This window comes from Aegilops tauschii, chromosome 7 (genome assembly GCF_002575655.3).
Source record: "Aegilops tauschii subsp. strangulata cultivar AL8/78 chromosome 7, Aet v6.0, whole genome shotgun sequence".
NCBI classification, from domain to species: Eukaryota; Viridiplantae; Streptophyta; class Magnoliopsida; order Poales; family Poaceae; genus Aegilops; species Aegilops tauschii.
In genome coordinates this window covers 370,717,888-370,862,066 of record NC_053041.3, presented here as the reverse complement: position 1 = coordinate 370,862,066, position 144,179 = coordinate 370,717,888, and positions in this window count along the sequence as shown.

The window sequence follows — 144,179 nt, the reverse complement described above, 5'->3', positions numbered from 1 at the left end:
AACAGGACGCCGTTGCTGCCGTCCATTGCCTCTCCATGTACACGAGCCCTGGCCGTACGTATGCGCGAGTACGTGTTCGAGACCCCGCCCGTATGTACGTACATGGCCGTATTTTTTGGCATGTGGCTGTACGTACATGTAAACGATATGGAAGGGACTGCCTGAACTGCTACGTCGAGGGCTCTACTACTACCCGTGTCGCTGCTTGCTCGGCCACGGTTCATCGTTGCAGAGAGACCGATCGACCAGTATGTACATACACGTTCACGAGAATGCTACATACGCTTCGACCATGTGGGTCCCGGCTGTCAGGGTGGATAAGGAGGCACTTCCTTGCGTGCGAAGTTATTGATGGTGGGTCCGAGCTGTCAGGGGGAGGATTCATTTTTTTCGCACCTAATATGGAGGCACTTTCCTTACGTCCGAAGATATAGCTGGCGGGTCCCATCTGTCAGAGGGGAAAATGTTTTTTTTGCAAAATATGGCTAAGCCAAAATACAGAGGCCCTTTCGGCAGGTCCCTGCTGTCAGGTGGAGGAATCATTATTGTGCGAGTAATAAGGAGGCACTTCCTTGTTGCGGCCATGGACCCACCTGTCAGCCTCTCCAGGTACAGTCCTCTTCCGATGTAAGTCATTCCTTGACCATGTTGACCACGCCACGCCGAGAGCACCAAGGCGGTGGACGATGGCAAGGCCGAGGAAGGGAATGACCCAGAGCAGGGGAAGACTCAGTAGTTGTTTCCCACACGAAGGGGTGTACGAGGATTTACTAGTTGGGCTGTAGTGTGAGGCTGCCGTCGCCGGAGAATAACAACAGGTCTGGGTGAGTACAGGGATGGCCAGGCCAGTGATGGGAGTAGTGTGGGGCGGTGAGGCCTGTGCGGCAGCAGAGCCGGCCACGGAAGGCAGGAGCAGGCGGCACGAGCGACGCTGGTTTGGGCGGCTCGAGCAAGAATACCAGAGGTTGAAGAAGCACTACGACCATTGGATGGACATCGTACGGTCACTGGAGCTAGAATCGTTCATATTGACTAAGTTGACAAAGCCCTCCGTCCGCGTTAGTAGGCCCACGAGTCAGCCTCCAACTATGGTGGGTTCCAGATAGTAGGGGGAGTATTCATTTTTTTTGTGCGTAATAAGGAGGCACTTCCTTCCATGCGAAGATATAGTTGGTGGGTCTGAGCTGTCAGCGAAAGGAACATTTTTTCACGAAATATAGAGGCCCTTCCGATGGGTTCCTTCTGTCAGGTGGAGGAATCATTATTTTGAGCGTAATAAGGAGGCACTTCCTTGCGTGCGGCTGTGGACCCAGCTGTCAGCCTCTCCACGTACAGTCCTCTTCTGATGGATGTCGTTGACCATGTTGACCATGCTGCATCGAGAGCACCAGGGCGGTGGACGACGGCGAGGCCTAGGAAGGGAACGACCCAGAGCAGGGGAAGACTCGGTAGTGGTTGCCCAAGTGGTGGGGAGTACGAGGCTTTACTGGTTCGGCTGCCGTCGCCGGAAAATAATAGGAGGTGTGGGTGAGTAGAGGAATGGCCTGGCCAGCGATGGAGTAGGGTGGGGCGATGCGGCCTGTGCGGCAGCATAGCTGGCCATGGGAGGCCGGAGCAGGCAGTCCCACCGGCACTAGTTTGGGCGGCTGGAGCAAGAAGATCAGATATGGAAGAAGCAGCACGGCGATTGGATTAACATCCCACCGTCACTGCTGCTAGAATTGTTTGTGGACTAAGTTGACAAAGCCTTTCGTACACGTCAACCTAGTAGACCCACAAGTCAGCCTCCAAATCTGTCCCAAACAGCATACAACCAGAAATTTCTAGCCACATTCAAATTAATTTAAAAACTAAACACACCTTAATTTAAATCCAATGAAATTTTACCCGCATAAAAACAATGAAATTTAAAATATCAAAATCCGAAAGAAAAGTATTTTGGAACTAATTGCGTGTTTGCTGTATTTTTTCATTTTACAACCCATTTATTATTAGTTATAGCCCATTTCTTATTACTTATAGCTCATTTTCTGGCCAAGCCGAATGCATCCTTCCCCATCTTGAAAGATTTCCGGCCCAGCAGGGCGTAGAAAAGCAATTAGGTCTACGTTGGTTATTCTGGAAAGAACAAAATAGTTGGGCCAGCAATTTTGAGAAAGGAAAAAAATAGGCTGGTCATGTGGTAAACATATGAAATAAAAGCTTGGGCTAGATGGGCCACAACTCCCGCACAACCCAGTTGATACCCTTCTCGGTCCAAAAAAAATTACTACGCGCGCTGCTGGGTCCCGGGTGTCTGCCGCTCCTTGTGCAGTTATCTCGCTTATTGACTACGTTGAGAGTGGCGTGCGACCTAGATGTCAGGAAACCATCAGGAGGAACCCTTTTTTCTTATAATAAAGGAGGCACTTGCTTGCCTACTGCCATGATCCTGGTGGGTCCCTACTATCATCCTCACCATGTACAGCCATCTCCTTATTCCTCTCGGCTGTTGACCATGTTGACAACACAGGATGGCGGCGCCACAGCGAGCGAACCAAGGCGGAGGACGATGGTGAGGCCTCGAACGGGAACGAACAGGAGCCAGGGAAGATGCGTAGAGTTTTAGGGTGCGATGTGGCCACGATACGTGCGTGGCAGCACAACCAGTCGTGGGAGGCGGGAGCAGGCAGTCCCGCAGGCTCTGGGTTGGCTTTTGCGGCTAGAGGAAGAAGAGACTGAAGAAACACGACAGACATTGAATGTCAATCCAACGGTCAAGGTTGGCACAATCGTTTGTTGACTTAGCCGACACCAAGTAGCATACTTTTTTATATATAGGAAGAAAAGAAAAACTGGGCTCGTTCGCCTCATAACACTACAAAAAAAGACACATCCATGACATTTTGGGTCGAACGAATTTTTTTCTGTCATGCTTATGACACCTCTATGACAATAATTGTGACAAAACCCGATATCATCATAGATGTGGTGGGCTCCTACTTCTATGACAAAAAATCATGACAGAAAATGGGTTTTTGTCCTGGGCGGGCCGGAGACGCAGCTGCATGACATTCTTTGGGCCGTCCATGACGGAAAAAACCGTGGTAGAAGTGAGGGCGAGGAAAATATAGGGGAGTTCCCGGTTACGGTGGGTGGTCGGGGCCGAGTGATGCATGGAGGGATTGCGCGTTTCTCTCATACACGTACGCGCGTGGTGCGAGGCATTGGGCTCTAACTGAACCCGAGCGAGGCGTTCGCCTAGTGAACCCGAGCGATTGCACTGGCTATGCGTTACTGAACCCGAGCGATTGATCGATCCCTGGCTGTTAACTGAACTCGATCGAGCGATTCCTTGGCTACTGCTGCTAACTGAAGCCGATCGAACCTGCTGTCTCTTGATGAACAGTGAGCGTTGTTGGGGGTTGGATGAACAGTTCTCGGTGGGGGTTGGATGAATAGGACCCCGAGGTAGTAGAGGCCGTTGCCGCTGGATGAACAGGACCCCGATCGAGCCGGTTGGGGGTGGATGAAGAGGACCCCGTGGAGGGTTGGTTGAACAGTAGTCGATGGAGGGCTAGATGAACAGTAGCCTGTGGAGGGATGGTTGAATAGTAGTCGGTGGAGGCTGGATGAATAGGAGCCCGTGGATGAACAGTAGCTGGTGGAGGTAGGAGGGAGACGCCGTGGATGAACAATCGCAGGTGGAGGCTGGAGGAGGTCGATGGTGGATGAACAGTAGCCCGTGGAGGCTGGAGCAAGGCAGTAGACGGTGGATGAACAGTAGCCCGTGGAGTCCCGTTTTGCGGTACGCCACACCCCTCCCGACGAACAGGACCCCCGTTTCAATCGTAGGAGGTCGACGAGAAGTCTGTTTCCTCCATTTTGCGGTACGCCACACCCCTCCCGATCAACAGGACCCTGTTTCGACCTTAGGAGATCGAAGAGAAGTCCGTTTCTTCCGTTTTGCGGTACGCCAGACCCCTCCCGGTGAACAGGATCCCGTTTCGACCGTAGGTAGTCGAACAAAAGGCCTTTTCCTCCGTTCTGCGGTACGCCGGGCCTCGTTTCGGCTGTTTCGTCCAAGCCGGTTGGCTCCCGATGAACAGGACGCATTCCGTTGCCTCCCGATGAACACGACGCAGTTTCTCCATTCCAACCCAGCCGGTTGGCTGCCGATGAACAGGACGCCGTCGCTGCTCTCCGCTGCCTCTACATGTACATGAGCTCTGGTCGTACGTATGCGCGAGTAGGCATTCGAGACCCCGCCCGTATGTACGTACGTGGCCGTATTTAGTTTCTTGCACCCTGGCTGAAAGTACGTGTACACGATATAGACGGGACTGCTCGACATGCTACCTCCGCGCCTCTACTATGACACGTGCCCTTCCTTACTCGGCCATGGTTCGTCACTACAGCCTACAGACAGACCGATCGACCAGTATGTAAGTACACGTTCGCGACCAGATAGACAATCCTACGTACGGTTTGACCGGGTGGGTCCCAGCTGTCAGGGAGGTAAGGATGCACTTTCTTGTGTGCGAAGATATGCTGGTGGGTCCCAGCTATCAGGGGGAGAATCATATTTTTTGCCTGTAATATGGACACACTTCCTTGCGTGCGAAGATGTAGCTGGTGGGTCCCAATAGTCAGGGGGGAAATGTTTTTTTCGTGAAATACGGTGGCCTGTCCGCTGGATCGGTACTGTCAGGTGGAGGTATCATTATTTTGCGCGTAATAAGGAGGCACTTCCTTGGTGCGGTCGTTGACCCAGCTGTCGGCCTCTCCGCGTACAGTACTCTTCCGATGGAAGTCGTTCCTTGACCACATTGACCATGCTGCGCTGAGAGCACCAAGGCGGTGGACGACGGTGAGGCCTAGGAAGGGGACGACGCGGAGCAAGGGAAGACACGGTAGTGGATGCCCACGTGGAGAGGAGTACGAGGGTTGACTGGTTCAGCTGTGGTGTGAGGTTGTCGTCGTCGCAGAATAACATGGGTTGTGGGTGAGTAGAGGGATGGCCTGGCCAGAGGTTGGAGTAGCATGGGGTGGTCAGGCCTGCGCGGCAGCAGAGCCAACCACGGGAGGCAGGAGCAGGCGGCACGACTGGCGTTGGTTTGGGCGGCTGGAGCAAGAAGACCAGAGGTTGAAGAAGCACTACGACCATTGGATGGACATCGTACGGTCACTGGAGCTAGAATCGTTCATATTGACTAAGTTGACAAAGCCCTCCGTCCGCGTCAACTTAGTAGGCCCAGAAGTCATCCTCCCACTATGCTGGGTCCCAGCTAGCAGGGGGAGTATTCATTTTTTATGCTTAATAAGGAGGCACTTCCTTGCGTGCGAAGATATAGCTGGTGGGTCCGAGCTATCAGTGGGGGAACTTTTTTTCGTGAAATACGGAGGCCCTTCCGGTGGGTCCGAGCTGTCAGGTGGAGGAATAATTATTTTGCACGTAATAAGGAGGCATTTCCTTGCGTGCGACCGTGGACCCAACTGTCAGCCTCTCCACGTACAGTCCAGTTCCGATGGATGTCGTTCGTTGACCACGTTGACCATGCCGCGCCGAGAGCACCAGGGCGATGGACGACGGCGAGGCCTAGGAAGGGAACGACACGGAGCCAGGGAAGACTCGGCAGTTGTTTCCGATGCGAAGGGGAGTACGAGGGTTTACTTGTTCGTCTACCGTCGCCGGAGAATAACAGAAGGTGTGGGTGAATAGAGGGATGGCTAGGCTAGCGATGGGAGTACGGTGGGGCGATGAGGCCTGCACGGCAGCACAGCCGGCCGCGGGAGGAGGGAGCAGGCAGTCTTGGTGGCGCTTGTTTGAGCGGCTGGAGCAGGAAGAGCAGAGATTGAAGAAGCACAACGGCCGTTGGATGGACATCCAACAATCAGTGCTCTCGTGTGTTGACTAAGTTGACACGGCATTGCGTGTGTGTCAACCTTTTTTAGGAAATCGTACGCGTCAACCTATAGTAGGCGCACAAGTTAGCCTCAAATGTGTGGAAAACAACATACAACCCATCTGCCATTATTTCTAATAATTTACATCCCATTTCCTAATTATTAAGGAATTTTTTGGAGCCCATCCTTTTTTGTTAGCATTACAACCCATATTGTGGCCATGTTTAAAAATTATACGAAATTTTGCATATTTCGGTGTGGTCAACTGTTTTTAATCCCGAAATTTTGAGTCAGATTCAAACTAATTTGAAAAATAAATTTATATAAATATAAAATCCAAATAATTGTCCACGCATAAAAATTGATGGAATTAAAATCTTGAAATGAAAAGAAATTGAAACTAATTCCCGCTTTGATGTGTTTTAAAAATGTACAACCCATTTCTCATTACTGATAGCCCATTTTCTGGGCAAGCCGAATGAAACTCTCCTCGTCTTCAAAGATTTGCGGCCCAGCAGGGCTGACAAAGCAAGTAGGCCTCGGTTGGGTATTTCTTTTAAAGAAAGTAGAACTGGGCAAGCCATTTTCAGCAAGAAAAAACACAACTGGGCTCATGATGTGGTAAACATAAGTAAAACCCTGGCTAGACGGGCCACAGCCCCCGCACAGCCCCATTGCTACCCTGATCCGTCTCTAAAACTAGTATAAATAACAACTGCTTGTTCCTAAAAAAGCAAATAACAACTGCGCGACCTGCCGGGTCCGTGGTGTCAGCCGCTCGTTGTGTAATTCTCTCGTTTATTGACTATGTTGACAATGGCATGGGCCCCAGATGTCCAATCATTAGGAGGAACCATTTTTTGGGCTTGTAATAACGAAGCACTTGCTTGCGTACTGCCATGACCCTGGTGGGTCCCTACTGTCATCCTCTCCACGTACAGTCATCTCCTTGTCCCTCTCGGTTGTTGACGATGTTGACAATGCAAGAGGGCAGCGCGCACGGCGAGCCAACCAAGGCGGAGGACGACGGCGAGGCCTCAGACGGAACGAACAGGAGTCGTGGAAGATGCGTCGGTCCAGTCGCTGGCGAAGGGGAGTAGAGGGTTGACTGGTTCGGGTGCGGGTGCGTGTTGGGGCTGACCTTGCCGGAGAATAACATGACGTGTGGGGGAATAGAGGGACGGACTGGCCAACGTTGGAGGGTACGGTAGGGCGGCGGAGGCGCAGCCAGCCGTGGGAGGCGGGAGCAGGCAGAACCGACGGGGTGGTTTGGTTTGGGCGGTTGGAGGAAGAAGACAAGAGATTGAAGATACACGACAGATGTTGGATGTCAATCCAATGGCTGGTAGGCAGAATCGTTTGTTGACTAGCTAGTAAGTCGACACCACCTCTGATAGGCTTTTTCCTCGTGCGTCCCAAATGTCAGAATCCAAATCTGTCACGGTCATGCAGCCTTTCTTATGAAAATTTATAGCCTATTTGGTGTGCTAGTTCAAACTAAGTTTGTGGGTGCTGGTGGGCGCTAATCACTTGGGTTCTGTAATGCACAGTGAGCTCAAGCAGCCGGCGAGACTGATGTTATTTCCCTTGGTTGGGATTTGTTACAATATTTCACTCTTAATTAAATGAATGGCAAGCCATTTGCCTTGTTTCAAAGAAAATATGGTAGTCACAGCCGAGTTGAAAAGGGCAACAACATCTAACTACGGGTTTAGACAAAACCCAGATTGAAAAGGGCAACAACATCTAACTGCAGCACTGTTTTCGACAGTCACAGTCAAATGGATCGGTCAGGTCCATAGAATGAACATCCTGGGTCGTAAAATTTTCTGGATTATGACCACAAGATGTTGTATATAGAAGCCCGACACGTTCAGAAGCTCTTTTGTCCACCCGAAACTCCATTTTTTGCTCTTCGACATACCCATCCATCAAAACCATGCTGCTGATAAACTTAAGCCTGATGGACAATAGTAACCTCGCATTCAGAAGGAAGAATGTGACAAATCTAGTGTTTGCATGGTTGGCTACATATCGTTCCAGCGTTATTGTCTTCAATCGAATGTCATGAGAAGTGAGAAAATACCTGTGCTTACGAATCCACCGATTGGTTATAACTCTCTTACCCCATCCTGTTGCCTAAATAGACATGAAGATTGAAAACAGTTAAGGTCTAGAAAAAGAGTGTCGAAAGAGCAACAGCTGAACGGTTAATTCTAGTACACTATATGCGGGCTTCCAATGTGCGTGAAATTATCACCTTTATATACAACTTCTCGAGACATGGAAAGCATTGCAGTAAGCCAATAATCTTGTTCAGATCAAAACTATTCATTTGGATATATAAGATCTTGACAGAATCTAGCACCATTGATAGGATATCCATGGAGAAACTCTTCATTGAGCATAGAACATAATATTAGTACAAAGCGTGTACTCCAAGATGATATATAACTTATGCATAGAAATTTAAAATGTAACTTATGGTTAGAAGTGTAGATGATAATATACAGTACCTGAAGAACTGTGGAGCCAAATACCACATTGAAATGAGCATAGAGATCATGTATTACACCCAACGTCTCCAGTTTAGGCGCAGAGAGGGCGGTTATTTGCGACGGTGAATAACTAGAATCAAGGATCAACCTTTGAAGTGAAGGGGCATCTTGGATGATGAGCTACCTTCCGTCAAAAGAAATTCCAATTCTTACAAGGTTAGGTGACTTTATTTGGAGACAACCGATTCTAACTGTGAAACAAGCACCAAGCACTCCAGGGCATGGCAACTGGAGTGGATGATGCTGTGCAATGATGCCTTTGATATACGAACCCGCAAAAGTGAAAGTTTATTGAGATATGGGAGTTGAAGGTTTAGTACCAGATTGTCTGATAAGTAGCACAACGCAAAGGTGGCGGTGTGGAGAGAGGAGGAAAACCGCGAGATGGACATCGGTGCTGAGGGCACAAGTACATGGCGTTCGGTATTTGGTAGGTGATTTCCTGGGGAATAGTAGAACCCCAGTAGCCGTAGTTCTATGAATTCAGGGGATTTCAGCCAGGCGTCCACCGTGCAGGGCATGGTATGCTTGCTCAGGTAGCATGACGGGATGCAGAGGCTTTGAACAGAGTCCTAGTGTGAGGAGATGATGGCTCTGGGGAGTTGAAAATCAGTAAAGAGAGATAGCCGACGACATTCGAGATTAAGGGGCGCGGGCGCCATAGAGGGCGCCACCGAATTGAGAAGACTTGGGTGCGGCAGCAATCCTTGGTGGGGAGAAGCGAGATGATCTCCCCAAGGATGGCGTCAGGGAGATCGCTGATGCGGTCCACCCAAGATTCTACGGGTTCCTGGGATCCAGTGGGGGCGGGATTGCCGCTTCTCCCCGCGCTGCCGGGTGCGGGATCTACAACAGGCGTCGCTGTCGGTGTCTAAACAGGCGGATCTCGGGTAGGGGGCCCCGAACTGTGCGTGTGAGGATCAATGGTAACAAGGGACGATGGGGACACAATGTTTACCCGGGTTTGGGCCCTCTTAAAGGAGGTAAAACAATACGTCCTGCTTGATTGTATTCAATGAGTATAGGGGTTATAAGAGTTGATCTACCTCGAGATCGTAATGGCTAAACCCTAGCTATCTAGCCTATGAGAATTCTGATAGCCTCTACGGACTAACCCCTCCAGTTTATATACAGACCGGAGGGGCCTAGGGTTGTACAGAGTCGGTTTGTGGGGAAGGAAATAACATATCCAGACACCAAACTTGCCATTCACGCATATAGGAGTCCTACCCGGACACGGGGGAAAGTCGTCTTGCGTTTATCTTCATGGCCCATCAGTCCGGCCCATATCAAATAGTATGGACACCCGAGGACCCCCTAATCCAGGACTCCCTCAGTAGCCCCTGAACCAGTCTTCAATGACGATGTGTTCGGCACGCGGATTGTCTTCGGCATTGCAAGGCGGGTTCCCTCTACTGAATATTTTAGGATAACTCCCTGCATAAAGGAACTGTATCCGGCTCTGCATAATTAATACAACACTTAGCCACAAAGGCAAGATGTCAAAATAAAATAGTGTCTTTTACTGACAACTTTTTCGACGAAGCATCACTTGGCTCTTTAACATTTCGAACCGTTTTCACACCTCCCAGTTCGTGTTTCGAGGCTTAGCCTCCATTGGCACATCTTGTCAAAACAGAGATCGTGCCCGCCCATTGCGGGATTCTCATCAATATGGTTTTCGGTAATCCAACCGTGCCTTTTGCACGATCTCTTTGGGAACAGGCGAGTTTTAAGGCTTGAGAGGGGGGCATTTGGTATTTCACTGCCTATAAGAGGATAAAGATCCCTTATTTTTCCCCATGCCTTCTTCTTGCTCCTGCCTTCCCATCTTTGAGCTCCAGCACCCGAAACTTCAATCTTTCCCACCGCCACCACCCTCCCCAGCCATGGCCGGATCCAGTTCCAAGGGCAAGTGGGAGGCCTCCTCCGTCACCGAGAAGCACATCAAGGAGCTCCGGAGCGCGGGATATCTGTCCGCGGATATCGCGCACAGGCTCCCTGACAAAGATCAGGTCATACCCACTTCGGAGCCCGGCGAGAGGGTCGTAATCATTCCCCATTTCCTCCGAGGGCTAGGGTTTCCCCTCCACCCTTTTGTCTGAGGCCTCATGTTCTATTACGGGCTAGATTTCCATGATCTAGCCCCGAATTCCTTCCTCCACATATCAGCGTTCATCGTCGTGTGTGAGGCTCTACTCCGCACCCCCCACATTTCGGCCTGTGGCTCAAGGTCTTCAATTTGAAGCCGAAGGTGGTCGATGGTCAGCACGCGGACTGCGGCAGGGCTATGGTAAGCAAGCTCCCCAACGCCGTCTGGCCCAAAGGGGCATTTGTCGAGACTGTCAAGGTGTGGCAACAAGAGTGGTTCTACATCACCGAACCCCGCGACCCCAAGTGGGCGGCCACGCCTGACTTCAGATCCGGACCCCCCACAAGACTCACCTCATGTACCGCCAAGGGCCTTGATTGGGGGTCCCAACCAGAGGTGATGATGCTGCAGAAGCGCATCTCCAACATGTTGGGTAAAAACACTGGTCTCACAAACGTGATTCAAGTTGTGCTCTTCCGCCGTGTCCTTCCCTTCCAACTCCAGGACTCCCCCATGTGGGAGTTCAATCCGGAAGAACCACGAACCTTGAAGCGCTTCTCTGGCACCATGCACGAAGATATATGGAAGTAGCTTTTCAAGGCCCAGAAGAGTTGGCCGATGAAGACCGAGTACATCGGACTCGACATCGAGAACTCAGCCTCAACGGGTAAGCATAGTCTTTCCAAAAACCTATCCGGTCAATACTTCAAGTATAGTGAAGATTATATCACCTGTCTTCTGTACAGACGGCCAAGGCGGAGCGGATCAACTGTCCGGTGCCGCTGCCGGAGAACCCGACCATGCCCCAGGTAAAGGAGATGCTGGTCCCGGCACCGTATCAGGCGCCGGAGAAGAAGGCCAAGAAGAAGAAGGGCAAGGAGGCCAAGGGCGGCCCCCTCCACAAGGGTCCTTCGGACATAGTGTCCAGATAGATTGAAGCCCTCTCCTCCCATGAGGGAGACGAGGAAGAAGAAGAGGAGGAGGAGGTGGAAAGCGACTCCCCTCATAAGGGAAGGAAGAAGAAGAGGGCGACCTCCGAAGACCAGAAGGGGGAGGCGCCCAAGAGAGGGAAAGTGATCCTCCAGGACAGTTCGGACTCAGATGCTGAACTGGTCCCCAAAAAGTCTCCCAGGGTGAAGCCCCTGGAAGAATCGTAAGTATTCAGATACTCAGTATTTATCTTCGGCCTTCCTATTCCCATTATATAAGTTATTTTGCTATGTGCCTTTCAGCCCTCCACACGAGCTCCCAAACACTCCGTTATCAGAGGGGAACTCTCTGCCGCCCGAGATGGAAGAGAGCAAGACGCCACCACGAGCCCCCTCACCTATCACCCAGGATGACACTGAGGTGTTATCCCGAAGGATCTCTCCTGGCCGAGGGGGGCAGACGAGGCTGTCGAGAAAGTGCCCGTGGTTAATACCTCAGTCGCCGAAGACCTAGGGGAGGAGACCCCTATGACAACTGATGGTGGGGACCCCCAACAATCCGGGCCCCAGCCAGACACCATTCCGGAGACCAACGCGGCTCCGGGATCAGGTGAGCATCCCCCTTTGAAAGAGGAGGGAGGAGCATCAGCTACATCGGCGACCTCCACTAATCCGGAGGCGCCGAACGCTCTAGAGGAAGTACTACAACGTGCTTTCATCATGGAGGAGCACCGCACCTTGATGGGTGCGGTGGTGGAGAAGGTTCAGTCTACGAAAAGCGGACTAAACGAAGCCTTCACTAGCCTACTGACGGGATTTGAGGTATGCGACGTAATGTCGTAAACATTTTTGTTTCATATAGAGGAATATACCTGTGTATAGACAGTAGCCCCTGAGGCTCTGTCCGGTTTGAAAGAAACCAGACAGAGGATCCAGTAGTATTCGGGGGAGTTAACATATTGCTCTGTTGTTCCAACATGCTTCCCTATTGGCGGTGACCTCCTAGGCTGCAGAAGTTTTCGAACTTAATCGGCTTCAGGTGGCCGATGAAGAAATTGACCGCATTAACAAGCAGTTCAACGAGATGCAAGGTATGCGTATAATGTTTAAAAGCTTTAGTTGTATAACAAAAGTGATATATATGTTTAGAGCTTAACTCATTTAATGCTTTGATTATGAGCATAGTTGGTACAGCCGAGGTTGAGACCCTCAAAGGCGCCCTTGCCCAAGCCAAGAAAAAGGCGAAGGCAAACAAGGCAGCCACTGACAAAGCGGCTGCAGAACTGAAGATCGAGCAGGCTGCCCGCCGCCAACACGAAGCTCGGGTGATCGAAGTCAAACAGGAGCTAAAGGATGCCATCAACAAATGCGAGGCTTTGGAGGAGAATACTTCGGCCCAATCGTCCGAACTCGCCAAAGCTCTCCAAGAGGCTAAAGAGGCAGGGGTTGAGTCCTGGAGTGCCCGCGAAGAGATCCGTTAGGCGAGGCAGATAGCGGCTGGTAAGGCCTTTCTTTTGCAGAGTATTTTTGGAGGTCAAAGATATGCTTTGCTCACTCGAGTGTGGAGTCCTCCAGACGCGTTTGCGAATCTTCCGAGGAGTGCCATCGATGCCACACAGTTCTTCCGAGCCCAGGAGGGGAACTCGACCGAGAAGCTGTTCTGGTCGCAATTTCTTGCACCGGAGCACCCGACGCCTGTGAATGACTAGCTGAAGCAGCTGATGGAGCTGCATAGGGTGGCCGGTTTGGCCATGAAGGATCTAATAGTCCAGCTTTGGCCGGCCGAACCAATTCCCAATAGCTACTTCGGTTTGGTGAAGCGGCCCGTCGACGCGCTGCCTCGGATTGATGCTGTGAAGTGCTCGGCCTGCATAGAAGGTTCCTAGATGGCCTTCGCCCGCGTCAAGATGCAATGGGAAAAAATGAAGGCCACCGACGTGGCGACCGCAGGCCCGCTCGAAGGCAAAGATCATCGGAAGCCGGAGAGATACTTCGACGACGTCCTAGAAGGGGCCCGAATAGTAGAGGGCCAATGGTCTAAGGATGTCATATTTGAGTAGATGTATTCGGGTTGTAAAAACTATGTTATGAACCCATGCTTGTAATATATCTATGTGTTGCGCCTTTTATTTCAAGCGATTTTTCCTCCTATGCGGTCGTTTCACTTATAAAAGTTGCCAGTCGTCGGCTTCAGCCCCCACGCAGATGCTACGGGGGTGTTCATCGTGACGCGTGAGCACACTTTATCCAACGTCTTGGTCCGTAAAGGAGGTGTCCGCGAGGTGAACCAGGCAATCAGACTATGCAGCTTTATTACTTTCACTTAGCCATAGGAGTTTAACTGTGGGGCGAAGTACTAGCCCCTTGTGCGTGTGCGGCAATCCGGACTATGGTGCCTTTTCCACGCGGCTGGACAAAGACTAGCCCCTCGTATAACACGGAGTGAGTCGCTAACGATTTGTAGTAAGTCGCCGAATCGCCGACCAGCTCTCTCTTATCATGACGGTCAGTTTTTGGCTTTCTCTACTGAGGTACTTGACCGAACGAACCAGAAACACAATTGCAGTAGTTCTCCCTTTACTACCTTAGCCGAACTAGCAGAACGTAAGGTGGTAAGCACAGGAGCCGAGCAACCCAACTATAGACCAAAGACATGACTCGGAGCCGATGCATATAATGCAATATCCGGGACGCCGAAGAGTACCCTATAGGTGTTCGGACTTGAAAATGTGCGGAGCCGAATACAGCCCCCGGTGTTAAGGCCGGACTAAAGCACATGTGGCAATCTGAAGTAAGGAGGGAATACATATGGCAATATGAAATAAATCAGTACCAAACGAAAGTGGTGATCAACTGTTTCCTTTATACCCTGATTAATACGTCGAGACGTGTTATTACAGATAATGCCATAAATATTGAGGCTATTTTACATGCGAGAGTTTACACAAGGGAAAGTTTTACACAGGGCCTAAAAGTAGTGGTTTGAAGATCCCAATGATGCCCTGCCGCACGTCTGCGTCGTTTCTCCTTGGTGAGAAATCCTTTGAGAGGAGAGATATATGGTCGTCTACGAGAAAGAAGGACCTAGAAAAGAGCCCTTGTACAACCGTAGATTAGGCAGGTTTTTAATGAACCTGCAGTGGGAAAAATATTAAGGTCCGAATAGGGTCAAGCCGTACTATACACCTTTTCCGCGGTGTGCCTTCGGCAATGCCCAAGGTTTTTGAAGTGCGTAATTATGTACGCGCGGTACGTATGCCACAACCTTATAGGGCGATCGGCGGAGCCTAAACTGCTATTCCAGCTCTGGATCCGCCAAGCTATCACTCTGTAATGCGGATTGGACTCGCTTAGCAGTGTCATGGGTCTTGATGACCGATGAGCTATTCGGCTTAATGAGGCCGCTCTGTACCTTGGCTGCTAGGGCTGCGGTGTGCTCCTCAGTACGGAGGGAGCGCTCCATATTTCCATTTACTGTGATGATGCCGTGCGGTCCGGGCATTTTGAGAGTCAAATAAGCATAGTGCGGGACTGCATTAAAGCGGGCGAAAGTAGTTCGTCCAAGCAGTGCATGATAACCACTTCGGAAAGGGACGATATCGAAGATCAATTCTTCACTTCGAAAGTTATCTGGAGAGCCAAATACTACTTCCAGTGTTAAGGAGACCGTGCAGCAGGCCTCCACGCCGGGTATCACTCCTTTAAAGGTAGTGTTACTAGGCTTGATTCTTGACGGGTCGATACCCATCTTACGGACAGTGTCCTGATAGATCAAATTGAGACTGCTGCCGCCGTCCATAAGGACTCTAGTGAGATGGTATCTGTCGATGATGGGATCGAGGACCAGGGCCGCCGAACCTCCGTGACGGATACTGGTTGGTGGTTCCTGCGATCAAAGGTGATCGGACAAGCCGACCATGGGTTGAATTTTGGGGCGACAGGATCTACGGCGTAGACGTCCCTTAATGCGCGCTTGCGCTCCCTCTTCGGGATGTGGGTGACATATATCATGTTCACAGTTTTCACCTCGGGGGGGGGGGGGGGACTTCTTCTGTCCCCTGTGTTCGGAGGGCGGGGTTCATCATCGTCCTCGCTTTGAGGTCCTTTCCCCTTATGTTCGGTATTTAATTTACTGGCCTGTTTAAAACCCCAACAGTTTCTGTTGGTGTGGTTGGCAGGCTTGTCAGGGTTGCTGTGAATCTGGCAGGGCCTATCTAGTACTTTATCCAAGTTGGACGGGCCGTCTCTATTTCCTTTGAACGGCTTCTTCCGCTGACCGGGTTTAGTGCCGCTGAATCTGGCGTTGACCGCCGTATCCTCTGTTTCTTTGTTGTTGTTCCGACGCTTGTTTTTGCTGTGTCGTGGCCTTTCATTGCCATCCCTGTCCTCAGAGGTGCCGGGGTCGCTGGTACTGTTGCTTCTACGAGCCAACCGGCTATCTTCGCCCGCACAAAAGCGGGTCATAAGTGCAGTAAGAGCTGCCATAGTGTTCGACTTTTCCTGACCGAGGTGTCGGGCGAGCCATTCGTCATGGGTGCTGTGTTTAAATGCCGCTAAGGCTTCAGCGTCCGGACAGTCAACGATTTGGTTCTTTTTAATTAAGAACCGAGTCCAAAGTTTGCGGGCTAACTCTCCGGGTTGCTGGACTATGTGACTCAGGTCATCAGTGTCGGGTGGCCGGACATAAGTGCCTTGAAAGTTGTCCCGAATAGCGTCCTCTAAGTCCTCCCAGCTGCCAATGGAGTTCTCTCGGAGGATATTCAATGAGTGTCGTGCTGGTCCTTTTAGCTTTAGGGGGAGGTATTTGATGGCGTGGAGATCATCTCCGCGAGCCATATGAATGTGGAGAAGAAAATCTTCAATCCAAACAACGGGATCTGTCGTGCCATCGTAAGGCTCGATGTTTACGGGTTTGAACCCTTCCGGAAATTGGTGTTGCATTACTCATCGGTAAAGCACATAGGGTGTGCAACGCCTCTATATCGGGCGACATCACGACGGAGTTCGGATGACATCTGAGTTTGGGGCTAACCTCGGACTAGGTTATGTTTGTCGTGCCAGGCCTGATGGCCATCATCTTGTGCTGGGGCACGTCCTCTTGATCCGTACATTGATCGGGTCTGGTCGGCCCTATTGGTTAGGTCCTGACATAGGTCATATGTGTAGCCCGGGGCCGCTGCCTCCTCGCCTCTACGGCGAGGGGGTGCGAGCTGGTATTCGGCGTAATTGGCCATTTTGTCCCATCTACGTGGTGGTCGTCCGGTTGATCAGCGTGATTGTATTTTGACAGTATTGGCTCAAGGGCCTCGTCGAATTGTGGCAGCAGCCTGTGTTTGGGGTAACTTTTTGTTTGGCGCTCAAAGCCATATCCTTCTTTGGCAGCCAGGACCTCGGTCCATCTGTTGTTGAGTGTATCCTGTTCGGCTTGGAGCTGCTGATGTTTCCATTTCAGGCTCCTCGCAGTGGCGATGAGCTGTCACTTGAAGCGTTCTTGTTCGAGGGGTTCCTCTGGCATGATGAAATCTTCGTTACCGAGGCTAACATCCTCTTCGGAGGCCGGTAAATAGTTACTATCTTCCGAATCCTCGTGATCGACAAGTTCGTCGGGGTTGACTTGTCCCTCTTCCCTCTCATCCTGCTCGAACGCAGGCTCGACGGGGTGGTCGGAGTCTTCGACATTGTCTGGAGTTTCATTATCTCCGGTGCCGGTGTTGCTTTCCCTCACCCAACGCGATCGAGAGCGGCGCTGCTGGCGCCGATGCTTTGGTGGTTTATCGACGGGCTTCTCCACCATCGTCGTCCTTCTTCTCAGGTGTATCCACCATGTATACATCATAAGTAGAGGTGGCCTTCCAGCGCCCAGTAATAGGCGGGTTTTGACCTGGCTCGGCTCCGGCATCATCATCCATGTCATCGATGTCTTGGGAGGCGTAGTCTAGCATGTCGGTTAGGCCTCGACAGTGGCTATTCAGTGGGTGGTGGGTGGGACGTAAAATTCCCTGGCCTCAACCCCCAGTTCAGGCTGGGTGTAAATCGGAGGTGATACTTTTGTGATGGCAAGAGATCGCATCAGGTTCAATGTTTCGTTTAAGAGCGAAAGCTGAATAGGCATCCGAGGATCCGCGAAGCTAGGTTTGGTAATAACCACTTGACCAAGCCCGATAGACACAGACCTCAAGAGTTCGGAGTTGATGTCCAGAGGTAAATCCGGCTTCCCGATGACGGGGAGAGCCCCGTTTGAGTCCGGGTCCGCCGATGGCGCGATCGCATCTGGGTCTCCGGCTGGAAGCTCCCTAATGGGAGAGAGTCCGACGGGGTTCACCCTCCCGTCTTCAGACAAAGCGGTCCGCCTCAGATCTAAGGCCGGGGCGGGCGTGGGCGACGACCCTTGAGCAGAATCTGATGGTGGATCCGAAGGGCCTGGGGAGTGGTGGCCAAGGCCGAGAACCCCTCGAAGATCAAGTCTCCTCGGATATCAGCGATGTAGTTTAAGCTTCCAAACCTGATCTGGTGACCAGGGGCATAGTTGTCGATCTGCTCAAGGTGACCGGTCGAGTTGGCACATAGCACGAAGCCGCCATACACAAAAAGTTGGCCGGGGAGAAAGGCCTCCCCGAAAACATCATCGTTGTTGAGGCGAGCCATCGATCGTTCTATCAACAACACAATGGAACTCTCAATGAAAGCACCAATGCCGGTGTCAAAACCAGCGGATCTCGGGTAGGGGGTCCCGAACTATGTGTCTGAGGATCAATGGTAACAAGGGACGATGGGGACACAATGTTTACCCAGGTTCGGGCCCTCTTAAAGGAGGTAAAACCCTACGTCCTGCTTGATTGTATTCAATGAGTATAGGGGTTACAAGAGTTGATCTACCTCGAGATCATAATGGCTAAACCCTAGCTGTCTAGCCTATGAGAATTCTGATAGCCTCTACGGACTAACCCCTCCAGTTTATATACACACCGGAGGGGCCTAGGGTTGTACAGAGTCGGTTTGTAGGGGAAGGAAATAACATATCCGGACACCAAACTTGCCATTCATGCATATAGGAGTCCTACTCGGACATGGGGGAAAGTCTTCTTGCTTTTATCTTCACGGCCCATCAGTTCGGCCCATATCAAATAGTCCGGACACCCGAGGACCCCCTAATCCAGGACTCCCTCAGTCGCCGCTGGTGGGAGCCTCATCTTCTTAGCGCCGGGGCCAGCTGACTCCATTTTCCTCGAGGGCGTCGCGTCGAGCTCGCGGATTTGAGCAGAGTAACGAATGACGAGCCTAGTTGTAGTGCGAGTGAAGAAGAAGGGGAGCTGGGGTTTTTCTTTAGTAGTGAGGAAGAAGGGGAGCTGGGATTTTCTGTAGGAGTGAGGTGAGGAATTTGGGGGTACGAGTGGAGCGAGCTGACATGAGGTTGGCGGGAGTGAGGAGGAAGAAGAGCACCCGGGTTTTTTTTGGGGGGGGGGGCGGTGTGCTAGGTAGCACCTCTCATTAAGTAAATATATGGGCTTTTGAATTGATTTTATTATTTACTAGGGTGGATGGGCTGTTTTGTCTTGGGCCCAGAGAAACAATTACTACTAGTACAGTGGAGACACTCTACAGCTACCCACAAAAGTAATTACTACTAGTACAGTGGATACACTACCGCTTCTGGCTCCTCCGAGGTCATTGAAACATCTCCCTCTACTGAATGTCGTTTTACTTTTGTTCACCGACATGCGGGCCATGCAGCGCGCGGGCCCAAATGCCATCCACCAAATTAGAAGGCAGTATGCAGGCGGAGAGTCACCCCGGTCGTAGCGCGGCAGTAACGAGCCGTCGTGTCACAAAACCCCACCTCCCCGCAGTCCAAGTTTGACGGACGAAGCAACCATCATTTCACTCTTCGCTGAATCCCCTTCCCCCTCACCGTCTTCAAGAAAGCCAACACTCGCATCTGCCACTGTTCTTCTCTCCCAACGAAGGGAAGGTAAGAGGATCCGTGATGTTGGTATATTTTCGTTCAGAAAAAAAGAACTTTTGCAAAGCAATAACCGATCATCACTCTCTTCTTTGTTTCATTGTCATTGTGATTGTGTTTTCCTTTCAGTGGTCTCCTAGTATTTGTCAGTTTCATGATGGACCAAGGAGAACGAGGCAAAAATCTACCGATGTTGGACAGACACGGGAGGCTGATCCCCACGAGACAAAGAGCTCCAAGAAGATGGAGGCAGCCACCGAGCCGACCCCAGATACGCTCACGGCCACTATTGAGATGGTCAACGCCCCGTTTGAGGTTACAACCCCCGTGGCCCTGCGGGAGCCGTTTTCCCCCTTCAAGGATGTCTCCCCCCCCCCCCGCTGATTTGTCCAAGGTGATTTTCTTCTTTGCCGATCTCGATTGTGGTTTTTCATCTAAGTATGTGGTGATAAATAATGCAAAATTTTATTAGCTTCGATGCCATGCTACCTTCCCTGTCATGCATACTTTTGACTCTACATAGTGGTTTAAATAACTTGTGTTTCTTATATTGGAAAGTAACTGAGAATTTGTTTCTGTTTCAATTAGAGCCCTGATGCAGACAAGGATTGTGTGGTTGTACATGTCACTCGCTATGAGGCGGATAACCTAAATATACGCACTGGGAAAACAAAGTTCTTAGGTTGTTGGATCCTGGAAGCCATTTGCACTTATACCAATGTCGAGATGTATTCCAGCTTCACTGTTGTCAGGCGTGTTGTCCAGGGTGTACTGAACCCCAAGAAGTTCAAAGCTACTCCTTCGTTTGTGAGGCATACTATTCTTGTCAAGCTTACGTAGGAAGATGACATGGCATGCCTCCACAAACAAGTTTATGAGTGGCAAGGCCACACGGTTATCTTTAGGAAGGTTCACAGGATTGAGCTGTTGCCGGACATCCTCGATGATGTTCATGGCAAGGTCCATCTTGTGTCCATCCCAAATTAGATCGAGGCATGAAATAGTTGCCTCATCTAGTGTTTAATAGTAGTTTGGATTGTGTCTAAGTATCCGAACCTTGCCTATTATCGAGCCCTCTGGGACTAGTACTCTGTTTGAATCCGTCTATGGGAACTGCTACTAGTTTTGTGTGCCCGTGAATCATGTGAGAACCATCCTAATTGTTGCCGAAAGAGATGCGTCCTCGCTAGTTTTTTCATGAATATGGCATGGTAAGACATAAGTTGTCACGATTTATCATACAAGTAGTGTGTGTTTGATGAAATAGAGTAATCGATCGAGAACTGTGCGCGACATATACATAGGGTACGTAAGGCTGGTTCAGTACTTGTATAAACATTGTTGGTGCTACCCCACTTGTAAGCAGTTGTGCAAAACACGACACATTGGCTCAGCTCGCTTCAACACTAGAAAAGTCGGCTATCGACTAGCTAACAATCAATAATCTGTTGTCTGACATATAAGCAACTATGTATCTTGTTACAGTGCTTCATGGATTTAACTGAGGCCACAATGTAAATTTCAAACATTCACACGCTAGTCCAGTGTTCATGTGGAACATTCACATTAAACTCGGCTTCATAAAATACTTGAAAAGCATAAGTTAAGCAATTTTATACATCTCAATGATTCATAGAACATAACAAACATATACTAGTTCACAACAAAAGACAAAGTTGTGAGAAGGTTTACAAATCAGGAAAAATCAAGCAAGGCTTCTCTGAGCAAAGGGCCTCCCTAGGCAGGCTTTAATTTCCTAGAGTTCACTATGGTTTTTCTCGTTGTCACCATCCAGGGTTAGGTTCTCTCATTCCAGAGTAACCAATTATAATTGTGTTCTGAGTTGGAATGCTGAACTGAACCATGTAGTGTACTGACCATCTGAACTTCTTATGCAGTTCCACTAAATTTAAGCACCGCTATTTGCATAAATAAGCAGACCACAATGTCTCTTGTCCGTGCACCTGTCCCAAAAACCTCTATGTAGCCGTGCTAGCTAGTCCTCCATCCATGGATGAATTGCGAGAAAGTGCATGCCCTACTAGGATGTAGTTGTTTTCACTCGTCCCTAAAGTGTAATCAGGAAGTAAAATGTACGAATCAGCTTCTTTTAGATTGCGTTGGTCATTCTACCTAGTTACTACCAATGTAGGAATACCTAGAAGACGGGTGGTTAGACGACGGCAGCTAGGAATAGCCATCTCATTTTGTATAGTTCTACTAAAACTGAGGTGTGTACTTTTGATTGCGCAGATAGAAACAATACAGAGACAGACATCCCTATTCGCGCAAATATGAAATACGGTTATTTAAACAGTGACATATATTTGCAATGGCATATGATTAACAACAACATCTATTGTGTTATAATTTGCACTACATTGACAGTATGAAAGTGCGCTTAAGTAGCATCACATCACATCAACACTGCCACTAGATTAACATGCAGAACAATAGCATTAGTATTACTATCATGAGAGTAGCACATGGTAAGTAAATGTGCAATCAAATTTGTGCAGTTCCACTGGGATGAAGCAATGTTAGCGGTGTGAGATTTAAGTGTAACTGCAAAAACACAATTCATGGGACATAAAGCAAGATGGAAGCACTTCATAAAATGGTGGTGGCATTGCTTTAGTATATCGACGACACTAGACCATTACTCAATAGTGACATTAGGTGGCATTGCTTCAATTTATCGACGGCACAAGACCATTACTTAATAGTGACATTAGGTGGCATTGCTTAATGCTTCATGTGATTTTACATTAACGGTAGCGATATGGGTGTAGGGACAGAAGGGGCATAAAGTGGTGAGGCAGATGTGGTTGCCGAGAGCGGCAAACACTCAGGAAGCATGTCTGCATTTGTCCCATTTTTTATCTCCTCGGCGACATTTTCCTATGTGAGCACAGGAAATCTAGACATGCTCGTTCTCATTTGTGTTGTCCCCCAACACCCCTTACTTTCTTTCCTTTTTCGACCAAGAGACAGGTCCGCTTCCCCCCACCCTTTGCCATCCACCACGCTTTCTTCGCCTTTTTAGCCAAGAGACCGGTTGGTAGCCAGTATCTACTACTTTCCCCCGTTTCCTCTTAGAACCAAGTCCTAGATTCATGCTACAACTTTCCCACTTTCTTTCCTATTTGAACCAACTCTTAGATTCAACTGTATGAAATAGCTTTACCTCTAATAATAGTAAAAGTCTAGGTGGCTTCGAGATAGCTGACGAAAGTAGAAAAAGATCCACACGCAGCCACGTGGGGAGCTGGGGCGGTAGAGCAAGGCAGGTTTCGAAGGAATATATACCTGAGGGTCATCGGCATGTGGCAAAGACGGCATCGGGAAGCCGCATCTTGGCCACAATACCGTAGGGAGGAAGAAGGGGTCGGAGGCCCTCCCGAGCCGGCGCTGTCTCGGAGAGAACGACACGGCTGCTGATCAGGACGTGCGGGCAGCTGTTGGTCTCCTTCCTCGCCGCTGTCGACCGCGTGAACGATGCACCTACACCCCTGCCCCCGTTGAGGTGGTCCGACCGAATTTTTGACCAGCCATGAGCAGAGAGAGAGTGTGGCCACCTATGTCTTGCTTAGATCTGGAGAGCATGAGAGAGTGAAAGAGAGGAACCCTAGTAAAGCAAGCGTCGAGGCTCCTGCTTATATATATAGTGGAGTGATTTTGTTGTACCAGCCGTTATTGAATTGAATACGCGCGAACCACTATTTTCATTTAAAGTTCAAGTAAAAATAAAACTCGATCAATAACGTGCCACCGCGTCCAGGACGCACAATACTGTATCATTCACATGCGGTCCTGACCCTCCATCAAGTTGAAAACTAGACTAGTCAAAATGTCAATTGGGATGCCTCCTTGTAAACAAATGCGCTCCTAGCTTCAAAACAATGCGCTCCTAGCTTCAAAAAAATGCGCTCCTATGTGTACCCACGAGTGGGTGTGAGAGAACTAGTGCGTGCGTGCACCACTTCTCTTTGTGAGAGTACAATATACTACGCCCAAAGAATGTTCGCCACAAGAGTAATAGTATAAGTGTGTGACATGTGAGTTAAAATAAAAGGTGCGCGACGTCTTTTATTTTTTAGAAGTTCTAAGGGTAGGTGTGAATAACACATATGTGTGTGACGTCTACCTACAGATAGACGGTGGGTGTGAGAGAACTCGGGAGAGTCGTAACTCATGAGGGTGCGTGTGTGTGTGAGAGAGAGGGGGCATGTATCAATGCAATGCATGTGTCCGTAAATCATATCTGACAAACGTTCGCCAAAAGCCGTTTCCTGACGAACGCCATAAGAACCATTAGATCGGCATCTGACAGTGTCAGTTTTGCCATGTCATTTAACAGAACAGCCACTCCTCCGACACACGAATCTTCCACGTGAGTGTTAGCAACTGTCGTATGCTCCTCCCTCCGTTCCAAAATGTAGTGCATATAGCTTTATTGAAAATTCCAACCTCGCAAACTTTTACCGAGTTTTCGTATACCAAAATGCACATATAGAATACCCAGTATATATCATTTCATTCATCTTCGAGAGGTAACTATAAAGATGGGGGAGGAGTGTGCAAAGAAAGACCGTCGTATGACATGCAGCAATTTCAACCATCCTTTGGTGTGGAGGAATATCGTAGGAACTCTATATGATATTATTTTTATAGGATTTTTCCTTTAGAGCCAATTGGTTCATAGGAATAGATTCATATACTCCACATTTCAAAGGAAAATAAACATGATATAAATTTTATAGCTTTAGAGCCACTTGGTTCATATGAATGGATTCCTATACTCCCACAATTTCAAAGGAAAATAAACATTAGCGTATATTCAATAGAAAAGTTCCTATGATGTGAACCAAATGACATCTCTTTTCTAATCCTCCTCATAGGAATTGATATACATGTCATCTCTAGATTAAATAGAAAATTTCCTATGATACGAACCAAATGACATCTCTTTTCCAATCCCTACTCATAGGAATTGAGAGACATGTCATCTCTTCCCCTACAACTTCCATGTATACATCTTCTCTATTCCTAAATAGCTAGTACAACCCACTAGTAGCTTGTTTCTTGGACATGCAACTATGGCACAAGAACACGTCATGCATGCAAATAAATCACACTGTTTTTGTACTCTATGCATGCAAGCACCACATCATTAATTCGTGCATGTTACTCATAAGTTATTTCTTGCATTAGATTTTGTATTGACAATGTATGTGTTGGTCACGTGCACACATATGTAGTTCAATATTCACATTTTTCTTAGAAATGTCATTCTTTTAACTGCAATTCATTTTTTCTCTTTGTATTACGTTTTCATTTTAAGCATACGTTCACTTCCCATTAGTTATAGATGTTTTTGGAGGAACCTTTATGCATTATTTTGAGTAGAAAATTTCACGCGGTCGCGGGAATATGAAAATGCGGGGTCCATGCATCATTGCCTTTCGGTCGAACCTACGTCCATTATTTTTTGTACTACGTATATCTCCACTTGTCCCCGAGGCCAAAATGCTGCCTCGTTCCCGTAAAACCAAGCGGCCCACCCGTGTTAAGGCGTCGACTCGAACTCAATCCCTCTCCCATTTACTACGCTGTGTCCCCGCACGCCGTAGTACTCCTACAAACCCTACCCGTCGCACGCATCATCGGTTTTCTTCAAGAGGACGAGGGAGAAGCGGATTTGTAGTGGAGGCTCCTACCCTAGGGTGCCCTAGGTGCTGCCGCATGCATCATTGGTTTCTCTTTTCTTTATGCTCTTGCGCCCTAGAGTGAAATGATGGTTGCTTCGTTCGTCCATCTTAATGCGGGAAAGGTGGGGCTTTGTGATTTGACCCCTCATCGCTCATTTACTACTACTGCGGCGCTACGACCGGGGTGCCTCCAAGTCCAACCGCTGCTTTGAACTGTAATTTGGTGCATCGCACGTGGAACAAGACGATGGATGAGCCACATGTTGTCGGTGTGGAATGACACCTATGGGATCACAAGAATCCCTACTACGGTTGCCGGGGCGCAGGGTTGCGAGAAGAGTAGGATTAGTAATCAGCACAAGGATCGTTTACCCAGGTTCGGGCCGCGAGGATGCGTAAAACCCTAGTCCTGCTTTGGTGGGTGTATTTCAGAGAGTTCTTGAGCTCTCGAACTAGCTATGGTGGGGTGCGTGGTCCCAAAGAGCTGAATCCTTTTCCAGTATGCCATGGGCCTCCTTTTATAGTCGAAAGGGGCTGCCACAGTGGCATACAGGAGGTGGAAAGGCGTATAGTATTGTGAGCTTATCGCTCGTATTATAGGACAAGACGCATTTATTGCGCTGCTGAAGTGTCCCCTAGCTTTATTGGGGACGGGGGCAAGGCCCGTCCCGTCCGTCACCGCTCCTCCTCGCTTTGACACGCGCCCCGGCCAGTGATGCGTGCGGCCCCATGTAGGCAGGCAGGCAGCTGAGGTGGCGCGATGGTGGAGCCTCCACGAAGATCTACATGCCGCCACGCAGGCGCTTGATGAGTTGGCCCGGGAGCTGCATGTTGCCACGCAGGTGCCTGCTCAGCTGGTTGAGCTGGCAGCTGCATGCGAACGGCGGCGGAGACTTGGTTGGTGCGGGCCTGGCAGTGGCCCTGCTGGCGTCCTTGGCGAGGGCCTTGTCGGGTGGCCCGGCAAGGGTCTTGCCGCAGTGCGCTGTCGTCCCCGGCAAGGATCTTGCCGGAGGTCTGGTGGCCTTCCTCGGCAAGGATCTTGCCGAGGATCGTCTTCTTCTAATCCTCACCTGATCTTGAGTGTTCCTTGTCTTCACAAAGATCTGCATGCCACCACCGAGGTGCCTCCCGAGCCCTGACCCAACGTGGTTGATGGTGTCAGAGACGTGGGCTCAAGGGTGGCTTGCTCTGTTGGTGTTTGGGCGTGCTGCCCCAGCAAGGGTCTTGCCGGGGCTGCTGAGGCCGTCCCCGGCAAGGGTCTTGCCGGGGAAACTGCTCCGCCCCTCTGCTTCTTTGCGTCCTTGGTCTTGGCGTTGATCTGGCTGCCTCGGGCTTCGGTTTTACCTTGGTTCACCTCCCCTGCTCTGCTTGGTGTGGCCGTGGGCGCGGCTCCGACTGCCCATGCACAGGTAAAGGGGTACAAAGGTGCACCCCTTCTTTTGTACACCGACAGGATCCCCTGGGCCTGGGCCACACATAAGCGCGACATGTTGTTGGGCCAGGCCCAAAACGGTGTGCGGGCAGGCGGGGCGGTTTTTACCGCAGTAAAAATTTTCGCGCGCTGCGCTTCCTAGGACCCGCGCCCGGCATGGCACGACGTGGAGGGGTGCGCGTGACGTCGGTGGCATGCGTGGGGCAGTTCCCGCACGCATGCGTCACATCGCAGTAAAGAGGCGGCTCGCGTCTTCCCCATAAAAAGAGGGAGGTGTGGAGGCGCGGCTCATTTACTGCGCGGGGCCGGGTCACGGTCTTCAAGGCATCCACACCCCACGATCACGGGGCGGGGAGAGGTCGCTTTACCCGTCCCCTTGATTCTGCACGTTCGCCACGCGTCCTTCATGTGCTTGGGGTGTTAAGCGGTGAAGGCAGGAAACCGGGCCGTCGCTGATTGGGGCAGCGGGTCGGTCTCGATTCCCTGCGCCCCTGGTGGCTGGATTGGCTGAGCGGGGTGGCCGAGCCCTGACCCCGCCCCTCTATTAGGAGGGGGAAGGGGGATGGCATCCCGCACTCTTCTTTCATCTATCTCCTCCTGCTTCTGCTTCTTCCTTTCACTCGCCATGGAGAAAGGGAATCCCGGTCCCTCGACGGTGGCGGCGAGGGTCGCCGCTCGACAGTGCGTCCCTCCTCCTGAGCCCGCGGTGGTGGAGCCGCCCGCGAGGGGAAGGGGGAGGGGGTGAGACCGTGGGCGAGGCCGGGGCAGAGGTCGTGGTGCTCGGGGAAGAGGGGGACGGGGCGGCGCGCCGGCTTCGCCCCCGCCAATGATGCCTTTTCCGATGGAAGGCCATGTCGGAGACCAGCCCCGCGAGTTCTTCATCAGGCTGCGCCGGCCTCCGTGTCGCCGTCTTCGTCTTCCTGCCCCGTTTGCTCGGGAGATGGAGCGTGACCCGCCCCAATCCCTCAGATTGCACATGAGGGGCTGCGGGAATGGGGGCACGCGGGTCGACGTCGACTTCCCGGCTCCTCGGGTCATGTACCTCCGTCGTGGATGGAAGACGTTCGCTCGCATCCACAGCCTGAAGGCGGGGCTCGTCCTCTACTTCAATTTAATGGAGGACAGCCTGCTCTCCGTCAAGGTCTTCGGAGACTTCGGGACTCGCCTGAAGTGCTGCGTGGAGAGCTCCTCCGACGGTTTCCGACGACGGAAGCTCTTCCTCGAGCGAAAGCGATGAGGAGGACAGCGGGGCAGATGACGGGTACGAGTCCGACTAGGCGTCGGATGCCCCGCGCCTGGGCGGGTGCAGCAGCAGCAGCATCCGCACCTCGCCGCTCCTCCGACAGAGTTTTGCTGGGGGAGGGCCAGCTCCTTGAACTTCTCGGGGCCGTCTCCTTGGGCGGCTGGCGTCGGGAGGCTACGGAAGAGGAAGAGGGCAAGCGGCAAGGCCGTCAACTCGGAGTACGCGGGCACTGACGCCTTCACCGCGTATTGCCGGTCCTGCCGCCTCGTCTTCCAGCTCCTTTCCCGACACCGTCATCACCGGCCCATCCGTGGACGGCCACCGAGGTGTTCTCTTGGTGCTTTCTGCTGCTCGTAGCTCGCCTAGGCGCCCCTTTTGCCTTTTCGCCTCCTTGACCTGCCTCCTGAGGAGAGGGACAAGAAAGGGATTACGGGCATCTCATCTCTTTTTTAATCTGTAAGCCTTCGGGCATTGTTAAATTTAAAGCTTGTAATCCCCCTTGTTCATATTTTTCATTTCGCATGAACTGTACCTGTATGGGATGTTTTTAATGAAAAAGGGGTGTTTGCCGGGGATTTTTGTTCATGGATGGAACCCACGATAAGGAGTGAATCCTTGTTACTATTTAAGATAAACGTTTTCCGCCCGACAACAGGCCTTGCCGTCCCCCCACGTCGCTCGACCATTCTCGCGCCCTTGGCTGAGGCAGGGATGAAGCGGGCTTAGGCTCCTCGTTCTATTTCCTTGTCGTCGCGACTACAACCAAATCCGGGCCCAGGAGATAATCCTTGGGTATAGAGAAGGGGAGCACAGTGGCCTAGAAATAAAACGAGGTTTCACATATCCCAGTTCATAACGAAATGCATGACAGGGGATAAAAGACTTATCTGGATCTGCAGCCCCCGGCAACCTCATCTCACCGCGGTTGGATCCTTGTACTTGCAGCCCCCGGCAACTTTGGTTTGCCGGTGTTGGGACACCGGTCCGTGCCCTTTCTTCCAAGTAGCTCAGCAGAAGTGCTCATGTGCCCTGCGAACCAAAAGAGGACACAAAAGAAACAGAGAGACGCGCACTCGACCTCTAGGCTAGGGGTTAGTCGCCGCTAAGCACTATCAACCCTAACCAAGGAAGAAACTCTACTTAGCATGCATGCTATAACTTAGGGCGCCAACGCTTCATTTATTTATGCTCAGGGTCTGCGCCTGGCTTTGTACAAAGGGTTACATGCCTTGCCGGCAAAGCTCGTACAAAAGGTGGCTTGCCGGAGGCCCGCCAAGCCGCGCCTTATGGGTAAAACTTGCGAAGATGCTCGATGTTCCAGGAGTTTCTCACTGCGACAACATCTTCAGTCTCCAGGCGGACTGCGTCGGGCCTGGTGACTCGTATTACCTGATAAGGGCCTTCCCACTTTGGCGTCAACTTGTTGGAATTCTTGGCCGACTGAACGCGCCGAAGAACAAGGTCGCCTTCCTCAAAGCTTCGGGCATGAACCTTGCGGCTATGGTAGCGGCGCAAGGCTTGCTGGTAGCGTGCTGCTCTCACACCTGCCCGAAGACGATCTTCCTCAAGGAGCATTGCGTCATCTTGCCGCAACTGCTCTTGCTCAAGCTCATCATAAGCGAGCACTCGAGGTGACCCGTATATGAGTTCTGTGGGGAGAACTGCCTCCGCCCCATATACTAGGGCAAAGGGTGTCTGGCCGGTGGCTCGATTTGGCATCGTTCTGATCGACCAAAGAACCGCCGGCAGTTCATCAATCCAGCGCCTTCCGCTCTTATGCAGCCTGTCAAAGGTCTTCGTTCTTAGGCCTCGCAACACTTCAGCATTCGCCCTCTCTGCTTGGCCGTTGCTCCGAGGGTCTTCCACGGAAGCAAAACAGACCTTGCTGCCGAGGTCTTGAATGTACTGCATGAAGGTGTGGCTTGTGAACTGTGTGCCATTGTCGGTGATGACTCTGTTTGGCACACCAAAATGGCAGACTAGTCCCTTGAAGAACTTGACGACTGACTGTGCTGTCACCTTCCTCACTGGTTCCACCTCTGGCCACTTTGTGAACTTGTCGATGGCAACGTACAAGTACTCAAAGCCCCCGATAGCGCGGGGGAAAGGGCCCAGTATATCGAGCCCCCAGACCGAGAATGGCCAGGAGAGAGGGATCGTTTGAAGGGCTTGAGCTAGTTGATGAAGCTTCTTTGAATGGAACTGACACGCTTCACACTTGGTTACTAGTGTCGTCGCATCCCGGAGGGCGGTGGGCCAGAAGAAACCTTGCCGGAACGCCTTTCCGACAAGGGCCCTCGACCCTATGTGGGAGCCACATATGCCTCCATGTATCTCTGCCAACAGCTCCAGTCCTTCCTCCCAGGGGATGCACTTTAATTTCACGCCATTCGGCCTTCTCCTGTACAGTACATCGTTGATGAACTGGTACAGGGCAGACCGGCGGGCTACTTTTTCCGCTTCTTCCTGCTCCTCAGGAAGTTCCCCTGTTTGGAGGAATCGGACAGTATGCTGCGCCCACGCCGGAGCCTGGGGCTCGACGGCAAGTACCAAAGGCATTTCCTCAGCCATGGGCATGGCTGTCTCCATGGCCAGGGCTTGACGCCCTGCCAGAGCCAGTTGCCCTTTGGCAGGCTCAGTGTCTGCGGCAGCACCCTTGCCGGCGGCCCAGGGGGCTCGGTAGGAAAGTACTCACCGGGACCTGACTTCCTCCGCTTGTTCTGCCCCGTTTATGGTTCGATGGATGGTTGAGTTAACCGGAGCAGGAAGGTACCTGGTTCCACAGGTAGCTTGAATGCAGCACGCGTTGATAGGTAATCAGCGATGTCGTTCTCCACTCGGGGGACGTGCTCCGCTTGGATACTGTCAAAGCGCTCCTCCAGCTTCCTCACCTCATCTATGTAAGCCTCCATCAATGGGCTCTGGTAATCCTTGTTGACCTGTCTGATAACAAGCTGCGAGTCACCCCTAACGATGAGCTTCTTAACGCCGAGGTCCGCCGCGATCCTGAGACCGGCAAGCAGCCCCTCGTACTCCACAGTGTTGTTGGTGGACATCTCCCTGGGGAAGTGCATCTGGACCACGTACTTGAGGTGCTCTCCGGTGGGTGCGATGAGCAGGACGCCGGCACCGGCGCCTTGCAGCGAGAAAGCCCCATCAAAGTACATGATCCAGTCGCGGTCTGCTTCCTCGCCGGGGAGAGCGGTCTCCTAGATTTCTTCGTCGGGCGTTGAGGTCCATTCTGCAATGAACTCCGCCAGGACCCTACTCTGAATTGTCGAGGTACTTTCAAACTTCAAACCAATACTTGACAACTCCAAGGCCCATTCCACAATCCTTCTGGTTGCATCTGGGTTATGCAGTATCCGTTGCAATGGGAGGCGGGTGACGACAGTTATCTCGTGGGCTTGGAAGTAATGGCGCAGCTTCCTCGAGGCCATAAGGAGGCCGAAGAGCAATTTTTGCACACCGGAGTACCTCGACCTAGCTCCCTGCAAGAGGGAGCTGACAAAGTAAACCGGGTGCTGCATCATCTTCTGCTTCTGCACCACCTCAACCGGCTACGCAGGCACTGCCTTGGTGGCATCAGACTCTGCCGGGGGCCTTGCCTTGCCGGCATCAGGTACTGCCGGGGGAATCTTTGGCTTGCCATCTGCTGGTTCTGCCGTCGCCACTGCCTCTTTGTTGACCTCCCTCTACGCCACCAGTGCGGCGCTGACCACTTGATTCGTCTTCGCTAGATACAGCAACAACGGCTCTTGTGGTTTAGGCGCAACCAGTATTGGCGTGGAGGAAAGGTATTTCTTCAGATCCTGCAATGCCGCCTCGGCTTCTGGGGTCCACTCCATTGGGCCTACCTTCTTCAAGATTTTGAAGAAGGGAAGGGCACGCTCGGCGGACTTGGAGATGAATCGGCTCATGGCGGCGACGCAGCCAGTGAGCCGACGTACATCTTTAATCCGCTTGGGCGCCTCAATCTGCTCAATAGCTTCGATTTTGTCTGGGTTTGCCTCGATCCTGCGCTGTGACACAAAGAATCCGAGAAGCTTGCCGGACGGAACGCCAAAGACACACTTCTCAGGGTTCAGCTTAAGGTTGATCTTGCGCAGGTTGGCAAATGTCTCTTCCAGATCTTGCACAAGAGTTGGCCCGTCCTTGGTTTTGAACACTATGTCATCCATGTATGCCTCCATATTTCTATGGAGCTGAGGTTCAAAACCAATTTGGACTGCTCTTGCAAACGTCGAGCCAACACTCTTCAACCCGAAAGGCATCCGTAAAAAGTAATACGTACCACATGGGGTGATGAATGCTGTCTTCTCTTCATCCTCTCTTGTCATGAAGATTTGGTGGTAGCCTGAGTAGGCGTCGAGGAATGACAACAGATCACACCCGGTCGTGGAGTCAACAATCTGGTCAATGCGCGGCAACGGGAAGGGGTCTTTAGAACAAGCCTTGTTGATATCTTTGTAATCAATACACAGCCTCCACTTCCCATTTGCCTTGCGCACCACTACCGGATTGTCCAACCACGTCGGGTGGAGCACTCCTCTCACCAAACCCGCCGCTTCCAACTTCCTGATCTCCTTTGTGATGAACTCCTGCCTCTCCAGAGCCTGCTTTCTGACCTTCAGCTTGACGGGCCGCGCATGAGGGCAGACAACTAGGTGGTGCTCAATCACCTCCCTGGGAACACCGGGGATGTCGGATGCTTGCCACGCAAACACGTCGACATTCGCTCGCAGGAAGGTGACGAGCGTGCCTTCCTATTTGCTATTGAGGGTGGAGCCTATGGTGAAGGCCCCTCCCGTGCCATCCTCCCTGGCGGACACCTTCCTTGTCTGCGGTGGCTCGGCTCTGGATTTCTTGCTCTTGCCGGTAGAGCTCTCTGGCACGTCCTCGACGGTAGCACAACACTCCAAAGAGGTGTGTTTGCCGGAGTGGGTGCGAGAGGTCTTGCCGGGCTTCTTCTTCCCTCCCGGGCCTTCAGCGGCAGGAGCAGGTGCCTTGACGGCAGCTGCTGCAACTGCTTCCCGGTGGAGTTGGTCGGCGCAAATCAGCGCGTCCTTCTTGTCGGAGGGGACGGAGATGATGGTCAACGGCCCGGGCATCTTTAGCATGTTGTAGGCGTAGTGTGATGCCGCCATGAACTTGGCTAGTGCCGGGCGGCCGAGGATCCCATTGTAGGGCAAGGGGATCTCAGCCACGTTGAAGATGATCCTCTCTGTCCTGTAGTTCAACTCTCCTCCAAACGTCATGGGCAGTGTGACCTTCCCCTTCGGCTGGCTCCTCCCCGGATTGACCCCTTGAAACGTGCCCGTTTCCTCGAGGTCTCCATTGGGAATTTGCAGCCTTTTGATCACGACGGGCGAGATCAAGTTCAGGCCGGCCCCGCCGTCAACCAACATCTTGTTCACCTTGAGGTTGTGTATCGTTGGTGAGACCAACAATGGCAAACACCCGACCGTAGTTGTGCGGTCAGGGTGGTCCTCGGCGTCAAAGATGAGGGGCTCCGCTGCTGTAATCTCACGCGCCCACTGTTTGAGCTGGCGGTGAGAAGTATGCAACGAGGCGCCACCATCTACGCACATGGCCTCCGTAGCCTTCTAGAACTCTTGCTCACTGGACTCGTCGTCCTCGTCGTGATCATCATCTTCTTGTTTCTTGTCATGGCCCCGGGCGGGCCTCTCTTGTTGGTTGTCCTTGCCGGGGCGGCTTCCTTGGCCGCCACGCTTCTTGTCGGATCCCTCGGCACCGTCCTGACCTTTCTCCTTGTCCCGCCTTTCATACTCGGCCTTTTGCTTTTCAGCATGTAGCTCGACTTGTCGGCAGTTCTGGAGGTCGTGGCCCTTGGTGCGGTGGATCTTGCAGTATTGCTTGCCGGAGCCCCCTGGCTTGTCGGCAGATGCTAAGGCCCGGCAAGCGGCGCACCCGGAAATCTCCTTGCCGGGGCTGTCTGCCTTGACCTTCTTGGTAGCGCCGGTGTCGTCAGACCCCTCGATGGCAAGTATGGCCTTGCCCTTGCGTTTCTTGTTGCGACGCCGGCCCTTCTTCGTCGGGGTGGTGGCGTCTTCGTCGGTAGAGTCGGTTTCCGCACTGGCGTCTTCGCCGGGGTACTTCCTTCCCTCTTCAGCCCGGCCGCATCTATCAGCCAGAACGTAGAGCTCGGCCACATCCTTAACCTTGGTCATCGCCAGCTCTTCGCGCATCTTGCGGTTGCGCACGTTCTGATGGAACACGCTGATCACAGCGGCGGGATGAACGTCGGGGATGTTGTACTACACCCGGCTGAATCTCTGGATGTACTTGCGCAGGGTTTCCCCTTCCTTCTGGGGAATGATATGCAGATCACTGGCCTGGCCATGAGCTTGGTGGCCTCCTGTGAAGGCGCCATCGAACTCATGGCACAGATCCGACCAAGAAGAAATGGAATCCGCCGGCAAGTGCATCAACCAAGACATAACATTGGGCTTCAGTGCCAGCGGCAAATAATTGGCAAGCACATTGTCGTCGCGAGCTCCGGCCGCCTGCATCGTGATGGTGTAGATGCTGAGGAACTTGGATGGATGGGTCTTGCCAGTGTACTTCTCGCCGACGTCAGGCTTGAACGTGCGGTGGGACGGCCACTGGAACTGCCGCAGCTCACGGGTAAAGGCCAGGCAGCCCACCTCGTAAGGTAGGCCGCCGAGCCCCCCGGTGCTGGGTGGTCCATAGCGGGTCCCGCCCGCTTGTCCGACTGGTGGCGTGTATCACGCCGGCGCTCAATAGTGGTCCGAGCATCTTCGTGAGCTCATTCTCAAAGAACTTGGCGCTGGTCACGGCGGATCCGCGGGTCGGACGACGCTATAGAGATGTTATCACTAGCGTCGTCTCGACGGGCAGATGCCCCCGGCGGCCGGCGAGGAGGAGGAGAGTGCACTGTGGCCGCAGTTCCCCCGGTCCTCCCAGCGCCAGCATGTGGTGGCTTGGTGGAGCGCCGACCCGAGGGCCCCACCGGTCGCGGATCGTCTTTGTTGGCGACGCGATGAGGCTCCGGATGGTGGCCCTCCACTCGTCGAGCTTCTCTGCAGCGGGAGGGAAGTCGAGGAGCAGCTGCGCATGCGCCAAGGCTTCTGCTGGCGTGGGCGGCGGCGACAGCTGCGTGGATCGTGGCGCGCTTCGACTTCTAACCATGTTAGAAGGAGCCCCATCACGACTCAGCGGCTGCGCGCCATTTTCGCCAGCACTTCGGCGGGCATGCTGAACTCCTTCATCCCGCGGACGACGCACAGGGCTCTTCCCATGGCGGTGCCCAGGGTCACCGGCATGGTGACGCTGCTCGTTGCGCACACCATGGGAAGAGCACACAGTGGTCGCCGGCGTGGGCGTCTTGGAGGTCGCTGCGCCGCCCGGGGGTGGCACAACGACCCTCCTGGAGGGCCCCGCGCCGCCTGCGGGGGGCCAAGCTCCGTCTTTGGATCTGGCGATGTGTGGCCGGTCGTCTGGCGCGCAAACAGCGCCGCTCGCCAGGCTCTGACTGCCAGGGTGATGCTGGTGCTCACGGACCGCGGCCCGGGTCCTGACCGCAACCGGCCCGCTGGCGCCCGCACTGGCATGGGCCGTTCGGCTCCCAACGAGCCGATCGCTGTGGCCGTCTTCTTCTTGGGAGCCATAGCGACGAAGAACCGCTAGGCTAACTACTAGACCAGATTCTCGCAATTGCGCCCCCTACCTGGCGCGCCAAAGATGTCGGTGTGGAACGACACCTATGGGATCACAAGATTCCCTACTACGGTTGCCGGGGCGCAGGGTTGCGAGAAGAGCAGAATTAGTAATCAGCACAAGGATCGTTTACCCAGGTTCGGGCCGCGAGGATGCGTAAAACCCTAGTCCTGCTTTGGTGGGTGTATTTCAGAGAGTTCTTGAGCTCTCGAACTAGCTATGGTGGGGTGCGTGGTCCCAAAGAGCCGAATCCTTTTCCACTATGCCATGGGCCTCCTTTTATAGTCGAAAGGGGCTGCCACAGTGGCATCCAGGAGGTGGAAAGGCGTACAGTATTGCGAGCTTATCGCTCGTATTACAGGACAAGACGCATTTAATGCGCCGCTGAGGTGTCCCCTAGCTTTATTGGGGACGGGGGCGAGGCCTGTCCCGCCCGTCGCCGCTCCTCCTCGCTTCGACACGCGCCCCGGCCAGTGATGCATGCGGCGCCATGTAGGCAGGCAGGCAACTGAGGTGGCGCGGTGGTGGAGCCTCCACGAAGATCTGCATGCCGCCACGCAGACGCTTGATGAGTTGGCCCGGGAGCTGCATGTTGCCACGCAGGTGCCTGCTCAGCTGGTTGAGCTGGCAGCTGCATGCGAACGGCGGCGGAGACTTGGTTGGTGCGGGCCTGGTAGTGGCCCTGCTGGCGTCCTTGGCGAGGGCCTTGCCGGGTGGCCCGGCAAGGGTCTTACCGCGGTGCGCTGTCGTCCCCGGCAAGGATCTTGCTGGGGGTCTGGTGGCCTTCCTCGGCAAGGATCTTGCCGAGGATCGTCGTCTTCTAATCCTCACCTGATCTTGAGTGTTCCTTGTCTTCACAAAGATCTGCATGCCACCACTGAGGTGCCTCCCGAGCCCTGGCCCAACGTGGTTGATGGTGTCGGAGACATGGGCTCAAGGGTGGCTCGCTCTGTTGGTGTTTGGGCGTGCTGCCCTGGCAAGGGTCTTGCCGGGGCTGCTGAGGCCGCCCCGACAAGGGTCTTGCTGGGGGAAACTGCTCCGCCCCTCTGCTTCTTTGCGTCCTTGGTCTTGGCGTTGCTCTGGCTGCCTCGGGCTTCGGTTTTACCTTGTTCACCTCCCCTGCTCTGCTTGGTGTGGCCGTGGGCGCGGCTCCGATTGCCCGTGCACAGGTAAAGGGGTACAAAGGTGCGCCCCTTCTTTTGTACACCGACACATGTCGGCCAAAGGGGTCCTGTTAATTAGTGTGTCGCCATTTTGTGTGAGGACTGATCCTGCTTGAGTGGTACGCCAACACGACAGGATCAGCCTACCACTTGGTTTTGCTCCTTGGTGAATCCCGACTATATTGATCTAAAAAGATACTACTCCCTCCGTCTCGGTTTATAGAGAGAATTCCTCATTTGGCCCTTCCTTCAAATTTGATTCCCTTTTTGGCCTTAGTAAAAAATTTCTTCCTGTTTTGTCACTCAAACTTCATTTTGTTCCCTCTGTGACATTTCCGTCAGTTTTGACAACTAACACCGTTAAATGCAACATCAAAAGTTCATTTTACCCCTGATGTATTTTGTGACCAACTGGAAGTCAGAAGCAATGGCGACGTGGCAATGCGTCAGTGCCTTGAATGTGCGTGCATGTGTGTATTTATACATGAGCCATGCATGACTAGTAACGCTACAAGTTAAAACAAGATTAGTACTAGGGATGGCAATGGGTACCCATTACCCATGTACCCTGCGGGTAGAAACCATATTAGGGTAAGGGTATGGGACAAAAAGTTACCCATGGGTATGTAAAAAGGGAAATCTCGAACCCATCAGGTAGAGTGGGTACGGGTACGAGATCATATAACCCATACCCGCATACCCATGTACCCTTATAAATTCTAACAAGTATGGAAAAATTACCTCTACCCTTTGTCGTGAGTTTGTGAATTTAAAGTGTACGACTATGTGCTACTATTTATGACTATGTTTTGATGCTTTGATGTGTTGTTGTTTACAAGAAAGTGTTGATGTTTATAAAATGTGTTGTGTTTATGATGTGTTGTTGTTTATAAGTATGTATCAATATTATTATGTGTTGTTGTTTATAGATTATGATTGTATGTTTTTGTTTCTGATTACATTTCATTCAAATTGATGTTATTGAAACATGGATATTTTTATCCACGAGTACCCATTTACCCTGTCGGGTGACGGGTATGGGAAAATTTTGTACCCATAGCGGGTATGGGTACGGGTGGTGGGTAAGCTTAAATGGGGCGGGTAAAGGTATGGGGTGGCTCCACCCGTACCCAAACCCTGCGGGTGCCATCCCTAATTAGTACATGGATTATGGGAAGATGTACACGGGTGGAGGAAATTCTCCCAAGCTAAGTACTTGTGAGAAGAGAAGAATAGATGTGGAGTTTTTCCTCTGGCTCATGTCGGTCTAACTCAGCAGTAGTACAAAGTAAGTAGAAGTACAAATTAATCATGAAGTAGCTAGCTATGTGGCCTGATATTTATGGGATGTACATGGATGTGCTGGCAACACTCTAGAAATACTTGGGACATTCAAATGGCTACGTGGAGACTATGCATGCTGGCCAGGTTTGTTTGGCCTTTGCACTAGCGAGAGGGGCGGCAACTAGAGGGTCTCGGGGCATGACATCCGACACCGCGACTTGGGCCTGCACAGCGCCACCTCGACCGTCCATCATTATTTGTCGCGCCTCCCTCCATGCCTCGCGCAGCAACTAGATTTTTCTGTTTTTTCCGACATGGTAAAGCAGGGGTAGATAAGACATTTCAAGTCACATTTGACGGTGTTAACAGCAAAAAGTGACAGAAGTATCATAGAAGGAATAAAATGAATTTACGATGTCAAAAAGGGAAAAATGAAATTTCTAGGGCCAAATAGGGAACCAGATTTTAACAAAGGGCCAAATAAAGAATTATCTCTTAATTCATTGCATGCAAGAATTATGAGAAACTTGACCAATGCATGTACTTCATGCATGCATGCATTGCAATTAATGCATTGGTAAACACAATTCTTTGAGGAAAACGAGCGCATTAATTGAGTGCTTTTACTAACCACGAAAATTATTCCACCACTCATCATCTACCTTGGTTGGTGAGATTTTTTAATTGAGCCCTATAAACTGGAAAGGAGGTAGTACTATATAGCTAGTTAAATTCTCAACCTAGAACGACGTGCATGCCCTGTAAACCGAGACAGAGGAAGTAGTAAAAATGAGGTGATTTTACCAAGCAGTGGGCGGGGAGCATGGCTGTCATGCGGTCCCACGTGTCATGATGTACCAAGGCGATGCGCGTCCCTCTTGAGGAAGAACAATGGCCGAAGCAATACGTGGTTTTCTTGAAGGAGATGATGGCGAAGCGGATTCAGCGAAGTGTGAAATAATGGTTGCTTCGTCCATCTGGGAAGGTGCAGCATTGTGATTTGACATCTCATTACTCATTACTACTACTAGGGTGCATCCCCTGCTGTTCTGCACTGTTATTTGGTGCATGACACGTCGACCCGGTTGCTATATGTCCCACATGTCGGCGAGAGGAAGTACAGAATTCATGAAAGCGAGCGTCTCCACTCTTTTAGTATGACGGAGGAGTACAAGACACGGCTCGGTTTTTGCTGCTTCGCGTGATCCATTGATACAAACCCGGACTAAAAAAGGCGAGGGCGGGTCTTTTCCCGCGCGCTAGGCAGGGGAGTTTCGCATAGTCTGTTCGAGGCAACGAGGCAGGAAGGGAAACTAGCAAATAAAGGTTGAGCAACTTAGTTTTGGGAAAATCTGATTTACGGAGTACGTACCCACTATGGAGGTAGTACTGATTACTACTCCCTCCTTTCCGGTTTATAGGGCTCATCTAAAAAAATTCGTTTTCCCGTTTTATAAGTCTCAATTCTACTATAGTACTTACCATCACATGTTTGGATTTTGAGGTGCATTAAATCACCCAATGCAAGCAGTATCAAGAGAAAACTGACCAATGCATGTAGAAGTTCATGGAAATTTAGTGGTCATGCATGCATTCATTGTAATTAGTGCATCGGTAAACATAACTTTTTGAGAAAAACGAGCGTACTAATTAAGTACTTGTGCAAACTATGAAATTAATTCCACCACTGACCATCTATCTTGGTTGGAGAGATTATGAAATTGAGCCATAAACCGGAAAGGAGGGAGTAGTAACATAGCCTAGGGTAGCTTGCTGCACCATGGACTCCAAGGAAATTGCTATAGTACTAATCCTATGTACTACCACTGTACTACTCCTACTACTAAAAGACATATATTTCAAACAATATGATAATCTCTCCAACCAAGGTAAGGGAGTATATGTCTAACGGAGGGAGTAGTAAAATTTTCTCCTCGTCCTGCGAGTCACCGTGCGCGTGGGCGAGGGAGCAGGCGTAGGCGTAGTAAGCAAGCTTCTCCTCGTCCTGCGACTCTGCGAGCCACCGCACCCGTTGGCGGGGGAGAGGGCGTAGCAAGCTTCTCCTCGTTCTGTGAGTTGGCGGGACACAGCAAAAGTAGTACTACTACAGAGCATCTCTGGTGTATAGAGGCTTGACTCTAAGGTAGGCCCCACATGGTATGCCTCTTACCAAATGAAAAAACCACAATGTATAGACACTCTAACCAGCCTCTAAGGTGGGTCCTAGCAGAAATTTAAGAAGTATTGATTAGCACCACATTTGTCCAATCAATACTATTTCTCTTGTACTCCTACTTTCTTATGCTTCCTAAGGCTGACAAGTGGGACCAGATGGATTGTTACATTGTTAGAGGCAGCCTCTAAGGTTAGACGCGATGCTAGCCAATTTTTTGTTAGAGGCAGCTCATCCAATGTATAGAGGCCTACCTCTAAGGCCTTGTACAATGCAAGGTGCTAAGGAGAGGTCCTTCGAGAAATAACCAGGCTTTCCTCAAACCGGTGCTTATTTGTACAGGGTAGATGCTTAATTAAGCGTCTCTCCTGTAGAAATAGGCACTGGTGCTTCAGAAAGTCACGGTTTACTTTTCTACGCATCTTCCTAAGCACCTAGCATTGTACAAGGCCTAAGAGGAGAGAGAGGGCTTAGTGGAAACAAAAATCATATTTGTGGATGCCCTAAGTGCCTAGTTTCTAGTCTATATGACTCAATTTGAAATCCACAATGTATCATAATAGATGTTGAGTGGTGGAATAAGTTTGTTACTTCCATAGTTCGCAAAAGTACTGAGCATGTGAGATGGTGAATGGAGGAAGTACGATATTATTAGTACTACAGTTCTTTTGGAAGGGTTGTAGTAGTCCCTCCCATTCACATGTTCACATTTCAAGCTTCAATAAAAACGTTGCATGCAAGGATTAAGAGAAACCTCAGCAATGCATGTACTCCCTCAATCCATATAGGGTATAAAATGCGTTTTGGAGGCTAACTTTGACCACATGTTAGAGCAATAATATGACATCCAACTTACACAAAAAATCTTACCATCAAATCCGTACGTGGTCATTATACTGCTAACACATGCATGCGTTGCAATTAGTATGTAGATACAGTAGTAAACACTCACTATCTAGTAGGAGTAGTACTAGTAGTACTCTACACTACTACTATGAGGCCATCCAACCGTGTCCCGGCAGAAGACCGCGGACACCGATTATTCGTTAATATTTAAATTTGTTTTCACACAGCAAAATATCCATGAAAACAACACATGGCAAAATTTCATGGCGAACGAGGGATTTGAATGTGCTGGGAGGGGTGGGGCTGGGAGGGGTTGTTTGGATCTTGCCCGGGGTAGCCAAAATATTGGCGACCCTTTTGTCCACCCGTGCCTTTGCCACTGATGAACGAGGAAGAGCTCGGGTGCTCATGCATCCTCCAGCTCACACATTGGAGACGAGCTCGCACGAGCTGTGCTTTTTTTGTCCCACCATACCGCCCGAGCCGGCCGCAGACCGACCGACGACCTGCAAATTACTCCATCCAACCGTAGCCGCACACATTCTGACAACAACTCAACCAACCAGACGAAATTCATGCAAACACGGTGATATTTCATATAAACAATGGCGGAATTCATATAAAATACCGGATTTTCATACAAACATGATGGATTTCATTACATTCAAATCAACTAAGCGGTGCTAGTCCTGAACAGCACAGGTATAATAATACCTAGCCTAAATGGTCGCCGCCGACCATTTCTCTTCCTCATGTCCGGCAGCATGATCACCGGACTGTCGGGAGCCCCGGAGGTATATGATTCAGTGCAAAGGACGACTCGCTTCCCCACCGCTCAACTGACATCGTTGGTTAATGCCCAAGATGGAGTCTGAAGGGGGCTTCTCCACTTCCGTGGAGCCCATGCGGGGTGGACGAAGGTCCTTGCATCAAAAGGATCCGACAAGACACCTGTTGTGTACGCCGGCGTCGCCTCCGCGGTGGCCTTCATGGGACCCAAGCAGCGGCAGCCTCCTGTGTTCTACTTCTCCTTAATGATGGCGGCGGACGCGGAGGCGCTGGCCACCGACTCGTCGCTCTCCGTGCACCAGGCTTCTGTCTCCGCTTGCATGGTGCGGCCGCAGGCATGGAGTCTCGGCCATAGAAATGGGAGATGTGGTCGCAGACACGGGAGGTGCGGTACAAGGCGGCGGCTTGGACGGCAGCAACGGCGCCTGTGCTCCCCACTGTGCCGGCGTGGAGTAGCTTGCCGCTCCTCGTCGAGCTGGCTTGGAGCGGCGAGTTGCTGAACCGCGCGCCGACTTGGGACAGCAACTGGCTCCGTCGGGCGAGGGGAGGGAGGTGGATCAGCGAGCTGCATAGCTCGTATCCGGCGGGCTCGGCGGGCTACCCAGCCAGCTTGGATGTTGGATAACTACTCTTCGTAGGCCATTGTAAGAGTGGACAAAATGGTGAATGAGGAGATAGGGGAGCGGCGGAGGTGTGCGATTCTTGGCCGACGTATGGCCTCGTTTAAATAGGAGATTAAATAGACGGCGGACGGGAGGAGCTCGGCCGGCGTTGCATTTAATGTCGGCCCGGTCAAGAATGGACGTGTGTCCAGAGTGGGTTTCTTGGCTTCCACACAGGTTTCATGGAGGTGTTTGAATGCGGCAAGGAGGCGTGTCCAGCCGTGCGTGCAGCGAGCGGCGCCCTCGACTCTGGCGTACGACACGGCGCCGTTCTTCCACTGACGTGTGAGCTCATTGGGTACCTGGCCTGCATGTCAGTGACCCAATGCAGGAAGCACACGACAGAGGAGCTTTTGGTGGGCCAGGGTGGTCAGAAGCGGGCATTTCATAAACTGATGATTGTTCATTGAGTGTGACGTCATCTATTTCATGTAGATAAGCCTACTATATAATGTATGAGAATTTTAAAATTTTCATATATACGTTGATAGCCCGTCCGATACATTGTGATTCATAAGGACCGCTGCAAACATCAATGTTCTTCTTATCACATATAAGATTGATTAATACCCGTAACAATCCATGTCCTTAACAAAGGGTGCATGCACGTATAGGTTGAGTGTGTGTCTTGCGTCGTGTGATGTGTGCATGCAGGCGTGCGAGTGTTGCGTGCGTGCATGTGTACGTTTCAGTGTTGCATGCATGTGTGCGTGCATGTGTGTGTTTGTGAGTGCATGTGTACGTGTCAATGTTGCATGCCTGCATGCGTGCGTGTGTTCGTGCGAGTGTTGCGTACATGCATGTGTATGTGTGGGGTGAGGCAACACGTCAGTCGACTGACTTTTTCATCTCTGGTCAGTTGATTTTCCAGCCGTTGGATACGAAATCAAGGGCCTGCAGTTCATCTTCAACCTCCACCCCCTGAGCGGCCAGCCACCACCGGCCAAACCGTCGGCCCCCGCTGCATGCGGCCACTGATGTCTACTACGTAACATTCTTCGTGTAGACGTTGTTGGGCCTCCAAGTGCAGAGGTTTGTAGGACAGTAGCAAATTTCCCTCAAGTCGATGACCTAAGGTTTATCAATCCGTGGGAGGCGTAGGATGAAGATGGTCTCTCTCAAGCAACCCTGCAACCAAATAACAAAGAGTCTCTTGTGTCCCCAACACACCCAATACAATGGTAAATTGTATAGGTGCACTAGTTCGGCGAAGAGATGGTGATACAAGTGCAATATGGATGGTAGATATGAGTATTTGTAATCTGAAAATATAAAAACAGCAAGGTAACTAATGATAAAAGTGAGCACGAACGATATTGCAATGCTAGGAAACAAGGCCTAGGGTTCATACTTTCACTAGTGCAAGTTCTCTCAACAATAATAACATAATTGGATCATATAACTATCCCTCAACATGCAACAAAGAGTCACTCCAAAGTCACTAATAGCGGAGAACAAACGAAGAGATTATGGTAGGGTACGAAACCACCTCAAAGTTATCCTTTCTGATCGATCTATTCAAGAGTCCGTAGTAAAATAACACGAGGCTATTCTTTCCGTTCAATCTATCCTAGAGTTCGTACTAGAATAACACCTTAAGACACATATCAACCAAAACCCTAATGTCCTCCAATGTCACCTCAAGTATCCGTGGGTATGAATATACGATATGCATCACACAATCTCAGATTCATCTATTCAAACCAACACAAAGTACTTCAAAGAGTGCCCCAAAGTTTCTACCGGAGAGTCAAGACGAAAACGTGTGCCAACCCCTATGCATAAGTTCACGAGGTCACGGAAACCGCAAGTTGATCACCAAAACATAAATCAAGTAGATCATGTGAATATCCTATTGTCACCACAGATAAGCACATGCAAGACATACATCAAGTGTTCTCAAATCCTTAAAGACTCAATCCGATAAGATAACTTCAAAGGGAAAACTCAATTCATCACAAGAGATAGAGGGGGAGAAACATCATAAGATCCAACTATAATAGCAAAGCTCGGGATACATCAAGATTGTACCACCTCAAGAACACGAGAGAGAGAGAGAGAGATCAAACACATAGCTACTGGTACATACCCTCAGCCCCGAGGGTGAACTACTCCCTCCTCATCATGGAGAGCGCCGGGATGATGAAGATGGACACCGGTGAGGGATTCCTCCTCCGGCAGGGTGCCGGAACAGGTCTAGATTGGTTTTCGGTGGCTGCAGAGGCTTGCGGCGGCGGAACTCCCGATCTAGGTTTCTTTCTGGCAGTTTGGGGTTATATAAGAGGTGTTGGAGTCGGGAACAAGTCAGGGGGGTCCCCGAGGCAGGGGGCGCGCCCCCACCCTCGTGGTGGCCTCGGGACTCTTCTGGCCCACCTCCGGTACTACGTGGGCTTCTTCTGGTCCAAAAATGATCTCTGTTGAATTTCAGGTCAATTGGACTCCGTTTGGTTTTCCTTTTCTGCGATACTCAAAAACAAGGAAAAAACAGAAACTGGCACTGGGCTCTAGGTTAATAGGTTAGTCCCAAAAATCATATAAAATAGCATATAAAACATCCTAGATGGATAATATAATAGCATGGAACAATAAAAAATTATAGATACGTTGGAGATGTATCAGCATCCCCAAGCTTAATTCCTGCTCGTCCTCGAGTAGGTAAATGATAAAAACAGAATTTTTGATGTGGAATGTTACCTAACATATTTATCAATGTAATTTTATTTATTGTGGCATGAATGTTCAGATCCGAGAGATTCAAGACAAATGCTTAATATTGACATAAAAATAATAATACTTCAAGCATACTAACTAAGCAATCATGTCTTCTCAAAATAACATGGACAAAGAAAGTTCATCCCTACAAAATCATATAGTTTGGTCATGCTCCATTTTCGTCACACAAGAATGCCCTCATCATGCACAACCCCGATGACAAGCCAAGCAATTGTTTCATACTTTAGTAATCTCAAACTTTTTTCAACTTTCACGCAATACATGAGTGTGAGCCATGGATATAGCACTATGGGTGGAATAGAATATAATGATGGGGGCTGTGTGGAGAAGACAAAAAAGGAGAAAGTCTCACATTGACGTGGCTAATCAATGGGCTAGGGAGATTCCCATCAATTGATGTCAATGCGAGGAGTAGGGATTGCCATGCAACGGATGCACTAGAGCTATAAATGTATGAAAGCTCAACAAAAGAAACTAAGTGGGTGTGCATCCAACTTGCTTTCTCACAAAGACCTAGGGCATTTGAGGAAGCCCATCGTTGGAATATACAAGCCAAGTTCTATAATGAAAATTCCCACTAGTATATGAAAGTGACAAAATAAGAGACTCTTTATCATAAAGATCATGGTGCTACTTTGAAGCACAAGTGTGCAAAAAGGATAGTAGCATTGTCCCTTCTTTTCTTTTCTTTTTGGGCCTTCCTTTTTTTGGCCTTTCCCTTTTTTACTTCTTTTTTTCATGGGACAATGCTCTATTAATGATGATCATCACACTTCTATTTATTTACAACTCAATGATTACAACTCGATACTAGAACAAAATATGACTCTATATGAATGCCTCTGGCGGTGTACCGGGATGGGCAATGACTCATGAGTGACATGTATGAAAGAATTATGAATGGCGGCTTTGCCACAAATACGATGTCAACTACATGATCATGCAAGGCAATATGACAATGATGATGCGTGTCATAATAAACGGAACTGTGGAAAGTTGCATGGCAATATATCTCGGAATGGCTATAGAAATGCCATAATAGGTAGGTATGGTGGCTGTTTTGAGGAAGATATAAGGAGGCTTATGTGTGATAGAGCATATCATATCATGGGGTTTGGATGCACCGGCGAAGTTTGCACCAACTCTCGAGGCGAGAAAGGGCAATGCACGGTACCGAAGAGGCTAGCAATGATGGAAAGGTGAGAGTGCATATAATCCATGGACTCAACATTAGTCATAAAGAACTCACATACTTATTGCAAAAATCTACAAGTCATCAAAAACCAAGCATTACGCTCATGCTCCTAGGGGGATAGATTGGTAGGAAAAGACCATCGCTCGTCCCCGACCGCCACGCATAAGGAAGACAATCAAAGAACACCTCATGTTTCAAATTTGTTACACAACGTTTACCATACGTGCATGCTACGGGACTTGCAAACTTCAACACAAGTATTTCTCAAATTCAAGACTACTCAACTAGCACAACTTTAATATCACTATCTTCGTATCTCAAAATAATCATCAAGTATCAAACTTCTCTTAGTATTCAATGCACTTATATGAAAGTTTTTATTATATCCCTCTTGGATGCCCATCATATTAGGACTAGTTTCATAACCAAAGCAAATTACCATGATGTTCTAAAGTCTCTCAAAATAATATAAGTGAAGCATGAGAGTTCATCTATTTCTACAAAATAAAACCACCGTCGTGCTCTAAAAGGATATAAGTGAAGCACTAGAGCAAACAACAAACTACTCCGAAAGATATAAGTGAAGATCAATGAGTAGTCGAATAATTATGCAACTATGTGAAGACTCTCTAACAATTAAGAATTTCAGATCTTGGTATTTTATTCAAACAGCAAGCAAAACAAAACAAAATAAAATGACGCTCCAAGCAAAACACATATCATGTGGTGAATAAAAATATAGCTCCAAGTAAAGTTACCGATGAACGAAGACGAAAGAGGGGATGCCTTCCGGGGCATCCCCAAGCTTAGGCTCTTGGTTGTCCATGAATATTACCTTGGGGTGCCTTGGGCATCCCCAAGCTTAGGCTCTTGTCACTCCTTATTCCATAGTCCATCGAATCTTTACCCAAAACTTGAAAACTTCACAACACAAAACTCAACAGAAAGCTCGTAAGCTCCGTTAGTATAAGAAAATAAATCACCACTTAGGTACTGTTGTGAACTCATTATTTATTCATATTGGTATAATATCTACTGTATTGCAACTTCTCTATGGTTCATACCCTCCGATACTACTCATAGATTCATCAAAATAAGCAAACAACACAATGAAAACAGAATCTGTCAAAAATAGAACAGTCTGTAGTAATCTGTATCAAACGTATACTTCTGGAACTCCAAAAATTCTGAAATAAATTGGTCGACCTGAGCAGTTTGTCTATTAATCATCTGCAAAAATAATCAACCTAAAAGCACTCTCCAGTAAAAAAATGGCAGCTAATCTTGTGAGCGCTAAAGTTTCTGTTTTTTTACAGCAAGATCATAAAGACTTCACCCAAGTCTTCCCAAAGGTTCTACTTGGCACAAACACTAATTAAAACATAAAACCACATCTAACCGGAGGCTATATAGATTATTTATTACTAAACAGGAACAAAAATAAAATTGGGTTGCCTCCCAACAAGCGCTAACGTTTAACGCCCCTAGCTAGGCATGATGATTTCAATGATGCTCACATAAAAGATAAGAATTGAAACATAAAGAGAGCATCATGAAGAATATGACTAGCACATTTAATTCTAACCCACTTCCTATGAATAGGGATTTTGTGAGCAAATAACTTATGGGAACAATAATCAACAAGCATAGGAAGGCAAAACAAGCATAACTTCGAAACTTTAAGCACATAGAGAGGAAACTTGATATTATTGCAATTCCTACAAGCATATATTCCTCCCTCATAATAATTTTCAGTAGCATCATGAATGAATTAAACAATATAACCATCACATAAAGCATTCTTTTCATGATCCATGCTACCTCTTGAGCACTGCGTTGGTTTCCCTTGAAGAGGAAAGGGTGATGCAGTAAAGTAGCATTAGAATTTCCCTCAGTTTTTGAGAACCAAGGTATCAATCCAGTAGGAGATCACGCACGAGTCCCTCACACCTACACAAACAAATAAGAACCTCGCAACCAACGCGATAAAGGGGTTGTCAATCCCTCAACGGTCACTTACGAGAGTGAGATCTGATAGATATGATAAGATAATATTTTTGGTATTTTTATGATAAAGAGAAATAAAGATGCAAAGTAAAATAAAAGGCAATAGAAATAACTAAGTGTTGGAAGATTAATATGATGGAAAATGGACCCGGGCCATAGGTTTCACTAGTGGCTTCTCTCAAGATAGCATAAATATTACGGTGGGTAAACGAATTACTGTCGAGCAATTGATAGAATTGAGCATAGTTATGAGAATATCTAGGTATGATCATGTATATAGGCATCACGGCCGCGACAAGTAGACCGAAATGATTCTGCATCTACTACTATTACTCCACACATCGACCGCTATCCCGCATGCATCTAGAGTATTAAGGTCATAAGAACAGAGTGATGCTTTAAGTAAGATGACATGATGTAGAGGGATAAACTCATGCAATATGATATAAACCCCATCTTTTTATCCTTGATGGCAACAATACAATACGTGTCGTTTCCCTTTCTGTCACTGGGATCGAGCACCGCAAGATTGAACCCAAAGCTAAGCACTTCTCCCATTGCAAGAAAGATCAATCTAGTAGGCCAAACCAAACTGATAATTCGAAGAGACTTGCAAAGATAACCAATCATACATAAAAGAATTCAGAGGAGATTCAAATATTGTTCATAGATAATCTTGATCATAAACCCACAATTCATCGGATCTCGACAAACACACCGCAAAAGAAGATTACATCGAATAGATCTCCAAGAAGATCGAGGAGAACTTTGTATTGAGATCCAAAGAGAGAGAAGAAGCCATCTACCTAATAACTATGGACCCGAAGGTCTGAGGTAAACTACTCACACATCATCGGAGAGGCTATGGTGTTGATGTAGAAGCCCTCCGTGATCAATGCCCCCTCCGGCGGAGCGCCGGAAAAGGCCCCAAGATGGGATCTCACGGGTACAGAAGGTTGCGGCGGTGGAAATAGGTTTTTGGCTCCGTATCTGATAGTTTGGGGGTACGTAGGTATATATAGGAGGAAGAAGTACGTCGGTGGAGCAACGTGGGCCCCATGAGGGTGGAGGGCGCGCCTGGGGGCGTAGGCGCGCCCCCTGCCTTGTGCTCTCCTCGTTGATTACTTTGCGTAGACTCCAAGTCCTCTGGATCACGTTCGTTCCGAAAATCACGTTCCCGAAGGTTTCATTCCGTTTGGACTCCGTTTGATATTCTTTTTCTGCGAAACACTGAAATAGGCAAAAAAAACAGCAATTCGGGCTGGGCCTCCGGTTAATAGGTTAGTCCCAAAAATAATATAAAAGTATATAATAAAGCCCGTTAAACATCCAAAACAGAATATAATATAGCATGGAACAATCAAAAATTATAGATACGTTGGAGACGTATCAAGCATCCCCAAGCTTAATTCCTGCTCGTCCTCGAGTAGGTAAATGATAAAAACAGAATTTTTGATGTGGAATGCTACTTAGCATAATTTTCAATGTAATTCTCTTATTTGTGGTATGAATGTTCAGATCCGAAAGATTCAAGATAAAAGTTTAATATTGACATAAAAATAATAATACTTCAAGCATACTAACTAAGCAATTATGTCTTCTCAAAATAACATGGTCAAAGAGAGTTATCCCTACAAAATCATATAGTCTGGCTATGCTCTATCTTCACCACACAAAGTATTTAAATCATGCACAACCCCGATGACAAGCCAAGCAATTGTTTCATACTTTTGGTGTTCTCAAACTTTTTCAATCTTCACGCAATACATGAGCGTGAGCCATGGATATAGCACTATATGTGGAATAGAATGGTGGTTGTGGAGAAACTAAGTGGGTGTGCATCCAACTCGCTTGCTCACGAAGACCTAGGGCATTTTGAGGAAGCCCATCATTGGAATATACAAGCCAAGTTCTATAATAAAAAATTCCCACTAGCATATGAAAGTGATATCATAGGAGACTCTCTATCATGAAGATCATGGTGCTACTTTGAAGCACAAGTGTGGTAAAAGGATAGTAACCTTGTCCCTTCTCTCTTTTTCTCTCATTTTTTTATTTTTTTATTTGGGCCTTTTCTCTTTTTTAAGCCTATTTTTTTCGTCTGGAGTCTCATCCCGGCTTGTGGGGGAATCATAGTCTCCATCATCCTTTCCTCACTTGGGACAATGCTCTAATAATGATGATCATCACACTTTTATTTACTTACAACTCAAGAATTACAACTCAATACTTAGAACAAAATATGACTCTATGTGAATGCTTCCGGCGGTATACCAGGATATGCAATGAATCAAGAGTGACATGTATGAAAGAATTATGAACGGTGGCTTCGCCACAAATTCGATGTCAACTACATGATCATGCAAAGCAATATGACAATGATGGAGTGTGTCATAATAAACGGAACGGTGGTAAGTTGCATGGCAATATATCTCGGAATGGCTATGGAATGCCATGATAGGTAGGTATGGTTGCTGTTTTGAGGAAGGTATATGGTGGGTGTATGATACCGGTGAAAAGTGCGTGGTATTAGAGAGGCTAGCAATGGTGGAAGGAAGAGAGTGCGTATAGTCCATGGACTCAACATTAGTCATAAAGAACTCATATGTAAGTGCATCTAGCGCCCCTTAGTGATTTTGGTGTATTGAAGACTTATAGGTTAAGGGACTAATGCGTTTGTGAGTGTACACAGATCTATAAGTCTATGAGGAGTTTGATAATTATAGTGAAAGTCGACCCCTAAAAATGAAGTTCTTCGACTGAAGACTTTGGATTTCTGAAGACTTTCTGAAGACTTTGAAAGTGAAGAAATTGGTGTGACCTTGAAGACTTGGTATTCACTTGAGGAATATGAAGCGTGAAGACTTTTGTTTTTGTAGTTTCATTTTCTCTTTCTTGAGTCATAGGAAACACCGTACTGTTAAAGGGGGTCGAGGAAATACTAAGGAAAAATTTCCATGTGATGCTCAACTCAAAATCCTACACCTACCAATCCCTTCGAGTTAAGCCATTGGAAATCTCATACAGTTCAGTCATATTCTTCAGTGACAGAGACGAAGTTCTTCTGGTCTTTGAGGAATTTGTTCTGACTGAGGAGTTAGGAATTCGCCAGTGCGGATTGCCTACACAGTGAGGAACATGATAGCCCTGAGGAATTTGAACCTCAAATTTCTGACCGTTGCTGTGCTATGCGCCAGCTGTCCCAAAATATCTACCCACCTAACGGTCATATCATTGAAGGGCATTTATGTCTTATCATGCGGGCTGCTCCCTAGGCTATAAATAGCCTCCCCCTACAACCACTAGCTGGTTGGCTGCTCCGAGAGAAACTGACACTTGTCATTTGAGAGCATCCCATCCTCCGAGGACTTTGAGCAAAAATCATCAAGTGAGGAAAAACCCCAAACCCAAACACCTACAAACCCAAAGTGATTGAGCATCACTGAAGAGATTGATCCTGCGTGGATCCGACGCTTGTTACCTTTGAAGACTGTGCTTCTTCCAGACGGTTAGGCGTCATGGTCTAGAGCATCCAAGAGGAAATTGTGGATCGCCGAGTGACCGAGTTTGTGAAGGTTCGAAAGTCACCTGAAGACTTACCACGAGTGATTGGGCGAGGTCTGTGTGACCTTAGCTCAAGGAGAATACGGTGAGGACTAGGTGTCCTGGACTGTGTGTTCAGGACTGGGTGTCCGGGACTATGTGTCCTCGGGTTTAAATACCTAGCCGCTCCAACCAGATGTACAACTGAGACAACAGTTGGAACTGGTCTACCAAATCATCATCTTCACCAAGCCTACTGGTTCTAATTCCTCAACTCTTTCATTTCCTCATTACTGTGTTGTGTGCTTGTTATATCTGTATTTGAAGACTTTGACTGAAGACTTTTTCAATTTCCTCAGTTCAGTTTCTTCAGTCTGTTTGTCTTCATCCTGTGTTATCCTGTGTTTACGCTTTCCGTACTCTGTGCTTGTTTTCATTTCATCATGATGACTATGCTTGTGTTCTGCTATGCATACTTTTGAGTACTTATTCCGCTGCAAGTAGTTCTTCGCTAAGGAATTTCCTCACTGGCAAATTCCTAAGTGAAGATTTCATAAAAATCGCCTATTCACCCCCCTCTAGTCGATATAACGCACTTTCAATTGGTATCAGAGCAAGGTACTCCCTTGTTCTGTGTGATTTTGGTTTAACCGCCTGGAGTTTTAGTTATGTCGACCGCAGGTATGAAGAAAGTGACATGTCCCATCTTTGACGGTCATGATTATCCCAAGTGGAAGGCCATGATGAGGAAGCTCCTCATGGCACTGAACAGCGAGCTGTGGACCGTCACTGAGATTGGTCTTACCGATCTATGTAAGATGGTGGACACTGATGATATTCGCCAGTACACTCGACTTGACATCATGGCGAAGGATATCATCTGTTCCTGCCTATCCAGAGATGAATTCAGGCGCATTATGCATCTTTGCAATGCGAAGCTTATTTGGGACCGAATCTCTGACGTCTATGAAGGTTATCGAACTTGTCATGATCCCTGGTTTGAGGATTTCAAGGAATCACACAAAACGATGACTTTCGAACCTGAACCATCATCTTCTGCACCATGCCTCATGGAAAAAGGTGCCAAGGTAACCGAATGTTCCTCATCCGAGTCTAGTGTTGATGAATCTGATGATGATTTTGGACCTAGCTATACCAAGCTTTTTTGTATTGCCACTAAATAACAAAAGGCCTTGGAAAAGGTTCAAAACATGCTAGATAAAAGTGATGATATGTTGGGTGAAGAAATGGATCGCACTAAAACCTTGACTGAAAATCTTCAGAGTCTTAAGTCTAGATTTGACAACCTTCAAGGTCATCATAACACTCTCTTATCTGATCATGAGAAGCTTTCTTATGAATTTCTTCAAAGAAAGCAAGATCTTGAGAAGCTAAGAGTGAGTTATGAAGATCTTCAGAAGGAGCGCGATTCATTACTTGCTCGACAAATCAGCGCTGCTGAGGGAGAATTTGTTCCTCCATGTTTGAAATGCATTGAAAGTGAATCTGCTAATTCTTCACCTGAATGTTCAAATGCTTCTAATGCTACAAATTCTTCAACTGTCTCTGCTATCAGTAATTCCTCATCTGAGGACATTGCTAGTATCACTGACGATGCAGGGCTGAAGGAATTGTATGTGACAGGCATGTACAAAAGCCTCAAAGGGCATCAGACTCTTTGTGATGTGCTTAAAAAGCAGATCCTCAACAGGAACCCTAGGAAAGAGGGTATTGCCTTTGAGAGGAAACTCAATGCTGATGGTACATATTGGAAGCCTGAGCAGTACCCCAAAACCTCATGGGTTGCTGCAAAGGGACCTCCAGTTGATCCATCCAATTTATCTGGCTTTACATGTGAAACGAAACGGATTGGCTTCTATGCCACCTTTCTCATATGGAGCTCGCAGAGTGATGAACTCTTTGCCACCCCTTCAGATGTGGGTGGTGAAGAAAAAGAACTAATCTCTTCTGAGGGTCAGGTCTCCAGACGTACTTGAACGTCTGAAGAATTTGCTGGAGACCTGAAGTTTGCCTGAAAGGACGCAGGCTAATCATGAAGAAATGAACTTTCATTTTTCACGTCCTCATACTGATTTATCTGTTCTATTGCTTGATGAAATTGATCTGATGAATTGATGTCATATTCTTCACTGATGAAGTATATGAAGTTCGTAAGCCGCACTGATTCATCTGCAAGATGATCAACCCAAAGCCACTGAGTGGGTCCTCGATAGTGGATGTACAAATCACATGACTGGTGACAAGAATCTATTGATTGATGCTCCCTTATCACCATCGCATCTGAAGCATATCATCTTCGCTGACAAAGGCAAAAGTCAGGTATTGGGTCTAGGTAAGGTTGCGATCACAAAGGATCGACACATGGACAAAGTCATGCTTGTCGAGTCCTTAGGATACAACCTCATGTCTGTCTCAATGTTTTGTGATCTTGATATGGTAGTTATCTTTGGCAAGTATCGTTGTGTTGTGGTTATGGAAGCTGACAATTCCAAAGTCTTCGAAGGCTTTAGGAGAGGAGACTTGTATATTGTTGATTTCTCTACAGGACCGCAACCAGCCGTGTGCCTACCTGCAAAAGCTTCAGAAGGATGGCTATGGCATCGACGACTTGGTCATGCAGGCATGAGGAATTTGCACACGCTTGCGAAGAAGAAGCATGTCATTGGCATTGAGAATGTCAAATTCCTCAAGGATCACCTATGTGGAGCTTGTGAAGCTGGAAAGATGACCAAGGCTAAGCATCCAGCGAAGACTATCATGACCACTACTCGACCATTCGAATTGCTTCACATGGACCTCTTTGGTCCTAACCATTACTCAGCTGTCACAAATGACACATCTCTCTATGGGCTTGTTATTGTTGATGATTACTCTCGTTACACATGGGTACACATTTTTACTTACAAACATGAAGTGCAGGAAGTCTTCAAACGATTTTCCTCGAGGGCTTCAACCAACTTTGGTGTGAAGATCAAGCACATCAGAAGTGACAATGGAACTGAGTTCAAGAATTCTGGTCTTGATGACTATCTAGATGAACTTGGTATTACTCATGAGTTATCTGCTCCTTACACTCCTCAGCAAAATGGCGTCGTGGAGCGCAAGAACAGAACTCTTGTTGAGATGGCTCGCACTATGCTTGATGAGTACAAGACGCCTCGTCACTTCTGGATTGAGGCAATTTATACTGCGTGCCACATCATCAACAGGGTATATCTTCACAAATTCTTCAAGAAGACTGCCTATGAACTCCTCACTGACAAGAAACCCAATGTGAGTTATTTCAAAGTCTTCGGTGCTAAATGTTGGATTAGAGATCCTCATCACAATGCTAAATTTGCACCGAAAGCACATGAAGGTTTTATGCTTGGTTACGGAAAGGACTCGCACACCTACAGAGTCTTCAACACCGTTCTTCACAAGGTTGTTGAAACTGTAGATGTGCGGTTCGATGAAACTAATGGCTCGCAAAGAGAACACCTACCCTCTGTGATAGATGAACCAACACCTGAGGAAACTATCAAGTTCAAGGCTACTGAGGATGTCATTCCTACCGAAGAATCTGCTGAAGAATTCATTCCAGAACGTGAAGAACGTCGAGCTAATGCACCTGAAAAAATTGCTGAAGAAAATGGTGTTGAAGAAAATGCTGATCAAATTCCTCGACAACAACCTACTCATCCTCGCGTTGCAAAAGAAGTGCAAGTTGAGAAGATCATCGATGACATTGAAGCACCAGGTCCTCTCACACGCTCAAAAGCTTCACATTTATCTAACTTTTGTGGGCACTATGCTTTTGTCTCTATCTCAGAGCCCACTAAGGTAGATGAAGCATTTCTGGAGCCTGAGTGGATTCAGGCCATGCAAGAAGAATTACATCAGTTCGAGCTCAACGTTTGGGAACTGGTCAATCGTCCAGATCCTCGCATACACAATATCATTGGCACAAAGTGGATCTACCGCAACAAGCAAGATGAAAATGGACTTGTGGTGAGGAATAAGGCACAACTAGTAGCTCAAGGCTACACACAGGTTGAAGGAATTGATTTCGATGAAACTTTTGCACCTGTTGCTAGACTTGAAGCTATTCGCATATTAGTTGCTTATGCTAACCATCATGATATCACCTTATATCAAATGGATGTGAAAAGTGTATTCCTCAATGGTAAGCTTGAGGAAGAAGTATATGTTACTCAACCCCCAGGTTTTGAAGATCCTAAGCATCCTGACAAAGTCTTCAGACTAAATAAGGCCCTCTATGGCCTCAAGCAGGCCCCTCGGGCGTGGTATGATACTTTGAAGGAATTGCTCATGAAGAAAGGCTTCAAACCCGGTTCACTCGACCCTACTCTTTTCACTAAATCATATGATGATGAATTGTTTGTATGCCAAATATATGTTGATGACATCATCTATGGCTGTACTGACCAATGTTATAGTGATGAATTTGCCTATATGATGAGTGAAGAATATCAAATGTCTATGATAGGAGAGTTGAAATTCTTCTTAGGTCTTCAAATTCGTCAACAGCGCAATGGCATATTCATATCTCAGGAGAAATACCTCAAGGATGTACTGAGGAAATTCGGCATGCAAGATTGCAAAGGCGTCAAAATTCCTATGCCCACAAATGGCCATCTGTGCACTGATGAAAATGGTATTGACTTTGATCAAAAGGTATACCACTCCATGATTGGTTCTTTATTGTACTTATGTGCATCTAGGCCAGATATTATGCTTAGTGTTTGCATGTGTGCCCGATTTCAAGCTACACCGAAGGAATCACACCGTAAGGCTGTGAAGCATATTCTTCGATATCTAGCTCACACACCAACACTAGGATTATGGTACCCCAAGGGCTCGGCTTTTGATCTCATTGGATATTCTGACTCTGACTATGCTGGTGATCGTGTGGATCACAAGTCAACATCTGGTACATGTCATTTCCTCAGACGATCTTTGGTCTGTTGGTCCTCGAAGAAACAGAACTGCGTATCACTGTCTACTGCTGAAGCTGAGTACATTGCTGCTGGTTCTTGCTTAGCTCAATTGCTGTGGATGAAGCAAACTCTCAAGGACTACGGCATCAACGTGAAGAATGTGCCTCTCTTCTGTGACAATGAGAGTGCCATCAAGATTGCTCACAACCCAGTTCAGCACTCAAAGCAAAGCACATTCAGATTCGTCATCATTTTCTTCGCGATCATGTGTTGAAGGGCGACATTTCTATTGAGCATGTGAAGACTAAAGAACAGCTAGCCGATATCTTCACAAAGCCCTTGGATGAGAAGAGATTAGCAAGTTGCGGTGTGAGCTAAATATCCTAGAATCTTCGAATGTTCTTTGAAAAGGACACTCATCCTAACACTTATAAAAAAATTGATGACTTAGATGTGCAACACATGAAGAAATGTTTTTCTTCAATCAATGAAGAACAACACTCTAAGTGTGAAGAAATTAATGAAGAATTTGATTCTCAGAACCCTACGACAATTGTACGCGGTGTCTGAAATCATCATTCTTATACGGTGGGTCACGCCACCACAAAAGTTGAAAATCTTCAATTTGAGTTTTTCCTCAGTTTTGAAATTCCTCAGTTGTTCATATTCTTCAACTTTGCAAAATCTTCATTGTTTCTGACGTTTCTCTTCATTGGCTATATATATATGAGTTTATGTCCTCTACAGCATTCACTTATGGCTAATTTTTCAAGTTGGTTTTTCTGCTAAGTGAATGTGATCGGACCCTTCCCCCTCTATGCTATACTCAACCCAATCTATTCACAAATTCTTCATGTGTGTTCTATTTGAAACTCATTCAAAATCTTCACTGCGTCCTTGTCAGCTGAAGAATTTGCGAACGGAACTTTTAACTTATCTTATCCAAATTTTCGGCTTTGCCGCTCAAACCGTTCTGCTTCCCACGATATACTTATCTATTCACCCACGATCTAACACAATCTCCACTTCTCAGTACGTGGGTGACACATGTCATGCGAATGAGAAGGGTCAGGGGCACGTTCGTCCAATTTCTTCGGGCGAACCGTTTTCACCGTGGCTATAAATACCCCCTCTCCCCTTCCTCACTTCTTTTACTCTGCTCGACCTCTCTCCAAGCTCGAGCTTCTCAAACCCTAGTGCCGCCGCTACATCATCGTCGCTGGTGAGGAAGAGCTTCACTGCCTCGACCTCGTCGCCGCCGTACTCACGCCGGCCGCGGAAATCTTCACTCTGCCGCCGCCGTAGCCGTCTTCCTCCGCCAAGTTAGGGCGTGGAAGATCTGCAGAGACGAGCTTCACTTCTCCACATCCCAGTTCATCGTGTTCTTTGTTCAGGGTAATTAAAAGTTACTTTTACTGCCCACTTTGATTCAAATGTTTACTACAAAATCTTCAAAGGTGTTTTTCTTCAAATCCTCACACACTAAACACCTCACATGTCATCTACTCTTGATTCATTTCTCTAAGCATCACTTTTCTTCAAGATTCCTCAATTGTGTGGATCTTCGATCTATACAACTCTAGAACCTAAGACAAAGAACGCTTAGTGAAATTCTTCAAGACTCATCTGGTCAAATTCCTCAAACTTGTTCTTATTGAAAAACCTTCTGAGAACGCATATGACCTCTCCAAATTCCTTGCAACTATACTCTGTTCACAGGTACTCATGTCCGCTGCTGAATCACTAGGTTCTCATCAACTTAACTCATTTGCAGCGTTCCTTGAAGAAAAGTTGCATACTTCTTTGGAGAGTTCAATTGTTCAAATTCCTCAACTAAAGAAAATGGCTAATGAAAAGAGGCCACAGAAAGGAGGAAAGAGGCCTGAGGTCAATACTGCCTTTGAAATCCCTGAGGACATTTATGCTAGGTACTGCACACCCCCTGAGGAAGATAAAAATCAGCGCTGGGTGCGCATTCAGAGGATAGAAAGGAGATGGGAAAAAGAGTGGAGGGAGTACAGGTATGTGACTCCAAAATACATGAAGAAATTCGCTGTTACTCCTCCATGCTCAAGACCTCCATTGGCACCTGGCCAAGAGGCAGATCCCACTAGCATCAAGCGCGGTGAGGATTTTCCTGAAGAATGGGCCAAGCGCCAGGCCAAGTTGGCCAAACAGGCAAAAGATGCAGTGAGGAAATTCAACGAAGATTCCACTGCTGTTGCTGTTGAGGCCTATGTAAGGCCGAAGAAATCCATGGCAAAGAAGCCTGCGCACAAGCCAAGTGCCTCTTCTTCAATGCCCTCACAGCCAATTTCCTCAGCTAAGCCCTCACGGCCAATTCCTCAAGCCGCTCCTGCTCCTCCAAAGTCCTCAGCTGCTCCGACAAAATCCTCAGCACATGTGCATCTTGCCACGTGCCAAAGGACTACAGGCATCTCCATTGCCTCAGGAGCTTCAGCTAGTTCCTCAGCTGCACCATATTCTTCAACATGACCCTCTCTGCTGAAGACTAAGACCACTGCAGGACGAGGCTCTCGCCCAAGTCCTCAGAAGAAGCAGGTCGCCTTCCAAGTACCGTCTGAAGATGATGAAGCTGATGATGAAGAACTTTCTAAGATCATCAGAGACAGGCAAGTCAGGGCCGCTAGAGCCAAGGGCACAGAAGTGCCACTGCTTTTGGATCCGAAGCTGATCCTCGACTATATTGATCTCTGGCACAAGGACCCAAACACTCCTATGCCTGATTTCAAGTTGACACCTGGCCAAAGTCACATGCTGACCCATTTCATCAGTGAAGGAAAATGGAAATATGAGAAGGCCAGGCAACTCAAGAAAGCACAGTACAGGAAGGAGAAGTTTCTGAAGAACAACGTTATCTCTATGACAACTGATGAACTCGTAAAGCTCCAGTCTAAAATCAAAGTCCTCGGCGATGATTTCAACGCTTACTATGCTGATTGGAAAGGAGCCAAGGTCAGGTTCGTCAATCTGACGAAGACACTCACTTCAAGTGCCGCTGCCCCTGTGCATATTGAAGTCACTCCGGCTGAAGCATCTTCTCAGCAAACTGAAGAACATGCCAGCACCGCTGATGACAATCAGGCTGCTGAAGATAATGTGAGTTCCAGGGCTGATGACTGCATTCCAGCCGCTGATGAAATTCCCAGGGCACCCACTTGTGGTGCGCCTGAAGAAAATGAAGAGGTCAGGGCAACTGCATCAGTTGTGCCTGAAGAAACTGCACCAAATTCCTCTGCTCCACCTGCGCCTACTCCAACTCCAATCCTTCCATCTGCATCGGATGTGAAGAAGACCAAGGCTGCAGAGCGTGCAACAGTGAAGAAAAGGAAAGCATCAGCTTCTTCAGATTCTTCTGCTCCGAAGAAAATGAAGCCTATGACCAGCTCTTTTGCAAACCCGATTGATGCTGTTCCAATCTCAACCATGCCATCAAAGGACCTTGTTCCTTTTGATGAAGAATATGTGATCCCTAGCGGATCTGATGAAGAAACTCCTTCTGCTGCTACATCAGAGCAGATGGATGAAGAAATTGAAGTGGATGAAATCCCTTCAACCCCAGTTGTTTCCTCGCATGTGCCTCAGTTTACTGCTGAAGAGGCCGGCGTTGAAGAAATTGAAGACGAAGATGTGGACATTGGCTGTACCACACCTGTGATGAATGATGACTTTTGGGAAAGTCAGCACCCCAATTCTCCACTCTTCACTCCACCGCAGCAAATTCCTTAGTCCCCAGTCACTACAGTTCAAATGGGATCTGATGAAGCTCATGAAGACATTCCAGCCGCTAGTGCTGAAGAAACTGAAACTGAAGAATTCAAGAACCAGGCTGCCACTGAAGAGGAACCAGAAATTCCTCAGCCTGAAGAACCTGAGATTGCGATTCCTGAGGTTGTGATGCAACTCACTGACACCCCTCTGCCCAAACCAAAGGATCCATTCTCCAGGAAGCAAAAATTCAAGACTGATGCCTTCTTTGGCGAGCATGTATTCTTCACTGATTACAACCCTTATGACTCTGCTCGCATAAGGAAGAGGCGTTTCTGGACTGCCAGCCAGGCAAATTTCTATTCCTCAGTGCTGTTCGACAAAGACAAAGTCTTCGATCATGAGCACATTCCTCACGTGGACATGGAATCTCTGCCGTGCTTCGAGCCAGTCCTCGGTGTTCTTCACGATGCTGGACTGTTAAATTTCTGCACTGACATCTGTGATTGGAATGAAGAACTTATTTTCAATTCTATGCAATGCTGCACATCACCAGAAATTCTGAAGATGTGAATTCATGGCTGCTGGACTGGATGTGTGAAAACACTCACTACAAGGCACCAGCTACTAAATTGCTTCGTGCCTTACCTCTCTGTCCGCCCCTTGAAGGTGCTTGTTGCGTCTACAATGAACCTGAGCTAACCGATCACTACATGCAAGTGCTGATGAGGCCTTTGAAGCCAGGTCAGACCTCAAGAACAAAATTCCTTGTGAAGGAATTGTTGTATGTGCCTCGGATTGTCTATCGCATTTTGACAAAGACATTGAGTCCAATCAAGGGCCACGACTCAAATGAAGAAGAAGTCGTTGGCATCATGAAGAATCTGCTTTTCAATATCATTCATGGCATTCCCATCAACTTCCATGATTTCTTCATGAGGACTCTGGCTAATGTCGCCATGTCACCATTTGAGTTGAAGCCTTATGCACCTTGGATTATGAGATTCATCAGGACAAGGTCTTCGCTCAACTATAAAGCTGATACACTGAACCATTGCAGCTACTTTCCCCCAATTGAAGTCCTCAAACGGACATTTTCCTCAGCTGATGAAAAGGGCAAGGCTACTGCTGTAATTGATGAAGGCATTCGTCCATTGGATGGACAATTTCGCAAGGCTGCATCCTACTCCCCCAACGATGACTCTGCCACCCATGAGTCTGCTGCCAACGCACCCAAGCAAAATCCTCAAGGCACAGCACCCAGGGTGATGACTGACCGTGAGCTTCTCCTCAGTCTTCACCAGAAGGTTGATTGCAATCATAAATGGGTCAAGCGTCAGTTTGGTTCAATTCTTCACAACATGACTGCTACCCACAATGCAGTGAAGAAAAACCACTACTACCTTCATGAAATCCTCAACTGCACCTGGCCTGTTCTGTCTCAAGTCTATAGTGAAGAAGATCTGAAGACAATGGGTCTCAAGGACGATCTTGACTGGGTTGCACCTCCTCCGAAGAAGTACAAGAAGGTCAAGGTTCCTTCCTTGGTGGCCAGCTCCTATTCTTCATCATGTGACACTGATGAACATGAAGATTTGGACGACACTGTGGTAGGCCCTACTCCAACAATCGACCCCAAAACGCTGATGCTCCTTCATACCTTGATATTCTTCAGGGGCGTTAGTCCTCATTTTCGACCCTTTTGGTCATTTGATGACAAAGGGGGAGAAATTTGAGTTAGTCTTCAAGCGGGTCTATCTTAAATGGGCGTTTTTTAAGTTGCAACTCTCGTTCTTTTGAAGACTTTGCTGGATCGAGTTGTAAACTTAAACTCTATGGTGACCTGATACTTTTGCTGTTTCTTCTGCATTCCTCGTTAATGTTATTGCACGCATGCTAAATTACATCAGTCACCATATTTCATCATGCATTTCAAATTCTTCATATATTATGTCAAATGCGTGTATGAATTACAAGATATAGGGGGAGATCTCCATTATTCAACTCTTCAAGTGTGCATTGCTTCAAAAGCAAATTCCTCACTATGCACATCTTCAGGGGGAGTTCTTCTATATCTTGCAATCAAATTCCTCAATATCAGTATTTACACTTCATATGTTTATCCCCGTTGAAAACTTAACCTATATTGTCATCAATCACCAAAAAGGGGGAGACTGTAAGTGCATCTAGTGCCCCTTAGTGATTTCGGTGTATTGAAGACTTATAGGTTAAGGGACTAATGCGTTTGTGAGTGTACACAGATCTATAAGTCTATGAGGAGTTTGATAATTACAGTGAAAGTCGACCCCTAAAAATGAAGTTCTTCGACTGAGGACTTTGGATTTCTGAAGACTTTCTGAAGACTTTGAAAGTGAAGAAATTGGTGTGACCTTGAAGACTTGGTATTCATTTGAGGAATATGAAGCGTGAAGACTTTTGTTTTCGTAGTTTCATTTTCTCTTTCTTGAGTCATTGGAAACACCGTACTGTTAAAGGGGGTCGAGGAAATACTAAGGAAAAATTTCCATGTGATGCTCAACTCAAAATCCTACACCTACCAATCCCTTCGAGTGAAGCCGTTGGAAATCTCATACAGTTTAGTCATATTCTTCAGTGACAGAGATGAACTTCTTCTGGTCTCTGAGGAATTTGTTCTGACTGAGGAGTTAGGAATTCGCCAATGCGGATTGCCTACACAGTGAGGAACATGATAGCCCTAAGGAATTTGAACCTCAAATTTCCGACCGTTGCTGTGCTATGCGCCAGCTGTCCCAAAATATCTACCCACCTAACGGTCATATCATTGAAGGGCATTTATGTCTTATCATGCGGGCTGCTCCCTAGGCTATAAATAGCCGCCCCCTACAACCACTAGCTGGTTGGCTGCTCCGAGAGAAACTGACACTTGTCATTTGAGAGCATCCCATCCTCCGAGGACTTTGAGCGAAAATCATCAAGTGAGGAAAAACCCCAAACCCAAACACCTACAAACCCAAAGTGATTGAGCATCACTGAAGAGATTGATCCTGCGTGGATCCGACACTTGTTAGCTTTGAAGACTGTGCTTCTTCCAGACGGTTAGGCGTCATGGGCTAGAGCATCCAAGAGGAAATTGTGGATCGCCGAGTGACCGAGTTTGTGAAGGTTCGGAAGTCACCTGAAGACTTACCACGAGTGATTGGGCGAGGTCTGTGTGACCTTAGCTTAAGGAGAATACGGTGAGGACTAGGTGTCCTGGACTGTGTGTTCAGGACTGGGTGTCCGGGACTGTGTGTCCTCAGGTTTAAATACCTAGCCGCTCCAACCAGATGTACAACTGAGACAGCAGTTGGAACTGGTCTACCAAATCATTGTCTTCACCAAGACTACTAGTTCTAATTCCTCAACTCTTTCATTTCCTCATTACTGTGTTCTGTGCTTGTTATATCTGTGTTCGAAGACTTTGACTGAAGACTTTTTCAATTTCCTCAGTTCAATTTCTTCAGTCTGTTTGTCTTCATCCTGTGTTATCCTGTGTTTACGCTTTCTGTACTCTGTGCTTGTTTTCATTTCATCATGATGACTATGCTTGTGTTCTGCTATGCATACTTTTGAGTAATTATTCCGCTGCAAGTAGTTCTTCGCTAAGGAATTTCCTCACTGGCAAATTCCTCAGTGAAGAATTCATAAAAATCGCCTATTCACCCCCCCTCTAGTCGATATAACGCACTTTCATCATATACTTATTGCAAAAATCTACAAGTTATCAAAGCAAAGTATTATGCGCATGCTCCTAGGGGGATAGATTGGTAGGAAAAGACCAACGCTCGTCCCCGACCGCCACTCATAAGGAAGACAATCAATAAATAAATCATGCTCCGACTTCATCACATAACGGTTCACCATACGTGCATGCTACGGGAATCACAAACTTTAACACAAGTATTCCTCAAATCCACAACTACTCAACTAGCATGACTCTAACATCACCATCTTCATATCTCAAAACAATTATCAAGCATCAAACTTCTCATAGTATTCTACACACTCATAAGATTTTTTTTACTAATCTTGGATGCCTATTACTTTATGACTAATTTCTCAATTTAAGCAAATTACCATGCTGTTTTGTAGGACTCTCAAAATAATATTAGTGAAGCATGAGAGAACAATAGTTTCTATAAAACAAATCCACCACCGTGCTCTAAAAGATATAAGTGAAGCACTAGAGCAAAAACTATATAGCTCAAAAGATATAAGTGAAGCACATAGAGTATTCTAATAAATTCCGAATCATGTGTGTCTCTCTCAAAAGGTGTGTACAGCAAGGATGATTGTGGTAAACTAGAAAGCAAAGACTCAAATCATACAAGACGCTCCAAGCAAAACACATATCATGTGGTGAATAAAAATAGAACTCCAAGTAAAGTTACCGATGGACGAAGACGAAAGAGGGGATGCCTTCCGGGGCATCCCCAAGCTTTGGCTTTTTGGTGTCCTTAGATTATCTTGGGGTGCCATGGGCATACCCAAGCTTAGGCTCTTTCCACTCCTTGTTCCATAATCCATCAAATCTTTTACCCAAAACTTGAAAACTTCACAACACAAAACTTAGCAGAAAATCTCGTGAGCTCCGTTAGCGAAAGAAAAACAACACCACTTCAAGGTACTGTAATGAACTCATTCTTTATTTATATGGGTGTTAAAACTACTATATTCCAACTTGTCTATGGTTTATAAACTATTTTATTAGCCATAGATCCATCAAAATAAGCAAACAACACACGAAAAACAGAATCTGTCAAAAACAGAACAGTCTGTAGTAATCTGTAACTAACGCAAACTTCTGGAACTCAGAAACATTTACCAAAATGGTAAGACCTAGACAATTTTTTTAGTGATCTTCTGCAATTGGAATCAGTATTTTATCACGTTCTGGTGATTTTTAACAATTGTTTTTGTGAACAGAAAGTTTCTGGAATTTTCAGCAAGATCAAATAACTATCATCCAAAAAGATCCTATAGGTTTAACTTGGCACAAACAGTAATTAAAACATAAAAACAAATCTAACCAGAGGCTAGATCAAATATTTATTCCTAAACAGAAGCAAAAAACAAAAAACTAAAATAAAATTGGGTTGCCTCCCAACAAGCGCTATCGTTTAACGCCCCTAGCTAGGCATAAAAGCAAGGATAGATCTAGGTATTGCCATCTTTGGTTGGTAATTCTTCAATGAGGCACTTGTAACCTTTAGGAGTTCCTTTCTTTCTATTAATTATCAAATTTTTAGGCACGAAATCAAAAAAATCATTTGTAGAAAATGGTTCCTTAATGATAGCAAAAAGATTGGGATGAACACTTATTGATTTGAGATCCGCAGTTTCCTTACTAGAGGAATCACCCTTATTTTTAGGAACATACATAAGCTTGGAAATTTTGGTGGGAGGATTGGAAGTGTTCTTTACGGAAGAAAAGGCGGTCCCCAAGTTGGTAATGATACCCTCAAGTTTATCGATTCTAGTAGAATCTTGAACTATTCTTTCATTAACTATGGGTTCCTTCTCTTAAAAAAATTTCAAAGTGACTCCTACCTTAGATCCATATTGAGTAATTTGATTATGGATCTTTTTATCCAAATTCTCAATCAATTCCATAGTGGCAACTTTATTTTCAATAATTTCAAGCCTTTGCATCACATGTTCCAAAGTTAACATAGTTCCATTAACCAAAAGAGGTGGCGAGCCAAAAAAATCTATCATAGCATTATAAGAATCAAAAGTATGGCTACCCAAGAAATCCCCTCCGGTAATGGTATCAAGAATATATCTATACCAAGGAGTAACGCCTACATAAAAATTGCAAAGAATAATGGTAGTAGATTGCTTTCGGGTAGATCTATTTTGAGCATTGCAGATTCTATACCAAGGATCTTTTAGATTTTCTCCCTCCCTTTGTTTAAAATTAAGAACTTCATTCTCGGGAGATAAAGGAGTAGATAAAGGACTAGCCATAATGACGAAACAAGCAGAAAAGAGGCGAACAGAAAAGAGAGGGCGAATAAAACGGCAAGGGTGAAGTGGGGGAGAGGAAAACGAGAGGCAAATGGCAAATAATGTAATGCGAGGGATAAGAGTTTGTGATGGGTACTTGGTATGTCTTAACTTGACTTGACTTGGCGCGAATCTCCCCGGCAACGGCACCAGAAATCCTTGTTGCTACCTCTTGAGCACTGCTTTGGTTTTCCCTTGAAGAGGAAAGGGTGATGCAGTAAAGTAGCGTAAGTATTTCCCTCAGTTTTTGAGAACCAAGGTATCAATCCAGTAGGAGATCACGACGAGTCCCTCACACCTACACAAACAAATAAGAACCTCGCAACCAATGCGGTAAAGGGGTTGTCAATCCCTCAACGGTCACTTACGAGAGTGAGATCTGATAGATATGATAAGATAATATTTTTGGTATTTTTATGATAAAGAGAAATAAAGATGCAAAGTAAAATAAAAGGCAATAGAAATAACTAAGTGTTGGAAAATTAATATGATGGAAAATAGACCCCGGGGCCATAGGTTTCACTAGTGGCTTCTCAAGATAGTATAAATATTACGGTGGGTAAACGAATTACTGTCGAGCAATTGATAGAATTGAGCATAGTTATGAGAATATCTAGGTATGATCATGTATATAGGCATCACGTCCGCGACAAGTAGACCGAAATGATTCTGCATCTACTACTATTACTCCACACATCGACCGCTATCCAGCATGCATCTAGAGTATTAAGTTCATAAGAACAGAGTAATGCTTTAAGTAAGATGACATGATGTAGAGGGATAAACTCATGCAATATGATATAAACCCCATCATTTTATCCTCGATGGCAACAATACAATACGTGTCGTTTCCCTTTCTGTCACTGGGATCGAGCACCGCAAGATTGAACCCAAAGCTAAGCACTTCTCCCATTGCAAGAAAGATCAACCTAGTAGGCCAAACCAAACTGATAATTTGAAGAGACTTGCAAAGATAACCAATCATACATAAAAGAATTCGGAGGAGATTCAAATATTGTTCATAGATAATCTTGATCATAAACCCACAATTCATCGGATCTCGACAAACACACCGCAAAAGAAGATTACATCGAATAGATCTCCAAGATGATTGAGGAGAACTTTGTATTGAGATCCAAAAAGAGAGAAGAAGCCATCTAGCTAATAACTATGGACCCGAAGGTCTGAGGTAAACTACTCACACATCATCGGAGAGGCTATGGTGTTGATTGAGAAGCCCTCTATGATCAATGCCCCCTCCGGCGGAGCGCCGGAAAAGGCCCCAAGATGGGATCTCACGGGTACAGAAGGTTGCGGCGGTGGAAATAGGTTTTTGGCTCCATATCTGATAGTTTGGGGGTACGTAGGTATATATAGGAGGAAGAAGTACATCGGTGGAGCAACGTGGGCCCCATGAGGGTGGAGGGCGCGCCTAGGGGGGTAGGCGTGCCCCCCTGCCTTGTGCTCTCCTTGTTGATTACTTTGCGTAGACTCCAAGTCCTCTGGATCATGTTCGTTCCGAAAATCACGTTCTCGAAGGTTTCAATCCGTTTGGACTCCGTTTGATATTCCTTTTCTGCGAAACACTGAAATAGGCAAAAAACAGCAATTCGGGCTGGGCCTCCGGTTAATAGGTTAGTCCCAAAAATAATATAAAAGTGTATAATAAAGCCCGTTAAACATCCAAAACAGAATATAATATAGCATGGAACAATCAAAAATTATAGATACGTTGGAGACGTATCAATCCACAAGCATAGAAATTTTATTACTCTCCACATAAGCAAAATTCTTCTCATTCGGAATAGTGGGAGTATCATAAGAAACTCGAATACTATAAATTGTTTCCATATGAAAAGAGTAATGTTCAGAAAAAGGGTAATCATAATCATGACAAGTTTTATAAATATAATCATCACTACTTTTATAGCATTAGTTTCATCGTAATAATCATCATAAGTAGCAACTTTGTTCTCATCATAATCAATTGAAACCTCTTCCAAAATAGTGGATTCATCACTAAATAAAGTCATGACCTCTCCAAATCCACTTTCATAAATATTATAAGATTCAACACCCTCAAAAATAGTGGGATCATTACTTCCTAAAGTTGACACTCTTCCAAACCCACTTTCATCAATATAACCATCATAAATAGGAGGCATGCTATCATCATAATAAATTTGCTCATCAAAACTTGGGAGGCTAAAAATATCATCTTCATTAAACATAGCATCCCCAAGCTTGGGACAAACATTAATTGCAGCAAATATATTCTCAAACGTGTCATTCTCATCAAACATAGCATCCCCAAGCTTGGGCCTTTTCATATCATAAGCATAATCACTCTCATTAATCGTATGGATAGCACCAATAGTATAGCAATTATCATCATCACAATGAGTAATAGGAGCAATATCATTTGGGAGGGATACCTTTTTACCTTTGCTTCTCCGTCTTTTCTATTTCTTCTTCACATCATGTGTGGGTTTAATCCTCTTTGTGGAGCTCCTTATTAATGAGATTTGTTGAATAGAAAGCTCCTCCTCATCACCTGATTCATCATAAGAAAGAATAGGGGGATATTAGGAAATCTCTTCCCTTCCATTAGTATTCTCTTCATCTTCTATTTGTTTTCTTTCCTTTATGTAATTGGCAATATAAGGATTTTCAATGCAATTCACCGCACAATACATAAAAATTTCTTCTAGATCAAAATCAAGAACTTTATCAAGGACAAATTCTGGCATATCCTTAGTTATACGTTTCATTTCTTCATAACCCAAAAGCAAACTAAGTTCATTATGATGTGCAAGGGAAATCAAGTCATCACAATTTTTGGACACGATACGATCATGAAACAACTTGCATTAGGGATTTAAATGATCACGTTCATTGCAAAGTTCACAAGGATGGCAAAGAAATTTTAAATTTTCAGCACAAGCATCTAGCCTCTCTTGCAACCATTTAGTTTCTAAATACTTATGCCTCTTGCAAAATCTATCTTCCCTATTTGGTGTGTACTTGCAAACTCTATGCACTCCACAAAAATTGACATGCTTATAAGAGACATTTTCATCATGACTAGTGCAATCATCATTAGTACTATGGATATTCAAAGAGTTCATACTACCAACATTGCAATCATGCTCATCATTCAAAGATTTAGTGCCAAACATTCTAATGCATTCTTCCTCTAGCAATTTAGCACAATTATCGGAATCCTTATTTCATGAAAGATATTAAAAAGATGAAGCATATGAGGCACCCTCAATTCCATTTTTTGGTAGTTTTCTTTTATAAACTAAACTACTGATAAAACAAGAAACTAAAAGACTCGATTGCAAGATCTAAAGATATACCTTCAAGCACTCACCTCCACAACAACGGCGCCAGAAACTGCTTGATGTCTACTACGCAACCTTCTTCTTGTAGACGTTGTTGGGCCTCCAAGTGCAGAGGTTTGTAGGACAGTAGCAAATATCCCTCAAGTGGATGACCTAAGATTTATCAATCCGTGGGAGGCGTAGGATGAAGATGGTCTCTCTCAAGCAACCCTGCAACCAAATAACAAAGAGTCTCTTGTGTCCCCAACACACCCAATACAATGGTAAATTGTATAGGTGCACTAGTTCGGCGAAGAGATGGTGATACAAGTGCAATATGGATGATAGAGATGAGTATTTGTAATCTGAAAATATAAAAACAGCAAGGTAACTAATGATAAAAGTGAGCACAAACGATATTGCAATGCTAGGAAACAAGGCCTAGGGTTCATACTTTCACTAGTGCAAGTTCTCTCAACAATAATAACATAATTGGATCATATAACTATCCCTCAACATGCAACAAAGAGTCACTCCAAAGTCACTAATAGCGGAGAACAAACGAAGAGATTATGGTAGGGTACGAAACCACCTCAAAGTTATTCTTTTTGATCGATCTATTCAAGAGTCCATAGTAAAATAACACGAGGCTATTCTTTCCGTTCAATCTATCCTAGAGTTCATACTAGAATAACACCTTAAGACACATATCAACCGAAACCCTAATGTCACCTAGATACTCCAATGTCACCTCAAGTATCTGTGGGTATGATTATACGATATGCATCACACAATCTCAGATTCATCTACTCAAACCAACACAAAGTACTTCAAAGAGTGCCCCAAAGTTTCTATCGGAGAGTCAAGACGAAAACGTGTGCCAACCCCTATGCATAAGTTCACGAGGTCACGGAACCCGCAAGTTGATCACCAAAACATACATCAAGTAGATCACGTGAATATCCCATTGTCACCACAGATAAGCACATGTAAGACATACATAAAGTGTTCTCAAATCCTTAAAGACTCAATCCGATAAGATAACTTCAAAGGGAAAACTCAATTCATCACAAGAGATAGAGGGGGAGAAACATCATAAGATCCAACTATAATAGCAAAGCTCGCGATACATCAAGATCGTACCACCTCAAGAACACGAGAGAGAGAGAGAGAGAGAGAGATCAAACACATAGCTAGTGGTACATACCCTCAGCCCCGAGGGTGAACTACTCCCTCCTCGTCATGGAGAGCGCCGAGATGATGAAGATGGCCACCGGTGAGGGATTCCCCTACAGAGGCTTGCAGCGGCGGAACTCCCGATCTAGGTTTCTTTTTGGAAGTATGGGGTCATATAAGAGGTGTTGGACTCGGGAACAAGTTAGGGGGTCCCCGAGGCGGCCACGAGGCAGGGGGGCGCGCCCAGGGGGGTAGGGCGCGCCCCCCACCCTCGTGGTGGCCTCGGGACTCTTCTGGCCCACCTCCGGTACTCCGTGGGCTTCTTTTGGTCCAAAAATGATCTTCGTTGAATTTCAGGTCAATTGGACTCCATTTGGTTTTCCTTTTTTGCGATACTCAAAAACAAGGAAAAAATAGAAACTGGCACTGGGCTCTAGGTTAATAGGTTAGTCCCAAAAATCATATAAAATAGCATATAAATGCATATAAAACATCCTAGATGGATAATAGAATAGCATGGAACAATCAAAAATTATAGATACGTTGGAGACGTATCAGCCAGCGGCGCTCCCGCGCCGCCTCGCCGCCCTGCCGCCCCGAAACCACTCCCTACCACTGCTACGCCGCCGCCCCAGCCATCCCTCTAGCCCCCCCCCCCCGCACACCGAGCTTTTTCTCCGGCGATCCCCACGCCACCGCCCCACCACCACGCCCCCACCGTGATACGACCCATTGTAATATAAAAACTGAGGTCGTTGATGTTTCGCCTGAAACCGGTGTTCACCAAAAATACGCTGCATATACATCACAGTATCTACGGCCAAGTTTGAAAACTGATGACACATATGTATCAAAGTATATACATATAGATCAAGAAATTGCTAGTAAATGTACAGTGGAACTTGGGTGCATATGCGTACAGCCATGCATGCATGAGAAGCATGAAGCCTGGGTCAGTCACGTTGGTGGATATAGTCTTGAACAGGTCCTGTTTGAGAACTATGGGAAGTCACGTTCGTTCAAAAAGAACAAGAGAAGGAGGCGTTACTTATTTTTATTTCTGCCACACTGAGAGTTTGCAGGACGGAGGACTTATAAATTATTACGTGATATGCTCTCTTTGTCCAACTTGGGCTGGGGTCCACCTCCGTCAAATCAGATTAACATGGTGCACCAGATTATAGTTTATATAATTAAATTCAGCCGAGATGTAAAAGGCAGAGTTGTCCAGTTTATTTACGTACGTGTGTTTTTCTTGCTTTCTAAGTCTAGGTCTAGTTGGCTATTATATAAAGCCAGGTGCGGCCATGTAATAGATAGGTTATATTTTTATGAATAGGCACGATGTCTTTTTAGGGTAAATACCCGTATCGAGTTTTGGGGGAAGTTTTCTAAAAATCCCTAAGTTTTGGAGGAAGCTTTAGAAAACCTCTGTGTTGCGATTTCTGTGTGAGGAAATTGTTTTGCGCGTCAGTACCATCGTCGAGATTGGTTTTCTTGTGCTGAGCCGCAAGGTTCAAACCCTCTATTTCGTGTACATCGCGTGCGTGGGCGAGAGGTTGCTACTGCTGAAGGAGAAGTGTCGTGAAAGATCGGGCCACAACAACAGATCGGATCTCACCTTGAGCTTCGGTCTACATCACACCGCCGGCGACCACCGCCCCCACCCTGAACCCTAAGATAGATAGTGGGGCACCTCTCCGGCGAGCCCCCTCCCAGCTGTGACTGGTTCTACCTTAACTCCGGCGAGCCCCCTCCCCGCTGCGGCTGGTTCTACCTTAACTCCGGTGAGCCCCCTCCCCGCTGCGGCTGGTTCTACCTTAACTCCGGCGAGCCCCCCCCACCCCAAACCCTGAAAATCGACTGTCCCAAAAGTCGATTCAGTCAACTGAAGTGTAGCTAAATCGGTATGTGTGAGTATTGCATGCATGCGGGCGTTGCGGGCGTGTTTGTGCGCATGTGTGATGAGTTTGTATTCACCATAGTGGATCATGCGTGCGTGCAATTAAAACTGCCAGCTCAGCATATCATCACAAGGCGATCCTTGTCCGCTGTGGTTCGGGGGCTCAGGCTGCCAACCAGAGGTCTCACGACTTTGAATCCCCACCGACCACTAATTTATTACCATTTCTGTCTTTCATATACGCGCTGACGGGTGGGCCCTATGGTAATGTGCGCTGCTGAATGTGGACCATTTGACTGGTCAATTCATCGTGTCATCAACAAATTACGGAGTTGTATGGTGAGCCAGTGACCGTATGATCACCATAAAATGTATTTTATTAACACAGTACAGACTCAAACTACCATTTGTTTCTTTCATATCGCGCTGACAGGTGGGCCCCACGGTTACACGCACTGATGGTGCAACACTAGTTGCGTCACGTGGAACATTTGACTGGTCAATTGATCGTGTCATCAACAAAATACAGAGTTGTACGGGTGAGCTAGTGAATGTATAATCACAACATGTATTTCTTAACACAATATAGACGCAAACGCTCATATATATACGCGCAAATACTCACCGCTATAAGTGCACACACGCAGACCCTACCCCTATGAGCACCTCCGAGAGAGTGAGCCGGCATATGATCTTGAGATTTTATGAAGTCACCATAGGTGCCTCGTAGTCGAGGGGAACGTCTCGTCCCACTGAACGCACATCGCCGGAAAATACTGAAATTAATCTAGGATAAATGCGAGCACCAGGACATTAACCCTGGTGGGCAGGGGAAACCACTGTCCTCCTAACCATCCAACCACAGGTTGGTTAGCACCACAAAATGTATATGGTGACCGTGATTAGCTTATTCTGAAGTCCAGTGACCATATCATGCATTCGCTTCAAAAACAATGACCGTAAGTGTCGTCAACAAAATACGGAGCACGCATCAAATATAATGTCCGTCAGTGTCATCAACAAAATACGGAGACGTATCGTGAGTTAGATACCGTATGATCACCACAAGAATGTATACGGTGACCGTAATGAGCATATTCTGAAGTCCAGTGACCGTATAGTGCTTTCGCTTGAAATACAGTGACTGTTACATGTGAATGTGTCAGGGGCATGCATACTTTTAGAGGGCCGGGAGATAGTTTGTGTGCGTACGTAAAAGTGGTGTAGAAAGAGGCGGTGTCCGGTGGAGAAAAGGAGATTTGTGCCCTTCGTTTCTCTTTCCCGTGACTAATATTTTAGGAGAAAATATAAACATTCACAATGCAGAACAAATATTATTGGATGCACCATGCAATTAACTTTCATGTATAACATTGTACTATTGTATATGCTTATTTTCTTGGCCGATTGTGTGTGGGGTGTGGTGGGTACATCATTTCTAGTTGTGGTGGGTCAATGTGAGGACTCATGGGTCGGTTCCATCCTGCGCCACATAGGTTGGACCGAGATGCATTATACGAAGACCCATGTGGAGGACTCAGCGTACAAGACAAAGCTACCAGAGTCGTGGAGGACTCTATCCCCACTGATGATAAGCCGACTATATATGATTTGTAACCCTAGGCCCCGAGTATGTTATAGAAGCCCGGGGGCTAGTTCATTGATAGTATACACACACAATGTCTGGTATTCACGTGTACTTTGTACACACCCCTATCACAAATATACAGTACCAGGAGTAGGCTTTTTCCTCAGCTGCACGGGCCCGGACTTGGTAAAACTTTGCCTCGTATTACCATCCAACCTAACAGTCAGGGATATCCTACCGAATGATCTGATGGAATCATATCTGACAACTACTAAGAGAGTGGTGTGGGTGGCAGTGTGTGCGAGAGAGGCCTAGAGATAATGTGCGTGCGGGAGACACGTAGGCACATATATGTGCCTTTAGAGAGCTAGACCGTGCGTGTGTATATATGCATGTGAGAGAAATAGTGTTTTCCAACTGAGATTAGTGAAAAGGGTGGTACATAGTAGTAAGAAAGAGAGAGGGAGATATATAGAGAGTGTGTGCGTGAGACACCCCGACACCCCGGGAGAGATTGTGAGCATGTGTGAGAGAGAAATGCTGATGTATATAAAGTGTGTGCAATTATGCGTTAGATAGGGATATATATAGCGCGTGTGTGAGAACGGGCGGACGCATAGTGCATCTACGTGTAAAAGGCGGTTCCACGCATTAAATTAAAATACAAATGGCATTATTATTTTTGGATGAGATCATGAATTTTGCAATTTGCGTATGAAAGAACATCGGTCTATCAGACACCCATACTCTATTGAATTCTAGCATGTGCATGTGTTTATTTCATATTATCGATCCATATAGTGAGAGTGGTTTGAAATCCAGACAATGCATTGCTTTTGCAATTCATATATAAACATTAATTAGTGCACTCCATGTTGTTAGTGTGAATCACTTTATACATTAGTCACTTACATGGATACATTCCAAATTGCTAGCTACGAAATAGAATACATGTTGAATTCAACATAAAGGGGGTTTCGAAGATTCGAATTCATAGGAAGTGCATTCATCTATTTGAATACAAGATAATCGCATTTGTAAATCAGATCTAAAAGGGGGCATCAATATTTGTTGTGCGTTTGAACATGCTATATATTCATACGCATGTCTAACTATTTTTTTGCAACCAAGGAGATTATATCTAGAACCATGCATGAACTGAGGTAAGTTGCATATTTTTTAATATATACTCGTGTACAATGTATATTCAAATGTACCCCCTCCATTCCAAAATAATCGTAGTTTTAGGATTTTCAAGAGTCAAGATTTGTGAAGTTTCACAAATCCTGAAAGTTCAATTCAAGAGAACCAAAAATGTTAATGCTTCTGCTCCCAAATATTGAACGAAGCGCCAAATAAGCCTCTGGTCACCCGAAACCGCGCGAGACCAATGTTTAGTGGTAGGAAATTGTTGTCCTGACTCTGGCCCGTGTAGCCTATCGGCCCAATGTCCAAAGGTCTAAACCGGGGTAGGTTGTAACTTCACCAAGACGCCAGTCTCAACCGCCTACGAGAAGCATTCATATGCCATGGGCACCTAAGCACCCATGCGCTCGGCAGAACTCTATCCCGCCCACCATTTGGGACACCTGAGATTACTGTCCTACCCCCGACCCGCAATATGTCTGAAATTTTAGATGGGGGCAAAGTTTGTAACTTTCCCCAAATTTCAAACAAACGCGTCCCAAACCGAAACATTGTTCCCCCTTAGTCCCCCCTCCCCGCGTTTCCCTACTCATACTCTGTGGGCGCCAAAACGCCCTCTCCACCAGCCGTGAAACCCCAGCCTCCTCCGTCCTCCACACCATCGCGCCCAATCCAGCGCCGCCCTCCTCCATCATGCCAGAGCCGGTACCCCGACATCGTCGTCCAACGCAACCGCAACGCCCTCAAGGACTTAGTAGCCGAAGCCGAGGCAGAGCTGCCTCCACGGTGCTGACGTGCGCCGTACTAGAACCACTTCGACCACGCCGTCCTATGCATCACCATTGCCGCTCCACTATCGCAACCATCCACCGCACCGGAGTTGTTCCCGCTACGCCGTCGTTCGCCGCCTCGGATCTGGTTCCCCGCTGCCGATAGGCGGCCACCGCACCAACTTCAACAACTTGGCCATGGGTTCCTCCAAGGCTCCACCGTCCTCCACAACTTCTCGTTTCCAGCGAACCACAAGAAGATCGTTGGAAAAACTGAAGGAGGACAAAACACTGCCAGCAGAAAGAGGTTCTCCTCTTCCCTTATTCGTGCAAATCTTACGTCTCTGCTCGCACCGTATTCATCCCATGAAAGAAACTAGTTGAGCGCTTCTTACTCCATGTTCTTCGTGATACTAAATGCACAAGGTTTCCTCCCATTTACTATTTCACCTTGGCTAGAGGTCAGTAGCCCACCTGGATTTCAATTCAGGGTCAGTTGATTCACAATTAAAAGAAGCAGCACCCGCTTAGGCGCGTGGAGCACCTAGTCCGCCTGTTTGCTGGGGAAGCGGTGCATCGGTGTCTATCATAGATGTGTGGGCCCAGGAGCTGCTTGCGCCCGATCTGGAGGTCGGCGGGGCTTCAAGGGATGGCTGGGGGCGGTGCCAAGCACGGCGGTGCGATGAGGTCGAGGGGACGGAGGCAGAGGACTGGGCCGGTGGTCGCTGGCGTTTCGAGGAAGATCGTCAACACTGACTGGCTGGAGGTAGATGAAGGCGATCTGCCCGTTCTTTGTACATCGGACGGTGCAGAAAAAATGGACTGACCTATTTGTTTTCAGTCGACTGTTATTTTCATAGGACCACACCTTGTGGTGTGCTGGAGGAGAATCTGCATTTCCTAGCCATCCCTATGCTCATATTTCAAAATCCTAGAATCTAGTAATTTCGTGTGCCATGCATGTTGTCGAGCTATCATATGTCTCCCGTCATTTATTTCTAACCGACCTGCTATCTGCTACTTTTACACTGTACTTCTTGTGGACACACTTCACCCATACTCACACTATTGTTTTTTTATGCATGGGTATTTCACACTCTGACGCAGTGTTGATGAATACACAAAAGAAAAGACAAAAGTCGCTCCACTGTAATTCGAAGATTAGCACTAAGCGTTTCAGCGCTCTAAAGGGTGTAGTGTTAGCAGATGGAGACAGTAAACGTAGCTCTGCAGTTGATGATCTCAATTTCCACACACAACCATCCCAGGTGCTTGCTTTAACTTCGCGCTGTCAAATGTGGTCGCATGTTGCATATGGTGTCTAGCTTGTATTGCTTCCAATTTGGTTAAATTGCATCTGCTTACTTTACACATTATACCTTTGATAATGACATGCCTCCCTGTTTTTGATACATACTACATATGTCTATTAACCATGTTCGTACATGAAATTAATGCTCTTTTGTATCCCTCATCAATCACTTATGATGAGACAGTCACCCCAGTGGGTTACTGTGAGACGCAGTACTCGTTTAAAGAGTGAAGTGTTATCCTCCCCACATGATTCTCAAGAAACAGCAAGGCTAAATGAAAATAGTCAACGTAGCTCTCTAGTTGATGAACGCAATTCCCCTACACCGCCATCGTAGGTGCTTTCTCTTACTTGGCAATGTGCTATGTGGTTGCATGTTGCATATGGTGTCTACCTTGTAATGCTTCTAATTAGGGTAAATTGCATCTGCTTAGTTAACACATTATACATATGAATATGACATGCCTTCCTGTCTTTGGTACATACTACGTCTTTCTATTAACCATGTTCTTACATCAAACTACTTTTCTTGTGTATCCCTCATGAATCACTTCTGATGAGACACCTTCAAGTTGACAGTGTAATATTGGTTGCATCTTGCATATCATTTCAAACATGTATTGCCTCTAATTTGTTAAAGTGCCACTTATAATGAGACACATCTAACTTGGTAGAGTGATTTTGGTTGGATCTTTCATATGGTGTCTAGATTGCATTGCTTCCAATTTGTTGAAATGCCTTCCGCTTAGCGTTTTCCGTACATATTCCATCCTCCTACAATGTGGTTGCCTTAGATAAAATTTGTGTTCGTCGGTATCATGCATCAACGAATTTGGAAGTGCGAATTTCATTCCTTTTTCTTGTGTGTTTACTTGACAAGGCAAAATCTAAAAGGACGAAGGCACGGAATGATGGTGGTCCTCTGGAGCAACCGAAACAGATGATCTCTGCAGATTCTCCTGCTACTCCTACTGCAGTGCAAGTTCCAAATCTCATCTCCCCTACTCCACAACCCTAGGTGCTTGCTCTAACATGGTAGTGTGATATCTGGTTGCATGTTGCATATGGTGCCTAGCTTGTATTGCTCCTAATTTGTTAAATTGCATCTCCTTAGCTTACACATTATACATGTGAATATGACACGCCTTCCTGTTTTTGGTACATACTACATCTGCCTATCACACCATGTTCTTACATCAAACTACTGTTCTTGTGTATCATGCATCTATCACTTATGATGAGACAGTCACACCCGTGGGTTAGTATGAGACGCGCTACTCTTATAAAGAGTGCAGTTTCATCCTCCCCACATGATTCTCAAGAAACAGCAAGCCTAAATGAAGATATCGAACGTAGCTCTGTACTTGAAGACCGCATTTCCCCTACACCACCATCGCAGGTGCTTGCTCTAACTTCACAGTGTGATATGTGGTTGCATGTTGCATACAATGTCTAGCTTGTAATGCTTCTAATTAGGGTAAATTGCATTTGCTTAGTTTACACATTATACCTGTGAATATGACATGCCTTCCTATTTTTGGTACATACTACATCTATGTGTTAACCATGTTCTTACATGAAACTACCTCTCTTCTGTATCCTGTATCAATCACGAGACACCTTTATTTGTTGCATATTGCATATTATTTCTATCATGTTGCCATGTATTGCTTCTAATTTGGTCAAATACATTTATGAGCCCACCCTTTTAATTTGGCAGAGTGATATTGGTTTCATCTTTCATATGGTTTCTCGCTTGCATTGCTTCTAACTAGTTCAAACACCTTGTGCTTAGTTTACATTTTGTACATCATACATGTCAATATGTCATGCCGTCCTGTTTTTCATACATATTCCATCCTCCTATCATGCGGCTGCCTTACATGAAAGTAGTGTTCGTTAGTATCATGCATCAATGAGTTCTGAAGAGCAAATTGTATTCCTTTTTCTTGTGGATTTGACTTGACAAGGCAAAATCAAAAAAGAGGAAGGAAAAGAGTAAGGAAGGCGATGATGGTGGTCCTCTGCAGCAACATAAACGGAGCATCTATACAGATTCTCCTCGTACTGCTAGTGCATTACAAGTTCCAAGTCTCCGCTCCCCTACTCCACCATCCAAGGTGCTTGCTCTAATTTGGTAGTGTGATATCTGGTTGCATGTTGCATATGGTGTCTAGCTTGTATTGCTTCTAATTAGTGTAAACTGCTTCTGCTTAGCTTACACATGATACGTGTGAATATGACACACCTTCCTGTTTTTGGTACATACTATATCTGTCTATCACACCATGTTCTTACATGAAACTACTCTTCTTGTGTATCCTGCATCAGTCAGTTATGATGGGACACCTTTAACTTGGCAGTGTGATATTGGTTTGCATCTTGAATATGATTTCTAGCATGTAGTGCTTCTAGTTTGATGAAGGCCACCTATGACAAGACAGTTTTATATTGGCAGAGTGATATTGATCGCACCTTCCATATGGTGTCTAGCTTGCAGTGCTTCTAATTTGTTGAAGTGCCTTCTGCTTAGTTACCACATCATAGGTGTGTATATGTCAAGCCGTCCAGTTTTTCGTACATATTCCATCCTCATATCATGACTTTGCCTTTCATCAGAGTAGTGTTTGTCAGTATCATGCATGAATGAGTTCTGAAGAGCGAATTTTATTCCTTTTTCTTGTCGGTTTGACCTCACAATGCAAAATCAATAAAGTGGAAGGAAATTGGTAAGGCATTGGATGATGGTGGTCCTTCCGAGCAATTGAAACGGATGGTCTCTATAGATTCTACTCCGCCATCCTCCCAACAAGATTCGCAAGACAACGCAAGGCTAGACAGTCAACGTAGCTGTGTAGATGATGAGCACATCTCCCCTACTCCACCATCACATGTGTTTGCTCTAACTTGGCACTATTATATGTGGTTGCATGTTGCGTATGATGTCTAGCTTGTATTGCTTCTAACTTTGTTGAATTGCATCTGCTTACTTTACACATAATGCCTGTGAATATGACACGCGTTCCTGTTTCTAGAACATACTATATCTGATCACACCATGTTCTTACATCAAACTACTGTTCTTGCATATCCTGCGTCAGTCACTTATGATAAGGCACCTTTAAGTCACCACTGTGATATTGGTTGCGTCTTGCATATGATTTCTAGCATGTACTGCTTCTAATTTGTTGAAATGCCACACAGTTTGAACTTGGCAGAGTGATATTGGTTGCATCTTTCATATGGTGTCTAGCTTGTAGTGCTTCTAATTTTTTGAAATGCCTTCTGCTTAGTTACGACATCATAGGTGTGAATATGTCACCCCGTCCTGTTTTTCGTACATATTCCATCCTCGTATCATGTGTTTTCCTTTCATCCGAGTAGTGTTCGCCAGTATCATGCATGAATGAGTTCTGAAGAGCGAATTTTATTCCTTTTTCTTATCGGTTTGACTTCGCAATGCAAAATCAATACAATTGAAGGAAATTAGTACGGCAGTGGATGGTGGTCCTTCGGAGTAACTCAAAAAGAGGGTCTCTACAGATTCTACTCCGCCATCCTCCCAACAAGATTCACAAGACAACATAAGGTCGGGCAGTCAACGTAGCTGTGTAGATGATGAGCACATCTCCCCTACTCCACCATCACAGGTGCTTGTTCTAACTTGGAACTGTTATATGTGGTTGTGTGTTCCGTATGATGTCTAGTTTGTATAGCTTCTGATTTTGTTGAATTGCATCTACGTAGCTTACAACTTATACCTGCAACAATCACTTACCCATACGACATATTTAACTTGGGAGTGTGATGTAGGTTGCATCTTGCATTGTCTTCTAGCTTGTACTGCTTCTAATTTCTTAAAATGGCACTTACAACGAGACACTTTTTACCTGATAGAGTGATATTGGTCGCATGTTCATATGGTGCCTAGCTTTCATTTCTTCTAATTTTGTTGAAATGCCTTCTGCTTACTGTTTTTCATACATATTCCATCCTCCTATCGTACATGTGAATATGCAATGCTGTCTTTTTTGTATATATTCCATCCTCCTATCATGCGCTTGCTTTACATCAAAGTAGTGTTCGTCTATATCATGCATCATCCAGTTATGCAGAGCTAATTTTATACATCTTCTTGTGGTTTTGACTTCATAAGGCAATATCAGAAAAGAGGAAGGAAAAGAGTAAATTAGGGGATGTTGGTGGTCCTCCGGACCGACGCAAACGGAGACTTTCTAGATTTGCCACTGCTACTGCTAATGCAGTTGAAGTCCCAAGTCTACATGATGAGTTCATCTCCCGTACTGCACCATCGCAGGTGCTTGCTCTAAGTTGACAGTGTGATAATTGGTTTCATGTTGCATATGTTGTCTAGCCTGTATTTCTTCTATTTTGATTAAATTGCACCTACTGAGTATATACGTTATACATGTGCATATGACATGCCTTCCTGTGTCTAGAATACACTGCATCTATCTATCATACCATGTTCTTACATCAAAGTACTGCTGTTGTGTATCCCGAATCAGTCACTCATGATTGGACGCTTTTAACATGGCAGTTTTATAGTGGTTGCATCTTGCATTGATTTCTAGGTTGTACTGCTTCTAATTTTTCGAAATGCCACTTATGACAAGACACTTTTAACTTGGCAGAGTGATATTGGTTGCATCTTTCATATGGTGTCTAGCTTGCGTTACTTCTATTTTCTTGAAAGTCATTCTGCTTAGTATACACATTGTAGCTGTGAATATGTCAGGCCGTCCTATTTTTCTTACATATTCCATCCTCATATGGTTGTCTTACATCAAAGTATTGCTTGTCTATATCAAGCATCAATGAGTTCTGAAGAGCGATTTTATTCTTTTGTGTTGTGGGTACGGCTTGACATGGCAAAGTCAAAAAAGTGCAAGGAAAAGAATATAGTAGGGAATGGTGTTACTCATCGGGTGCAATGGAAAAGGATCTGCCCTCGAGATTCTGCTGGTACTTATAGTGCAGTAGAAGGTACAAGTCCACCGGCTAAATCTACAAACACAGTATCACTTGCTCCACCAGCTGCAGCATCCGCTTCAACTGTACCGGCATCTCAACGAGTTACTCGTTTGTTTGCTCCACAACTGGCTAGTTCCCAAGCTGCCTTCATACCTAACACTACTTCCGAAGCACTGCTGACACAACAGACTTGACAAGATTAGATGAACCTCATGAGCATCAACACCAAGACGGTACCTGACCGAGTCAAGTTGCAGTTGCATGCTCCTTTATATGTACTCTCATAGTTTGATGTGCACTAACACTTTCCATATTTGTTGTTGAACTAGCACCACGGCGCAAGCAGAAACAGACATCAGGGATAATGCTTGACAAATAAACAAAATCTAAAGGAGGAAGAATGGAGATCCATTTTGAGGCAGGTTTAAAAAGGCCACGTGATGCTACAGAGTCGGCCAAGTTAGTACCAGAGGAAGCCGTTGCCGTTAGGTGTCATTCACGTATCCTCCCAACGTGGATCCAGTACAGGAATGAGAAAGACGATACCGAGTTTAACACCTTCCTTGACCATTTATCCGTAAGTAATGTTATTCATCGCAATTTGTAATATTGTCTTGCTCTGCCCCATACTTTCTAGCTTCCTCCTAATAAGACTCACATTCTTTTCTCAATAGATGAGGTTCAAGTTGGATCTGAAAGATGATGCAACTAAACAAGCATGCACTCATGTTTTTCAGTCTGCTCTACGACAGTATCGGTATCACCTTAGAAAAACTCACTTTGAAGGCAAGGCTAACAATGAAATTTCCCAAACATCTCCAGTGGAATATATTACAGATGAAGACTGGACATCCCTTGTTAAACACTGGTCTGATCCAAAGTATCAAGTAGGGTATATGTATTTGATCAGATCACATATTGAACTTGTATTTACGTATGTGCCTTACAAGTGTATCTTCTTCTAGGCTAACTATTTGAAGAACAAGACCAACCGTTCTAAAGTGAAATTCCAACAGACAACAGGATCTCGTAGCTATATTGCACACTGCGAGGCTCTTGTAAATAGCTGCTAGTTCCTTCTTTTTTCTGTGCCATATTATCGTATCTATATTGACTTGTTCCAAATACAGAGGAAAGCCCGTGCGGACCAAAAAGAACCTGAACTGAATGTAGTGCAAATCTTCAAGGATTGCCACACCAGCAAGATGAAGGGCATGAGCACACCAGTTCAAATCGCTGTTGTAAGTCCTTACTCCTCCTGCCTTTGAACTGCTTGTTATTGTGACATGTTCATTTAACTGCTTGGTTTGCAGCCAATGTAAGTTACTCTGTTGACTTTTATACACAGTTGTCTTAACATATCATTTCACCTTACACGGTTTAAAAGAGATGAAGGATATTCTTTTGGTCTAGATCTGTAATCTAGTTGTGATGTTCACGTGCCCACACAATGATAAATAGCCTGTTTGTTTTATATCTGTTTGCCCATGATATGAATGATGTCATACTATCTTCATCCTACTTTAAACTATGTCTCTTTATCCTTACATGTCAACGAATGTGAGGAAATAAACAATACAGTAGGCATGCTACATGCACATATGTTCTGAAAGTGATTTTATTATGTAGTTGGCACTACAATACATGTCAATGTATTAGAGTAGTTCACCAAAATAATTTATGTATAAATGGGAAACCTACTTTGTTTGTTTTTGTCTTTTTAGTAACTTATCTGGTACACTAATCTACAAGTTCAAACTTTCAGCAAGCTATGGAACAAATGATTGAACAGCCACAACCACCTGAAGGTGGCGAGGCTACCACAGGCACAATGTCACGTCTTGCTGCAGTGCGTCAATATCTCTCCACTAACAGTGCAAAAGGCACCTTCCTGTGTAATTCTGGGTTGGTTGTCAAGGTAACCTCAACCAAATCGCCTACTGAACAAAATCTTCCGGCTAGACAGGGTGATATATCTGTGCTCCAGACACAAGTCCAATCCCAAATGGACGTCGTTTCGGAAACAAGAATAGTGGTTGACAAATGTTGTCAAGATATGAATGGTTTTGAAACTAGACTATCAGACATTTGCTTCGTTGTTCAAGAGCAATGGCGAAAAAAGGGGATGATCATGCTGCTCCATCAGGTTCTACAGCCTGAAACATTAGCACTTGATACGTCTCCGTCGTATCTACTTTTCCAAACACTTTTGCCCTTGTTTTGGACTCTAACTTGCATGATTTGAATGGAACTAACCCGGACTAACGTTGTTTTCAGCAGAATTGCCATGGTGTTATTTTTGTGCAGAAACAAAAGTTCTTAGAATGACCTGAGACTTCACGGAGATTATTTTTGGAAATAATAAAAAATATTGGTGAAAGAATCAAGGCCAGGGGGCCCACACCCTGTCCACGAGGGAGGGAGGCGCGCCCCCCTACCTCGTGGGCCCCCTGGTGCTCCACCGACCTCAACTCCAACTCTATATGTTCGTGTTCGGGGAGAAAAAATCAGAGAGGAGGATTCATCGCGTTTTACGATACAGAGCCGCCGCCAAGCCCTAAACTCTCTCAGGAGGGCTGATCTGGAGTCCGTTCGGGGCTCCGGAGAGGGGAATCCGTCGCCGTCGTCATCATCAACCATCCTCCATCACCAATTTCATGATGCTCACTGCCGTGCGTGAGGAATTCCATCGTAGGCTTGCTGGACGGTGATGGGTTGGATGAGATTTATCATGTAATCGAGTTAGTTTTGTTAGGGTTTGATCCCTAGTATCCACTATGTTCTGAGATTGATGTTGCTATGACTTTGCTATGCTTAATGCTGGTCACTAGGGCCCGAGTGCCATGATTTCAGATCTGAACCTATTATGTTTTCATGAATATATGTGAGTTCTTGATCCTATCTTGCAAGTCTATAGTCACCTACTATGTGTTATGATCCGGCAACCCCGAAGTGACAATAATCGGGACCACTCCCGGTGATGACCGTAGTTTGATTAGTTCATGTATTCACTATGTGTTAATGATTTGGTCCGGTACTCTATTAAAAGGAGGCCTTAATATCCCTTAGTTTCTGCTAGGACCCCGCTGCCACGGGAGGGTAGGACAAAAGACGTCATGCAAGTTCTTTTCCATAAGCACGTATGACTATATTCGGAATACATGCCTACATTACATTGATGAATTGGAGCTAGTTCTGTGTTACCCTATGTTATAACTGTTGCATGAATAATCGCATCCGGCATAATTCTCCATCATCGATCCAATGCCTACGAGCTTTTCACATATTGTTCTTCGCTTATTTAATTTTCCGTTGCTACTGTTACAATTACTACAAAACTATCACTGTTACTTTTGCCACCGTTACCGTTATTTCCATACTACTTTGCTACTAAATACTTTCCTGCAGATACTAAGTTATCCAGGTGTGGTTGAATTGACAACTCGACTGCTAATACTTGAGGATATTCTTTAGCTCCCCTTGTGTCGAATCAATAAATTTGGGTTGAATACTCTACCCTCAAAAACTATTGTGATCCCCTATACTTGTGGGTTACCTGCTTCTGCTATCAATTCTGATATGTCGCACGTTATTAATGATACCACTTCTTCTATGCATGATACTTATGATGAAACTACTTCTATGCTTGATACTACTGTGCCACTTGGTGAATTTCTTGATGAACAACTTGCTAGGACTTGAGAGAATGAAATTATTGAAACTGATAATATTGATGAAAGTGATGATGAAGATTCTCCCCCTAGATATGAATTGCCTGTTGTGCCTGAGGGTTATGTTATGGATGAAGAAACTGCTAGAGACTTTTCTTGCTTGCAATGATAGCAGTGATCTTAAGAAATTATTAGTTATGCTGAAAGAAAAATCTCTGAATGCTAGAATGAAATATGACCCTGCTTATGCTACTTCACCTATCTTTGTTACTGATAAGGATTATGATTTCTTTGTTGATACTGAGATAATTACTTTGGTTGAATCTGATCCTTTCTATGGCTATGAATCTGAAACTGTTGTGGCACATCTTACTAAATTAAATGATATAGCCACCCTGTTCACTAATGATGAGAAAACTCGCTACTACTATATCCTTAAATTATTTCCGTTCTCATTAAAGGGTGATGCTAAGATATGGTTTAATTCTCTTGATCCTGGTTGTGTGCGTAGTCCTCAGGATATGATTTACTACTTCTCTGCTAAATATTTCCCCGCTCATAAGAAACAAGCTGCTTTAAGGGAAATATATAATTTTGTGCAAATTGAAGAAGAGTGTCTCCCACAAGCTTGGAGGAGGCTTCTCCAATTACTTAATGTTTTGCCTGATCATCCTCTCAAGAAAAATGAAATACTTGATATCTTTTATAATGGACTAACTGATGCTTCCAGAGACCACCTGGATAGTCGTGCTGGTTGTGTTTTCAGGGAAAGAACAGTTGATCAAGCTGAATTGCTATTGAATAATATGTTGACTAATGAAAATAATTGGACACTTCCTGAACCAACTCCTAAGCCAACTCCGAAGAAGAGGGGTATTCTATTTCTCAGTCCTAAAGATATGCAAGAGGCAAAGAAATCTATGAAAGAAAAAGGTATTAAAGCCGAAGATCTTAAGAATTTACCTCCTATTGAGGAAATACATGGTCTTAATTTGCCGCCTGTTGAAGAAATACATGGTCTTGATAACCCAACACAGGTAGTAAAGGTAAGTTCTCTCTATAGATTTGATGAAGGTGATATTCCTCATTAAAAGTCTGATAGCCAGTGCTTAGATGAGTTTGACAATTTTATTATTAAACAAGAAACCTTCAATGCTTATTTTGGTAGACAATTGAAACACAATGCTTATATGATTGAGCAATTGAGTGATTATATGTCTAGAGTTAAGGGTGAACTTAAACTCATTAGTAAACATGCTTCTATGGTTACCACTCAAGTTGAACAAGTACTTAAAGCTCAGAATGATTTGCTCAATGAATTGAATAGTAAGAATAATGACTTTGCTGTTAGAGTTGCAACTAGAGGAGGTAAAGTGACTCAAGAACCTTTGTATCCTGAGGGCCACCTTAAGAGAACTGGGCAAGATTCTCAGAGAAATAATGTTGTTGCACCTAGTCCTTCTAAGAGGAAGAGAAAGAAAACTGATAGGACTGTGCATGCTTCTAGTGAACCTGTTGTTGACACACCTGAGAATCCCAATGATATTTCTATTTCTGATGCTGAAACACAATCATTAATGCTCAACCTAGCAATAACAATGATGTAGAAATTGAACCTGCTGTTGATCTTGATAACCCACAATCAAAGAATCAACGTTATGATAAGAGAGACTTCGTTGCTAGGAAGCACGGTAAGGAAAGAGAACCATGGGTTCAGAAACCCATGCCTTTTCCTCCCAAACCATCCAAGAAAAAGTATGATGAGGATTTTGAGTGCTTTGCTCAAATGATTAGACCTATCTTCTTGCGTATGCGTTTTACTGATATGATTAAAATGAATCCTTATGCTAAGTATATGAAGGATATTGTTACAAATAAAAGAAAGATACCAGAAGCTGAAATCTCCACCATGCTTGCTAATTATACTTTTCAAGGTGGAATACCAAAGAAACTTGGAGATCCAGGGGTACCAACTATACCATGCTCCATTAAAAGAAATTATGTTAAAACTGCTTTATGTGATCTTGGAGCCGGTGTTAGTGTTATGCCTCTCTCTTTATATCGTAGACTTGATTTGAATAAGTTGACGCCTACTGAAATATATTTGCAAATGGCCGATAAATCAACTGCTATACCTGTCGGTATTTGTGAGGATGTGCCTGTTGTGGTTGCAAATGTTACTGTTTTAACGGACTTTGTTATTCTTGATATTCCCGAGGACGATAGTATGTCTATTATTCTTGGAAGACCCTTTTTGAATACTGCAGGGGCTGTTATTGATTGCAACAAAGGCAATGTCACTTTTCATGTTAATGGTAATGAGCATACGGTACACTTTCCGAGGAAACAACCTCAAGTTCATAGTATAAACTCTATTGGAAAAATTCCATCGATTATTTTTGGAGGTTTTGAATTTCCTCTGCCTATTGTCAAAAAGAGATATGATATTCTTATTATTGGGGATGTACATATCCTCGTTGAGGTAACATAGTGTTATTCGAAATTTTTCTGGTTCCATGTTATTCGGAATGAGTTTGTTAACAAGACTTGATCAACCTTGTTAGTGGATTCCTTTTGATGAGCATGAGATGGATGAAGTTAGAAGGCACAACCTTCTGTACCCTCCTTTTACTTTCTGTTATTTAGATTAAATAAAGCAAAATTAGTATTCTCTGTCAGTTTTCTGATTTATCCGTGCAATAGAAAATACCCCGAAAATAAAAGTTCTCCAAATGCCCTGAAAGTGGAATATGATTTTTTCTGAAATATTTGAGAATACCTGGCACTGAGAACACAGCAGGGGGAGCTGGCACCTGGCCCCGAGGGTCCAGGGCGCGCCCACCCCCCTTGGGCGCCCCCTGCCTCCTGGGTCCATGGTGGCTCCCCTCCACCTATTCCAGCCACCACACACTCCTTCTTCCTCCCAAAAAAATCACCAACCAGCTCAAGCACGAGTTCTTGCTCATTTTGCTACGATTTTTGATCTCCTTGCTCAAAGCTCCACTCACAAAACTGCTTTGGGGGATTGTTCTTCGGTATGTGACTCCTCCAATGGTCCAATTAGTTTTTGTTCTAGTGCTTTATTCATTGCAAGTTTTTGCTGCCTAGGTGACCCTGTTCTTGAGCTTGCATGTCAAATTTATATGGTCCCAAGTAGTTCTAATGCATGATATAGTCTCGAGGCACTTGTGGGAGTAGTTACTATTAATTTTGTTGAGTTTGGTTCACTTTTATTTGGAGTTACTAAAATTTTTAGAAATTTTCCAGAGGAAGAAATATGTTTAGGAAAATGTACCAAGGTGGTCCTTCAAGGAAGCAAGGACCCAGGCCCGCAATATGCGATGCGGACGATGAACCACCGAGGGAAGCTCAAGTGCGGGCTTGTGAATGGCCGTCGGAGCACTTTATGGTTCGAGCAAGAATCAAGGAGGAATTTGACGCATATGTGCGTAACGCTGATCTTGAGAGCTTCAAGCCAGATAAGTGCCGTCAGTACCACTATCTCACTGATTCCTTTGTGAGAAGGCAAAAGGGAGACATGTTATAACTAGGGAGGAGGCGAACGAGTACGAGTGGAGGACTGAGACAGCTCGCCTCCAAGCTGCAGCCCATCAGGCAATAGCCGCTGTATCTCAGTACGACCCCAACTATAACTTTGGATATCCGCCAGGCCAGCCGTGGCCATAGACCAACTTAGGCCAAAAGCCTAAGCTTGGGGGAGTACGTATTTCTCACCGACATTACATTTATGTTCACACACTCATGCTAGTTGTCGGTGCTCATACTTTTTCATTGTATTATCCATGCTAGTTTATTTTCTTTTTCTTGCTTTCTTCTTGTGTGTTTGAAAAACCTTAAGAAAAATCAAAAAAATAATTAGTTGTAGCTTTTAGCTAGTTTACTTTCCATGCTTGTAGTAGTAATAATTAAAAAGAAAACCCCAAAAAGATTTCTTGTTCTTCTTTTGCTTGTTGGGAGCTTTCCCGTGTAAATAGTTTTATTTCTTTTCTTTGGGGGTCGAGAGGAGAAGACCATAATGAAAATGTTAAAGTGGCTCTTATATGCATTATTGTTGATTTAACCAAGAGCCCATATTGCCTCGTCTTCTGCTGTTTATTGAATGCTCGCAGATTCCAGCTTTCCAAAGCACGTGCACTATTATTATTAGCCACATCGTTCGGTCGTGCAAGTGAAAGGTAATAATGACGATATATTATGGACTGATTGAGATGAGAGAAGCTGGTATGAACTCGACCTCTCTTGTTTTTGTAAATATGATTAGTTCATCGTTCCTGATTCAGCCTATTATGAATAAACATGTTTGCAATGACAATTAGAGATTATAGTTACTTATGCCATGCTTAATTAGCTAGGAGTTTATAATGGTTTACCTTGCGTGCCAACATGCTATTAAAATGGTTGTGATGTGGTTTGATAGGGTGGTATCCTCCTTTGAATGATTCAAGTGACTTGACTTGGCACATGTTCACACATGTAGTTGAAACAAATCAACATAGCCTCCACGCTATTTATGTTCATGGTGGATTATATCCTACTCATGCTTGCACTCAATGTTTATTAATTTTAATGCATGTTCATGACTGTTCTCGCTCTCTAGTTGGTCGCTTCCCAGTCTTTTTCTAGCCTTCACTTGTACTAAGTGGGAATACTGCTTGTGCATCCAATCCCTTAAACCCCAAAGTTATTCCATATGAGTCCACCATACCTTCCTATATATGCGGTATCTACCTGTCGTTCCAAGTAAATTTGTATGTGCCAAACTCCAAACCTTCAAATGAAATTCTGTTTTGTATGCTCGAATAGCTCATGTATCAACTAGGGTTGTCTGTATCTTCCATGCTAGGCGGGTTATTCTCAAGAGGAGTGGACTCCGCTCCTCACTCACAAGAAAATGGCTGGTCACCAGGATGCCCAGTCCCATGCTTTATGCAAATCAAATTGAAATAATTGCAAACAAAACTCCCCTGGGACTCTTGTTAGTTGGAGGCACTCGTTTATTCGAGCAAGCCATGGATTGATGCTTGTTGGTGGAGGGGGAGTATAAACTTTACCATTCTGTTTGGGAACCGCCTATAATGTGAGTAGCATGGAAGATATCGAGATCTCTCGGTTGTTATGTTGACAATGAAAGTATACCACTCAAAATATTATTTATCTCTGCTTTAAAATCGAGCTCTAGCACCTCTACAAATCTCTGCTTCCCTCTGTGAAGGGCCTATCTATTTACTTTTATGTTGAGCCATCACCCTCTTATTAAAAAGCACCAGTTGGAGAGCACCACTGTCATTTGCATGCATTACTATTAATTTATATTGAGTATGACCATGATTGGATCTCTTTTACCATGAATTATAATGTCTAGTCAGTCCTTGATCTTTAAAGGTGCTCTGCATTTATGTTTTGTGGTCTCAGAAAGGGCTAGCGAGATACCATCTTGTTATATCATATCATGATTGTTTTGAGAAAGTGTTGTCATCCGAGATTTGTTATTATTGCTCGCTAGTCGATTATGCCATTGAAATGAGTAAACATGAGACCTAAATGTTATTGTGAATATGGTTAGTCATAATCTTTGCTGAAAACTTGAATGTTGGCTTTACATATTTGCAACAACAAGAGCAAATAGAGTTTGTAAAAGTTTTTCTTTATCACTTTCAGTTTATCAACTGAATTGATTGAGGACAAGCAAAGGTTTAAGCTTGGGGGAGTTGATACGTCTTCGTCATATCTACTTTTCCAAACACTTTTGCCCTTGCTTTGGACTCTAACTTGCATGATTTGAATGGAACTAACCCGGACTGACGTTGTTTTCAGCAGAATTGCGATGGTGTTATTTTTGTGCAGAAATAAAAGTTCTCGGAATGACCTGAAACTTCACGGAGATTATTTTCGCAAATAATAAAAAATACTGGCAAAAGAATCAAGGCCAGGGGGCCCACACCCTATCCACAAGGGTGGGAGGCGCGCCTGCCCCCCCTGGGCGCGCCCCTGCCTCGTGGGCCCCCTGGTGCTCCACCGACCTCAAGTCCAACTCTATATATTCGTTTTCGGGGAGAAAAAAATCAGAGAGAAGGATTCATCACGTCTTACGATACGGAGCCGCCGCCAAACCCTAAACTCTCTCGGGAGGGCTGATCTGGAGTCCGTTCGGGGCTCCGGAGAGGGGAATCCGTCGTCATCATCATCATCAACCATCCTCCATCACCAATTTCATGATGCTCACCGTCGTGTGTGAGTAATTCCATCGTAGGCTTGCTGGACGGTGATGGGTTGGATGAGATTTATCATGTAATCGAGTTAGTTTTGTTAGGGTTTGATCCCTAGTATCCACTATGTTCTGAGATTGATGTTGCTATGACTTTGCTATGCTTAATGCTTGTCACTAGGGCCCGAGTGCCATGATTTCAGATCTGAACCTATTATGTTTTCATGAATATATGTGAGTTCTTGATCCTATCTTGCAAGTCTATAGTCACCTACTATGTGTTATGATCTGGCAACCCCGAAGTGACAATAATCGGGACCACTCCCGGTGATGACCGTAGTTTGAGGAGTTCATGTATTCACTATGTGTTAATGATTTGGTCCGGTACTCTATTAAAAGGAGGCCTTAATATCCCTTAGTTTCTGCTAGGACCCCGCTGCCACGGGAGGGTAGGAGAAAAGATGTCATGCAAGTTCTTTTCCATAAGCACGTATGACTATATTCGGAATACATGCCTACATTACATTGATGAATTGGAGCTAGTTCTGTGTTACCCTATGTTATAACTGTTGCATGAATAATCGCATCCGGCATAATTCTCCATCATCGATCCAATGCCTACGAGCTTTTCACATATTGTTCTTCGCTTATTTAATTTTCCGTTGCTACTGTTACAATCACTACAAAACTATCACTGTTACTTTTGCCACCGTTACCGCTACTATCATACTACTTTGCTACTAAACACTTTGCTGCAGATATTAAGTTATCCAGGTGTGGTTGAATTAACAACTCAACTGCTAATACTTGAGGATATTCTTTGGCTCCCCTTGTGTCGAATCAATAAATTTGGGTTGAATACTCTACCCTCGAAAACTGTTGCGATCCCCTATACTTGTGGGTTATCAGCACTCAGGTCAAATGATATGTGCTTCTATACATCTGATGGTGCTTTTATCTGCAAGGACTGTAAACTTTATGCTAACAGGCCTTTTGTTGTATGGCTGGAATTTATTTTTGTTGTGATACAACATTTATTGTGCTGCCAAAGGCTGTAGAAATTATGACGCTATTTTTGTATATTGTAGGTTTATCTTAGTAATGTATTCGGCCGAAAGCTTCGTAGGAGCCCAACGTGCCAACATTCGTTAGGCCCATTCCAATTGGGCTAAAAACGATTATGGGCCGTAATTTGCATGTAGCCCACTAAAAATATCCGGGCCTAAATCAGCATAAGCTTTCATATTTTTGGTAGGCCTGTGCACCTAGTGGGCCTTTAACAGGCCTAAACATAATTTGGGCCCTCAGTAACAATAGGCCGTTAACATGTGTAAATATCTCGAGCGCATAAATAACATGAGCCTTTAATAGGCCGAAAGTGAGATTGGGCCCTTATTGTGCCAAATAACCCACTGGTCATTAGCAGGCCGAAATGTATCTCAGCTCGTGGTGGCGCATTTACAATGCGGATCATTCACATGCCGAAATTCAGACGGGCTGTAAATGCACCGACCTACTACACGGACCTTTAACAGGTCAGAAGTTCGGTCAGGCTTGATTAGTATTAGTTTTATATGGGCCGTTAATAGGCCCGATGTGACATTGGGCCACATATGGCCCATGGATTTCGTCCGACGTTAACAGGCCGAAAATCACAACAGGCTGGAAGTGGCCCAAATCTACAGTGGGCCTCTAACAGGCCGAATGTGAGACATGGCCGAATATGACCCAAATCCTTCATGGTCGTTTATGGGCCGAAAGTTTCAAGGGCCAAAATGGGCCCAAATGAAGTAGGACCTTTAACAGGTCCGAAACACACCGGGCCGTAATTCGGCCCAAATACTTAGCACACTGTTAACGGGCCAGAAGTGACCATGGGCCACGATGATGACAAGTTTAGAACGGCCATTGACAGGCCGATTTGACAATAGCCCTACGAGCCTTAACTGCGAATGGGCCGTCTACAAGCAGGCCGTTAACGGGCCAGCCCGCTAATTTTGATTGGGCCAGCCTTTTTAACCTAAATGGGCCGCTGTTGGGCCTTGCCACGTGTCGACGTATCATAGGCGCCTCCTGTCCATTGGGCGGTTGACATCTGTCCTTTTCGCGTGCTGACACATGGTTGCTATAGCCAATGATAATTTTACACTTGGAAAATCCCCATTGGTCGGGGCTGTTAACGGGTTATCGGATCCAAAACCGGACCCGATAGCTTAACGGCGTCCCGTTATGGTGGATGCCATGTGTCGGTCACCCTTGAAGAAAGCACTTCTATGACGCGCGATTTATCGTCATGGAAATGGACACTTCCGTGATGATAATTTTGGTAATGTCATGGAACACTTCTACGACAGCGCAGGTATGACTATCTTGATTCTGTCATAAAATCGTCCTGGATGTACATGCATGACAGAAAACGTGACCTACTGTGACAAACACGTATCATCACGGAAGTGTATTTTTTTGTAGTGTAACATTCCCGAAACTGCGACCGTTCGATCTTGCGTCACAACTAAAACTGCGAGGAAAATGCGTTTGTCAGCCGTCCTCCTCCCAGGGAACGTTCGCCACATAAGTGACTAGCACCCTTCATTTTCAACCGAGAGGTCTTGGGTTCGAGTCCGAGGAACCCTCAATTTTGTCCTCCTTCCTTCCTCGCAAAAAAGAAAGAAAATCAAAGACTTGAGAAGGTGTACAGAACAAGCTAGTGTATCAGTAAAGAGACATTGCTCAGTTTAAAAAAAACAGAGACGTGCTCCTGTAGCTGGTTCGAATCCAAACCTATAATATGACTATATATGGTGCTATGCTAGTCAGCAAGTAATGAAACTGACATATCCAACGTTCCCTTCTCCTCTTCTCTACTTACTCTGCCTAGCATTAGAAGCTCTGGCCGCAACAACCATGTCCGCTGGCGGCTCGCCCACCTGCTCTTTAGCAGGCAACAACCAGATATGCGCCAAGTCGCCACCCATACCATCGCCTGTGGGTCTCATCACACCCTCGCTGGCACACGCACCGTAGCCGATTGCTCATTGCAACCCGTTGACGTTGGTGTTGTGCCACTGTTGCAAATCCGCAGAGTCATCTGTCGCGTCTCTACCACTATCCTCAACCCTGGCCGAGTCTTCTACAAATGCCTGAATCATGGGGTAATAATATGTTTAAGTGTTGTTCCGCTGCTTTCAGTTGCTGATTTTTTTAATAGTTTGGTTGATGATCTTCCAATTTGATTCGTGCAGAAAAGGGAAGATTTGTATTTCTAGGAAGTTGCTGATGTGGGGGAATGCAACTACGCTGATTATTTGGTTAGCCGAGGAATCCCAATACTAGCAGGTTGGGGTGTTGGACAAGTAACTGAAGGAATGGCAGAAGAGGAAGATGCAGAGCAGAAGGTTAAAGATGCAGTTCCTCTGATCACGGCCAAGCAACAACTATTGAACGGCCTTGACAGCAATGAGGAGACGAAAGAGCTTGTGAAGATAATGGGCAAAATCGATGTGCTTTGTAGGATGATTGTCTCTTTATTTGCAGTGTATGTAGCACTCGTGATGTATTCAGTGGCTATGACATAAGCACTTTGCTGAAACTAGTAAAGAATAAAACCTGTTTAGCAGGCTGGGCGTAGTGTTGTGAACATCTAATGATTTCTATTAACGGAAATCGGGGGTATCCCCTTTTGCTCATAAATAAATAAATAGCAGAGGCCCTTTTGCTAATAAATAAATAAAATAGCATAGGCCCTGTCGGGTCAGCTTTGTTCTGTTTCGAAGACGTCGAGCAACTTGCAGTCCAACAGCAAACTATGTCATCAAATACAAGTTTCACAGCCAAATATGAGTACAACTAAACAACAATGTCATCATGATTTAGTCATCATAGAATCACCAAACACAAATCAACATACATAATAAGTGATGTTCTCATAGCAAAATACTAAACAACAAGTTCATCAGATTTCAGTTGTCATAGCAAACACAATTTCACATAGTAGATAAAAATGTCTTCTGACAGGCAAATACGACAAAAGCAATCTAATCATCATCCGCAGCAGCAGCGTCAACATCTTCGCCATGTGTATCAGTCTGAATCGTAATTCCCCCTAGTGTCATCTTCTTCTTCATCCTCAGTGTCCTTGAATGTTGGCGTCTGATTGATCAACTCCGGTATGTCCACAGCCCGACAGGCCATCTTTTTGCCAGTGTCATTGACGTGATGGTTCTCAAAGATATTAGGAACATCTGTGGAATCCTCTACATCAGGAGTAGTGTAAGCATCTTCTTGTTGTGCAACTTCATTAAACGAATTCCTGTGCTCATACCTTTGCAATACTCTCCAGTCATTGCTACTTGCAAATGTGTCTTCCAAGAAAAATATTTGTGTTGCTTGATTTGCCAAAATAAAAGGCTCATAGGTCTGGTACGCCGCCTTGACATTGATGGACTTGAAATAATCATCAGCTCTGGGTTTTGCGATCCTGGAAAACAAGTTATATCAACGACAGCACAACAGAACCACACACCAATGAACCTCAAAACTAGAGATATACTGCAACTAAACAATGTCTGTTATGTTAGCATACATTTCAGTTGTCTCTTCGTCGTACTTATCTATGCTCATGGCATTGTTTTGTGTCTTCATGCCTTCGTCGCGTGCAAGGGTGTTGTAGCGCACATCTCCAACAATGCAAGATTCATAATGTCTTACCCGAGTATCAGGACCCATTGCTAGTGCATAAAGGGCATCATTAACTGCCTGCCCATCCTCCCGCGTCTTCTTAACCTATGGTTAGAAAATAGACAAGCTGATCATCTTATGTACTCAATATATTAAAAAAACTGTCAGTGCAATTCAAAAGCTTACATGGCTCTTGAACCATTTCGCAAATCCTGCCATAACCAGTTTGTCAATGTTTCTTGGATTTTGTGGCAGTAACTCCTTTTTGTAGATGTTGCATAACATAATGATCGCGTCAAACATCTAAATATATAAGAATGTGCTGCAAGTTTAGTAGATTATGATGTATAAGCTGCAGTACTTAGCACTTATTCGATAAAAGGTAGAATCTCAGGAAAGTTATTCAACACATACCAAACCATTTTTTTCCAAATCTTTAGGTTTGCCATCTTGTCGATTCTTCCCTGTAACTCGAACAGAACAATCGAAAACATTGAGCCCGGGGTTGTCTTCACCCACCTCTTTGATAAGTTGATCAGCTGTTTTAATGTATTTTGAGCAGAATGTCAATGCTTCTATAGCAATGTAGGCCTCTGCAATGGAACCCTCGGGTCTAGCTCTGTTCCTAACATAGCCCTTGAAAGTGCCTAGCCGCCTTTCAATAGGGTACATCCAGCCATATTGTACTGGACCTCTAAGTAGTGCCTCATCAGGTAGATGAACAGCCAAATGCACCATCACATGAAAGAAGGCTGGAGGATATATCTTCTCAAGGTCGCATAGGATAGTTGGTATCTTGTCTCTAAGACGCTCCAATGCATCTATCCTGATATTTCTACTGCAGAGTTCCCTAAAAAATTGTCCCAACTCTGCAACTGCTCTGTATAAGTCAGGGCGGCCCAATACTCTAAGGATAATAGGTAAAACCCTTTGAAGTAGGACATGGCAGTCATGGGTTTTCAACCCTTGTGCCTTGTTTTCATCTCAACTGACTCTCCTTCCAGGGTTGGAAGCAAATCCATGTGGGAATCTCACACGTGACAGGACTTCGCAGAATTCTTTTCTTTTTACTGTTGGGGAACGTAGTAATAACTCAAAAAAATTCTACGTGTCACCAAGATCAATATAGGAGATGCTAGAAATGAGAGAGAGGGAGTGCATCTTCATGCCCTTGAAGATTGCTAAGCAGAAGCGTTACAAGGAACGCGGATGTTGGAGTCGTACTTGCGGCGATTCAAATCGCGGAAGATCCAATCTAGCGCCGAACGGACGGCGCCTCCGTGTTCAACACACGTACAGCCTGGGGACGTCTCCTCCTTCTTGATCCAGCAAGGGGAGAGGAGAAGTTGAGGGAGAACTCCGGTAGCACGACGGCGCGGTGGTGGAGCTTGTGGTTCTCCGGCAGGGCTTCGCCAAGCACTACGGAGGAGGAGCAGGTGTTGGAGAGGGGGGGCTGCACCAGGGAAGGGGTGCTGCTACCCTCCCACCCCCCCCCCCCTCTATTTATAGGGTGAAGGGGGAAGGGGGCCGGCCCCCTCATATCCCATCTACATGGGGGGCTGCCAGGGGGAAACTTGCCCCCCAAGTTTGGTGGGAGGCGCCCCCACCCCCTAGGGTTTCTAACCCTAGGCGCCTTGGGCCCTTGGGGGGGCGCACCAGCCCACTAGGGGGCTGGTTCCCACCCTTGTTCAGCCCACTTGGCCCACCGGGGCATGTGGCCCCACCCGGTGGACCCCCGGACACCTTTCGGTGGTTCCGATACAATACCGGTAACACCCGAAATTATTCCGGCGACTGAAACTGGACTTCCCATATATAATTCTTCACCTCCGGACCATTCCGGAACTCCTCGTGACATCCGGGATCTCATCCGGGGCTCCGAACAACCTTCGGTAACCACATACAATTTCCCATAACAACTCTAGCGTCACCGAACCTTAAGTGTGTAGACCCTACGGGTTCGGGAATGATGTAGACATGACCGAGACATCTCTCTGGCCAATAACAAACAACGGTATCTGGATACCCAAGTTGGCTCCCACATGTTTCATGATGATCTCATCAGATGAACCACGATGTCGGGGATTCAATCAATCCCCTATACAATTCCCTTTGTCCATCGATATGTTACTTGCCCGAGATTTGATCGTCGGTATCTCCATACCTCGTTCAATCTCGCTGCTGGCAAGTCTCTTTACTCGTTCCCTAACGCATGATCCCGTGGCTAACTCCTTAGTCACATTGAGCTCATTATGATGATGCATTACCGAGTGGGCCAAGAGATACCTCTCCATCATACGGAGTGACAAATCCCAGTCTCGATTCGTGCCAATCCAACAGACACCTTCGGAGATACCTGTAGTGCACCTTTATAGCCACCCTGTTACATTATGACGTTTGATACACCCAAAGCATTCCTACGGTATCCGGGAGTTGCACAATCTCATGGTCTAAGGAAATAATACTTGACATTAGAAAAGCTCTAGCAAAACGAACTACACGATCTTGTGCTATGCTTAGGATTGGGTCTTGTCCATCACATCATTCTCCTAATGATGTGATCCCATTATCAACGACATCCAATGTCCATGGTCAGGAAACCACAACCATCTATTGATCAACGAGCTAGTCAACTAGAGGCTTACTAGGGACATATTACGGTCTATGTATTCACACATGTATTACGGTTTTTGGTTAATACAATTATAGCATGAACAACAGACAATTATCATAAACAAGGAAATATAATAATAACCACTTTATTATTGCCTCTAGGGCATATTTCCAACAGTCTCCCAGTTGCACTAGAGTCAATAATCTAGTTACATTGTGATGAATCGAACACCCATAGAGTTCTGGTGTTGATCATGTTTTGCTCGTGGAAGAGGTTTAGTCAACGGATCTGCGACATTCAGATCCGTATGCACTTTACAAATATCTATGTCTCCATCTTGAATATATTCACGAATGGAGTTGAAGTGATTCTTGATATGCCTGGTCTTCTTGTGAAACCTGGGCTCCTTGGCAAGGGCAATAGCTCCAGTGTTGTCACAGAAGAGAGTCATCGGGCCCGACGCATTGGGAATAACTCCGAGGTCGGTGATGAACTCCTTCATCCAGACTGCTTCCTGTGCTGCCTCCTAGGCTGCTATGTACTCCGCTTCACATGTAGATCCCGCCACGACGCTTTGCTTGCAACTGCACCAGCTGACTGCCCCACCATTCAAAAACACGTATCCGGTTTGTGACTTGGAGTCATCCAGATCTGTGTCGAAGCTAGCATCGATGTAACCCTTTACGACGAGCTCTTCGTCACCTCCATAAACGAGAAACATATCCTTAGTCCTTTTCAGGTACTTCAAGATATTCTTGACCGCTGTCCAATGTTCCATACCGGGATTACTTTGGTACCTACCTACCAAACTTACGGCAAGGTTCACATCAGGTCTGGTACACAGCATGGCATACATAATAGATCCTATGCCTGAGGCATAGGGGATGACACTCATCTTTTCTCTATCTTGTGCCGTGGTCGGGCATTGAGCCGTGCTCAATCTCACACCTTGCAATACAGGCAAGAAACCCTTCTTGGACTGATCATTTCCCATCAATAGTATGTCATCCACATATAATATGAGAAATGCTACAGAGCTCCCACTCACTTTCTTGTAAACACAGGCTTCTCCATAAGTCTGCATAAACCCAAACGCTTTGATCATTTCATTAAAGCAAATGTTCCAAATCCAAGATGCTTGCACCAGCCCATAGATGGAGCGTTGGAGCTTGCATACCTTGTCAGCATTCTTGGGATCGACAAAACCTTCTGGCTGCATCATATACAATTCTTCCTTAAGGAATGTCGTTTTGACGTCCATTTGCCATATCTCATAATCGTAGAATGCGGCAATTGCTAACATGATTCGGAAGGACTTCAGCTTCGCTACAGGTGAGAAGGTCTCATCATAGTCAACCCCTTGAACTTCTCGATAACCCTTAGCGACAAGTCGAGCCTTATAGATGGTCACATTACCATCCACGTCTGTCTTCTTCTTAAAGATCCACTTATTTTCTATGGCTTGCCGATCATTGGGCAAGTCTGTCAAAGTCCATACTTTGTTTTCATACATGATCCTATCTCGGATTTCATGGCTTCAAGCCATTTGTTGGAATCCGGGCCCGCCATCGCTTCTTCATAGTTCGAAGGTTCACCGTTGTCTAACAACATGATTTCCAGGACAGGGTTGCCGTACCACTCTGGTGCAGAACGTGTCCTTGTGGACCTACGAAGTTCAGTAGCAACTTGATCCGAAGTTTCATGATCATCATCATTAACTTCCTCTCTAGTCGGTGCAGGCACCACAGAAACATCTTCCTGAGCTGCGCTACTCTCCGGTTCAAGAGGCAGTACTTCATCAAGTTCTACTTTCCTCCCACTTACTTCTTTCGAGAGAAACTCTTTCTCCAGAAAGGATACATTCTTGGCAACAAAGATCTTGCCTTCGGATCTGAGGTAGAAGGTATACCCAATGGTTTCCTTAGGGTATCCTGTGAAGACGCATTTTTCCGACTTGGGTTCGAGCTTTTTAGGTTGAAGTTTCTTGACATAAGCATCGCATCCCCAAACTTTCAGAAATGATAGCTTAGGTTTCTTCCCAAACCATAATTCATATGGTGTTGTCTCAACGGATTTCGACGGAGCCCTATTTAAAGTGAATGCGGCAGTCTCTAAAGCATAACCCCAAAATGATAGCGGTAGATCGGTAAGAGACATCATAGATCGCACCATATCCAATAGAGTGCGATTACGATGTTCTGACACACCATTACGCTGAGGTGTTCCAGGCGGCGTGAGTTGTGAAACAATTCCACATTTCCTTAAGTGCGTACCAAACTCGTGACTCAAATATTCTCCTCCACGATCTGATCGTAAGAACTTTATTTTCCTGTCATGTTGATTCTCTACCTCACAGTGAAATTCCTTGAACTTTTCAAAGGTCTCAGACTTGTGTTTCATTAAGTAGACATACCCATATCTACTAAAGTCATCTGTGAGGGTGAGAACATAACGATAGCCACCGCGAGCCTCAACGCTCATTGGACCGCATACATTAGTATGTATTATTTCCAACAAGTTGGTTGCTCGCTCCATTGTTCCGGAGAACGGAGTCTTGGTCATTTTGCCCATGGGACATGGTTCGCACATGTCAAATGATTCATAATCAAGAGACTCCAAAAGTCCATCTGCATGGAGTTTCTTCATGCGTTTGACACCAATGTAACCAAGGCGGTAGTGCCACAAGTATGTGGGACTATCATTATCAACCTTACATCTTTTGGTATTCACACTATGAATATGTGTAACATCACGTTTGAGATTCAATAAAAATAAACCATTGACCAGCGGGGCATGACCATAAAACATATCTCTCATGTAAATAGAACAACCATTATTCTCGGATTTAAATGAGTAGCCATCTCGCATTAAACGAGATCCAGATACAATGTTCATGCTCAAAGCTGGCACTACATAACAATTATTGAGGTCTAAAACTAATCCCGTAGGTAAATGTAGAGGTAGCGTGCCAATGGCGATCACATCGACCTTGGAACCATTCCCGACGCGCATCGTCACCTCGTCCTTCGCCAGTCTCCGCTTATTCCGTAGCTCCTGTTTTGAGTTACAAATATGAGCAACCGCACCGGTATCAAATACCCAGGAGCTACTACGAGCGCTGGTATGGTACACATCAATAACATGTATATCACATATACCTTTGGCGTTGCTGGCCTTCTTATCCGCTAAGTACTTGGGGCAGTTCCGCTTCCAGTGACCATTTCCCTTGCAATAAAAGCACTGAGTCTCAGACTTGGGTCCATTCTTTGGCTTCTTCCCGGCAACTGACTTACTGGGCGCGGCAACTCCCTTGCCGTCCTTCTTGAAGTTCTTTTTACCCTTGCCTTTCTTGAAACTAGTGGTCTTATTTACCATCAACACTTGATGTTTCTTTTTTATCTCCACCTCCTCTGATTTCAGCATTGAATATAACTCAGGAATGGTCTTTTCCATCCCTTGCATATTGTAGTTCATCACAAAGCTCTTGTAGCTAGGTGGAAGCGACTGGAGGATCATGTCAATGACCGAGTCATCTGGAAGATTAACTCCCAGCTGAGACAAGCGGTTGTGCAACCCAGACATCTTGAGTATATGCTCACTGACAGAACTGTTTTCCTCCATCTTACAACTGTAGAACTTGTCGGAGACTTCATATCTCTCAACCCGGGCATGAGCTTGGAAAACCATTTTCAGCTCTTGGAACATCTCATATGCTCCGTGCTGCTCAAAATGCTTTTGGAGCCCCAGTTCTAAGCTGTAAAGCATGCCGCACTGAACCAGGGACTAATCATCACTATGCGACTGCCAGGCGTTCATAACGTCTTGAGATGCTGGGAAAATGGGTGCTTCACGTAGCAGTGCTTCAAGGACATATGCTTTCTTGGCAGCTATGAGGATGATCCTCAAGTTACGGACCCAGTCCGTATAGTTGCTACCATCGTCTTTCAGCTTGGTTTTCTCTAGGCGCGTTGAAGTTGAGGGCAACATTAGCGTGGGCCATTTGATCTACAAGACATATTGTAAAGATATTTAGACTATGTTCATGACAATTAAGTTCATCTAATCAAATTATTTAATGAACTCCCACTCAGATAGACATCCCTCTAGTCATCTAAGTGATACATTATCTGAATCGACTAGGCCGTGTCCGATCGTCACGTGAGACGGACTAGTCATCAACGGTGAACATCTCCATGTTGATCGTATCTACTATACGACTCATGTTCGACCTTTCGGTCTCTCGTGTTCCGAGGCCATGTCTGTACATGCTAGGCTCGTCAAGTCAACCTAAGTGTTTTGCATGTGTAAATCTGGCTTACACCCGTTGTATGCGAACGATAGAATCTATCACATCCGATCATCACGTGGTGCTTCGAAACAATGAACCTTCGCAATGGTGCACAGTTAGGGGGAACACTTTTCTTGAAATTTTAGTGAGGGATCATCTTATTCATGCTACCGTCGTTATAGGCAAATAAGATGTAAACATGATAAACATCACATGCAAATCATAAAGTGACATGATATGGCCAATATCATCTTGCGCCTTTGATCTCCATCTTCGAGGTGCGGCATGATCACCTTCGTCACCGGCATGACACCATGATCTCCATCATCGTGTCTTCATGAAGTTGTCTCACCAACTATTACTTCTACTACTATGGCTAACGGTTAGCAATGAAGTAAAGTAATTACATGGCGTTTTCATTGACTCACAGGTCATACAATAAATTAAGACAACTCCTATGGCTCCTGCCGGTTGTCATACTCATCGACATGCAAGTCGTGATTCCTATTACAAGAACATGATCAAACTCATACATCACATATATCATTCATTGCATCCTTTTGGCCATATCACATCACATAGCATACCCTGCAAAAACAAGTTAGACGTCCTCTAATTGTTGTTGCATGTTTTATGTGGCTGCTATGGGTTTCAAGCAAGAACGTTTCTTACCTATGCAAAAACCACAACGGTGATATGCCAATACGATCCGACTAAAGTGGGAGAGACAGACACCCGCTAGCCACCTTATGCATCAAGTGCATGTCAGTCGGTGGAACCATTCTCACGTAAGTGTATGTGTAAGGTCGGTCTGGGCCGCTTCATCCCACAATGTCGTCGAATCAAGATAAGACTAGTAACGGCAAGCAAATTGACCAAATCATCGCCCACAAGCACTTTGTGTTCTACTCGTGCATAGAATCTACGCATAGACCTAGCTCATGATGCCACTGTTGGGGAACGTAGTAATAATTCAAAAAAAATTCTACGTGTCACCAAGATCAATCTAGGAGATGCTAGCAACGAGAGAGAGGGAGTGCATCTTCATACCCTTGAAGATCACTAAGCGGAAGCGTTACAAGGAACGCGGATGATGGAGTCATACTCGTGGCGATTCAAATCGCGGAAGATCCGATCTAGTGCCGCACGGCGCCTCCGTGTTCAACACACATACAGCCCGAGGACGTCTCCTCCTTCTTGATCTAGCAAGGGGAGAGGAGAAGTTGAGGGAGAGCTCCGGCAGCACGACGGCGTGGTGGTGGAGCTTGTGGTTCTCCAGCAGGGCTTCGCCAAGCACTATGGAGGAGGAGGTGTTGGAGAGGGGGAGGTGCGCCAGGGAAGGGGTGCTGCTGCCCTTCCACCCCCCTCTATTTATAGGGTTAAGAGGGAAGGGGGCCGGCCCCCTTAGATCCCATCTACAAGGGGGGGGCCAGGGGGAAACTTGCCCCCAAGTTTGGTGGGAGGCGCCCCCACCCCTAGGGTTTCTAACCCTAGGCGCCTTGGGCCCTTGGGGGGCGTACCAGCCCACTAGGGAGCTGGTTCCCACCCTTGTTCAGACCACTTGGCCCACCGGGGCAGGTGGCCCCACCCGATGGACCCCCGGACACCTTTCGGTGGTCCCGGTACAATACTGATAACACCCGAAATTATTCTGGCGACTGAAACTGGACTTCCCATATATAATTCTTCACCTCCGGACCATTCCGGAACTCCTCGTGACGTCCGGGATCTCATCCGGGACTCCGAACAACCTTCGGTAACCACATACAATTTCCCATAACAACTCTAGCGTCACCGAACCTTAAGTGTGTAGACCCTACGGGTTCGGGAACCATGCAGACATGACCGAGACATCTCTCCGGCCAATAACCAACAGCGGGATCTGGATACCCATGTTGACTCCCACATGTTCCACGATGATCTCATCGAATGAACCACGATGTCGGGGATTCAATCAATCCCGTATACAATTCCCTTTGTCCATCGGTATGTTACTTGCCCGAGATTCGATCATCGGTATCTCCATACCTCGTTCAATCTCGTTGCCGGCAAGTCTCTTTACACGTTCTGTAACGCATGATCCCGTGGATCACTCCTTATTCACATTGAGCTCATTATGATGGTGCATTACCGAGTGGGCCCAGAGATACCTCTCTGTCATACGGAGTGACAAATCCCAGTCTCGATTCGTGCCAACCCAACAGACACCTTCGGAGATACCTGTAGTGCACCTTTATAGCCACCCAGTTACGTTGTGACGTTTGATACACCCAAAGCATTCCTACGGTATCCGGGAGTTTCACAATCTCATGGTCTAAGGAAATAATACTTGACATTAGAAAAGCTCTAGCAAAACGAACTACACAATCTTGTGCTATGCTTAGGATTGGGTCTTGTCCATCACATCATTCCCCTAATGAAGTGATCCCGTTGTCAACGAATCCAATGTCCATGGTCAGGAAACCACAACCATCTATTGATCAATGAGCTAGTCAACCAGAGGCTTAATAGGGACATATTACGGTCTATGTATTCACACATGTATTACGGTTTCCGGTTAATACGATTATAGCATGAACAACAGACAATTATCATGATCAAGGAAATATAATAATAACCACTTTATTATTGCCTCTAGGGCATATTTCCAACATTTACCTTGTCCAAGACGTACACAACTGGTGCCATATCCCGTGGTTTACCTTCATCTTCCACCTGCAAATCCTTTTTGATACCCAGGTGTGTCAAATCAATCCTAGATTTTAAGGTATCTTTCGTCTTGCCTTCAATATTAAGAAGTGTGCCGATAATGTTGTCACATATATTTTTCTCGATGTGCATCACATCAAGATTATGCCACAAATCCAAATCTTTCCAATACTCCAAGTCCCACAAAGTGGACCTGTGGGTGAACAATAATCTCTCTTCTGCCCTGCCACGCTTCCTTTTCCAGCTACCATTATCAGGATGGTTTCCTGGTGTAATATGCCCGACCTTCTCTAATTCCACTTGCAACTCATCGGCGGTGAGCCTCTTTGGCGCATCACGGTTTTCATGCTTTGCATTGAACACATATCTTCGGTATTTTGTAGGACATGGCTTGTCCTTGGCAAGGAAATGATGGTGTACAATGTAACATATCTTGCTAATTATTGCGTATGACAGCGGATTCCTATCACGGGGAACACATGCATTGTAACCATGTGTCGTTCGCCCTGACATAGTGCCCAAAGCTGGATAATCATGGATGCACCAAATTATAATAGCACATAGAAAGAAATCAGCTGGTGGGCTGCTATATAGGTCTCGAGTGAGAACACCCCTCCATAGCCGTTGAAGTTCCTCCACAAGAGGCTCCATGAATAAATCAAAATCCTTTCCAGGACTTTTTGGACCTGGGATGAGCAAGGCCATCATGTAGTTTGATTCTTTGGTGCAGACATTTGGAGGCATGTGGTAAGGGATAACAAGCACTGTCCACATGCTATATGTGGCGCTCTGGTGGCCAAATGGGTTAAATCCATCTAAAGCTAAGCCAAGTCTAATGTTTCTCGGGTCAGCAGGAAACTTTTTGTGTTTCTGATTGAAGATTTTCCAATCACTACCATGAGATGGATGGCTCATTACACTCTGATCTCTGTACTCCTGGTTCCTAGAATGCCACAGTACATCCTCTCTTGTTTCAGCATCATGAAACAACCTCTGCAATCTTGGTATAATTGGAAAATGTCTCAGAACATAATGAGGAATCCTCTTCATAGCATCGCCATCTTTCCATCTTGATGATTTGCATTCTAGGCATTCACTTAAGTTGGCATAATCCTTCCGGAACAAAACACAATTATTCTTACAAACATGGATCATATCATATCCAATTACAACTGCACTAAGAAATTCTTCATTTTATTGTAGGTGTGTTGCAGCTCAGACGCATCTGGGAAAGATTTGCGGAAAGCAGCCAACATCGCATCGAATGATTTGTTGGTCATCCGCTCAGATGTCTTCACCTGAAGAAAGGTGACCATAGCTGAGAATACTCACAGCTTATTTCCTGGGGTGACAGCCATGTTGCATTGTTCCAACATGCAGGCCCACCGTTTTTCTTCTGCAGGTGAAAGTTCATGAAATGTGCGAGCATTTCGTAGCATTGTTTCAATGTTGGTCAAACTCACTGGCTCCGCCACCACCACCTCCTCCTCCTCCTCTTCCACCTGAGCATCAGGCAGATAAAGATAGTGATCTGCTGCTTCCACATAGTCAGTAACATTGACGTTCACAGCTTCACCATGATGAACCCACCAAATATATGTGACCGACATCCCATACAAGTGTAGATGATTTTGCACACTTGACTGGGGTCTTGTAACTGAATTCATACAACTGCTACACGGGCAGAGCACATCTGATTCAGACCACCGTACTCAGCTCTGATAAAGTTCATGAAGTTTTCTACCCCCTCAACATATGCAACGGAGAATCTTTGAGCAGAAGTTATCCAAGTCCCATCCATCTGTTAGACATACAAATTAGTTCTTCTACTAGATATTACAGGAAAAACATATATGCTTTTTTATGAAGTCCAGAAAAAAATACCTAGGTCGATGTCTAAAGCTATGGCAAGATATTTGGACAAGCAGATCTAAGTAACAAAATATATGTAAAGCTAATTCAGCAAACTGATTTGAGTGCTAAATTATGGCAGGTTGTTTTAGCAGTCAATGAAGCCGAGCACACAACCATCGAAGGCCATCTCAGCAACAAAGATAGAGTATAAAACGGTGTAGAGCTATTTCACCTAACAGATTGGCTACTAGACCATGGCAATCTACGTCACAATAAATATATGGCAGGATATTTTAGCAACTAATCGAGCGTGGCATGCCATCTCAGATAAGCAGATTGAGTGCAGAACAGGGCAAGGAAGCTTCTTAAGCAGAGCATATTGACTGTAAACTACTTCGGCAAACAGTGAGATTAACAGTGTCTATCGGCTAACATTCAGCGCTACTCCGACATGCACGGGGCCTCAGTCTAGAATGCGCGTACCATGGGAGAAGCTGACCGCCGTGCGTCTCCACAAGAACGTCGCCAGTGGTGGCGGCGCGGCTAGAGGATGGTAGTCTACGAGAGTGTACTATGGGAGCGAGAGGATTGCCGTGCATCCCCTCGATGAACCACGGCGCCGACGTATTGGCGCGGCGGGGAGGGCAACTTTGGCGGAGCGAATGGAGTGGACGGGGCGGGGGGAGGGGTTTGGGGAATATTATTATTGGCTAGTTGGCCGAAGGGCGGTTGAATTTAGGATTTGGGGGGATTTTTTTTGGGGGGGGGGGGGGTATTTTCGCGCGGTGGGTGGGGGAGTTTGGTGCATGGTCGGTTTCTCCAAGTGCGGTCCCATGTGTTAGTGTGGAGGCAAGCCGAAGCGTGTTCCGTTTGCGTGAGCCATGTGCCGGACCGACCATGTGAGGGGTGCAATGCGACCGCGACAGGCGTGTTGTGAGTGTACCGCCTTTTTTCATTTTAAACTTGGTGCTTCGCGCGATCCATCAATACTATTACTAGTAATCCGGTAATCCCGACTAAGACGGCGCGGTCGGGTCTTTTCCCACGCGATATGCTGGGAGCTTGGCTTAGTTGGTTTTTTTCGGACGAGTAATGCTACACCAACGTAATCCCATTTACGTAATTAACGTAATGTGAAACGTGTGGGCTGTTGATTCGAGATTGGGGGGAGGGAGGGGGGGCCACCACTATGAAAATCAGGGGGAGAGAGAGAGGAAAATTACGTTAACCCTTTCGTAGGTTCCCGTAGATGTAGAAAGATGTGAAATGCGTGAACGTGTAGTGGACGTACTATTGGAGTGCCTAAGATAAATTGTGTATGTAGACCCTATGTGTTTATTTACTTCGCATGTTAGCTTTGTCTCGGGCCAAACCTTCTAAGTTTATAGACACAAAAACGGATCATCATTCCATATATTCGCATGTTAGCTTTGTCTCGGGTCAAACCTTCTAAGTTTATACACACAAAAACGATTCATCATTCCATATATTTTGATTCTCCTACAATATATCACTATTATTGTGAAAGTTCATATACACCGGACAAGATTCATGCAAACACGGCAGATTTTCATTACATTCCAAACTTTTATAGGATAGAAAAATAAAAGAAACCCGACCCTAAACCTATTCTACGGCGGCGACTGATGTCCTCCATCTGTGATCTCCATGTACGGGGGCGGGGTACAAGACCCGTGAAGTGAAGGTGCGGTCTCCGTCGAGGAAGAGTAGAACACGGGAGACTGACCGGCCAGTTGGAACACCATGACGTGATGCCTCACATGCCCTAATCATCCTCAGAGGAGTCCCTAATGACCTCGGCGGTGCCGGTGGACGTGAGGCCGATGATGATGGATGTGGACGGTTGATGTCTACTACGCAACTTTATTATTGTAGACATGTGTTGGCCCTCCAAGCGCAGAGTTTTGTAGGACAATAGCAATTTTCCCTCAAGTGGATGACCTAAGGTTTATCAATCCGTGAGAGGTGTAGGATGAAGATGGTCTCTCTCAAACAACCCTGCAACCAAATACAAGAAATCTCTTGTGCCCCCAATACACCCAATACAATGGCAAATTGTATAGGTGCACTAGTTCGGCGAAGAGATGGTGATAAAAGTGTAATATGGATGGTAGAAATATATTTTTATAATCTGAATAAATAAAAACAACAAGGTAGCAAATAGTAAACGGGCACAAAAACGGTATTGCAATGCTTGAAAACAAGGCCTAGGGTTCGTACTTTCACTAGTGCAACTTCTCAACAATGCTAACAAAGTTGGATCATATGATTATCCCTCAAAGTGCAATAAATAATCACTCCCGAGTTCCTATTAGCAGAGAACAAAAGATAGAAATTGTTTGTAGGGTACGAAACCACCTCAAAGCTATTCTTTCCGATCGATCTATTCAAGAGTTTGTACTAAAATAACACCAAAGCAAATTCATATTCATAATACTCAATCCACACAAAGAACTACAAAGAGACCCCAAAGTTTCTATCGGAGAAAAGATAATAAAAACGTGCATCAACCCCTATGCATAGATTACCCCAATATCACCTGGGGAATCCGCAAGTTGAGTGCCATAATATACATCAAGTGAATCAATATGATACCCCATTGTCACCTCAAGTATTCATACCACAAGACATACATCATGTGTTCTCATATCTGAATTGTAGCGACCCGACCTCAGATGGTCAAGTCTCTGTGCTTAAGTGTCATCCCTGGATCGGTATGCTGACACACACAGTACTCGAGGATTTATAATAGAGGTAAATCACATGTATAAAATAACGTAAATACTATTACCTCAATCCAAATAGCGGAAGTAACAAGGTTGTGGATTCCCATCAACACCAACGGCAAAGTTGAGTGTAGAAATCGTAACCCTAATGTATCACTTACTCGTCGTAAGAACCCTGCAACATGAGACGTTGCAGCCACAAAGGGTCAGTACATTGAATGTACTAGCAAATTCACACCATAGAGAAATGATGAACAAAGGCTATCACTACATGCATATATGGCTGGTGGAAAAGCTCTATGGTTATAAGGTTTTTGCGAAAAGCCAATTTTTCCCTACTGCAAAGGAATATATTTTATTTAACTACAAAGTTTGTTGAAAATATTGAGAAGGTAAACCCCCTCTCAATCCCAATTAAAAGTAATCATTAACAACCCAACAAATTAATTAAGTAACGTGATGAGATCAATATGATAATCCAAGAACCAGATACTCAAGATGCCCATAACCGGGGACACGGCTAACCATGATTAGTTTGTACACTCTGCAGAGATTTGTGCACTTTTCCCCACAAGACTCGATCTCCTCCGTTGGATTTCTCACACTACATGGTGTTTGAGAAACGGATGACCGAGACACAGTCTTTCAGAAGCGTTAGCACCTTACGATGGGTAGACCGGTACACCTACATCCCCTACATCTGCTAGTCTACCATTGTAAGAGTTCACACGACTTAATCAACTATGCTAGAGCCCATAATAGCTTGTGGCTGCACACGGAAGTTTCTAGCATGAATAATCTTATGATCCCTTTGAGCCTGGGTGGCAGTCCATAGGAGAATCACACGGTACCCCGGGATTTCCAAAAATACAAGCAATCACTGGAATTCCCCAGGTGCCTCAATCCACCCAGATGTGTATTTAAGTTGCCACCTTAAGTTAACCATTAATTAACAATCTAACATCAGTCATGAATACACTCAAACCCAATCCACGTCTACGAGCATAGCATAGCAATATAAGCATAACGTAGAAGTAACTCCCAAGGTTTGATTGCAGGTCAATAGGTTCCTACCTCATCAACTACTTCCCAATACCCACATGTTATCAATCCTACTCATGCAATGTTTGAGGGATGAATCTAATGCATAAAAACTGGGTATGAAAAGGGTTATGATCAAAGTGTGAACTTCCCTTGTACTGTTGATGAAGATGATTCGCACTCATAACTCCTGATAGTTCTACTCATCACATTCCGGTCAATCTATCGTAAGCAAGCAATAGTAACCACACATAAGCAATCACTCAAAAGATCGAAAGAACGAAGAAGACAATTCGGAAAACATCAAAACCAGACAAATAACTCTTGCAACAGGAAACAATTTCTAACAGTACCAAAATTAAGTGAATTTGGCCTTATCATAAAGTTTAGGTCAAGAGCTTCAAATAGCAAAAAGAATCAACTAAATCGGAGTTATAAAACTCAAGTTATGATCAAAAGAAGTTTGAATATGAATCTGAACAAATTTCGAAATTTGAAAATTTCAAAAAGTTGATGTGACAGGTTCACTGGATAGATGAAAACAAAAAAAAAACTATAGGCGCTGGTTTCATCTAATTTGGATGAACGAGTAAAAAGTTATGGCTATTTGAAAAATCAGGGCCAAGCTGTTTTACAGAAGAAAAATAGCTACGGCTAAAAGAATTTTAGGTCTAACGTATAAATATAGAGAACGAATAAATATACCTTTATAAGGTATAGAAAAGACGACTTTGAAGTGAGGAGACAACTTCCAAAAGTCCTACCGGAGAGGAGAGATATATTCTTCTTTAGTGAATCTAGTCAAACCAAAATATTGATTTAACCCGAATCGGATGATTTTTGAAGGCTCTATGGGTCTATATTTATTGGTGGAAAAAGGTTTAGGGGTGAAAGGTAGGCAATGTGGGACTAAACGTAGACGAAAAGGAAAGAAACGGGGAGGCGCCTCGCATGGGCCCAAAGGCCTTAGGCGGTTCGGCCGGCCGCGCGCAATGCAGTTTTTTTTTAGCAATTGAAAAGAAAGAAAAGAAAAGAAAACTATGGAAAAATATGGGGAGGAATAGGGCCGGCTGGGCCTGGCCCATGTAGGAGAGAAGAAAAAATAAAATGATGGGGCGCCCGATGCCACTATGCAGCGCACGTGAGCGACAAATAATTACAGGCCGCACGTATAGTTTTATTTAAATAGAAACAGAAAGGAAAACTGAATAAATAAAAATAAAATAAATTTTTATATAGGCATATAATATATCAAAATTTTCAGAAAATGATTTTCTACGAGACAAACATTTTTCTAGAGTCAAATAAAATCCACACAATTTCAAATAATTCAAAGAGTACTACTGCCCTACTAAAATCCAATAAAAATCATGTTAAAAATACAAAAATAATTTCAAATTTATTTATCTCCAATTTTCTGATGTAGGGAATCATGTTACCCTATTTTCCGTATATTTTATTTTTGGAGAAAAATAATTTGAATAAAAATCAAATAACTCCAAATTGAAAATAATTTCAAAAGGATTTTAAATTTGATCCTTTTAAACTTCCAACTCATATTTCATATGTTTTGAAGAAGTCATTTTATCTTCTCTCATGAACATCGTTGAGTTGCTTAAAGTTTTTTGAATTGAAAATATTTCCACATAAAATTCAAATCCTTTCAAATCCCTTTTCATTTATTTAAATGGAAGAAGTCATGTCATCTTCTCTCTAGGGTTTTGTATTTGAAAAGAATTTGAATTCATGAAGATCATAAATGCAAAATGAAAGTTTGGGAAAGTCCTTTTATTCCCTCTCATTTAACTTTCAAAAAGTTTCGAATTTCACTCAATCAATCATCACAACAATCAAACAATCAATCTATCTATCTATTTATTATAACATTCCAAAATTTAGAATTTTGGGATGTTACATGAATATTCAATCCGACAAGACAAAACTTTAAAGCGTAAAGATTCAATTCATCACAACAAGAGTATAGAGGGGAGAAACATCATATGATACATCTATATTAACAAAGCCCATGATATAGATCACGAGAGAGAGAGAGATTAAACACATAGCTACTGGTACAAACACTCAGCCCCGAGGGTGGACTACTCCCTCCTCATCGTGGTGGCCGCCGGGATGATGAAGATGGCCACCAGTGATGATTCCCACCCTCCGGCAGGGTGCCGAAAAGGGTCTAGATTGGTTTTCGGTGGCTACAGAGCCTTGCGGCGGCGGAACTTCTGATCTAGGTTAACCCCGAAGGTTTTTGGAATATTTGTGAATTTATAGGGTAAAGAGGGGGTGCGGGAGGCCACCGAGGTGGGCACAACCCACCTGGGCGCGCCCTGGTGGGTTGTGCCCCCCTCGAGGCACCCCCCAGGTGCTACTCTAGCCCATCTTGGGTGTTCTGGTCCATAAAAAATCTCCAACAAGTTTCGCGGTGTTTGGACTCCATTTGATATTGATTTCCTGCGATGTAAAAAAAAGCAAAAAACAGCAACTGGCACTGGGCACTGGGTCAATAGGTTAGTCCCAAAAAATGATATAAAGTTGCTATAAAATGATTGTAAAACATCCAAGAATGATAAAATAACAGCATGAATACTTCATAAATTATAGATACGTCGGAGACGTATCAGCATCCCCAAGCTTAATTCCTACTCGTCCTCGAGTAGGTAAATGATAAAAGAAATAATTTATGAAGTGTGAATGCTAGCAAAGTACACAAGTTTGATCAATGACAATTTCAATCACTTTTCCTAGCATACTAATAGCAATTCTTTCTTATAAAACTTCTCATGTTATAGTAGCAACCAATTCACATCTTAAGGTTGAAACAATGAACTGTCTTGAAACTCAACAACCTATGTTCTTAGTCACCAAGCAATTGCCATTCAACTTATTCAACAGAGTTTAAGTAAGAGCTCCACATACTCAACTATCATATAGTCTTCTATGATTGCTAACACTCACCGCATACACATGAGCAAAACGCTTCAACCGGACACATAGAAAGATAGGGGCTTATTGTTTTGCCTCCCAACGTATTCACCTCAAGGGTGATGTCGACAATAATAACTCATGCTACCCATATTCAACTGGACATATGTGCCTAGATCTTTCCTCACCACATGATGCTTGCCAAAGGAAAAAGAAAGGAATAGAGAGAAAAAGTTTGAATCTTTGCATAAAAGTAAATACATAAAAGTAAAAGATAGGCCCTTCGCAGAGGGAAGCAAAGGTTGTCATGCACTTATTTGTTTGTATGCTCAACCCCTTAGTGCAAAAGAACATCACATTATATTGCCCCTTATGATAGCAACCTTTATTATGCAGTCTGTCGCTTTTATTCTTTGCCATCACAAGTTCGTACAACACTCAATTTTCTCTTACACTAAATGATCTAACACTTTTAGAAGCAATTTTTATTACCTTATTGCACCGATGAGAACTTACTTGAAGGATCTTGCTCAATCCTTAGTTAGGTATGGTGGACTCTTGAAAATAAGATTTGGGTTTAAGGGTTTTTGGATGCACAAGTAGTATCTCTAATTGGTGCGCAATTTTTGGCTAGCAAAGATGGGGACAAGCACCACATGTTGAAGGATCTATGACAATATAACTTCTATGTGAATATGAACAAACATAAACCATTACGTTGTCTTCCTTGTCCAACGTCAACAATTTTGGCATATAATATTTTGATGGGGGCTTACAATCACAAAAGATTTCCATGATAGTGTATTTGCATGTGAAAGTTCTCTTCCTTATACTAATTATTCGTGAATTGCTTGTATGACCAAAATTGTGATTATCAAGCCTCAAAAGATTTCACTTTATAAACCCAATGTGAATCTGCCTCTAGGCATGATATGATATCAACTTCATGACATTCAATTTATTCAACAATTTACTCATAGGATATAAGTGAAGCACAAGAGCAATTCCAAAGAAAAGAGCTTCATTGAGGGGATGTGAGTGCCGCTTACCTAGCCTCCCTGGCAACTACTTGGGGTTTCCTTGGGCATCCCCAAGCTTGAGCTTTTGTATCTCCTTAATTCCTCCCATATCACGGTTTTCCTAAATCTCAAAAGCTTCATCCACACAAAACTCAACAAGAACTCGTAGATAAATTAGTATAAACTAATGCAAAAACCTTATCAATCTCTACTGTAGCAAATCACTAAAATTATTATTCAACATTGCATACTAAATGCCTCTGCATATTTAATACTCGTATCCTCAAATAGATTCATTAAAAGAGCAAGCTTATGCAAACAATGCAAACATAACAGCAATCTGCCAAAACAGTACAGTCTGTAAAGAATGCAAGAGTATCAATACTTCTTAAACTCCAAAGATTATGAAAATATACCACACTTTAGAAAATTTATCATATATTATTTTTCAAAAAGTTTCAACATTTTATCACATTCTGACTTTTCTAGGGAATTTTTGCAACAGCAGTAAACTTTCTGTTTTCAAACAGCAACATGTAGACTTGTAAAATAAGCATGGCAAAGGCTATACTTGATATTTTTATTGAAAAGAAAGATGAAAATATTATTATAAATAACATCAAGCAAATCCTAACACAATATATTGATGCTCCAAGCAAAACACATATCAAGTGACGAATGAAAACATAGCTCCAAGTGAGGTTACCGATAATGTTGGAGACGAAAGAGGGGATGCCTTCCGGGGCATCCCCAAGCTTAGTTGCTTGGATATTCCTTGAATATTACCTTGGGATGCCTTGGGCATCCCCAATCTTAGTGTATTGTCACTCCTTATTCTCCTCATATCGACATCTCACCCAAAACTTGAAAACTTCAATCACACAAAACTTAATGGAACTTTGTGAGATAGGTTAGTATGACAAAGAGAAAACCATTTCACTTTGGTACTGTAAAATACAAGATTCATAATTGTTTCCACACAATTACTACTGTAGCATATCATTTACACAATTTATATCGAGCGATATAAGCCATAGAAACTAGAAAACAAGCAAACTATGCATTGAAAACAGAATCTGTCAAAAACAAAACAGCCTGTAGTAATCTGTACTCAAACCATACTTATGTTACTCAAAAAATTATGAAACAATTAGGAACACGTGAGAAATTTGTATGTTAAACTTCTTCAAAAAGAATCAACTCAAAATCACTCTTCTGTTAAAAATTAGAATTTTTTTCGTGAGCGTAAAAGTTTCTGTTTTTCAGCAAGATCAAATCAACTATCACCAACATGATCCCAAAGGCTTTACTTGGCACTTTATTGAAACAAAAGCAATAAAAATTGATTAATACAGTATCGTAATCATGTTAAAACACAAAAACAGTAGGTAAAAGTGTTGGGTTGTCTCCGAACAAGAGCTTTTCTTTAATGCCTTTTAGCTAGGCATGATGAGTTCAATGATGCTCGCATAAAAGATATGGATTGAACATAACAAGAGCATCATGAAGCACATGGCAAGCACATTTAAGCCTAACCCACTTCCTATGGATAGGGATTTTTTGAGCAAACAATTTATGGGAACAAGAATCAACTAGCATAAGAAGGCAAAACAAGCATAACTTCAAGATTTTCAACACACACAGAGGAAACTTGATATTATTGCAATACCTACAAACATATGTTCCTCCCTCATAATAATATTCAGTAGCATCATGAATGAATTAAACAATATAAACATCACATAAAGCATTCTTTTCATGATCCACAAGCATAGAAAATTTATTACTCTCCACATAAGCAATTTTATTCTCATTCATAATAGTGGGAGTATCATAGGAAACTCGAATACTACAAATTGTTCCCACATTAAAAGAGTAATGTTCAGTAAAATGATATTCAAAATTATGACTATAATTATCACTACTTTTTATAACATAAGTATCATCACAATAATCATCATAAGTAGCAACTTTGTTCTCATCATAGATAGGAGGCATGCAACCATCATAGAAAGTTTGATCATTCAAAGTAGGGGGACTAAAAAGATCCTCTTCATTAAACATAGCATCCCCAAGCTTGGGACAAACATTAATTGCAGCAAATAAATTCTCAAACATGTCATTCCCATCAAACATAGCATCCCCAAGCTTGTAGCTTGGCATATCATAAGCATAATCACTCTCATCATTAATAGTATGAATAACACCAACGGTATAACAATTGCTATCATCATAATTTCCCAAGTTGGTGCCAAAAAGATTTCCAAGATTATAAGAAGTATCATTATCTTCCCAATCATAATCATCACAACAAGCAATAGGCATAACAAAATCATCATCAAGTGCATCATCTTCCACAATTATTTTTGATTCATTTTCATGAGGCACAACAATAATAGGAGCAACATTATTTGGGAGAGATACCTTTTTACCTCTATTCTTTCTTCTTTTCTTCTTCTTCACCACATCATGTGTGGGTTTAATTAATCTTTTCAAGCTTCTTATTGATGAGATTGGTTGGATAGGAAGCTCCTCCTCGTTACCTGACTCATCATAATAAACACTAGGAGGGTATTTGGAAATATTTTCCCTTTCATTAGTACTCTCTTCATATTCTATTTGTTTTCTTGAATTTAGATAGTTGGCAATATAAGGATTCTCAATGCAATTTATCGCACAAAACATATAAATTTCCTCTAGATCAAAATCAAGAAATCTCTCGAGATTAAATTTTGGAATACCCTTAATTATAGGTTTCATTTCTTCATACCCCAAAAAAAGACTAAGCTCCTTATGATGCTCAAGGGTAAGCAAGTTATCACAATTTTTGGACACGATTTGATCATGAAAGAATTTGCATTGGAGATTTAAATTACCATGTTCATTGCAAAGTTCACAAGGATGGCGAAAAAAATTATATCTTTCAGCACAATCATCTAGCCTCTCTTGCAACTTTTTCATTTCTAAATATTTATGCTTCTTACAAAATCTATCATCCCTTTTTGATGTGCAATTGCACTCCCAATTCACTCCGCAAAAAGTGAAATGCTTATAAGAAACATTTTCTTCATGACTTGTGCAATCATCATTAGCATTTTGGATATTCAAAGAATTCATATTAACAACATTGCAATCATGCTCATCATTCAAATATTTTGTGCCAAACATTATTGACTTCTTCTTCTAACAATTGAGCACAATTTCCCGAACCATCATTTTCAAGAAAGATATTATAAAGATGATCAATAATATGATGCAACCTCAATTCCATTTTTTTGTAGTTTTCTTTTACGAACCAAACTAGTGATAAAACAAGAAACTAAAAGATTCAATTGCAAGATCTAAAGATATACCTTCAAGCACTCACCTCCCCGGCAACGGCGCCAGAAAAGAGCTTGATGTCTACTACGCAACTTTATTCTTGTAGACACGTGTTGGACCTCCAAGCGCAGAGTTCTGTAGGACAGTAGCAATTTTCCCTCAAGTGGATGACCTAAGGTTTATCAATCCGTGAGAGGTGTAGGATGAAGATGGTCTCTCTCAAACGACCCTGCAACCAAATACAAGAAATCTCTTGTGCCCCCAACACACCCAATACAATGGCAAATTGTATAGGTGCACTAGTTCGGCGAAGAGATGGTGATAAAAGTGTAATATGGATGGTAGAAATATATTTTTATAATCTGAATAAATAAAAACAGCAAGGTAGCAAATAGTAAACGGGCACAAAAACGGTATTGCAATGCTTGAAAACAAGGCCTAGGGTCCGTACTTTCACTAGTGCAACCTCTCAACAATGCTAACATAGTTGGATCATATGATTATCCCTCAAAGTGCAACAAAGAATCACTCATGAGTTCCTATTAGCGGAGAACAAAAGATATAAATTTTTTGTAGGGTACGAAACCACCTCAAAGCTATTCTTTCCGATCGATCTATTCAAGAGTTCATACTAAAATAACGCAAAGCTATTTTTTCCGTTTGATCTATCCTAGAGTTCATACTAAAATAACACCAAAGCAAATTCATATTCATAATACTCAATCCACACAAAGAACTACAAAGAGACCCCAAAGTTTCTATCGAAGAAAAGATAATAAAAAGTGCATCAACCCCTATGCATAGATTACCCCAATATCACCTCGGGAATCCGCAAGTTTGAGTGCCATAACATACATCAAGTGAATCAATATGATACCCCATTGTCACCTCAAGTATTCATACCGCAAGACATACATCATGTGTTCTCATATCTGAATATTCAATCCGACAAGACAAAACTTCGAAGGGTAAAGATTCAATTCATCACAGCAAGAGTATAGAGGGGTGAAACATCATATGATCCATCTATATTAACAAAGCCCATGATATAGATCACGAGAGAGAGAGATTAAACACATAGCTACTGGTACAAACCCTCGGCCCTGGGGGTGGACTACACCCTCCTCATCGTGGTGGCCGCCGGGATGATGAAGATGGCCACCGGTGATGATTCCCCCCCCCCCTCCGGCAGGGTGCCAGAAAGGGTCTAGATTGTCGGTGGCTACAGAGCCTTGCGGCGGCGGAACTTCTGATCTAGGTTAACCCTAAAGGGTTTTGGAATATTTGTGAATTTATAGGTTAAAGAGGGGGTGCGGGAGGCCAGCGAGGTGGGCACAACCCACCTGGGTGCGCCTGGGCCCCCAGGCGCGCCCTGGTGGGTTATGCCCCCTCGAGGCACCCCCAGGTGCTGCTATGGCCCATCTTGGGTGTTCTAGTCCATAAAAAATCTCCAACAAGTTTCGTGGTGTTTGGACTCTGTTTGATATTGATTTCCTGCGATGTAAAAAACAAGCAAAAACAGCAACTGGCACTGGGTCAATAGGTTAGTCCCAAAAAGTGATATAAAGTTGCTATAAAATGATTGTAAAACATCCAAGAATAATAAAATAACAAGATGAATACTTCATAAATTATAGATACGTCGGAGACGTATCAACGGTCCATCGCTTCACCTGCCACATGCGCCACCAAACGTTGGACGGTAGCAAGTAGGACGCGTGGCTGATGGTGCTCCCGTCGTCGGCCGCCAGCATGGCCACCGCTTGTGCAGTCGTATCCGTGTTCGGCTACACCGCTATTGCGTTGCGAGCGGCGACTTGAGCGAGGGCGGCGACCTCGAGCTTCATCCCCGGAGACAAGCTCTCCCGCAGAGAGTTCGCACTCGTGGTCATGGCGGACGTGGTGCCAGGTAGCAGGAGGATGCGCTATGGTGTGGAGTTTAGCTGGGCATTGCCGCTTTAAGTAGTGCATTCCGGTGAGGCCAAGCGTCCGGGTGCGTCATTAAGTTGCCGGAGTTGGTTCCTCGGGCACCGAGCCTCTTAATGACGGCATATGGACAGACGACATGAATGCGGGCAGCTGGCGCCGGCTGGGAACGCACCGCGCGACGGCGCGAGGGACGAGGGTTTTTTGTGTGCCAGGGTAGTCAGCTGCGGTCGTGGCAACGTTGGAGATGCCCTTTGCTCACATGCGATCCCCACATGTCATTGAAAAAGCAAGGCGACCCGGCATGGTCTCACGTCCCGGGGATGCAGTTGGCTGCGCTAGAACACTCCGCGGATGCATCGTGGCGTGCGCGCACTTCGGTGCCCCATGCACCCTCGACGAGCCGGGTGTTGATCTGCTGGTCGTGCCACAACGCTAATGGCACCCTCGGCACCCTGAAGCCGACCGTGTCCAACGACGACGAGCGTGTCGCTCACCGCGGTCACCGTATCCAGAGGCCGTGTGGGAGCTGCGCCACATTGCTGGCCCCCACGACCCACATGAACGGTTGCCGGTGGCGAGGAGGTCATGGGCCAGCTCCTCCATTGGACTAGTCTGTGCCACGTCGTCCCGACAGGTGTGCCCCACATGTCGGTTTCCCTATTTTCCTGGCCAAATTTGAGCGTCAGTGCTCCGCGTTGCGCATTAGGCGCAGAACAGGTGGTTTTTGTGCCTTGGTTCAAATGTGGTACAGTACCAAGTTGTTACCCTAGCCCCAAGTGTGGTGGTTTTGGGTACGGTACTACCCTTTTCCTTTTCAACTAGTGAAGCATAATACTTGATTAAGTAGCCGATGGTGTGCTAATGTAGGTGTCCGACTGTTTGAAGGAATAATTGAGGTGTGCCTGGTCCGTGCCCACATTTAGGGGTCCAACTTACCATGTTCCGGCAATAGTAACTATACTAGTCCCTGCGTACTCCCTCTGTTTTTATTTACTCCGCATTTTAGCTTTGCTCAAAGTCAAACTTTGTAAACTTTGAAAAAGTTTATAGACAGAAATAATAACGTATACAATAACAAATCAATACCATTAGATTCATTATTGAATATACTTTCACATCATATAGATTTGCTATTGTAAATGTTCATATTTTTTCTATAAATTTGGCCAAATTTCATGAAGTTTGACTTTAGTCAAACCTAATATGCAGAGTAAATAAAAACGGAGGGAGTATCTTACTCCGTGACCAAGACGGAAGGGAAAATGAGACAATTTATTGTTTATTTGAGCCGTTCAAGTATAATCATGCGGCGTTGCTTATTTCTCATTCCTCTCCAACCCTCTTCTCCATCGATCATGCCGCCCTCCGGTCGAGTCCATCCTCCTACATGCCTCATTTGAACATTCCGCCGAGTATCATTCGCATGTGGGCCTACACCATCACTACAAAAAAAGACACATCCCTAACATTTTGGGCCGAATGAAACTTTTTTCTGTCATGCTTATGACCCTTCTATGATGATAATTGTGACAAAACCCGATACCATCATAGATGTGGTGGGCTCCTACTTCTATGACAAAAAATCATGACAGAAAATGGGCTTTTCATCTTGTGCGGGCCGGAGACGCAGCTGCATGACATTCTTTGGGCCATCCATGACGGAAAAACCATGGTAGAAGCGAGGGCGAGGAAAATACCAAGGAGTTCCCGGTTATGGTGGGTGGTCGGGGCCGAGCGATGCACGGAGGGATTGCGCGTTTCTCTCGTACACGTACGAGCGTGGGTGCGAGGCGTTGGGCTCAAACTGAACCCGAGCGAGGCATTCACCTACTGAACCCTAGCGATTGCATTGGCTACGCGTTACTGAACCCGAGCGATTGATCGATCCCTGGCTGTTAACTGAACCCGATCGAGCGATTCCTTGGCTACTGCTGCTAACTGAAGCCGATCGAACCTGCTGCCTCTTGATGAACAGTGAGTGTTGATGGGGGTTGGATGAACAGTTCTCGATGGGGGTTGGATGAACAGGACCCCGAGGTAGTAGAGGTCGTTGCCGCTGGATGAACAGGACCCCGATCGAGCCGGTTGGGGGTGGATGAAGAGGACCCCATGGAGGGTTGGTTGAACAGTAGTCGATGGAGGGCTGGATGAACAGTAGCCTGTGGAGGGATGGTTGAACAGTAGTCGGTGGAGGCTAGATGAATAGGAGCCCGTGGATGAATAGTAGCTGGTGGAGGCAGGAGGGAGACGCCGTGGATGAACAGTCGTAGGTGGAGGCTGGAGGAGGTCGACGGTGGATGAACAGTAGCCCGTGGAGGCTGGAGCGAGGAAGTAGACGGTGGATGAACAGTAGCTCGTGGAGTCTGATTTTGCGGTACGCCACACCCCTCCCGATGAACAGGACCCCTATTTCAACTATGGGAGGTCGAAGAGAAGTCCGTTTCCTTTGTTTTGTGGTACGCCACACCCCTCCCGATCAACAGGACCCCGTTTCAACCATAGGAGGTCGAAGAGAAGTCCATTTCCTCCATTTTGCGGTACGCCGGACCCCTCCCGGTGAACAGGATCCCATTTAGACCGTAGGAGGTCGAACAGAAGGCCGTTTCCTCCGTTCTGCGGTACGCCAGGCCTCGTTTCGGCTGTTCTATCCAAGCCGTTGGCTCCCGATGAACATGACGCATTTCGTTGCCTCCCGATGAACACGACGTAGTTTCTCCGTTCCGACCCAGCCGGTTGGCTGCCGATGAACAAGACGTTGTCGCTGCCCTCTGCTTCCCCTCCATATACACGAGCCCTGGCCGCATGTATGCGCGAGTAGGCGTTCGAGACCCCGCCCGTATGTACGTACGTGGCCGTATTTACTTTCTTGAACCCTGGCTGTACGTACGTGTACACGATATAGACGGGTTTGCGTGACATGCTATGTCCACGCCTCTACTATGACACGTGCCCTTCCTTACTCGGCCACGATTCATCGCTGCAGCCTGCAGACAGACCGATCAACCAGTATGTATGTACACGTTCGCGACTAGACAGACAACCCAATGTACGGTTCGACCGGGTGGGTCCCAGCTATCAGGGAGGTAAGGACGCACTTCCTTGCGTGCGAAGATAGTACTATGGGGGCCCAATTAGATGTCATGTCTACTAAACGGCCAATTAAATGGCTTCATGCATCTGCGTGTTCGCACGTCAAGCGTCGGGAAAATTACAGGTGATACGAAGCTTTCCATGATCCCATGATACGGGCTTCTGAGAGCCCCTGGATCTGAGATCGAACGGTTGCATGGCGTGATTCTAGACCTATGAGTGAATATCCTATCCTGGATGGTTATTCTGCAAATTTTCAGCAACTTAGCATGCAACCGTTCAATGTCAAATCCAAGGGCTGTCAGCAGCCCATATCATGGTCGCGCCTACCACGACCGTCGCCTCGCTCGCGCAGTCACACCCTTGGAGATTTCAGACGCCTATAAATGAGCATTTTTTGCCTACTTCGCATGCATGAAACTACTTCCTCCGTCCATGTGCGTTAGGCTATCTGATGTTGGCATGTCATACGTAGTCATCATTTAGTCACTCATGCAACAAGGTTAGCTGTAAGGTTGGCTATAAGAGTATTTTTTACTTCTCTCTATCTCTTTCTTCATAGTATTTATTGCATTTGCCAAGGAGTAAGGAGTACAGTACTTGGGACGAGGATCCCCTACCGTGGGCTAGCCTACCTTTGAGCCACTGATACATCAGTCCCACAGAGCATGGGGCCCACCTATCAGTGACTCAAAGGCAGGGTATGGTAGGGATTTCTAAGTCAGAGGATCCACGCCCTAGTAGTTGGCAGCTGTATACCATGGAGGTGGTCAGGAATCGGGAGACTCACACCGGTCGTAGCGCCATAGTTAAAATGATAATGGCAAGTCAAATCACAGGGGCCCACCTGTCCAGCAATAACTCGCCGTCAAATCACACTGCTCTATGTTTGCAGCAGCCTACCCCCTCATCTTCTCGTCTCTCTGTCGAACCGACTACGCGGAACTGCCCGCCTACCACGTGGGAAAAGCCCCGCCCACGACTTCTAAATATAATTTTGTATCCATGGAATGCGCCATGGAGAAAAGCCTCAAGAAAACGACGGTACACATGTATACAACACACCCGTCGCGTTCGCGTCGCACCCCAGACGGTCGGTCGGTCTGGCACGCCGCTCTCCGAATGGAATGCGTGTCATATTGCGTTTGCACACACATGTGGGACCGCAATTGAGAACCGACCATAGGCACACTCCCCGGCCCCGCAAGTCAGCTGAGTTAATAGAAGAGAGAGACGAGCGATAACGATCCCTGCATGACACGCAAGATCAGTTCGTCCATGCATGTGACCAGACTCCAGTAGATGGCTGGATTGGCTATCGTCTAAATATCGTGCAGGCTGTGATGTACAGGGCTGTAGTTCTGATGAGAAATCTAAAAACAGGTTTCTTGTCATCTCGCAATATTAGGTGTCATGTGCTCCGGATCACTGCGAGGTTAAACAGTGACAACTGAGTTCCTCCAAGGCGCTGGTCATTGGGGGCACATGCACGAAGACTGCTCGGCTGCCATCTAGGTCAAGCCGGCTATGTTAATTAGGACATATATCAATGGACCCCTTTTCTATGATTTATCTTTAATTTGAGCTTTGATCCTTGTCTAGTTTGTCCGTCGGGATTCATGTTGTCTCCTTGGGGCAGTGAGGTTATGGTTTCTTGTCATGTGGCATTTTTTCATGTTATACGTTAATCCGGTGCTTCGGATCAAAATGACGACAACTGCGCCTCCGAGGCACGTGCATGAAGACTTCTCGACAGTCATTGACGAGGTCAAGCCGACTCCGGTAGATAAAAGAAAACTACTCCATTATATAGGCAGGAGTCTCCGCGCTTTCTTGCTAGTGTTGCTCTCTTCACACTATCTCTTCTCTCTAGATCTAAACACGACAGTGGTGGCCACACTCTCTCTCTCTCTCTCTGCTCGCCGCTGGTCATAGATCCAGCCGGATCCCCTCCATCGGGGAAGGTGAGAAGGTGCAATGTTCACGTGGTCGTCCTCGGCAACAGCTCTTACCCACTGCCGGCGCGTCCCGATCAGCGTGCCTTGCCGTTCTCTTCCACGCAACGACGGCTAGGGAGGGCCTCCGATCCCTTCTTCCTCACTGTCGTAGTGTGGGCGGATCCATCCTCCCGCAGCCCACCTAGCAACATCTCGGCGACCCTCGGGTATAACTTCCTTCGAAACAGGCCTTGCTCTACTTCCCCAGCTCCTGACGTTGCTATATTTGTATCTTTTACTATTTCTTAGGGCCCCTCATAGATAGGATCGATCGGCTGTTTGAAAGCCACCTAAATTTTTACTGTTAAGAGGTAAAACTAGTTCATGCAGTCAAATCTATTACTACTTCGTTTAAACAGGGAAGAAAGGGGGTGGGGGTGGGGGAAGATTTGTTACCTGAATCTTGGACTTGGTCGAAACAGGAAATAATGGGGGCAAAAAGTAGCAGAGACTGCTATCCAACTAGTCTCTTGGTCTAATAGGGAAATAAAGGGAAACACAGTACAAACTCAATATAAACCGATCTATTGGTTGAAAAGGGAAAGAAAGTGGGGACTGGGGGACAAGTCAACAGAGTATGTCCAACACTAGATTTGCTAGCCTCACACAGTATAAGGTGGCTATACCAAACAAAAATGGGACCAACCCAGATATCCTGTTCCGATGTTTGTTGCCCCGTGCCCCTCTTATGTAATGCCACAGGCAAAATGTAGCAGTAGCACTGTTAAAAGTAAGGACACGTTAAACCAATGTTGTTTTCAATGTAATGCCTCCAGTAATATGAATCAATGGCACTGTTTTTCATGTCCTGCTAAATTTCCCATTAAGATAAGTTGCTTGTTTTCGTTAGAAATGCAACTGACCTGGTCCGCCTACTCTCCCGTGCCCAAATACCAACTCTTTAGCAGCTGTTAATGTAGTGTTGCTGGTAAAAATGAGGCAATGGCACCATTAAAGTAATGTCGTATTTGACGGTTGTCATAGTTAATCCTAATGCCCACACTAATATCTAGCAATGTTGCTGCTTTAGAAATTGCTACTCTCCTTGTAAGATCGCCATTCAGATAAGGAACATGCTTCTTTTCATTTGATGTATGTTTCATCACTTGTTAGTCACCCTCCTTTCCACCTTTTTGTGCAAATAGAGATATACATTTCACGCTTGATCTTAGTTGAACTGTACAAATGATATCCAAATTATAGTTGAACATTCCATGAGCTTCACAACAAACCTTGATGTTGCTCAATTTTATTGCAACTAATGAAGAAGAAGCTGCTAGCTCATGGGACATTGCTTCATTTTAGGTGAACTGCACAAAAAGGTCCCATGAATTGAATCATCCATGTTGGTGACTGGTGTCATCCCTTCTATGATGGCGTTGACTGCAGGCGTTGACTGCAGATATGGTTCCCGTCACGAGGTATGTTCCTTTTTGGTCCGACCGTTTGCCAAAGATCCTGCATGTTGAGTCTGCTATTGTGCCAGTAATGTTACTATTTTGCACCTTAATCTAGTGGCTCTATTAATTTGAGGCAATGTTTTGGCACCGCTAGTGCCACTGATTTTTTATATATATCAAATAGGGGGTTTCCTACGATTTCATTAAAGAAACCCAACCATAGAGAACCATTATCCGACAACATCTCAGTGTAAACGGGCATTTATGCAACTACTACTAAACAGACTGAGTACTAGCAGGAGACAAGTTCGCCACATAAGCTAGGCAGGTAGGGGGACGCAACACCAGCTCGACCAAGTTTGGATTACAACCCAAATGCTACCACAGAAACCTCAGGGGGGGAACATAGGGACTGAAAGAGCTAGCTTCAGCATCCCAGTCTAAGCACCCCCGGCCTCCATCCTTGCGACGCACGGTACACCTCGCTTGCCACCTGCTCGACCCTAGTGCCACTGATAAAATGAAGTAACAATACAGTTAAAATAGAGCGAGTTTCCTCTCTATCATTTCATTTCCAATGTAGATAAAGAAAGGGCTTCTCTTTGTTAGTATATGTTTCATCAACTAGTCCCATTGTTAATGTTTAAGTGTTTCTGCAAACTGGGGTGCTTAATTTTAGTTGATCTGCACAAAAATAGAGATTGGAATGTCTCAAGGCCCCTCCTTGTACTACCGCTGTACACTGATGTTCATCACTGGAAGAAGGTATATCGGCGAGAATTGGGTCAATTTCCAGTATGAGGCCTACCGTATGAGGCGTCGCAGGACCCATTTCGCCCTCGCAGCATGACATACTATGATACTATCGCAATATTTTCTTCTATTTATTAGTGTATGTTTCATCAACTAGTACCACTATAATGTAATCAGGCTTTTTCATTATCTGTGCAAACAGGGTTATTCGGCTGCATTTTGGTGGAACTGCACAAATGTACGGATGGAACCGGTATACATGTAGAGTGCAAGGTGCCAAGTAAAAATTACCGACAGCAACCATGCTCCATCTATGCATTGGCATCCACCACCACCAGTGGGATGGGTGGTGCCCTTTGTGAGACGGATCTTTCTCGGCAGCAAATCCTCTAATCAAATACTAGTAGCTTATATTGGAGTACTCTTTTCTCAATGAAGCACCAATCTATTTTTCTTTATTTGTACACAGTGTCACAACTTTGTTTTTGGTCCAGAGCTATTTTAGGGTGATTGGCGTAGTACTCAAAGACTGATTGTAAGCGTGATTTTCATTAGCCGTCACACTAATTGTAAGCATGAGCAGATGGAAGATTAGGTTAGTGCTAAGCTTACCTTAAACCCTACCGCCACCGTTGAAACAAGGCGAGCGGCGAGGGAACCGGGGAGAACGGCGGGGAAGCGATGTTGCGCCATCCGGCCTCCTCTTGCGGTGGGAGAACAAATACTCCTGTGGCTCTAGCTGGCTCTGCACCCTCATGAACGGCACACCATACTTGATCAATTTGTTATCCTCTGGATGATCGACCTTCGACCTGTACGCCCACCACCTCCGCCTGACTTTCGCCTCTGGTGAATCTGTCTGCTCCATCGCCCGGAGGAGATACTTGATGGACTCGAAGGACTACGGCGTGACTGCCTCCAAGGAGTACATCGCCACCGTCTCGCTCTTTCGCATACATTGCCACATGGCCCTCACCGTCCTTGAAATCTCCCACTCGTTGTCAACCCAAGTAAGGATCTCCTTCAACCTGGCTAACTTCGCCTGGTCGCCACCGGCGATCTGCCCGATTCGTTGTTGCATCCTCTCCATAGACGTCCTTCTGAGAGGTCCCGCGCTAGCTTTGGAAGATGGGAGGAGATACGATGGTCTTGCAGTGGAGAAGAGGGAGAGGCGAGATGGTGGTTTTGTAATGGAGAAGATGGAGAGGAGAGGGGTGGTTTTGCAATGGAGAAGAGGGAGAGGCGAGATGGTGGTCTTGCAATGGAGAAGAGGGAGAGGCGAGACGGTGGTTTTGCAATGGAGAAGATGGAGAGGAGAGGGGGTGGTTTTGCAATGGATAAGAGGGAGAGGCGAGACGGTGGTTTTGGAATGGAGATGATGGAGAGGAGAGGAGGTGGTTTTGCAATGGAGAAGAGGGAGAGGAGCGTGCGGCAGCGATTTAGGATTGGACAAGAGGGCCAGCGCGTTGTGACTGGATCAAAATCAATTTACCCTTCAATTAAGAAAGCGACCCCACATTAACTAGTCTCCCTTTTATTCTGGGTCATAATTGACCATGATTTTCACAAATAAAATATATGTTATACGTTGCAAAAATAAAATAATTTGAAAGTACATTCATATACGAACCAAACAATAGAATTTTTGGTGACATGCATTCACATTTTGCTTGTCAACTACAGTACGTGGTCAAACTTTGACCCAAAATACGCAAAAAAAATACTTCCAAGACCAGCGTCGCTTGTAGGATCGAAAGTAGGTCTAGGGGGGGTGATCAGACTACTTGACCAAATAAATTTTTAGCCTTTTCCCAATTTTAAGTCTTGGCAGATTTTAACAACTTAGCACAAGTCAAGCAATCTCCTTGCCCTTACAAACTCCTTGGTTCAACTCCACAATCTTGACGGAGGCTCCCAAGTGACACCTAACCAATCTAGGAGACACCACTCTCCAAAAGGTAATAGATTGTGTGTTGATGATGAACTCCTTGCTCTTGTGCTTCAAATGATAGTCTCCCCAACACACAACTCTCTCTCACAGATTTGGCTATGGTGGAAAGATGATTTGAGTGGAAAGCAACTTGGAGAAGGCTAGAGATCAAGATTCACGTGGTTGGATTGGAATGTCTTGGTCTCAACACATGAGTAGGTGGTTCTCTCTCAGAAAATGAATGCTAGAAGTGTACATGTTCTGATGGCTCTCGCACTGATGGAGAGAGGGTGGAGGGGTATATACAGCCTCCACACAAAATCTAACCGTTACATACAATTGAGCCAACTCGGTCAGACCCAATATATGAACTCGGTGAGACCGATTCAGTTCAAAATGTGAACATTAGTCTTTTCGGTGGGACTAACATGATCAACTCGGTGAGACCGATGAGCTAGGGTTAGGGCAAAACCTCATGTCGGTTTGACCGATTACGTGAACTCGGTGAGATCGATTTCAGTAATAAGCTAACAGAGAGTTGGTCAGGAAAACTTGGTGGGACCGATCGCTCCTGTCGGTGATACTGAAACATTACGAAAAGGAAACAGAGAGTTTGCACTGCGAACTCGGTGGGAACGATTGCTCACTTCGGTGAGACCGAAACGTTACGAAGGGAAACAGAGAGTTTGCAATCCTATCTCGGTGAGATCGAGATCCCTATCGGTGAGACTGAACTGATTAGGGTTTCTGACTATGGCTATGTCAAGTGAACTCGATGGCGTCGGATGAATCAAATCGGTGGGGCCGAGTTTGACTTTAGGTTTAGGACATATTTGGATTTGAGAAAGTGGTTGAGGGCTTTGGAGCATATCACTAAGCATTTTGAGCAAGTAGACCATTAAGCAACACCTCATCCCCTTTTAATAGTATTGGCTTTCCTATGGACTCAATATGATCTTGGATCACTAAAATAGAAATGAAGAGTCTTGAGCTTTTGCCAATATTTGTCCTTAGCATTTTGAGGGGTCCACGTCTCTAGTCCATGCCATGCCAATCATTGAACTTTCTGAAATAATCACCTTGAAAGGATATTAGTTCAATGAGCTATATGTTGTTATGAATTACCAAAACCACCCAGGGATTAGTTGCACTTTCAATCTCCCCCTTTTTGGTAATTGATGACAACATATAGATCAAAGCTTCAACAAATCATAATGAGAATGAAATATATCGTCGCTTTGAGAAGTATGTGATAAGCAAGAGCTCCCCCTAAATTTGTGCATTATTTATGATTTTCTTTTGAATGAAAATGCACAATCGATTAGGATCATGGGTTACTCTTCCATGTCACATACATCTTGGTAGAGCGCTCAAAATGATAGAATATAAATAGCATGCACTCATCACCAAGACAAATATGATTGATCATACACAAGTGATAAGATAGCATCATTCAAGCACACACATTGAAGCATAATATGATCAACCACAAGATCATAAGAGTATCTCACACACAAGCACAAATATTGTAGCAAACACAAAAGCAAATAAGTAGCAAGAGAGACAAATAAGAAGCAAAACACTCCCTCTCTCTCTCGAAGCTTATGATCTATACACTTTCTCCCCCTTTGGCAACAAGTTACCAAAAAGCTTGAAAATGCATAGTGTTATACGACACTCTAAGCACGATCTCTAGGAGCTTTGGAGTGCGAAGATGGCGTGGAGAGGACATCATCTGCAAAGACTTCAGCTGATGTCTGAGGAACTGGAGGGGTTGCCACTAGAGGGGCAACTGAGGTTGTGGCTGCAGGTGCTGAAGGTGTGCCCCTTGTGTCACTGACAGGCACAGCTGCAGACCTTTGTTCTCTAGGCACCCTCTGAATAGCATCTGTGGTAGGTCTTCCTCTCCTCTCCTCTGCTTCTTCTTGGAGTTGCTCAATTGCAATTTGAATCTCTGTGACCTTCAAGTCTAGATCATAAAACTTTGTTTCAATGATTCTCTCAAGACTTTCTTGGTTTTGAGTCAAGGTGGTTAGTCCTTTCTCAATCCTCACTGTGGCTTCAAGCAGATAGCTGAGCTGGTCCTGCTTGGTCTTGAGATTTGCAGCTGAGGCATCTGGAATCTTGGAAGCCTTTTCTGCCTTTGCCTTCTCTCTCTTCTCCTGAGCCTCTACAGAAGTAGGATGTGGAGCATCCATGACAACTGAGTTGTCCTTAGAATCTGGCCTCAAGGGAAGGTGCTCTCTGTCTAGCAGATATGTTTCTATGCCCACTTTGGAGTTAATGAGCATCTGAATCTGTGCGGCATATCCACATGATCTCTTCTGATTAGATGCAGTCCTCTTAATTGTCTCAACTATCGAGGTCATCACCTTGAACTTCTCTGGCACATCAAACATGTGTAGCAAGTTGATTGAGTGCCCTCTGATCATCCTGTCATCTCCAAACTTGGGCAACAAAGTGTGCCTCAAAATAGTGTTGATGGTTGGCAGACCTGACAGCAGATAGTAAACTGAGCCAAACTTGTCATCATCTGGTATCTCCTTGTACATGTGTGCCATGGATTTGTGGCCTTTCCTGGGCTTAGCATAGACAGTAGTGTCATCAGCAGCCTCTGCAGGATCATGGATTAGCTCGGCCCACTCAGCAATGGAAGATTGGTACCTAGTACCCTCTGTCATCCAGACAATCTTGCCATCAGGGTAAAAATGTGTAGTGGAATAGAACTGCATCACCATCTCATAATTCCATTTGGTCAACTTCTGACCCACAAAAGCATCAACTCCATTCATTCTAAAGCTCTCATGAACTCCAGGAAAGTGATCTTCATTGTCATCAATGAATGTCCAATCAACCCATCTCATATCACTTACTATGGGTTCTTATCCAGGAGGACTGTCTCACAGAAGTCCTGTTGTTCCTTGGTGTGGAACTTGTAATCCATAGCAGTTCTTCTCCTTGTTGCATAAGGATCAGTTTGCCTCCATAGTCTGAGACCTGGATCTTTCCTCAACTTCATGTTCTCAGTAATAGGATGGTTGTTATCATGATCAGGTATCTTGGCTTGAGCTTTCTGAGCACTTGGGGCTCATCCTCTTCTTCAACTTCAAGCACGAGGGCCTTGTTCTTCTCTGCAGCAGGAATGTTCCTGGTAGATCTCTTGGGCGCAGTCTGCTTTGGAGCTTGAGCTTGTGAGGATTGCTTGGGAGCAGTCTTGGGCTTAGAAGGAGCAACCCCTGACTTGATTGCATCTCCCATCAACTTCTGAGCTCTAGGTGGAGGTGCAACAGCTTCTTCCTCTTCCTCCTCATCTTCTGGATCTTTCATCATAGAGGATCTGCCAATCACTCTAGCCATGGTCTTCTTGACCCTTTCCTTTCTCTTCTTGCCTCCAGCAGCCTCTTCTTATCTTGTTTCAAGAGTGAACATCCATGGTTTCCTGAGTTGAGGCTCTGACTTTGGACATGGGCTTCCTCTGAGCAGGAGCCTTCTTCTTCATGTCTGGCTTGATGCCAGCAGCAGCAACAACTTGCTCTTTCTTGATCAACTTCTTCTTGGAAGTGACCTCTGCATCAACAATGTAATCCTCATCTTCAGAATCTGAGGTTCTCTTATTCCTCTGCCTAGTAGCAGCCTTAGGTAGATTGCTTGGGGTGCTTCTGCTACCCTCATCATAACTGCTGTTGGAGGGGCTAGTGCCCTCACTGAGATTCTGTTGCTCCTCTGACTTGTTCTGACTATCACTTTGGTCTGACATCTCTGACACTGAAAGCTAACCCTGTGAATAGATAGGTTGAGATAGAGTAGATAAGTATCACAAAGCACAGCCTTTTTGCAAAACAAATGAGTCAGAAACTTAGTTTTAGTTTTCTACAGAAAGCATTTCAGAGCTACCGATATTATCAACTCGGTGACACTGAAGCAGCTATGGAGTCTAAACATGCAAGATTGGTCAGACTGAGATGCAGTTCGGTGACTCTGAGTTGCTAGGGTTTCACAAAGAAATGGACTCGGTCACACCGATTAGTATGTTTCAGTCAGACCGAAAAATACTTGTGCTATGGCCTGAGCCAAATCGGTGAGACCGAAATCCTAATGTCGGTCGGTCCGAGATGAGTTCGGTGGAAACCTAAACCTAAATTTTTGAATCAAAACGGAGATTGCAGTGGATAGAGTTGTCTCAATCGTGGCAAGAATATGGACATTGATCTTTCTGCTAGGAATCGGAGTAGGGAATGCACAAAGAGATGAGTTCATACCCTAACTTGGTGATGAACCTGCTACGACGACAATGGCGGTGAGGATTCCCGTTGATGGCGGTGAACACCAGCTGCAGGAGGTCGCGGGCGATGAGGAGACAATCCGGAGACCTCGAGTCGGCAGAGCTGGACAGGCGCGGCGAAGCTTTTGGAGGAATTTCCAAATTTTCAGCCTGTGCATATATATCCAGACTCTATCGGTGTGACCGAGTAGAACGACTCGGTGGCACCGAGATGCAGAATCGCAAGCAGTTGCTGCAACTCGGTGTGACCGAAGGGTTCAAACCGGTTGCACCAAGATTAAAACCTAGATCAACTTAATGAACTCGGTATAACCTAATGGGATGGATCACTCAGACCGAAATGCACTAAGAGGTTTTGGAAGTTAAGCCCTTAACGGATCGGTGACTCTGAGTGCTCCTCACCCGGATGGTCCGAATTCGAGTTGTTCAAACTTTGTGATGTAGCATGAATAGAGTTTGAGACGAGAAAAGCATAGATAGCTAGAGGGAGTTCTTAGGCATTCTTGTCCATCCATTTAGCAAAAATAAAAGGCCAAACAAACAAAGCAACAAATGGATGTCCTCGAATGGGAAAAGTATGCAACCAACATGCTCACACAATAAGATATCAAATAAAATATGTGACAAAGCATGCACAAACACTCTAGCATCTATCAAGCAATTGGCGATGACTAGATCATCTATATATATATATTGACTGAGGAGTCAAATGAGAACATTTGATCGTAGGTCATACTCATCGTTTAAGCACAAGTGGGGTTACCACTTTTACATAAAGCATTGTTGTGTTCACACCGTTAGAGTTGCTTTAGCTCAATTCTTAGAGCAAAGCTCCCCCCTAGATGTGATATCCCCCCTAAGAGGGATGAACTAACCTTGGATTTTGTCGATGATGACTTCATGTAGGCGTTGAAGATGTAGATGCTCAATGTTGATGTAGATCATTTGGAGCAATCCATTGGAGTGAGTTGCACTTTCAATACCTACATGGGTTATTCCCACAAGGAACACACAAGGATATCCATAGACATAGAGTGAAATTCACACATGATGTTGTCCATGAAAGCATTAGGTTACCTTGTCCCTTGTCTTACCAACAAGAGGGTTTGTGGCTCCATGAACTAGTGCAAGATGTGAAAGTTGATGGCACTTGTCCTTGCCAAAATGAATATGAGTGAAGTATGTTGGTAGAGTCACCCTCAAGAACTCTCTAGTTCTTCTTCTTCGGGATCCACATCATCTTGATGGGAATCCTTGGAGTTGTAGTCGTACTTGATGAAGTAGAACTTGATGTAGTCTTGGGAACCCAGTTGACCAAGGTCTTAGGAGCTTCTTCAAATGCATCAATCTCCTCTTGAAGCTTGTCCTTGCCATTTAGCTTGTGGTCTTGTGGTGGAAGATCGTCTTGAGCTTGTGTTCCCTTGAAATAAGTGGGATCATACTTCTCTTGTTGAGGAACAAACTTCGTCTTGGGGTATTGATCTTCTTCCCACTCAACTCCATTTGCATTGAACTAGCGTTCAAAACCAATACCTTGATTCTTCCGGTGCCTTCCTTCGTGTACAATTTCCCCAAATTGTTTACTCCCGGCAAGGCTCTTGTAAACACCTTTCTCTATAATTCTCTTCAATAAGCTGTTTTCTTGATCAAGTGTAACTTGGCTAAGAGAATCATTAGTGGAATTAAGAGAACTACTAGAAGCAACAATGTTGGATTTAACATGATTATTGTTACTACTAGAAGAAGAATCTTTCTTGCTCTTGTTGCTAGATTTTACTTGTGGCATGTAAGTAGACAAGAGTAAACGCTTGGCAATGTAAGAAGAACTTTTCTTACGAAGATCATCATTGATTGCTTTTAAGAACCCATGCTCTTGCTCTAGATTGAGCTTTTCAAAGCGTAGCTTCTCCTGAGTCTTTAAAAGCTCTCAATGATCCTCTAAGGTAGTTTCATGAGCTAACTTAGGAGTGTTTATTTCTTTAGTTAGACGCTCAATCTCCTTCTTATCATCATCATTCGTTTTATCTTGATTAGAATGATTAATAGCAATTTTATCATAGTTTTCATCACTAGCGTTGTCAACAAGTAAATCATCAACACCTAGTAAATCATATTCATCACTATTGAAATCAACATACTCGGGGTGTGATACCTTGGGGCCTTTAGCCATGAAGCATATTCCAATCCCTTAATTTGGTGAATCAAATATGTCATAGGAGTTGGATGACACAAGTGCAAGATCGGCAACACCTTCATATTGAGTATATTCACAGTCGGAGTGATAGCTTCTCTCGGAGTAGTTGTCGGAGTCGGAGCCGGATACCCATTCACCAACATGAGCTTGATGTCTTCGTCTTGTGTAGCTCTTTTGATGACTTGTCCTTCCTTTCCGAATCCTTTCTTCTGCGAGAGGGTCTTCGTTCATAACGATCATCTCTACTCCTTCTTTCTCTTGGTGGTGATTCTTCTCTTTTGCTTCTCCTTTTAGGTGAGTCTTCTCTTCTTTTGTAGGGAGCCGTACACTCACTAGAGTAGTGTCCGGGTCTTCCATAATTGTAGCAATTGCGATCATGACTAGAAGATCTTTTGTCATTGTAGGACCTTGACTTGTGACTTCTCTCTTTGCTTCTACTCTTGTACAACTTGTTGAAGTTCTTCCCCATTAGGCTTAATTCCTCATTGAAGACTTGTTTCTCACTTGATGATGTAGGGGCATCACATGAAGCTTTGTAAGCACCACTAGACTTGTTGTGAAGCTCTTCCATATCCTTGAGTGACATCTCATGAGCAACAATTCTACCAATGACTTCCGTTGGCTTGAGATCTTTGTAGTTGGGCATCATTTGGATCAAGGTGCAAATAGTATCATATTTTCCATCCAAGGCTCTTAGGATCTTCTTGATGATGAATTTGTCGGTCATCGCTTCACTTCCTAAGCCAGCAATCTCATCTGTGAAGAGAGCAAGCCTAGAGTACATTTCAGCGACACCTTCACCATCCTTCATTTTGAACTTGTCAAGTTGACTTTGAAGCACATCCAATTTGGATTCCTTGATGGACTCGGTACCTTCGTGCATATCAATCAAAGTATCCCAAATTTCCTTTGCATTCTCAAGGAGACTGATTTTGTTGAATTCTTCGGGGCACAATCCGTTGAAGAGGATATCGCAAGCTTGAGCATTGTATTGCAACATCTTCAATTCTTCTGCGGTTGCTTCATGATTCGGTTCTCTTCCATCGAAGAATTCACCTTGCAAGCCAATACACACAATAGCCCAAATAGCGGGGTTACGTCCAAGAATATGCATTTTCATCTTATGCTTCCAACTAGCAAAATTAGTGCCATCAAAGTAAGGACCTCTACGGTGGTAATTTCCCTCGCTAGACGCCATACTCTCCTAGGTTGTGAAACCAAGGGTATGATCACCAAAGCTATGGAAATCAAGGCAAATGGAAACCAAAGCTCTGATACCACTTGTAGGATCGAAAGTAGGTCTAGAGGGGGGTGATTAGACTACTTGACCAAATAAAATTCTAGCCTTTTCCCAATTTTAAGTCTTGGCAGATTTTAACAGCTTAGCACAAGTCAAGCAATCAACCTACGCATGCAATTCTAAGAGTATAGCAGCGGAATGTAAAACACTGCATATGAAGGTAAAGGGAGGGGTTTGGAAAGGCAAATACAATGTAGACACGGAGATTTTTGGCGTGGTTCCGATAGGTGGTGCTATCGTACATCCATGTTGATGGAGACTTCAACACACGAAGGGTAACGGTTGCGCGAGTCCACGAAGGATCCACGAAGAAGCAACCTTGTCTATCCCACCATGGCCATCACCCACAAAGGACTTGCCTCACTTGGGTAGATCTTCGATCTCCTTGCCCTTACAAACTCCTTGGTTCAAATCCACAATCTTGACGAAGGCTCCCAAGTGACACCTAACCAATCTAGGAGACACCACTCTCCAAAAGGTAATATATGGTGTGTTGATGATGAACTCCTTGCTCTTGTGCTTCAAATGATAGTCTCCCCAACACTCAACTCTCTCTCACAGATTTGGGCTATGGTGGAAAGATGATTTGAGTGGAAAGCAACTTGGGGAAGGCTAGAGATCAAGATTCTTGCGGTTGGATTGGAATGTCTTGGTCTCAACACATGAGTAGGTGGTTCTCTCTCAGAAAATGAATGCTGGAAGTGTAGGTACGTTCTGATGGCTCTCTCATTGATGGAGAGGAGGGTGGAGGGGTATATATAGCCTCCACACAAAATCTAACTGTTACACACAATTGAGCCAACTCGGTTAGACCGAATATATGAACTCGGTGAGACCAATTTAGTTTAAAATGTGAACGTTAGGCTTTTTGGTGGGACCAACAAGATCAACTCGGTGAGACCGATGAGCTAGGGTTAGGGCAAAACCTCATCTCGGTTTGACCGATTACGTGAACTCGGTGAGACCGATTTCAGTAATAAGCTAAGAGAGAGTTGGTCAGGCAAACTCGATGGGACCGATCGCTCCTTTCGGTGATACCGAAACATTACAAAAAGGAAACAGAGAGTTTGCACTGCGAACTCGGTGGGACCGATCGCTCATTTCGATGAGACCGAAATGTTACGAAGGGAAACAGAGAGTTTGCAATCCCATCTCGGTGAGCCCGAGATCCCTATCGGTGAGACCGAACTGATTAGGGTTTCTAGCTATGGCTATGTCAAGTGAACTCGGTGGCGCCGGATGAATCAAATCGGTGGGGCCGAGTTTGACTTTAGGTTTAGGGCATATTTGGATTTGAGAAAGTGGTTGAGGGCTTTGGAGCATATCACTAAGCATTTTGAGCAAGTAGACCATTAAGCAACACCTCATCCCCTTTTAATAGTATTGGCTTTCCTATGGACTCAATGTGATCTTGGATCACTAAAATAGAAATGAAGAGTCTTGAGCTTTTGCCAATATTTGTCCTTAGCATTTTGAGGGGTCCACATCTCTAGTCCATGTCATGCCAATTATTGAACTTTTTGAAATAATCATCTTGAAAGGATATTAGTTCAATGAGCTATCTGCTGTTATGAATTACCAAAACCACTCAGGGATTAGTTGCACTTTCACCGCTCCTCTCCTCTTAAACCACTGCCGCTCCTCTCCTGTTCCAATCCAAATCCAGTGCTGCTCCTCTCCTCTTCCATTTCAAAACCACCGCCCCTCCTCTCCTGTTCAAATCGAAAACCAGCGCCGCTCCTCTCCCGTTCTAATCCAAAACCAGCGCCGCTCCTCTCCTCTTCCATTCAAAAACCACCGCCCGCGAGTGAAGATGCTGTGGAGAAGTAGATCAATGGAGGAGTACAAGGGATACGTGAGGATCGCAGACGGAGACCCTGTGAAGCTAGATAGGATGTTGGAGATACAATCTTGGTTTGACAACAAGGACCAACTAGCGGCGATATCCATGGCCAAATATCTACAACAGAGCAAAAAGGCGGCGATACTCCCGAAGGGAGTCGCATGGGAGTACATAGAGCTGCTCCTCTGGGCCATGGAGCAAACAGATTCACCGAATCCGATCGTGAGGCAGCGGTGGTGGGAGTATCGATCCAAGATGGAGCATCCACCAGAGATTGAAGGATCGAGCATCTATAGGGTGCCGTTTGTGAGGGTGTTGTGCCAGAGCGAGCCGATGGAGTCTTCGTCGACCGAACCCAACTGAAAGAGGAGAAAAGCAGTTGGCCTGACGACGCTTCCCCGCCATCCTCTCCCTCGCCGTTCACATCGTCTCACGGGGCGGCTGTCTACGGCTGAGGAATAGGAGGGGACTGCCCCCCCCAACCCAATAGTCGGGCAGGTTGTGAATTGTCAGGAGGAGCTTAGGGTTGTCAGTATTTGCAAGTTGTGAATTGTCTTTTGTGTTGTGTATTTTGAGAGTACTTTCAGATCTGAATGTCTTTTGAAATTCAGATTTGCAGTATTGAGCATATGAAGTATTTTATGAATTCTAGAGATCTATTTTTAGCACTTAAAAAATGTAGTTTCATATAAAAGTGCACACAATGTGATTCTCAGAGAAGAGACTGCAAGTTTCAAATTTAGATAAGAAACTACAAGTTTTAGAGGCAGAGCATTTATATTAACACGCCCTTTTCAAACAAGGATTACATCATGTTGGAAGTTTTATTCATGGTCGAAAATGGAACTACCAGCCAGTTAACATCATGCTGATCAACACTCATGCATAGCACATCTTCATATGATGCACAGTCAAAAAGATATGCTATTTTCAAAATGCCCACACAATGTCGAGTGTGCAAAAAACAGAGAAAACGAGGGACGAAGTTTTGGCAAGTGTTCGATGTGGTGTGCGTAGATGACAATGGGGACCCACATGTCAATAATGGCAGAGGTAAAAAAATTGGAGATATTTTCACTGCATCAGGTGGAATCGACGGTCGGGTAGTGTCACTTAGCCACTCGGCTAGTTCAGTAGTTTCGATAGAAATAAGGCACAACATCTACCATTACTGTAGCATGCTTTCCCCGGCTCCGGTCTGTTCTCGTCCTCCACCTTTGTGCGCTCACCGTGGTGCCGCTGTCTGTCGTTGTGAACATGCTGAACAAATGAGAGGAATCTGGAGAGGACTATACATGGAGAGGCAGACAGTCGGGACCCACCAGGTTTATGGCCATACACAAGCAAGTGCCTCATTGAAAAAATACTTCCTCCTAATGCTATACTGACGTTGGGGCCCACGGGTTTGTCAACATAGTTACATTTTTTAGGTGCTTCAACGTAGTTACTAAAGGAAATAAATTTACAACAAAGCCGGGGAATTGGCAGGTATCATTTATTATGAGTGGGCCAGCAAGTATCAGCTGGGTTGTGGGTTGCCCCGTCTAGGCTTTTTTTTAACATGCACAACCCACGACATGCTGGTTTGTATTTTCTTGGGGGCCGTCATATATGGACCCGGCCTATGGACCTCCCATCCTAGGTTTTATTTTTACTGAAACATCTGTAGCCCAACTTATGTATTTTTTGAAGGAAAGCAGAAGTTTGTTCTATTTTTCTCTATAAGAATAGGAACGCCAGGTCCAACTTATGTTTCCCTTCTAACTATATTATATATATTTATATTATTTTATATGTTATTATATATTATTGTTATTGTCATCATATATTTAACAGATGCTTACATATATAAGAAAATGATATCCCACGTCTTATTAACTTATAAAAATAATTTTTAACAATAAAATCCTGGATTTTTTTACATTAAGGCAACGAAAATCCTAGTGATTGTGTACAAAAGCTGCATAAGATTTAAGGACCAATGTAATAATAAAGTACTTATTATTTAAATATATTTATAACAAAATGCTCAGCCCCTGTTTATTTTTTTATAACATTGTTGCGCCCAGCCCAACATTACAATTAGAACCAGTCCAACAAAATTGTGTATTTCGAGAAAGTGCAAATGAGTTGTAATTTTTTAGGAAAAAAATAAATGGGCCACATGGACGCTACATTATTTGTTCAACCAGCCCAGCAAATTCGTGTATTTCGATAAAGTGAAAATGGGATGTAGTTTTTAAAAAATGGGCCACATGAACGCTACATTATTTGTTAACCCAACCTAGCAAATTGACTGTAATTCTCAAAAAAAGACCAAATGGACTGTAAATTCTGAAAAAATGGGTTGAATATGTGCCACATTTTTGGAGGCTGAAATGTGGGCCAATAGGTCGAAGCCAACGCAAGTCGTTGTCAACTTAGTCAACAAATGATTCTGACATCGATAGCCGTTGGATTTACATCCAACGACCGGCATCCATCTTCAATCTCTCATCTTCTTCCTCCAGCGCTGCCGGGACCACCTGCTCCTACCTCCTGCTGCTAGTAGCTCTGCTTAGCATGCTTCACTACGAAGCGCTACCCCACCGCCGGCTAGGCCATCCCTCCACCCCCTCCACACCTCCTGTTCTTCTCCACCGACTGCTGAACCACATCGCACCAGAATCCGTTAACCCTCGCAAACCTCTCTATCTGCGACTCCACTCCCTCGTCTTCCCACCTCCGGCTCATTGCTATCCGGGGCCTCGCCGTCATCCACCACCTTGGATACGCTCGGCGCGGCGTGGTCAACGTGGTCAACAAACGAGAGTCATCGGAAGAGGACTGTACATGGAGAGGCTAATAGTGGGGATGCACCAGGTCCATGGACGCACGCATGCAACCGCCTCCTTATTACGTGAAAATAAAAGTATTCCTCCCCCTGGAAGCTAGGACCCACCACGTATATCTTCGCACGGAAGGAAGTGCCTCCTTATTCCTGCCACTGACAGCTGGGACCCACCAGCTACATCTTCGCACGCAAGGAAGTGTGTCCATATTACAAAAAAAATGATTCTTCCCCCTGACAGCTGGGACCCATCAGCTATATCTTCACATGCAAGGAAGTGCCTCCTTATCCTCCCTGACACCTGGGACCCACCCGATCAAACCGTACGTAGGGTTGTCTATCTGGTCTTGAACGTGTACGTACATACTGGTCGGTCGGTCTCTCTGCAGCGATGAACCGTGACCGAGTAAGGAGCGGCACGTGTCGTAGTAGAGGCGCAGACGTAGCATGTCACCCAGTCCCTTCTATATCGTGTACATGTACATACAACCACGCAGCAAGAAAGTAAATACGGCTACGTACGTACATATGGGCGGGGTTTCGAACACGTACAGCGACGGCGTCTTGTTCATCGGTAGCCAACCGGCTGGGTCGGAATGGAGAAACTGCGTCATGTTCATCGGGAGGCAACGGAATGCGTCATGTTCATCGAGAGCCAACCGGCTTGGACGGAACACCGAAACGAGG